At 37.9% G+C, this 144,179-nt stretch overlaps 2 protein-coding genes across 7 annotated transcripts; one reads left to right on the top strand and one right to left on the bottom strand.

The window, feature by feature from the left end:
• Positions 1-49,543: 49,543 nt before the first annotated feature.
• PFKP (phosphofructokinase, platelet) lies at positions 49,544-99,571 on the top strand. 5 transcript variants are annotated; one of them, XM_065666756.1, is made up of 23 exons: positions 49,544-49,643; positions 49,807-50,011; positions 58,634-58,707; positions 65,864-65,941; positions 67,337-67,526; positions 70,067-70,232; positions 71,029-71,073; positions 71,174-71,282; positions 71,694-71,789; positions 72,966-73,058; positions 73,424-73,549; positions 74,209-74,273; positions 74,954-75,023; positions 77,522-77,668; positions 79,431-79,501; positions 79,925-80,012; positions 86,957-87,109; positions 90,725-90,889; positions 91,996-92,057; positions 96,613-96,724; positions 97,630-97,729; positions 98,343-98,448; positions 99,033-99,571. In XM_065666756.1, the coding sequence occupies exons 2-23, from the start codon at positions 49,927-49,929 to the stop codon at positions 99,184-99,186; spliced, it is 2,355 nt and encodes a 784-aa protein (XP_065522828.1). In that variant the 5' UTR covers positions 49,544-49,643; positions 49,807-49,926; the 3' UTR covers positions 99,187-99,571. The 5 variants fall into 5 exon arrangements, with proteins under 5 accessions (XP_065522828.1, XP_065522824.1, XP_065522825.1 ...); XM_065666752.1 differs by having other exon boundaries at positions 49,579-49,678; XM_065666753.1 differs by lacking the exon at positions 86,957-87,109 and adding an exon at positions 81,128-81,280 and having other exon boundaries at positions 49,579-49,678.
• Positions 99,572-100,254: 683 nt separating this feature from the next.
• Positions 100,255-129,337, bottom strand: PITRM1 (pitrilysin metallopeptidase 1). 2 transcript variants are annotated; one of them, XM_065666758.1, is made up of 27 exons: positions 129,200-129,336; positions 128,676-128,778; positions 127,728-127,834; positions 126,643-126,794; positions 126,097-126,211; positions 125,901-125,997; positions 125,332-125,492; positions 123,918-124,044; positions 123,112-123,200; positions 122,428-122,556; positions 120,530-120,643; positions 120,035-120,131; positions 115,487-115,621; positions 113,319-113,457; positions 112,084-112,200; positions 111,015-111,147; positions 110,200-110,320; positions 109,286-109,362; positions 108,811-108,976; positions 108,586-108,686; positions 107,481-107,601; positions 106,617-106,688; positions 105,189-105,301; positions 104,532-104,657; positions 103,253-103,398; positions 101,250-101,352; positions 100,255-100,654 (listed from the first exon to the last, which is right to left on the bottom strand). In XM_065666758.1, exons 1-27 carry the CDS (start codon positions 129,244-129,246, stop codon positions 100,561-100,563), a joined length of 3,102 nt encoding a protein of 1,033 aa, XP_065522830.1. In that variant the 5' UTR covers positions 129,247-129,336; the 3' UTR covers positions 100,255-100,560. The 2 variants fall into 2 exon arrangements, 1 of the variants encoding a protein (XP_065522830.1); XR_010609955.1 differs by lacking the exon at positions 103,253-103,398 and having other exon boundaries at positions 100,565-100,654; positions 129,200-129,337.
• Between the last annotated feature and the right edge of the window lie 14,842 nt (positions 129,338-144,179).

Below are 144,179 nucleotides of genomic sequence, written 5' to 3'. Positions count from 1 at the left end.
AAAGAGAGTTTAGTCATGCACATTAGCATCTATGTATTCCTTGTCATTCATGGACATTAAAGACAAATCCACTTCTACTTAGAATTCAAGGCTGGAAAAACCCTGCACACCCAGTCAGTGCACAGTTTCCAATCAGTGACCATTATGTGGAGTTATGCTTTTCCTCCACATTTCACTCTTGATATACACGCAAGCACACTGGTCACTCACTGATCGAGTCAGAGTCTTGGGCAATACTTGCCATCTTTCTGAAATGCCCATATAATGAGCCTAATTTTCAAAAGAAAGAGCATAATTTTCAATATCTACAACAAGTTATGTGAAGATGTAGGCTACAGTTAGGATTCACTTTTCCTGAAAATTGACATTTAGAAGAGTCATCTCATCAAAGAACCTTGTTCACCTTTCAAATTACAAAAACGCCTGCTTTTTTGGATTGAGCTCCTAAAAGAAACCCTTATGCACTTGTCTTTGAAAAGTTGCCAAGTGATTGACCAGTGGGCCAAGAATAAAGAATAAAAAATTGACATCTGTCTTCAGTAGACACCTAACCCCTGAATGGTATAAAACACTAGTCTCATTCCATTTCTACACAAAAGGTCAACTACATGCAGGATGCTAACTGTGTAATCAGCACACCCTGGCATTTAAAAGAAGTAGCAGAAAAAGGCCTCATTGTTATACTCTTCATAGTGAAATCATAGAAAGGCATTAGTACAAAAATGATTACAGCTAAGCTTTGCTGAACCACTATAGGTACAGGGTTCAGTGTGTGGAGAGATTAAAGCCTTGTGCAATCACTGCCTAGAGACTGCATGTCATTTCACATCAATTGGCATGATGAATCTTTTACATAATGTGAATCACAGTCTAATTGTGAGTTTGATTGCATCTACTGTTGTTCTGATCACACAACCTAAGCACATAAAGGCGAAAAGGGAACTAAGCTATTGTACAGAGTTAAAAGAAGAAAGAAAAGCTGTGTAGCATGAAATGAAAGTGACATCTCGCAGGATATATATTACTAAAAGTTGCTGAGCAATTTACCAGCTATATGTAATATATATATTGACATCATCAAAAAAGGCAATTAGAGGAGCATCTCTTCCACCAATAGAAATACATCATTCCTGAAATCAGAAGGCTGTTACCAGGAAACTCAGACTGGAAGCCTTGTTGCCAGTGAAGATGCATTTAAAACAATAAACTCTCAACTACCTGCAATACAGGAAGAATGTAACTTACCCAGCATTCTCACAAGAACTGGCAGAAAAAAATGGTGCAATATGCTTCAAAGATGATCAGGTTCAGTCATGGATTTGTTATAAATCATATTGCAAAATAAAACAAAAAACGGTTTTCTATGGAAATTATATTGCTTCTATTACCATAGTAGCTGAGACATACAAAATCTGTAATGCGTTTATTTCCCAGTACCATGAAAACTATTGTCTTCATTTTATAAAACAAAATATCAGTTAATTAAGAAACTTTTCCTAGGTGCTATAGGAAATCTACAGAATAGCAAGTGGCTATCCAGATGGTCAGGTAGCAATCTAGTACTCAAGTTACTGGACAGGCGATAGACTCCAGCCCTTCCTTGCTTATCAGTGAACCACCTGGGTATCTGGGGTGCAGGGCATTACTGCATTAATTACACAACTATTCTATTTCTCAGTCTCACAGGAAGAAGATCTACCATCTAGAGCTATCCAAACTTTTACTAGGGTCAAAAAGGTATGATCATCACAATGGAAATGGAGCCACTTATTTCAGGCAGTATGCTTCACATGCAAAAACATTTTCATGTTAGCCTTTGTATGGCAGACTACATAGAGTAGGTGCAGATTCATTTTGGTTAGTATTGCTTAGCTCAACTTCATAGACTTTAAATCATGGAAAATAATGAAGAAATTATTGGGCTTGCCTAGTTAATTAGTATAGTATCTAGCTCTAACAATACACTGTTATTGTACTTTCTAAAGATTTACGTAAATGCTTACCTATATTTACATGCAACCCCAAAATCTGCAGAACCCAGATTTGGGAATGAAAGGAGAGTTAGCAAGGATTATAGGGGAACGGTCAATAAATCTGCATAAGGTGGGCTAGAGGCATGCCCTGGAGACATCTGACCATAAACCTGTCTTTTCTTGAGAGAAATTGACTGCAAAATGGCATCAGAATCAACTTTCACAGGGAATGGGTTTAATCATAATGTCCAAAAATGAATTCTCAGTTCCACAAGGACATTGGTGACAATAAATTCTGCTGTTACCCTTTCATCTTTTAAACACATTACATATTTAAGGCTACAGAAGTTCGGTGGGGTTTTTTTGTCTTGTACGGGTTTTCTGCAAGACAACCCACTTTTTATCTTATAGTAATTACAGCTAAAGACAAGGGAGTCATTTCAGGGCCTGTTTATGTGCAGGTGATTGGTTGTGGGTTTATGCTACTTCAGTTTGATTTTAGATTAATATATATAAAGCATTTGAGATGTTTCTAAAGCAAATGGATATCAATAGAAATAAATACAAGTCAAAGGTTGGCATATCACTTAAAATATATGATAACTCCAAAAATGGAACTATGCCTTTTTACCTCTGCTAGACAACTGTTCCAAGGATCATGGAATAACCTAGTTCTGAGTGGGAAAGTTTGCTATGCCAACAAATTTTTTCTTGCAAAGCAATAGCTAAGCTTTCTAAGCTCTGTTTATTGGGCTAATAAAGATATTTGCACAAAATTTATATTTTCAAGACAAAGAAACTCTGATCTAAGATCTTTCTGATAGGCATCTTTCTAGCCTACATTTGAATGGTTTTGGTGTGCTGACAGTCAACCATATTACTTTGCCCTTAACATTTTCTGACCCGCTACAGGGTATAATTTAGTGTAATTAAGTTGTGTAAATCTGAGTGTGTAATTACTATTGCTCCTTGGGTATTTGGAATCTATTTATTAACAGGAAATTGAAACTAGCACAAGTCAGTTGTCACTACAGTGCACATTGGTATTTATTTGAGAGCTATTTGGCAAGAAAAAATGCACTGAACCATATTTCAATGTTTAGAATCCAAATATTTAGCAGATGAAACATACAAAATCTTGCAGAAAATTAGTTATTTTTTTCTGAGGTATGTCAACAGAAGTCAGAAATAAAGCTGATTACAGTGAGGTCCTCCCTCTCAGTTATCCTAATACAACAACTTCTTAAAACCCAAGCAAATGTATGTACCAAAAAAAACCCCATATGATTTGGTGAATACAAAAGCCAAAATTTTGTCATGCAGACAAAGGGAAGAAAAAATTCCAGAACTGGGTGATAATGATGCCATATGGATTTCCTCTTACTTGGTATCACAGATATCAAGCACCAGCTTGGGTACTGTGGTTTAGAGATACAAAAGGAATGTGGTTAAGGTAAATAGATAAATAAATGCTGGTAATGTGAATTTCACCAGGCCAAAAGCATTTTTCTGCAATAATTGCATTGCTCCATTTTGCAAGGATTCAGTATCAGGATAAGAACGAAAGCACAGTCTTTTATCAGGAGCAGAACACAGAATAGGCTAGTAGGTAGCATAAAAATATAGATCTGCTAAAAGTAATGACCTGAACCTCTGGATTTTAAGAGTGCTCCAATTACCCTGGGGCAGTCTCCACTCTCCTCACATTAATGAAAAACTTCACCACAAAAGACTCAGGAAATAGTACAGGTATATACTAAAGAAAGAACCTTATCATGCAGAAAGATTATTTCTACAAAAAATATTATTACTTGTAGATGCCATTTGACTTGTCAGGTACTGAAGGAAGATTCATAACTCCAGCTATAAACAAAGGGCACTTGTTAAGTAGTTTTCTAATGCAAAAATACAACGAGATGCAAACACAAGTCAGTGGCTCATGTCAGATGGCCAGGTTGCAAATCATAAAACTAACTGGACACATCTTGAACCATTACTGCTAACATAAAAGCCATGAAGCTCCTGAGAGTTAGCCAGTCAACCCAGACAGAATGATTACTGCAAGCAGCATTAAATTAAACACTGGCATAAAGAGTCACACAGTATCTCAAACTCCAACACATTGATAACCTGATTACTTAAGCAAAATACTGAAGAAGGCTGTGTGTGCCAGTGTGCGTGCATTTAAAGTACTACACATGCATAGGTCATTCAGATACTGCATGAAAATTCAATAAATTAAACATGAATCGTTGGGCACGTTAAATGAATTGCAACCCATAATCATCTAGGTAGCAACAAGGCATTCATTTAAATTGACCTAGATGGATGGTATAAAGAGTTATTAACTATAATGGGAATACAAATTACAAGTTAGAATCCCTGGAACTCTTTTCTGGTTGAAGAGATTTTTATAAGAAGCTAGAAACTGAAACTATGCATATATCTGATATTTGGGACCTCCTTCACTAGACGCTGGTTGGGGTATTTTGTATGCAAATCAGAAAATGTGAGACTGTAAACAATGTACCTGTGTGATGGTCCACTCTGAAATCCTGTGCCTTGTCTGGGATAAATCGGTGGTAAAATACAGAACAGTATTGACGATGAGCGTACAAAACAGCTGAGTCAGGTATCTCTAAAATTTCAAAGCAACCATATTTGGCATAACTAAGTGAAGAGGAAAAGGCTTATTTAAACTTATACTGGAATGCACAGCAGTTCCTTAGATTTGCTTTATCTTCTTAATCAGAATGATTTCATGGTCCAGAGAGAAAAGCAACTTTCTCTTAGTTAAAAGAGTTAGGGCAGAATTCATCCAACTAAATGCAGAACTCTCCTTTTTATTTGAGTTACCCCTGTCTCTGTGTATCATCAGTAGAAATTAAGTCACTATAGACTATAAAGTCTAAGACAGAATTCCTTTAACTCTAAAATAGACATTTTAGATACATCAGATAGACCAAAAGCTGAAAAGGTTTATTTCTCTACAACGAAGATAAATGAAGGTCCAGAAACAGCTATGTTACATACGTTTAAGGAAACTGTGGAGACTCCTGTTCCTAGAATCTGCTCTTGGCTTTCCTTCTAACCTGCTTTATGGCTCTGGCAGACCACATGCTATAATAAAAAAAAAAAAAAAAAGAAAAAGAAAAAATCAAGAATGCTATTTTAGACTTCATTACTCCTTTGATGACATCTATTAGGCAACACCTGGTCCTTTCAGACATCTATATTTACTCAAAGTGACTCCCACCTCTCATCTTTTTGTACCTGTGTTCTGCCTCACATTCTGTCTGTTTTGTATATTCACTGTGTAGCCTTTAAACAAGACTTGTCACTTTTACATACTGGATGTAACAAGACAGAACCTCGTTATCAGATGTGCCTCTTGACATAATACCATACAGATGTTTAATTTTAGATGTCTTTGGCATTATCTGAAGTTCGAAAATTTCTTTTACCAGCTAATGTGAATAGGACATTGGATTTAAACCAAAACAAATTATTCTTCACAGTGATGTGAGAGAAAAATTCAATGCTTCACAGTATATCCCCAGTTGTACTAGGGAGGTGACGGTGAATATAAATTCCATGGGCAGGTTACGCGAGTGTAACAGAAAAAGAAATAATATAAAAATGAAATATAAATTAATTGATAATTAAAATATTAATTAATACTAGAGAAGATTATAAAGAAAACATACTCAGAAAGGTATTCAGAAAAGTTAGCAAAACAAGAATGCTGGCAGAAGAAATGTGGCAGTAATTACAATGTTGCACATTTAAGGCAAGGATATCTCTGACTATTTGAATGCACCATAAATTATCCTTTAACAGAAGCCAGCCACGGTAATGAGCAATGTGTCACTGCGTGACCTCAGTCAAGTTCGATGTCCATGTAAGCAAATGAAGGAATATTACACAATAAAAAATGAAATAAAAATTATTATAATGTCATTATATATGTCATTCTTTCCTGAAAGTGTCCAGGATTTCTATATCCCTAGCGCTAATGCACAAGGAACAAATACTTTTTGCAGCAAGGTTGTATAGAACAGCTTGGTAAACAGCTTGGTTACCAAATAACATCCCGTTTAATTCAACACTAAAATTTTTATTACCCAGAGTAAATTATTGCAGGTCTCCAAAATAACCTATACTGAGTCACCCTTCGTGCAGGACATTATTCTGAGCTAAATTCTATGTTGCTGTGAAATTAGATTAGACTTACCTAAACCAGATAGTTTAAAGTTGTCTTGGGTGTCATTTTATTACAATATAGTAATCCTGAGTAGTGCAGCTCACAGATTTAGACATCTAAATTTAGGTTTTTACATGCAAGCTAAGCTTGCATTACAGTCAATGGAAATTTAATCAGATAAATTTAGTGAAACCTAGAGATTTATTCAGTCAGCCCTAAAATAGACAGTTACTTCTGGATGTTAGGCTATCCACTGAATTTTCCTCAGCATAAAATGAGTGCAGGGTTGCCTGTGCGATGCAGTCTCAGGACCCTTAGATGGGTGAACTCCCAAGTAACTCTGATATCATCACTCTGTTACCTAGGCTTGGAGATTTCAGTCTTCATAGATTGATATGTTATTGTCTTAATTTATTCCCTTGATTCAATTACCATATAGAGCACTAGAAAAAATCAAGTGTGCAATGGTTATTCATTTGAATTTCAAGTTGAAACCTCAAACTTGAAGCTCAGTTTATGCACAGGATATCAAGAGAAAGGGGGAAAAAAAATGGGGAATATAACACTCTTTCCTGGTAAAAGGTTAGTTTCCACTAGGTGAGATGTGCATAAACCAAAGCCAGATCTTTAAGCTAGTCCTTTACTCTCCTGGCTCTGGAAACCACTTAGTTTTTGACATGGAAGTCATGGTCACAATAGTAATGTTATTGGTATGCCCTGCTGTATGTGGAACTTACATACATCACGAAGATTAAGATAGATCTAACCATGCCAAGTGCAAGGTCCTACACCTGGGTCAGAGCTATCCCAGGCACAGCTACAGGTTGGGCAGAGAAGAGATTCAGAGCAGACCTGTGGAGAAGGACTTCGGGGTGCTGGTTGATGAGAAAATGAACATGAGCCGGCAGTGTGCGCTCACAGCCCAGAAAGCCAACCGTATCCTGGGCTGCATCAAAAGGAGCATGACCAGCAGGTTGAAGGAGGTGATCCTGCCCCTCTGCTCTGCTCTCGTGAGACCTCACCTGGAGTATCGTGTGCAGTTCTCGTGTCCTCAACATAAAAAGGACATGGAACTGCTGGAACAAGCCCAGAGAAGGTCCACAAGAACAATCAGGGGACTGGAGCATCTCCTGCATGAAGATAGGCTGAGGAAGTTGGGGCTGTTTAGCCTGGAGAAGAGAAGGCTGCATGGAGACCTCATAGCAGCTTTCCAGTATCTGAAGGGGGGCTATAGGGATGCTGGGGAGGGACTCTTCATTAGGGGCTGTAGTGACAGGACAAGGGGTAACGGGTGCAAATTTAAACAGGGGAAGTTTAGACTGGATATAAGGAGGAAGTTCTTTACTGTAAGGGTGGTGAGGCACTGGAATGGTTTGTCCAAGGAAGTTGTGAACGCTCCATCCCTGGCAGTGTTCAAGGCCAGGCTGGACAGAGCCTTGGGTGACATGGTTTAGTGTGAGGTGTCCCTGTCCATGGCAGGGGGCTTGGAACTGGATGATCTTAAGGTACTTTCCAACCCTAACTGTTCTATGTTTCTATGATCTACCACAACTGACCACCACTGTGTATATTCTGCCTTCTATATGAATGTCTAGATGTTTAACAATGCTTTACCATATTCTGGATCCACTAGACTTTCCAATAAATGGTGTCTTCTCTTGTGAGAAAATTCTAGCTCTTTTTACCTTCTCTGACACCTCTTCAGCTATCAGCATAGTAGCATATGTACAGCATATCATGGCCCAATTCTCTTCACAAATCTACCCTCTGGAAGACTGTGCAGACCTCTGTAGATCTGTAGCATCATCTGCACAATACAAAGTCTTAGTTGGCAAAGAAATAGCTTGGCAAAGCTATTTCAATGCATACTCCAGACAGACAAGAAAGTTACCTCGTAGCTTCTAAATAGTTTCTATAATTTGGCATATGGATAGTATTTGAAACTGTTAATCTCTCATTTTAAATAACTGATAGCATCAAATGCAAGTTTCTATGAAACCAGTGGCATAGAATTAGCTTCTAAAATTTACCTGTCAGGAAAGTTTGGCACGACTATCTGGTAGTCAGGAAGATTAAGTCATTTAAAAAATTGAATCTGTATGAAAGACCCTTCTAACCTATAGCAAGAGTTTCAAAATTATTCCAAATATATTCCACAACCTCTCTTGGCAACCTGTGCCAACGCTCTGTCACCTTTGCAGTGAAAAAGTTTTTCCAGATGTTTTAGCTGATGCCCATTGCCTCTGGTCTTGCCACTGGGCCTGGCTCAGTCTTCTTTACACCCTACCTTCAGATATTTAAGTCCACTGATAAGATCCCCCCTGATCCTTCTTAATTAGATTGGGGTCTTTCTGAATATTAGCATGTAAGAGCTGTACTTGTAGTCTAGGCAAGCCATATCAACTCTGAGCACTTAGGCCAACTTTTCTCAATTAATATATTTCCTCAGCAGGGCAAGAGTTAAAAAGCTGCAATGAGAACTAGAGACTGAGCACTTTATGCAGCATTTAGAAATGGTAAATACCTGTCAATATTAGTTTTGGAAGAAAATAGTTTAATTCCTATAAATGCAATAACTCTACAATAAGATTAGTTTAAAAGGAAACCAAATCTGATAGCAGTTTTGAAGGCTACTGGAACCAACAGACCAAAATCTATTTTCAATAAGCATGGGGATAAAAAAATCTTACCTTCGCTAGAATTTCTATCTACATATTACAAGAAAATTAGTTAGAGAAGTGACAAATTATCAAGTGATTATAAGTTAGGAGGTGATTATCAGGTAAAGAGTTTTACCCATTTAAGTCAAATGCACATTTCTCTGATTGCATTTGAAGCAGCATATTGTGCATATGATTGCCTGCCAATGATTCCACTGGCAGAAGGATCAAGTCCTAATTTGCTTCAGAGGACTGCCAACAGGATGACAATCTAGTGCTGGTTTTAGCATTGACTTAGAAGATTAGCCTGCCACTAGGGAAAGGCATTTGACTACCTATGTGCAAATCATTTACAATGCATTTTAAGCCATGCTTATATATATATTATACATTTTATCTCACTTATTCATTCCTCCAGATTCTCCTTGTTCAAAATCATGGCAGCATTTTGCTTCCACCAGGGAGAGCAGGTGAAGAGCTGCAGCCATTCTATGCACCTGCATTAATGTTAAATCAGCTCTCATGAATTGTGCATGAGATCCAATATGTTATAGTCATTAACTCCAGCACAAAGTAAAAAGCTTCTTTAGACAAGACTTGCCTTTACCATGTCAGGCCAGAAATAAAACATACAGAAGGCAGTGAATTAGACCCTAATTTTATTTTATTTTTTTTTTTTTATCTTTTACTTGTATTAAAGGAGGAACATGTTTAAATTAGGAAACATCAATTGCAGGAGAAAGGAAGAAAAGACAAAACCGTGACATATAAGCATTACCTATGATTAGTTTAATATATAATTTGCTCAGTTGTCCATGATCTATAACAGCAACTGAAGTTTTAGAGTACATCTATATCCATTACAGGAAGAATAAGCCGCATAACCTACATTCATTTCCATAGTCCACTAATTATGTTTTCTCCCTGAAAAAATTTAATGTTGCCATTAAATGGAAGAGTCCGTCAGTACAGCCGCTGTTCTAGTTTTCTCCTCAGAGCCGCAACAGCTATAGCTCAGTTAAGTGCTTCCCTCTAGTGTCCACACACATCACATACACTGAATCCTTAAGCGATCTGAACTGAGTTTGGTTAATCTTCAAGGGTGGTTACATAATCATTTCATTCAATATCTGACATTGAGGCTCCAGGTGAACATAACATGGATCAGTTTCATGGCTTAAATTCTTCATTGACGAAATTGTAATGTAATATTTTTTTATTTCTTATATCTCAGTCATTCAGCTCCAAATCCCTGCCATGGGCAGGGACACCTTCCACTAGACCAAGTTGCTCAAAGCCCCATCCAGCCTGGCTTTGAACATTGCCCGGGATGGAGCAGCCACAGCTTGTCTGGGCAATCTGTGCCAGGGCCTCACCACCCTCATAGTAAGGATTTTTTTCCTTACATCTAACCTAGACCTCCCCCTGTGTAAGTTTCAACATATATATTATAACTTCCTTAATGTGAATTCAGCCTCCCTGGAGTTTTCAGCCAGCATACTAAGGTTCTTTAGATCACAGTGCTCCTTCACAGTCACAGTCTACTGATACCAAGTTTGTAACAAATGTATCTGTGGGGATGGGTGTGTAAGAAAGACAGTGAGAGAGAGAATGTATTTGAAAATCTGACTTGCCCTTAAGTGTCACATTTCTGCCTTATTGGCCTTTCCTGTTTCTTTGTGTACGAGTCTGGGCATTTTATGAAGTCAGTATTTTCCTGTACTTGCTGAAATAGTGAAGTTTCAGAGCTTTGTAAAACACAAATGCTATTGCAGCTGAAAAATGGTAAAAATGGGTATAAGACGCAAGGAATTTCAAGTCCTAGTTCAAGTACCTAAGTTTTGTCTGATCAAGGGTATGACATTGCGAGGGAATAAAGGGAAAAGAGAGTTTAAAACTTCAGGAAATATTTTGCTTTTAAAGATTCAACTGAGTTTTAGAAATACCGTTGCAGGCTTAAGAGGATTCAGAACAGAATTTTTGCAGGACTACTTTCAGTTGCCTTTATAAACATTATTTTTCTATCTACAATACAATGTTAGATGAAGAGCTATTAAAAAAAAAAAAAAAAGAAACAAAAACCAAAAACACAGCTCTTTTCCCATGGATGTTCTTTTTGTTTGGTTTGTTCATTTAGGGTGTATGTGTGTGTGTGTGTGTGTACTTTAGTTTTTTTAAGCATCACTTGTTTCTTCCTCACTTCAGAAAATGAGGCTTATGCTACTGTACCATCTCTCAGTCCATCTGCCCAGGGTAGCAGTCCTCTGATAATCATTTCAAGCTAATTTCAGTTAATAATGGAGAAGATGACTAAAGGATATTAAGAACTTACAATCTTCCTCTCAGGAAAGAGAGAAAAACTGAATATCCTTGTAGAAGGAAAGACTTCCACGCACAAGATGCCTGAGATCATGAGCTCAGAGTCTATCTTCAAACAATCCACATGTGAAACTCAGTGCCAAAGACAGTATGTACGCCTAGACAGTGTCTAGACAATACCTATGTGGGCAACCAGCAATACAGCAGGAACTGGAGATACTACAGAACCCTGGCAAGAAAGTGGTAAGCTTCATGGAAGAGCTTAGAGTAATTATGAAAAAGGAATTGCAAAAGTTCATGTTTCCTTAAATCACCTTCACATGGAATGACTCATTAGGAGTTTGCTAATTTCAGAGGAAGGCTCAACAAAGGATCCAGCTTCTAGTATTATTTATACTGCTTTCTTAACTGAAAAAAAGGGTTTTTTTTCCATAGTTTTTAGAATAAAAACTAGGAACATATCAAACCAAGTCTCATGAAGTCCCTTATACAAGAAAAGATTCCACAACCAATACTTTTATTATTATTCCTATGGAGCTGTGAAATTTCCTTCTCCCAGCAGTGTCCATACAATCAAGGATAGGAGAAAGCCCAAGAAGTTATTTTCTTCTTATGGAAAGAACATAAGGAAAGTGGTCTGTATGTGTGGGAAGAAGTTTAGTGCTTACCATGGAATGTAGAATCCAGGTTGTTTTCAGATGACTTTTGACAAGTCAAAAGTCTCTAGGCATCTATTTACTTTAGAATGGCACCTAGTTACACTCCTGCAGTATCTTTGAGGGGCCATGATTAAGACACCCACCCCTAAAATCAGAGTAATAACATTTCTCTTTAACACAAGAATTAAGTAAAGAAATGTATGTTGATGATGGTGAAGCAATCAGATGCTGCTTCAATCAGTACTTTAATTTGCCTTTGGGATGTCTGATGTAGCCACTCCAGAGGCAAGCAGCAGAGAATTGTGAAGATATTCTCTGTACAAGATTATTTTTTAATGCTACAGTTGGGTTTCCCCAGGCAGGAGGTGATTCGAGTCTCAGTCTCACACTATGCGTGCTTGCAAAGAAAGCTGTCACAGAGCAGTTTCCTGTTAAGAGTCTGATTTCCTGTGTCCCCTTCTCACTGCAGTAGTTCAAGTGATCTAACTCCAGTTCTTACAAGCTGTACTGACACCTACATGAAGCATTAGCTTTCTTCAGTGCCCCACTGGCATCTACGAACCCAGAGGCTGGTTCAGAGCTGTGCACACATCAAACACCTGGCAAGCACATGAACGGTTGCCTGGCAGGAAAAGGAGGACACATATTTTTGCACCTCCTATATAATTCTTTTCTTACTTGATATTATTAGTACCCTTCTCTTTTGTCGTGTTTCTGAGTTGTTAACCTTCAAGTTGAAATTTAGAAGTTAGTAAGGGAAGGTTCTTGTAGACCAGCAGCCCCATAAATATATCACATTCATGGACAATAACAGGCTAGAGGCCTTGAACTGACTTCTCAAGCTCCCAGGTCTGAGGCTTAGCAGGCTTTGTTTGACCATGACCTGCCTACACTTTTGTTTTAGCTTGTTTAGATGTAAAAGCAATTTTTCTACATGAACAGGTTGCCATGCCTAATTAGTTTTATTTTCTATTTCAGTAGTACAACCATAGCTTTTCTATAGAGTAACAAGTAATTTTCTATAGCGTATCAATTAATTCCTCTGTGTAGAGTGAAATATTTACTCCAGCATAACAATGTAGGAGTGAGCAGCACAGGGAACAGAGTATTATAGCACTGGGAACAAAGGATACAGTGTAGAGGTGTGAGGGTGGTGAGAAAGAGGCCTAAAAGTAGCACTGGAGATCTCAGGGATATAGATGATATATCTATGTCATTTAAAGAAATGGACATATGCAGCTGGACAAAACTGGTTTCAGGGAGTCACAGAGTAAAGAAAAAGCATCTAATATTTGTGAAACAGTTTGCATAGAAAACTTGGATGTGATACGATGTTGCAGATATTAACAATGAACAGGCTGCAAATTTGTGTCAGAAAACAGCCCAAAGTGAACCCAGAGTGAAGAAGAGGCCACCAACATGATAATTTTGTGGCAACAGGGAAGAAATTCCACCATCAGCACCACTCCTCTTAGCAAAGAACGTGGAACACTGAACCTTTCTGCAGTCCTCTGCTCCCTGTTGTCTTTGTGAGAAAGACTGGACCCATCGATTCAGGACCCAGAAGGGTAGTGGGTGGTTATATATTAACAATTTAAACCATACTATTACTACTGAGACCTATTTGTAGTAATATTATTTTCTTTATTTTCTTCTTTTTTTTTTTTTTTCTGCATTCATTAGACACAACAGCTATTTTGAATTATTCTGTTGAGATTTTAATTATACCAAGAATAAATTCTTGGCTTTACTTATAAGGTGTGTTCTTTCTTGCGTTACAAGATTTTGGATTTTGGCAGGGTGACAGACGAACAAGCACAATGATTACATAAACTCTCTTTAGATGCCAGGTTTAGAACTGAAATCCAATTGCAACAGCAGAGTAGAATCCACTCTCTTCTATCTTCCTTTTTTATTTTTTGGTCTTAATGCAACTCTCTTACGTAAGTATTTTGTCAAAGACTGTAAAAGCCAAGCCTTCCTTTCACAGCAACAGTGTACATACTTTCACATCACCAATCTAAATAGCAACACCAATTCAGTAACATAGAATAAGAGACTGGTGGGTTATTATAATTTATTTAAAACTGAATTAAGGGAGATTAAAAAAAAAAAAAAAAGAACAGATGAGATGTGGAGGATGTAGAAAAGCTTTGTAATTTGAGCTTTCTAATTACAAGTTAACCAGCTTACTACTAATGAATAGTTCAAATAGAGTCAAGCCTGAGTTGGGGCAGTGGGATGGAAGAGATGGCCTCTTGTATCCTCTTCCTGCTGCATTTTCTTAGATAGTTCTATACATAATGCATTAACATTTATTTCCTAGTTCACACTTTTTACTTTGTTGTTGTGTCTTGGACTAAGGCTAGATATGTTTGTTTGTTTGTTTTATTTTGTGGCACAGAATGCAAAAGAAAATGCACAAAACCACAGTGCCAGATACAGAAACTATTTCACAGGGTGAAAAGCATCAACTAATGCTTCTGTGAATGCCTACATCAATCTATTACCCCTGGGTGTATATTTCTTTCATTTCATAGGTCCTGATGAACTGTAGAATTCTCATTATTACTTCAAAACTCTGAGGACCCTTGTAATGAGGAAACAGAAAGAATTTAGTCAGGGAGTTTCATCTGCAGTGCACTTATTGCTGAAATGCACAATGTAAAGTTAGCTGGACTGTACAGATTATTTGGTTCAGAAAGGCATTTAGTTAATGCCCATACAGCAGAGACAAAGACAAGGAACAGAAAAAGTTATAAATTGAAGACATCATAGGTACGCAAACCCTAATGGGCAGCAGATAATCAAAATAATGGCAAGAACCAGAACTCTTACTGCCTGACTGGCCATTTGGGACTCACCTGCTAAGCCACTGAAAGGATCAACTAAGACTTTGAAACAAAGAAAACAGCATAATCAGGGGTCTCACAGAAAAGACTAAATGTCTTATGGGACATTTGAGGAGTCTTGTGGAATTGCATGAGACTCATGCACCGGGGCATTTTAAGGGGATTGTAGGAATGTGCAGAGCTTACTAAGGGATGTTTAAAAAAAAGGTCAAAGGTAGAGGCAGCGGTAAAGTTAGACTGGGGAGGAGCAGGCACAGAAAATTGAAGAGGAAAGACTAACAGGAGCAGGTCACAGTTAAGCAGGATGCAGGTCAGTACTGCTGTGTGGCCAAGCCCTGCACCTCCATTAAATTCTATTTTCTGTGCAAGCATTCTCCCTGTTTTGTGTATGTGTGCATGTATATGCTTGTGTGCATGTGCTCTGCTCCTAAACTTCAGGCTGGACCACCTAGCAAATCTAAGGTCAGCATCTGGACAGGCCCAAGGACTGGGCAGTTGACAGCATGAATGGAAAAAATCCAGTGATGTTTATGTTACATTTAGGGTTTAACTGTACTGGTGAAATAGCAAAAAAAAAAAAAAAAAAAAAAAAGCAAAATGACTGAGCACCCTATCGGCCTCTGAACATAAGAACCTTGCAGAAAGTTACTCAAATTGCACTAAAATCAATAGAAATTATATACTTCAGGTTTACAGAAATATCTTTAGCCTCTCCACAGGTTCTACTTTGATCTGATTTAAGAAACTTTGAAATAGTATAAGAAAATACTTAAAACATGCTTAGTAAAGCCATGGGAAAACTTTTTTTACCTAGACAACTTGACTCATCTGCAGTGCTAAAACCAAACACTCAGTCTGTCACAGCTTGAAGAAATGTAACCAATATAAGTTCTTAGTGTTTTCTTTCAAAATGAACACTGAAAATTTAGGTTCCAGATCTCAGAATGAAAACATGCAGAAAAAAAAATTAAAAAAAAAAACAGGTGTGAAAATAAAGATTTTTTTTTATTATTTTATTTATGGAATTGGTAGCTCTTCTTTGAAAAATTTTTCCATATTCCATGTTAAATTATTTTTCCATACTGCAACACTCTTTGTTTTCTGTTATTTTCAATATGTCCTAAGATGACAAATGCCCTAAACATTTTTTTTTTCACAAATCACATGCTATTTTGAAGTCTAATATTTTATACTTTGCTTTTTGTGTAGACTGAAAAGCCAAAAATTTCTGTGAGAATAAAATATTCATCCAAGAACAAAAGACTCAAGCACAAAATGTACATTATAAGGTATGAGGGGTCCCTCTGCTGGAATTTTACATTATTTGAGTCCTGAGATAAAATGCACAGAAAAGTTCACACTACATAGTTCAAGCTATTTCTAAATCATGTGAGCAAGAAATCAATAAATCTGCTAGTATTAGACTAATATTTAATAATAATTAATTACAGTAATTCTTAAGATTATTGTAATGTGCACTGGTATGGAAGACAATAAACAATATCACAGCCATGTCTGAGGAAAACGTATCAATTACATTCAGGTACATTTAAACTGTTGTAGAGCCATCTAGATTTCAACTTCAAGAAGAGTTATATAAATTGCAATACTTCTAAGCTACCATTTTCAAGGAATCCATGCTAGCTGAGCACTGAAGATATGCCAGTCGGACACTCAATATTCCGTTTGTCAGTGTTATGAAAACTTCTACAGAAAAACAGTCTTGGCTGCAAAGTCACCTTTCACATTTCTCAAAATCTTAATTCCAGATGGAATTTCAACATTACAATGCTAAATGAAACGGTTTTGACAGTAAGATGGAACAAACTTGGGAAAATATGAAACGGTTAAATAGGAATCGTAACAGGAACACAGACATGTAAGAACACGCAATCTTCAGAAAAAATACAAAATATGCAATGTAAGGTAACACAGGTAAAGCCAGTCTGGGTCAAAACTATTTTCTGAGCAGGATTGTAAAAGAAATTCTGGCATAGTGCTACACACAGGATTGGAAACAGAAACAGAGAGATAACCTCCCGTTATGCTATCAAATAGAGCAATTCTGCTGGGAATTGTATCATGATGGAAAGCAAGAAGACATAATAGAAAGAATAAACAAAAGTAATCAAGTAAATAAAGTAATAAACACTAATTTTTTTATTCCATAAAATTCCAGTTATTTTATGGAATTAGCCAAACTATGGACTTCAGAGGCCTGACAGTGGAGGTACCTTGTATCTTCTTCTAACAGTCAGGAATACACTAGCAACAGATCCAGAAAGGCTTAGAGGTGTTCAGCTGCTATAGCATATGCTCTCCAATGTCTAAGAGCAACACAGGCACAGCACAGGATAGGCTGACCCCCTGTAGTGAGGGTCCATCCCTAGCACTAATGAGTACCTGAAACTCTACATTGAGTAAAAATGAAGAAGTATGCATCTGAAGCAAATAACCAAGAGGAATTCTTTAAACTGTTCTGTGTATATCTGAGTTCTTCCACATAGTGATAGTTCCTGAAGTTCTCTCTGAAATCCTACTGCTCTAGAGCAGGTTATGCATTCTCAATGAATTTTTACTGTAATAACGAATGTCAGATTTCACCTGCATCTTTCAGCATAGTAGGCTGATGTTTTCTCTTTGTACATACAACTCATTCCATATATGTACAAACAGCTTGAGTTTAATTTTCCTCATTTTATTTCCCTTAGAAACAATTTGTGGGTTTCTATGCACTGTAACAAACATGATGAAATATCTTACAAAGTCCCATTTCCTGTTATTTGTTGAATGTTTTATTCATTTCAGCTTGCACAACTTATGAAAGAGAGACAAAGTGGAAAGAAGAGATAAACAGAAAACCTGCTGGATGCAAATTAAAAGTCCTTTTAGCGGATTTAACGCTGTAGCTCAGTACCAGTTTGATATCTTTTTATGGAGTTCACATTAGATTGTTACCAACAGGTTTGTTTCTAGGAGTCATGATGCATGTGAGGAATAGCTCTGTTCTGCCACTGTTGATGAAGTCCTTGAGAAAACGCATTTAAGCACAGCCTGTTGTTGCAATAAACATTTTGCCCGGTTCCTATTCAGAAAGAAAATGTCCTCTATCACCTTTTTCATTCTCAGTCTAGGGCAGATAGAGAAAAGATTTGCATTTAATTTGGATTCTTTGTAGCAAAATGTAGCTTGGAGTTCAGCAACTACTACATCAAGGGTGTGCAATACCAGAGTAGACTAGAGAATAAGAAACCTTGTTTCCTGGAGCATTTCACAAAAATATTGAAAGGAACATGCTGCAGAAACAGTCTTGGCCATTCAATAGGCAGTTCTTACCTGGACTGTTATCAGTCTAGCTGCTGAAGTTTACTGCAATTACTTTTCCCACGTATGTATGAGGTTTTTAATACTCAGAAAGACTATTTCATATTGTAGTCCACTCTGACTTATTAGACAAAATATATTGTTTCTAAGACCCACTCAGAAATATTCCTAAAGTTATTTAAAAACAAACCCCAAAACAAATAAACCCCTAGAAGATATAGAAAGTTTTAAGTACCACTTTAGGGAAAACCACGTCTGATTTTTCTTCTAGGTTAGTTGTTACATATGTGAATTTACAGCTATGTTGGTGTGTCTTCCTAGTCAGAGAAAGAAAATTTTTGGATACTGGCCTTCTAGGGTTAAAAATGTCCAGAGCAGGAGACATGATCTGCCACAATAAAGCATCACTCACGTGGAGCCTGATAATGTCACTGCACCAACACAGCAAAAGAAGGCAGTTCTGAGGCATGCTGGATCCTCAGCAGGCCTCTAACATGGTTTTGGTTTCTGTGAACACATTTTCTTCAAATGGGAACAGGAGTACAGAAAGAGGAAGGGAAATGGTGTTGCCTCATCCCAGCACAGATTCGCTTCTTGTTCCAACACAGTTAGGGCACGTTTTAAGAGGTAATACCAAGTAATTACTCTGAAGTGTCTGAACACAGCCAAAGAGGAAAAAAAAGCACAAGTTCTGTGGAAAATACATCCACTTAAAATATAGACTAGGCTTTCTAAATAATAAAGCTTTTGTTTATAAATTCAGTCTTGTAGTCCTAACTAATATGAAATCTGAATCCATGAAACACATGGGACATTATTAAGTTTTTAATTAGTTAAATATAAAAATAAGAATATCCCAGCACAGTGAGACTCAATCCCTAATTCACTAGATCCAAATAGAAAAGGAAATTATTTCCTGACTGAAATAACTGTGCACTTGTCTGGAATGTATATTGCACCTTTAACATATTCGGAAAAGGGAAACCAGCCATTATTGACAAGGGTATAACACTCAGAGTAAATATGTGGAGCTGCAAGATGAGACAAGTACGAAGATGAATCAACAGGAATGTTTTGTTGAGCCTTTGTAGTTTTATTCCCATTTATCTAGAGCACTCTAATAGCAAAAGGCAAAATGACCATGTGATAGTTTCAGACTTTGGTTAGCAGGTTTCAAAGTTTAATGTTTGATCTCATATTCTGCAGCTCCAATTATACTGTCAAGCTTGGAGATTCCCAAACCTTTGACTAAAAACTGTTTCTTCATGTTTTCGTAACTCATGCAACCAATTCTAATATCTTAGCAAGGGTTTCGTCATGATGTTCCAAGGTAGCTTTTAGTCAAGTTGGTGAAATTATTTCAACACAAGGGCTGTAAGATGAGTGGAAAATTGTCTGGCAGGCCCAAAATACTTGCAATCAACAGTATAAAGGGCAACTGAGAGTGAGTTCCCCACAGTGTTACTCAGGGGTCTATGCTGGGTCTACTGCTTTCAATGTCTTTTTTAATGACCTGGACAATGGAAGTGAATATACTCACAGAGATTTTTAGAGATATCGTACTGGGAGGAAGGAGTCAGTACACTGCAGGATGAAGGAACTTCCAACAGAGGAATTGCAACAGACCAGAGATAAAGACTGATCTCAAGTTCAACAAAGGCAAATGGAAAGTCATGCATTTTGGATGGAATAACCCCACTCAGCTGCACATGCTGAGCACTGCCTGCTAGAAAGTAGCTCTGCAAAGTGGACCTGTGGTCCTGGTGAGTGTGAAAATGAGTCAGTGTTGCACCCTTCCAGCCAAGAAAACAAACAGGCTTCTATTAGCAAGAGTTGGCAAGCGGGTCCAGGAAAATAATGAGTCTCTTTTATTCAGCACTTGTGAGAACTCATCTGGAGTACTGTGTCCACTTTAGAAAGAAATCTAAAGGGAAATCTACAACTGCTTAAAGTTAGGGTATAGAGAAGGTAGAGACAGATTTCTCTTAGAGGTGCAGAGTGATAGGAGAACTGGCATGGACACATATTGCAATAAAGGAAATTCTGACCAGTAAAAATAACCTTCACAATGAGGGTAATCAAAAATTGAAAAAGGGTGCCCAAAGAGGCTGTATCCCATCATACTCAAAACTCAGTGGGACACACCCCTGTGACCTCCAGAGGTCTCTTTCCCCCATCTATTATATTCTGTTAAGAAGATTGATTCCTCTATAGGCCAACTTATTCCACTTGTGCCAGGATGAAGTGACTTACCCTAAGTCACTCTCTCTTCATTGGCTAAGAAGCAACATAGAAGACTGCTTATAGAACTGATAACTCATAGATGGTAAATATTATACAAAATTAATTCATCCTTTAGTATTCTTCATTAACCAAATTGCTCATAAGCAACTAGTTTGTTAGTTATTTAATGCCCAGAACAATCTATGAACTGAAAAGAGAAATCCCAGAGAAAAACAAACTAATTCTTAGATGAGAAGTTTGAAGATTCAGCAAACTAAGTAGCAAGAATTTTATTAAAATGCACTTGCTTCTATACAAGATTTATTTTTTATAAAGAAATCCATAGGCTAATAAAAATCACAAGCTACAATCCTTAGTCTATATACCAGAAATTATAAATGTGTAGCAGAAACACTCAATGATCTCTTTAAAACACTTAAGCTTTTGAACAGATCCATTCTAATAGATCAGAGGTTTTTAGCCAAACCATCCAAAAGCTGGGTTTGGCTAAAAACCTCAAACATTTGACAGCTGATACTGATCAAAGAAAATTATGTTGTTTCATTTAGGAATAATAGATTTATTTTAACTGTTAAGGTGATCTTTTTTTGAGCAACTTAATAAAATACTTAAAGCAGACTGATATCACTTACCTATTAGTGAGGTTGGATTCTAGCCCAAAGCTACAATTTTAGCTATTAGACATCTAAGCCTGAGCTACTCATTGTAGATTCCTTCTATATCAATAAACAAAAAAACATTTCAAGACATCAACCCTGAGAGAGTGTCTAAGTGCCATTAAATCACATTCTGGTGTTGCTTATTTTCCACTATCTATTGGTAAAGAAACCTGAGATTACTAACTCAGAGTAAGAGTATATTAGTGTTTTGGGTCAGGAATACATTTCTAACAACAAATCTCCTGATCTTAAGCGGGAACAATGCTTTCATCTGCATCACAGAGTCATCTTGCAAAATATGAACTAAATTCCTTTGAGAAGATGCATTCCAGGATCACAACTGAATACATCTTTGCTCATCATTTGACAGAATGAGACTAATTAGGACTAATCCCTCAAAAACTTGCATAGTGTAGATCTCCACTCATCAGAATCAACTGGTTTGGTTGTACAAATTCATTCCTATTGCTTGCATAACTTCCTAATGAAGACATAACCCATGACTGAACTTTAGACCAGTATGTTTAGTAGAGATTAATCTCATTTCAATAATCCAGTCACTAACTCATTCGTAGAATCATTGAATCATAAAATCATAGAATAGTTAGGGTTGGAAAGGACCTTAAGATCAACTAGTTCCAACCCCCCTGCCATGGGCAGGAACACCTCACACTAAACCATGTCATCGAAGACTCCATCCCACCTGGCCTTGAACCCTGCCAGGGATGGAGCATTCACAACTTCCTTGGACAACCCATTCCAGTGCCTCACCACCCTCACAGGAAAGAACTTCCTCCTTATATCCAATTTAAACTTCCCCTTTTTGAGTTTTAACCTATTACCCTTTGTCCTATCACTACAGACACTAATGAAGAGTCCCTCCCCAGCATCCCTATAGGCCCCCTTCAGGTACTGGAAGGCTGCTATGAGGTCTCCACGCAGCCTTCTCTTCTCCAGGCTGAACAGCCCCAACTTTCTCAGCCTGTCTTCATGCGGGAGGTGCTCCAGTCCCCTGATCATCCTTGTGGCCCTCCTCTGGACTTGTTCCAGCAGTTCCATGTCCTTTTTATGTTGAGGACACCAGAACTGCACACAATACTCCAGGTGAGGTCTCATGAGAGCAGAGTAGAGGGGCAGGATCATCTCCTTCAACCCACTGGTCATGCTCCTTTTGATGCAGCCCAGGATACGGCTGGCTTTCTGGGCTGCAAGCGCACACTGCCGGCTCATGTTAAAGAGTTCATGTTCATGCTGGTTCATGTTTAAGACTACTCTTTTAATTCATCATGAGGGTACAGTTTACTTTTCAGCTTTCAGAATAAGATGCTTACGAAGTTCTTCATTGATTTAATGATTTAGAATTTTTCTTCATTTATTGAAGAAAAAACACTGATGTTAAAAGTTATCTGTAAATATCATGGGATATACAGAGGCCTTCTACTGACATTTGGAATGTCCCCAAGAATGTCACATTAACATGGGCTTTAAGAGACAGTTGCTTGCTAGAGGACCCTTGGAGAAGTATATTTTACATTTTTTTCTCTCTGGTTGTCCTGTCTCCCACTTTACAGAAACTTGAAAACAAAGTAACTTTCCTATGATCGACAATGAGGAAGATGATCTTCTCTAGCTCCCCATGATCTTCAGTGAGATCCAGTCTTGTAGGCATGATAATAATTCTAAAGAACTATTAGACAGGTGACTAAGCTTCTTTTCAGGGAGGACCAGTCAATTGGGTCTACCAGACTTGAAACAAGAGTTTCAAAATTTACAGACTCCTGGTACACAATTCAGATGAAAGTGAGTGACAAATGAAATGACTGAATCAAAATAATTTTACCTACTGGATGTCTTACTGGTGGATCACAGGGAACAGATAGGAGCAGAAATCACTGGTGATGGATTTCATAATTAATTTTTATATGAATTTGTTATATATTTCTATTTAAAGTATTGTTTATATTTTTGTTATTGCTTGCTTCATTTTTTCAAGCTTTATTCAAGTTCTGGTGTTCCTTTTACCTTCACTGTATTGTAAATTTGATTAATAAAAGAAAAATCTACACCTAATAAAGATACACCAAGTTTTTTCAGATTACATTACCATATTATCCTTTCTGCCAAGCTAGAAATCCCAGTCCTACCTATGGAACTTAGCATATAGCAAGGAAATGGCCAGGGATACATGTGAAGGAATAGAAAGTAAATGTGTCAGATTTCATTTTAAAGAGTCATAAAGTGTGGGGTAGCTGTAAAATTCCCCAAGTCTCATTGTTAAGTCATGATCAGAGAAGTTCCATTTATTGTCAGGAAAACCACTCATGCAATTCAATGAGTTAAAAGTATAAACTCAATCTGGAATTGGCAGGAATGCTGTACACAACAATGGTCCATTTCATGAAATGGAACTATAAAACAAAACAAAAACTGAGTTGGGCATTAAGACGCTTCTGCAGGTTATTGTAAAGTGAGGGGTCTAATCTGTAGGAAGGGTGGAGAGTATTTTCCAGCTACTGCTTAGAGTAAAGTGAAACCATTCAGTGTTAATGAAAGCTAGGTATTGAATATTATGATTTTGCACAGTGAAAAATAAAGTCTGTTATGTAACTGAAACAATCTAAACCATAAGAAATTAGAAAACTTGCAATTTTAGCTATGCGTATATAGGAAGATTGATATTCTTGTCCCTCTAGTGACACTACTTTTGAAGACCATGGCAAAGCTGACTAATTTATTACACAAACATAAGTTTTTCTATTCGGAATTGAGTCTAGGGCTTTGTTTATTTGTTTTAAAAAGGTAGCTTTTTCAACCTTGTTCGCTGGTTTTCTTACCAGCTTCTGGTAATATTTTTATGCATATGTATATATTTATATACATACAGATCAGTTTGGAATATCTTTAGAATATCTAGATATTTAGAATATCTAGAATATCTCACAATTATGCATTCACCATGTAAGATATCTTCCTGAAGTCTGATAATGGCAAGAATGAAAATAAACATCTCTCATTTTTGTCTTTGATTAAGAGATGGGTAAATGTACTACATTATGCTGCTCTGAAATATTCCGGGATTTGGGGAAAATTGTATCTTCGAAAAAAACATGAACAACTTCATGACAAAAAAATTAAACTAATTGAAATTACACTTGCTATGTATTTTCTATTCAGAAATAAAAGTTTCATACTTTGAAGTTTCTAGATTGTGTGAAAAGTCAGGTACATATTTTTAAGGCCAGTCATTATAAAATGCCTTTGTAATGATGGTGCATTTTCCCATAAATACCCTATTTGATTGTTACTGCAAGTCAAGACAGAGCTCCTTAGAACTAACAATCTAAATGATGTAGTTTTTCTAAATGTCCATTTCTCTGAATTGAATATAAACTGGCTTTATTCTCTCCACATTTGTTACCTCCTCTTCCCATTCATTTTGTACTGAAGTTAAGCTTTCCTAAAGTACTATGACTGCAATGAAACAGAAACTGCAGAGTGCTTAGTATATGTAATAATTTAAAAAATATCTTCTATAATTTTTGCCATCTGGAAATTATTTATATTACTAATGTTTATGAAAATCTCCTTAATTTAATTCAGTCTTGTTATACAGTCAATGGGTGGAGGTAGTCCAGCCCTGTATTAACCATTCCCAAACTACCTAGGTTCACTTCCCAGATTGTGAAAAATCTCTTGTCTTATACTAAGATATTTGTCTTGTGTGTATCAGTCATTAATTTAAACATACCTGCACAAGTGCCATAAGCCTAAAATATTTTATTACAAATGGGGCTGGCACCATCTGGATTATGTGGCTGCACTGTGTTAAGCAGAGGAGAGTTCTGACCTTAGGTCTCCTCCTTCATTTAGGATGCAGATTTATTCACTGGGCTTTACATAAATAAGAGTGGCCTGCTATGAATTTTTAAAGAAATGAAACCTCTTAAGTTTTCCCCAAAAACAAAATTATGTTGCTTAGTCTTTGGAGCCTTCCAACTACACTGTATGGCAGCAAAAATGAGGCATTTGGTTTTACCACATGCTCAGCTAGTTTATCAAATCTGCAGTTAAGAATGGAAAACAGAAGCAGCAGTAATTGTAAAAAACCCATTTCAGATGTGTCCATGCTCTTCTGGCATATTTTTATAAATGAAAACCCCCCTGATTTCTGTAGATGTACATCAGAACTGAGGACATTAAATTTTCACTGGAAAAATACTTTTTATATTGTATTATCCATTCTTCCTGGTTAACCCCTTCTCTTTTTTAATCCTCAAGATTCTTAATGCAGTAATTAGCAATTAACTACCAGTTTCTGAAAGGCTGAAAGTCCCCTGGACATTTCTAGTTTCAATCACTGTTTAAATGTCAGAAGTCATGTAATGAAATTTTCCTGCAGGTGGGTGGAATCTTGTTAATAATGGAGTTTTTTCAAGTTATATGTTAATGCATATTTACCAGCTACTATGGTGTACATTATAGATATATTGGGGGTGGGAAGTGAGCTATAATAAGTATATAAGTAGCTATAATAGTAGGCAGTAATGTCTATTTTCATAAAAAGGACTATTTTGGAACAAGTCCAAAAAGAATTTAGTTAATATGATTAAAATGTATTAATTCATGCATTATACAATAATGTTCAAAACTTCAGTTCTGGAAGCCTTAGAAATGCCTGAATTTAACAGAATCTCAGCTTTTTTACATTCCTTTATTCCAACCATTCAATATTATTCTCCTGTATTGTACTGAGCCTGTCCAGCATCTGATGTTTAAGCATGGAATGGATTCAGCATCTGAAACTCTCAAGGAAGACAATCAAATACTTTGGGAAGACAAAATAGATAAGCTCTACTTTGAAAAGACAGAATGGATCAGCTCTCTAGGGAAGTCAATGAAGTCTGTTTTTAAAGCATGTCTGGGGAAGAAAAGTAGTGCCTCTTCTCCTTTATGTGATAATAAATTAAACACTTATTCTTTAACTGAAAGCATATCCATCTCTCACATTGCCTGTAACTGCCTTAGCGATCAGTTGAAGCAGGCACAAGACTTAACATTAGCATTAGTTAGCACAAGATGGATGGTTATTATGCTCATCCCCAGTTAGTACAGCCTTCCTTAATCACCAGGCTATAGTTCATTATAAAATGAGGGCATTGCCCATGTTTCTGGCTGTGGTTTTCCACCATTTTTATCCTCATGCATGGCAGCATAGGCTTTTCATGTATCGAGGTAGATGTCAGTCATTTACATTTTCAACACTGAAGTACAAGGTTAAATCCATCCACATTTTTACCTTTAAATGAGTGGGAAATTGATGGGAATTAGTTAATTGATCAGGATCTTAGTTTTACAATTCAAATAATGAACTGTCACACTTTACTGAACTCTAAGGCTAACTAATTTCCCAAAAACATAAACCAAAGTCCTTCCAACATGAACTCAGAAACATCTGGCACACAGAGCTAGGCCATTGCATGGAAAATTGTACACAGAAAGAAATGAGTGAGAATTCTAAAACGTGCATAAACTTCAGGAACAGAAAGCAGTGAGCATTAAGTGTTATGGAAGGAAATGATACCAAAAGCAGTAAGGATTAGCCATTCCCAAATAAGGTTGAGGTGCAACCAGAATGTTTAAGTAATTCAATAGTTTGTACAATTTTAATTAGGGGTGATGTGGTTATGAGAGCATCTGGGAAAGAGGCAGCTTTCATTTTACTGCCATTTTCTGGTTTTTGTATCGCAATTCAATCTGGCTGAGTTAAAACATTCTGAAGGATGTTTACTTTAGCCCACACCTTATTAAAAAAAAAACCAACAAACTTCTAAAATCACCAAATCCAGCCTCCAGCTCTGACACACACTGAACATAATGTTTCTCATCAGCTTATAAAGCTTGTATGTTAATACAAAATATACAAAAGTTGAATCCAAGAGCTCCAGAGACTGGGATTTTTTAGAATTACAGCTAAATACTGGTATGTTGAAAACGGTCCCTCTATAGTGGAGTATCTCTCAAAACAGCTGTGTTAAATACTCTGGAAAACCTGGCCCTAATGAAATCAGGAAGCCATGAGTCCTCTGTGATATTTCTCTAAATACAGGGAGGTTCCTTCAGTTTCTTAGAAGTATGAAGGCACCTAACTTGAGATCTGAAGAATGACATCTTCACACGCTGTCCATAACTGTCACTCTCCATAACTGTCACTCTCCATAACCTACTCCCACCACCTAGTGATGCCACATACTCAGAGCTTCACTATGTCCAAACAAAAAAGAATTAAACCCCCATGCATGGCAAGTTATTACTAAATCACTATTGGACTTCTCCATTCACTGTATTCTTATATACCTGATGTCCTAATAGTCACAAAAATATTATAATGTTACAAAACTTCATTTAAGTTAAAAAGTAAGACAATTTAATAGCTGTTTTTTTAACCAACCTGAATTTATTACTCATTATGCATCAGGTACATATAGCTGCCACCAAATACTGATATACTCTCTCCTTCCTGGTAAATATTTTAATTTTAGGACTTTTTATTCTAAGCTATAATGAATTTTCAGAACAACTACCTTGAAACAATAAAGAAAAAGGTATACTGTGTAAACATTTCCATGGTTTACACCACCCTGCAGCTGTCTCCACTATGAATGGTACAAATAGTTAGATTATGGCAAGAAAGTTCATATTGCTGAGTCTCCAGAGACCTTGCTGTTCCTGGCTCTGCAACTAATCCATGTTGTCACCTACACTTTTCTGCTTTATTCTGCAACAATATTCAGATTGCTTTCTGCAGACAGCAAGCCTTCTGTTAAATAACAGTCCTAAATTTCCCTATGAACACTCATCTAGAGATAAGAATTAAAGCAGCGAAGAAAAAAGTGATTGCACAAAAGTCACCAAAATAAAAAGTCTGGATGTCCAGGTCTTCCAAGCTTTTGGTGCCTTAAAGATGAGTTATAACCTACATTTATACCAGACCTAACTAAATGAAAGTTAATCATTTCCTTGCTATCCACCTTCTTGAACTAGTGAAAGTAGAGAGCTACAATGCGTTTCATTTACAGGACTCTAGTTCAGAATTCTAAAGCACTGAGGCTAGATGTTTATTTCCTGCTTTTTGGATTGGTTTTCCTGGAAAAAGTAAGGCAGGAAATGACTTACTTTCAGGTGTGTCTTTCACTTTCTTCAGATACACTTCATACAGTGAGGTGTGCCATTTCAAAAGACTACTAAAAAAAAAAAAAAAAAAGCAGGGTGGAGCACAAACACCTCTCCCACACACATCTGTCCCAAAGAGAATGGGAGCTTCTAGCACAAGGACAGTTGTATAGCGATACTGACAGCATTCAATTATTTCACTTTAAGAAAATGAGCTATTTCCTCTGGCAAACCAGCAGAAAGGGGCCAAAACACAACACAAACTATGACTTTTATGTTCAATAAATATTCCATGAAATATTTTTCTTTAGTTAATTCTTATGCAGGCCTTTTGGTTTGTTTGTTTGGAAATGTTTTAGTTTAGAAACACAGCGTTGTAAAAGTTTTACCACATCACTGCTGAGCATCGTGTAAAAGGAAAACCACAATAGAGGGAGAAAACATTAAAGGAAAAAGAACAAAGTGTTTCAGATGCCTAGCCAGCTAACTCGTGGTGCGCCAGCACACAAAAGGAAATGACAACATTATCCTGAAGTGTGAAGATTAGTGCTGAAAGCTAAGCAGAATGAAAAAAAAACAACCCCATAAAAAAATGTCAAGTTTTCAAATACAGACATTTGTCAATAATTTTTCTGACCAAGAAAAGCCTATCACTAACAGCAAACAAGTAGTATCTATGCTTTCCTCATTAAAACAGTCTAATTTTAAAGATAAACACTTCTTTAAAAAATCTGGTATTGAAAGATTTGTAGGTTCAAATGAGATTATTTACACAGCTAGAAAAAATGTGTTGCTTCCTCTCTTTATTTGCTTCAAAAGAACATATTGGAATTCCTATGTTAGACAAATGATTACAAACATTCACACAGGTGAATTGCAGGTTCACAATATTGTTATTTCATCAGTCTTCTAAGGAAAAACCTCCATTAGCAAACATAACATAAAAATAATCTTCATCCTTTGAAAGCTGATTTGGTTTAGCTGCAGCCCCATTGCACTCCTTCCTTGAATATTCTTTCCAAAGTCATCCAAATTAATTTTATTGTATATAATTATGGAAAAAATAATTACGATTTAGTCATGAAATACTACACAGACATCATTGTGCATCTTCTATTCCCTAGTCTTGAACTCTCAAGAAGCCACATTGGGAAAAGGAAGAAATGCAAAGACAAAGATAAGAAGCATAGGCAATTTCAATGCAACTCTTCTTCTAACCCAAAATGCTTCTCTAAATTTTTCCTATAGAAAGCCCACTGAAGATGTAGTATATAAGATGCATTTTCCAGTTTTTACTGATATTGAATCAAAAACAAGCCTTAAACTAAATATGACATGAAAAATTTAGGGTACCACTGTTTAGAGATATTTATATTAACATACATAACATCCAAATTAGAACCTAAAACATAACCAGCATGGTTTCCTGTACATAGAAGTAACACATATTTAGCCCCAACTAGCCTATTTAAAACATTTTACAAAGTTGCTCAGTTCATAGGGAAACTAATACTTTCTCTTACAAACAGGATCCACCATTTTAGAATTTCAGAGCTGCTCCTTTAGAAGGTTGTTCATTGAAACCAAGTATCCAACTAGTAAACAATTTTCTGTACTGAATACCAAGAAATGTACAGTGAGGTCTGCACACAGCTTCAGTGGACTACAATTTAATTCTTGAAATTTAAATTAGTAATCAGTAAATTATCACTTTTCTTATTTTATGTTAGGTATTGAAAAGTCAACAGATCTGAATGTAAATGAATCCCTACAGGTTCACATACGTAGCATCAAGTTAGGTAGCCAGGCAGCTTACACTGAAAGGTGTGATCACACTAAAAATGGGTGTTTTAAAATGTTCTAGCTTCCAGCACTGTACTGTTCTTGATGTCCTCTTTGCCCTAATATCACTGTTTTGTATTCAGTCCTCACATGGCATTATGCTAAGACAGTAGTACCCTGAATCCTACCCTTCCCTAGTGGCTGCCTGCACCTTACAGTAAATCTATTGCTGAAAAGGTGCTCATGAAACATCTCCAAGATAAAATGAGGCCTGTCTTGTTACACTCAGCTAGCTACTTACTATCAGAAAAGTGGCCAAAATTGCCCTTTAATTCCAGGTGTTAGGTTTCTTATTACAAATCCTGAAGTGTTATGAATGGCATGTAGAGAATACACATCTACTAGCATTAGTAAAGTAAACTTATTAAGGATGGGCAGTATTCTGTAAAAGGAGTAAATGACAAAATGTTACAGATGAAAGATACAAATATGATCTTAATGAGCTTTTCAGAAGTTGGATGTTGGATACCTAAGGACTTTTAAAACTACAAGGCAATCCATCTAAAAAACCCTAACAATCTACCTTTAAAAAACTACCACAAAATCCTTTCTGTCTACAGCTAACGCAGTGCTTAACATTTGGACAAACTATCACATAGAAACTTTAGGCAGTAAATTGAAGGGCTCAGACAAGTATGAAATAAGAACAGTACAGTTGGATGCTAGAGTTGCTTTGAGTTTTAATAGTATTTAAAAGCCCCAGGGAGAAAATTTAATGAAAATATAATATCATTATTCAGACATTTTCTAATTTGGTAGGGATTAGCTCTCTTGTAAATTAATTTTCTTCAGTACATCTAACTTACAGGCAACAATAAACTTACTTATGCTGATCACTTCATAGTACTTGGTGTAACATGGGGAAGTAACATATGTATAAAAAGGTATGTGCATGATATGTATGTATATGTGTGTACATGTGAGTTCGCATTTTACATCTGAAATGTAATATTGCAGACTATCAAGTTAGATGTTCACACAGAATGAGTACAGTTAAACTTTTTTACTATTATGTTCAACATTAATTATAGAAGTATAAACCACATGGAGTAAGTTATCTGAAATTCTACATTTATAATGCAAATACAGAAGACATTTCTTCATTTCAAGTACAGGGTGTTTTATATTTTATCACCCGTATCTGAATATTTACAAACTGTTAACTATAAATGTGTTTTAAAATCAAGTAACATAAACATTAACATGTTGTTCTACAGACTACAGACTTCAGCAATCTAGTTTTTATTTGTTTAAATAAAAACTTTAAAATGTGGCCTCTATGCCACCTACATACAACCTCTCTGTTGCCTGGAAATCATCACACCTGAAGAGATGGAATACTGAAAGAAAGAAGTTTCACTCTGCATCATCTGGTGAGAGGAGGTGGTCAGATATTTGTAAAAGTGGGAGAAGAGCATTTAAAAGGGACTGAGGTAGCTGGCAGGTTGGTACCCCACGAGCCCTCCAGAAGAGCACATCAAGAGCCAAATATTATCCACAAGGTAGGCTTCTTCGATTTTATTGCTGATTTTTCTGAATTATATTAATTTACTTATTTCATTTTTCCTTTTTACTTCTGTAATGTCAAATGAGTTCTATGAAAACAAAATCTGAGTAAAATATAATCTTACATTTAGAAGCAACAGCTTTAAATAATGCTACAAGTTACAGGTAACAAGGTCACAGGTATTACTGCACAACTGCTGGAGGGGAATAATATGGTTTTTTATTCATTATTTTCAGGCAATAATTTACATTTAGTCAAATCTACTATAGCAAATAATGCCAGTTTTCTAGACATGGCATTTTTTTATCCATATAGAAATATTATTTCAGAAAATCAGAATAGAATTTTTGAAAAACACATGCAATCATTTACATATTATATGAATAGCATAAAAAAGTTTTTCTTATACAATTTTTTTTCTCTTTATACATTGGATAAACATTTTTAAATTTCAAATGTTCTACTATAACATCTGAACCCATTAAGCCTGTCATAGCATACCAGTAAATACAGATTAAAAGTGAACAAGCAGGAGCAAATGCTCATCTGTGCTTGTATGACTTTACAAAACCGTAAAACTGTGCTGATACAATTAAGCCTTCTGTGTTCTTATTATTATTCCAGAGCAGATCTAGACAATGTATTGCCCCAGGAACTCTTTCTTCCTCCTAACTGTCTGCTTTATTGCTACATCCCTTGGCAATCGCCAACGCAACAGTCATCTGTGCTTCGAAAGTGTGCAGTGGAGTGAGCTTTTAAAGGACTTTGAGGAACTGGTATGTCAGTGTGCAAAATGTTGTCACAATCTATAGATGCCATTTTCAATCTTTCTCCAGTTTTGATACTTGGAATTCTCAAATGTGTAATAACTGACTGATTTTTTATTATTATTATTATTATTATTAAAAAGTTATGAGCCAGATGTTCCTTTTCTAAAAAGCCAAAAGTCTTAAATTTACTTTTTTCTTAATTCAAACTCATCCTGATGCATATATGACATTTGTGTGTCTTCCCAAGAAGAGCTCCACATCCTCCACGCAGAAGTCACGTATTTTAGAGTACACAGTCAGTTGGGAATCCTGCTAATTGGCATCAGACTGAAACCATAGCGCACTAATTTACTTACCATGACATAATCCCACTCCAAGAAAAGAGTGTCCACTGGCACAAAGTTTTTTGGGACGAATACTCTTTGAAGATGTTTTTGGAAATCAGCTATATGTAAAGCATGTCTCCTTTCCCAATTTGGCTTCTTTTGTGACCTGCCCTTTCCCCAGCATTTTACAGACTGAGCCCTCTAGAGCATTTGAGAAAAGGGGAAATAGGTAACTAGCAGCTATTTCTTGCATTTTAGATAGGTTTGGGAACATATAAGCGAATTAATCTTTACACAATCTCATGAGATATATAATGTCTTGTGTTGTTGTGTTCATTCATACATTTCTGTGTTAAGACACCAACTGATACGTGAACTCTTCTATGAACTGTTTCTATAATAAACCTGTTTTTTTCATATGCTTAAAATATCTACACTATTTTGTTTAAGAACAAACAAGGCTTTTCTTTGGATTGTAAGGAAGTAAGCAACGAAGATTTGTGTTTCCCTGAGGAGATACTAAAAGCAGTAAGTAGCAAATGATACGTTCTTGATATTAGCTCATTGTAACAGCTCTACCTCAAATAGCTTATGCACCTTGTCACAAGAATTTACACTAGAATTTAATATTGCTTACTAAATTACAGGTTTAAGTAATAAATCTGGTTGTTGACTTTTCATTCAAAATTCTTTTCCCTGAGAGGTTACATACGGAAATTGCCACTTCTTGCTTTCCCTATTATTTAAGTTATGAGAACACATTTACATGGAAAAGGTTACTTTTTTGTTACTCCTGCTGTTTAACATGGAAAAGTACATGGGATCAGTCTCGTAGCCTGGAAACTGCCAAAATGGCATGCCAACTTCAATTTCAGTCTGAAGCAGACCCTGTAGAACTAGTGCAGGGATAATCATATGCTATTCAGCCCATGCATGTGCCTTATGTGCATAATTCACTGTCAGTCTGCGTCTGTAATGCCACAAAAGGAGGTTCTGGGCTGAGGGGGTGCTACTGCACCAAAGCAATTCATTCCCCACTTCTAGCTCATCTCTTCAACAGAGCTTCTAAAATGCAACCAGGGAACAAAAGGAAGAGACAGCACTATCAGCCTCTCTTGTATTTCCATCTTTTCTAAGACAGAGGGAGCTCCTCTGCATCATATATGTGCTATGCTTGTAAGGAAAGAGCTGCAAACTCTTTGCAGGTCTATTGCCTTGGATCTGAATTCACAAGATCTGCTTTTGACTTCTGGCCTCTTATTGACTATTCCTCATACACTGTATATACCCAAGAATATCAATGCAGTCCAAAAATGCAAGATCTATTTACATTACAAAATTGGGGTCCACTTTATGAAAGCAAAAATTGCAACTGGAAATCACATACAGAATTCCTGATTTTCAAATAAACACCATCTTTGCAATGCATGTTACTTTCTATAACTTTGTACAAAAAAAATTTAGAAGACCGCAAGAAAGTGGTGAAATTTAAACTCAGGCAGTTTAAAAATGTACCATTAACTGAAACTTCAGTACAAACTTCAGAAAGCAAATTTGCATTTTTGTTTTGTCATCACAGGTTAATTATGATAATGCAGCCATTGTTCATATAGTGCATGAAATTGCTGAGTTTTTCAAGAGAACAGAAACTCCTTTTCAAAATAAGAACATTTTTCTAAGAAGAATATATGAAGATCATTCTCAGCTCAAGACTTGTGTAAGTATAGGGGTTTTTTTTTTACACTGCATGATACTCAAGTCAGGTATTCATGGTGAACAAAACTGATAATATGTAAGCTGAAAATGCAGTATAAAACTTTAAAGACTACATTTTCAAATAATGGAACCTAAAACATCTGCATGCAAGTAATTACAGGCAACTTTTGCTAATATTTTTTTTTTTTACAGAACAGTTTTACAGAAGTTTTACTTACCTCTATGATACAGGCACTTTTAAATTCAGACATATAAATTTGAGCTTATTTTGCGATGTGATGCCTAAAAATGTGACTAAGCCAGTATTTAACTTGCTTCTCCTTAAACTACACTAGTTGTACACAGAACTAAATATTCTCACCAAATAACAATTTCATATGATTTTCAACTACTTATGTCTTCTGTCAAGACAAGGAAGAACTACATGTAAATTGTATGCAAAACACTTCAGGAAAATATTAGGTCTGCAGAACCTTTGTCACAAAACAAAAAAATCCATAGACCCATTACCTTCCTTTGAACATTGACATATTCATTGCCCAATCCCTTTGTAGACATAGCAAGTGTGTGCTACACTACCTTTAACATTAACACATTCAGCAGGCTTGCATGTGACAGAAGTGTTACAATGCTCTCAGTCACGTCCATGTCTATCGGAGGTTACTGTTTTACTGACTCATGTTGAACTACTATTCACTTGTCACTGTTCAAGCTAACACTTTCTTTTATTTTCTGATAAAATAACAGTTGAAGTCCAGACTTAACATTATCCATAAATCCATAGTGACAGACTGCTTCAAAAAAATGGATAAATTTGTGGCCAAGGTAAGTAGGTTGTTTTTTTATACTTCCAGCTAACTTTAATGAATTTTAAAGACATAGAAGAGCCTTTATACAAGCAGTCCCACTGTTGATCAAAGCTGTACAAATCTGTGGATTGTGCCATATTACCAAGCACTATGTATTTTCACTCACACAAAATCTTTTGGCCCACATCCATTTTGAGGTCAATGCATCATCACAGGCTTTTAAAAAACATTTAATTTCAATTCAGCACTAAAACCCATAGGAGTCTGCGCCTTTTTAGAAACACTTTACATCACATGGGTCAGGATTAGCCATGCAGCTGATGATACCTATTTTGTTTGGAAAAGCAGTGTTCATTCTGTATATCAAAGAACATTTGAATCTTAACTAGATTTCATAAAAATATTTTTCATTTTTTCTTCAATTTCTTTGAATAAATTCTTACATGCTTGTTCTCAATTCACATTCTGCTTGCCATAATATTGGGTGTCATTTTTTTACAAATCATCTAGTAAAAACTTCCTAATAATCTTTTCTTCACAGTCAAATGATCACTGCACTTGGCAAGAGATCCATGCACAGTCGAGAGAGATACTTCAAAGAATTGAAAACTACTCTTTCAAAAGAAGAGCAGCACATTAGCAAAGTTAACTTCCATAATACTTCGAGGATCTACTATCATGTCAAGATAAATTATCCTATTTTTCTAAAACTTAAAGGAAGTAGTATACACGTAGTTCCTATTTAAAAATATAAATTGCTTAACTTATTTTTTTCAGGATATTTCTTCTAAACTACTAGAATAACTTTAGCCTTAATAAAAACAATGCAAGAGAGCATGTAAATATGTTTGTGTTTATTTGTTTTGCAAAAAAGAAAAAAAATGGGTACATTTTTTATAAAATAGATATCATAGATATGGCTCTCCAAATTTTGTGTTCAGGCTAAAAAGTGTGAAATCAAGTAGTGTAACTCATATGCTCACTACATTCGTCAAGTTATGGGAGTATGAACCTGTGCCAGTCTAATGTTTTTCCAGTTAGATCTCATACCACACATTTGCACTGCAGTTATAAGGCTACCTCGCTGTTCATGAGTGAAGATATGACTGTTTCTACAATGCCATGCTGCCAGGTTTCCACAAGCATCCATGAAAATTTTGAGATTTCAGTTTGATTATCCAGATGAAAACAATACAGCCAAAACCAGCAACAAACCAAACAAACCCATCTGCATTTCATTATACAGAGAAGACCCTAAATAGCAAACACCTTTAAACACTCACATGGTATCTAATAAGCACTGGCAGCCCTGCATACTGGCACATTTTCCAAACAGCTCACTGATTATTTGAAAGCCTGTAAAAGAAGATAACATCTAAGATGTGGATGGATTTTTAGCAAAGAATGGCCATGTTCCCAAGTCACCAAGTGCCTACTTGGAGCTTGACATGAATCGAGGATGAAGGAGGATGTGGGTAAAGAAGCAAAAGTAACAGTGTAAGCAATATAAGAAGAAACTGGACTGTGCTAAGACACAAAATAGTGGACTGATAACAAATTTTAAAGGTTAAGTTCTCATACGCTTATTTGATTAATTGTTACTAGTTGCTGTGTGCTGCAAGAATATGTATCAAAGCATAATATACTAAGCTACTGTATATGCATCCACTTAGAACAAGTTATTGAAGATGTATCCAATCATCATACAGCAAGCTATTGAACATGTATCTAATTATACTACAGCGAGCTATTGTAGATGTATCCAAATATTATACAGCGAGCTATTATAAATGTAACCATAGTTGCGGTGTATACATGAAAATGTATCCGATTATAATACATGTATCCAACTAGAATACAGCAAGCTATTGTAAGCCAAGTCAGAGAAACAGTATAAAAAGGATTGATGCTCTGTAATAAATGGCTTCCGTCTGATCACATTGATCTCTGACTGAGTCTATAATTTTTCTGCGGCACTAAGAAACTGACAGTTTTGAAGAAGAGAAAGGAGGAGTACTGTGAATGAACACTGTTTTGTTACATTTTTTGGCAGAGATAAGCCGTACTCCTGTGGTTACAGATTTCCAGGCTCTGTTCCTGACAAACAGAACAGCAGTTCTGTAATAAAGAGGCTGTACTTTATGGTAAAAGCTCTTTCCTATCTGGTTGTGTTTTTATACTCTCACACCATTTTTCTTCCTGCTTAACATGCATTTTCCCTGCATACACCACAACTGTGTATCAGGAAAAAAAAACCTAGAAAAGTCTAGCTTAGATACCAAATCCTTTTCCAAATAAGGCTTTTCTTGCAGCACAGAGTCTTGAGAAAAATTGTCATCAATGATCTGAGTTCATAAGACAGTGTCACCAGAAATACTGAGTTTACCTGGAACTCCAGCTTTCCCCTCCAGAATGGGTAGTCTAACACAGAAGACACTTTTAGCATTTGTTCAGCACAACAGATTCTGGATTCTTTCTATACTAAGCCTTGAAACTGTCATGGTAACAGGACACATGGCTCTCAATGTCTATACTGCTAAAATCACAAAGATAACATTTTCCGCTCATGATAAGACTTTCCTCTTTCTTGTCATGAGCCTGTTAATGTTGTTGGCTAGAATGAAAGTATTACTTTTTAACTTCTAACTGTTATACCATAAAGTTGTAGCATACAGAAATTTTATAACATGTATGTGCATGTCATGGATTCTTACTGGAAAGGGCAGTTGCAATCAGAAGACAGTACGGCAAAGCAAATAAAACTTGACAATGTGATACTCTTATCCTATTTCCATGTTTACATTCATATCTTATAAGGAAAGCAATGTGCTTCTTGTCACATTTCTATACAATCAGCACTACAAATTAACAAAGTGACTTAAGAATGAACCTGTCTTGGAGTAGTTCCACAGAGTCAGGAACATGGATGGTGGCTGAGGTCACTGACACAAAAAAATCATAGAAAAATGGTGGCCAAGTGTACTGAAAATAGTGCTTGCAATATTGAACAGTCTCCAGTGAGAGGAATGACAACTGAAGAAAGTTGAATCTTTCAGAGGAATATAAATTATTTTATAGCTTTATATTCAAGAATAAATATCAGTAATACAGAACCTAAAGTTACATATTCAACTCACTGCTAAAAACAGCCTTTCTTGAAAAAGAAAAAAAAAAAAAAAGGAAAAAGAAGCCCAGTATCCCTAAATTAGCACTGGTAACAACAGCGTTACTATTTACACACATCTCAAAGTAACAGTAATTGTGGGAACAAAGATTACTATCAGTCTATTTTAACAGTTATGCATGTTAATGAAATACTAAATTACTAGAAGATAAAGTACAGAAAATAATTTTGTATTGTGGCATTTGTATAAGTGGCCTATCCAACCATGTCTACCTCAAACTTCTATGAGTTTATTAAACTGAACTTTCATCATGAGTGGCACAGAGAAAAAGGAAATAAGAAACATTTTATAACTTTCAGATAATTGTTATCTCACGCAAATGAAGTTTAACTTGGAAGCCATAACCCACACCAGTGCAGAGCCTGCACTATGAACATGACCATGTGAACTGCAACAGTCTGTAAAACTGAATTAGCTCCATTATAAAGGAACAGAGTACAAATTTCCCCCCATAACATGATCCCTGTGCTGGACATGTGCTCAGCTGTTTCACCTTCCAATGCCCACATTATAACTTTCCTGTTAAGGACATTTATTACACTTTGTCCAAGTGTTTGCTGACTGACAGTTGCTTGAGGTTATATGAGGGACTGCTGCTCCAGACCAGCTGACTGCTGTCAGACCTACTCTACAAGTTACCTTGTTTCATTTTCACTACTGCCCTGACTCCCTAGCAACATCCTACAACTTGATGACATCATCTACAGCAGCACAGACTGTGGCATCTGATCCAGGTGCATGGCTTTGTGGAAAATTCTGGTCCTAACAATTAAAAAGAAAATGACTGCAATTCCAGTGAGTTTTGGCTTCTCCATGCTTCTAATGATTCTTAGCATCACAGAATCATAGAATGGTTAAGGTCAGAAAGGACTTTAAGTTCATCTAGTTCCAACCCCCCTGCCATGGGCAGGGACACCTACCCCTAGACCATGCCACCCAAGGCTCTGTCCAGCCTGGCCTTGAACACTGCCAGGGATGGAGCATTCACCACTTCTGTGGGCAACCTGTTTCAGTGCCTCACCACCCTCACAGTAAAGAACTTCTTCCTTATATCTAACCTGAACTTTCCCTGTTTAAGTGCACATTCAGGTTCCTAAGATGATCTCAAACTTGATCCTCTACTACGGTGGGCCTAAGGTCTTCATTCTCGCAGTCCCTGCATCTGCCTTCCAAGACTTGAGTGGTGTGGCTTAGAGCCCTTGCCAGTGAAGACTGAGGCAAAGAAGGCATTGAGAACCTTTTTCTTTACCCTAGACATCTAGGTACTCCATGGGTTTGACTGTCTTCAAACCATGAAGCGCTCCATGTTTGCTCATTAATCAAAATCTTGCATTGACTCATGCTACTCACCATGCTGGCTGCACAGCAAGAGTTTCCTCTCAGGATCTCAAGATTTTAAAACTACACTGATTCATTCTTAAAACAAAAATATTTTCAGAGCAGCTGCAACTCAGCTGACAGTCTAACCATGCATATAACCTTCAGATGTTTTCATCTTGTAACTGTCACTCTTCTCTTCCATGCAAGACGCTATAACATATCCAAAAGTAGAGCCACATACTACACTGGGACACCGGGGAAAGGGTCAGTCACATGGACCTTCCAGCTCCCTGTGAAAAAAAGTTGAAGACAGCTGTACCATAACACTCATGAAAGCAGTGTTGTGAGACATTAATTTTAAAGACAAGATATTGTGTGAGGCATTGTCTCAGCAGCAAATAGTGGCATTCAATATACAAGGAACACTGCCTTCCTGGAAGAGAATGATAAGCTTAAGATAATTGACTGTAAACATTAAATATGCTCCATCTATGTCTGATCAAAATAATCACCATTCGATTTATTCACAGTATACTGACTATTTTCACATAATGATTCTAATTGTGTTATGCAAATATATCATAAAAGGACTTATAAGGCCACTTCTATAAAGAATCAAAGAAATGAATTTTTGTTTATCAGAATTCCAAGGAATTCCAAGGAATTGCAATGCAAATACAGTTTTGGTTTTGTCTTTTTTTTTTTTTTTTTTTTTTTTGCTAAGGCATGTGAGATACATGCTATTTCTGGTGTCACAGTTGGCAAAAAATGTGCACAAATGCATTCTTACAAGAAATCAGTATTAAATACACCTCTGCTATTAAAATTTCACAGACAAGGAGAAATGAGAAGACATTATTAAATCCCTTAACAGGAAGAAACCAGACAGCATTTCATAAAGCACCCAGACTGCCTTCTTGCAAAAGAAAATGACTCTGCTACTTATTAAAGGCCATTTTTCCTTATTCCACAAATGGAAATATTACATATTTTTCATCACCACTTATGACCTCAAATCAGAGTCATAAAAAATATTTAGAAGCAAGAATACAAAATGTGTACCTGTCAACTACTACACTGAAACTATCAATGGGAGTGAAAAAAACTCCTGACATTCTTCTTAACTTCAGCATTAAGACAAAGAAAGAGGTGGGAAAGAAGTTACAAGCAGTAAAAGCAAGGAGGAGCAAAGTAAAATAGATTGTAGGAAAATAAAGGAAAGAAAGAAAAGGAAGGCTGGAGTGGGAAGAAAGTGAAAGAGCAAGTGCATGCTAGGAAAGAACAAGTATTGACTGACAGGGAAACTGTAAATAAAAGTAAATATATCCACCTAAAGAAACAATCTTTGTTGTTATGTATTATTCATGATACTAGAATAGAATATAATAGGGCAGAATAGAATAGAATAGAATAGAATATGGTTGGAAAGGACCTTAAGATCATCTAGTTCCAACCCTCCCGCCATGGGCAGGGACACCTCACACTAAACCATACCATACAGGGCTTTATCCAACCTGGCCTTGAACAGTGCCAGGGATGGAGCATTCACAACCTCCCTGGGCAACCCATTCCAGAGCCTCACCACCCTTACAATAAAAAAATTCTTCCTTATATCCAATCTAAACTTCCCCTGTTTAAGTTTGAACCCATTACCCCTTGTCCTGTCACTACAATCCCTAATGAAGAGTCCCTCCTCAGCGTCCTTATAGGCCCCCTTCAGGTACTGGAAGGCTGCTATGAGGTTTCCACGCAGCCTTCTCTTCTCCAGGTTGAACAGCCCCAACTTTCTCAGCCTGTCTTCATACGGGAGGTGCTCCAGTCCCCTGATCATCCTCATGGCCCTCCTCTGGACTTGTTCCAACAGTTCCGTGTCCTTTTTATGTTGAGGACCAGAACTGTACACAATACTCCAAGTGAGGTCTCACAAGAGCAGAGTAGAGAGGCAGGATCACCTCCTTTGACGTGCTGGTCACGCTCCTTTTGATGCAGCCCAGGATACGGTTGGCTTTCTGGGCTGCGAGCGCAAAATGAAGCTGGCTTATGTTCCTTTTCTCATCGACCAGCACCCCCAAGTCCTCTGCAGGGCTGCTCTGAATCTCTTCTCTGCCCAACCTGTAGCTGTACCTGGGATTGCTCCGACCCACATGTAGGACCTTGCACTTGTCATGGTTAAACTTCATGAGGTTGGCATCAGCCCACCTCACAAGCGTGTCATGGTCCCTCCGGATGGCATTCCTTCCCTCCAGCATATCAACCAAACCACACAGCTTGGTGTCATCAGCAAACTTGCTGAGGGCGCACTCAATCCCACTGTCCATGTCAGAGACAAAAATGTTAAACAAGACCGGTCCCAACACCGATCCCTGAGGGACACCACTTGTTACTGGTCTCCAGTAACTGAGCTATTGACCACAACTCTTTGCATGCGGCCATCCAGCCAGTTCTTTATCCACCGAGTGGTCCATCCATCAAATTGATGTCTCTCCAATTTAGAGACAAGGATGTCGTGTGGGACAGTGTCGAACACTTTGCACACAAAACAAAAAAAAAAGTCAAACAAAACCCAAACAAACAAGAAATCAAAGGTGAATTTTCACTTCACTTCTTGAAGTGAAAATTATTTGGACCAAATACCTAACTTTCTCTAAGTACCTCTAACCTCTCTGAGAAAATGCTGGCTGCTAACACACAAGCTCTAATGATGGCCCCACTACCTGCTTTACCGCCAAAATTTCTCTTTTAGTCTCCTCTCTCCTGCAGAAAGACAACTTTGTGACACTGTTCTCCCCAGATAGTTTGTGGGGGGAGACAAAAATGCCCTTTAGATTCTGGAATACATTTCATTTTCACCAGTTATGCTTCCCTCCCACCTCACAATCCCCCAAATTAATGTCTTCACTAGGTTCAGGCATTTCAAATACTGAATCATCTTTCAATCCAATAGTAAGGTACCATGCTGAGTAATAAGAGCATTTGAAGGACTAGGGTCATAGCAGCAATAAAAAGCACAGTCATATATCATTCCATCCGAGCAATCTATCACTAATGGCTGCCTGAAGTCTCCACAACCACCCAGGTTATTTTAAACACTGCTAGAACCTTCTTCCATTTGTAGGCAAGCCACAAAACTACAAAGAAAAATATGCATAACCTCTATTACAAAGAGAGAAATCTATCCTCAAAGGGAAAAGAATCCCAAGATAAATATATGTCAAATCCATTGTTTATCAGTGCTAATTAAAGCATATTATGCTTATGCAAAAACATACAGCAAGAAGGAAGTTCACTATTTACAGTGCAACAGAGACCAAATTCACTTGTTTAACTCTCTTGCATCATCAAACATGTAAAGACTGCAAATCATAAAATCACAGCTTCAATTATTTTAATTTTAGATAAACTAAAATTCCCCAGCATCATGGGACCTGCTGCATATAAAAATATTTGGGAGGACTGACTGCATTTTTAATTCATCATATCAGTAACTGTGTAACTATATTTATATTACCTTAATTATACTACCATGTTAAATTGGGATTATGAAATTCAAGTCTTTGTGAAAGGAAACAACCATTGTCATGTCTGTAGAACATCAGAGCTTAATTTAAAATGAAGCTACATTTATCAAACCAACTGAATTAGATTAGATTAGATCATTACTACTAGTACCACTTCTTGAAGTATAATTGAGGGTATATAATTTTAGGTAGAAAAACATTTCTGTGGTTTTTGGTTGTTTTCTTTTCCACATAAAAATGATCCCCAAGGTCATAAGAGAGGGGAAGAAGTTACTCTTTCCTTAAGTAAGCCTAAATTACACAAACCATGTAAATTCTTTATCTTCCCTAATTCTGTCAGATTTTTTTTTTTTTTTCACTTGCAGTTATTTCCATTAATTCTGCTGAGTGAAGAAATCAGAGACAGCTTCAGGCCAAACTGTCCATTTGGCCGCAATCCACCTAAGCACTCAGTTATGTGTCCTGCATTCATACCTTTCCGGAAACAAAAGACTAAGCATTATTCCAACCAAACTCTCCTGAGGAATTTAACAAATCTTCAGAGAACTCCTTATTGTCATCCACTCTTCAACAGAAGTGACTTCCATGTAAAATTACACAGTGCTCACCTTTTCTATAATATGGCCTAACAATTACAGCATATGACCAGAAAGTGATGCTCCTGAGATCAGTTTTGTTCAAGCACATTGAAGCCTTCCTCCACGATCTGCCCTATGAGTCAGGATAAGGACACTCCAATGCTCATACTGAAGTTGTTACAAGAATTCACTAATCCAGAAGTACTGTACAAAGGCTAGTATCATCTAATAATCACGTAGTTAGGACACTCATCTATAAGAAAGAAGTTCTGCATTCTAGACAATGTTCTAAGGTTATTAATATTTTTACATTAAGCATTAGAGCAGATAAACATAATTCACATCACATAAAGATGATAAGAAATCTCGGTATCTTAAGATCATTTGCACTACTTAAGAGAACGCTGCAGAAGTACAACATTCTGCTTATACCATGATTAGTCTAATACCCTTTTAATGCAGACTATGAATATGTACATTCACCCTACCCACTTCCCAAGCAGACATATACCTTTGTGGCTCATAGTACAGCAAGCTTACAAATTATCCTGTGGTGCCAAATGATGGCTCATTGTGGAAGTTTTCTAGGTGAGAAAGAAAGACTTAAATATGCTACTCCTGCAAATCAGAAGAGATAACTTAGTCAGTTGTATGACTCATTGATCATTTAATGAGCACAGTGTTTCCTCTGCATGAAGTGCCTTTTTCTGTTTCTGAGATTTTTTTAAACTCTGAGCAATTATGATACATGCATGACTAGCATGGCTCATTTTTTTCCAAACCTAGTGTATCTGACACAATATATATTTCACAATAACACAAATCCTGTTTGATCTGTGTATTTTTGGGTGGCACTCAGTTCAGTAATGAGTTTTCCTACCCAATAAAACAAGAAAAACATGCTCCTAAATTAAGAAGTGGTCTGCAGATTATGTTAATCCACAGAAAGATGTATTTTTAGGGGCTTATAACTTTTTTTTTTTTTTTTTCAAGAATCAAACTTTGAAAGTTAGGTAACCTAGAAATATATAACACAGTAATAATACCTGTTTGATGGTGGCACTGAACAATGGCACACAATGACCCTGCTGAACACAAGTTAGAAATTTTAATATGTGTCATTTAAGAAAGCACACATGAATTTATCAGGAAAGAAACAACTAACAAGCCTAAAGACCACACTGACCCTTTTTCCATATAGCTATTTTTCTATATAAGTATTTATAGAATGCTTTCCATAAAAACTTGGAGGTTTCAAAACTAGTATGAGCTGAACAATACTTATTGGGTTTGAAGTTACATTCTCACTCAAAATATATTAGCTAGGAATTAATTTGCTACTGTTTTATGAGGTATTACATTTAGATTCTGAGATGCAAACTGTGTGGAGGAAATAACTTCTGGAAAAATACTTCTCAATCATGGCTTTTTTTTTTTTTTTAACAAAGAACAGTTAAAATTAAGTAAACACAGGCATTACATTTGTGCTTTTCTTTTATAGAAGGCCTGATTCAAGAACTGTTAAAAATCTTGCCATTTGATTTTAGTGGGAAATTCCTCAATGCCTTGGATTTGTACCAAAACTCTCAATTGAAGTCAGGAAATTCAAAGCAACAGCCATTTGACATTCAAGAAAAAGTTGCAGCTGACGTTGAATACATGATTTTCTTTCATGATGAATACGGTGATACTTTACACTATCATCCCCCACTGGAAATAATAAAACATCCTTCAGGGTTGACAGTTTTTCCCTCTCCCACATCTTGTGCTAACGTGGGCAGTGTAAATGGCTTACACTTGTTACAGTACATTAATAAGTGTTTTTATCCCTGTGTAAAATGGGCATATTCACAGACCACTGATATGACTTTCTCTATTTTAAAAGCTGATACTGCAGTCGACCAGGACATCATCTGTCTTTACAGAGAAAATTATTTCAATGCATTTTAGATTACTACTGTGAAGTAGCATTAGCATTTTCACCACCTTTTCCATAATGTCTATGTTGGTCAGTTTTAAGTAAATTTCTTTGTAAGGCTATGTTAATTGATGTTCTCTCTCTAAAAATAAATCAGGACAAACCAGAGACAAAACCAGGAAAAATACATTACAAATTCTTATTTGAATATTTATTAAAAGACTTTGCTATTCTTCTCACAACTGAGTTATATTTCCATTGCTTTCATCTCCTTTCCTTTCTCAAACAACCCCAATAGCAAGTTGTTTGAATCTCTTGAAGACTTCCCTATACCTTTTGTACCACAATAGTTCTAGATTTCCTATCATTTACACCTTAAATTTCTAAAATAAAGAAAGCCTTGTGTACATTAGTGTAACTAGGACTGTCATTATGCAAGAGAGAAATAAAAACCAAAACAAAACCAACCAACAAAACAACACTGAATCCAGCCCTTGTACTACAAAATTTATACTGTTAGAATGACACAACTGAAGCGTGAAAACAAATAGGAAAGAGACTAAGTAGTAGAAGAGTTTATATGCAGCATGTAGGGCCATGGAATCTTGTAGTATTAATGGAAGAGAGCAGACAGTTCTCTTCAAGAAATCAGTCACCATCTGTCTAGAAATGATATCTCGATGACTTCTTTCCTTCTTTTCATGCTAATCTGTGCATTCCATGACTAGCTTGTTTCATTTTAAAATGCTGGGATTTCTATAAATCCTTCCATCTCATTCTCTGTTCTCTGTTTTTTAATAATATTAAGAAGTCGAACATGAAAAAATTAATTGTCTTTATGATTCATAAGTCTCATGAAAAAACAACAGCTGGGCAGAAGAGACAGCTCCTACAAGTGCCTCAGACAAACCTGAAGTGTGGGCTCACATACCACTAGACGCCAGGGAATCCACATATGAAAGAAAGGTCTAGCTGCAGAAAATAAGTTTCATTTGGCTGGAAATCCATTCATTCAACTCTGTTACTCATGCAGTAACTTCATTTTTTCTGAACATGACTTGTTCTTCCTAAATTAACTTAATTTCAATGGAAGATGCTGTGCTAAATGAAGTACTGGATGCATCTGTGGTACTACATCTAGGATATGAACTGTTCTTTAGTTCAAAGGCAGCATGTGTAATGGTGTTGGCACAGAAAGTTGAGGTGAGTAGCAATCCAAAGTATATTTAAAGGATCAATCAGGATTTCTTAGGTAGTGATAAGATTTAAAGATGAACAGATAGAGTAGATCTAGCTGGCAGGGAACAAATGGGCAGGCGGAAAAGGACGCAGCAAAGCATCTGCAATAGTCAGTATCAGGGAACAGTCAAAACCCACCTGTCCTCTCCCTATCCAATGTAAACTGATTCTATTTAGTATTACAGTAAGAGGACAATTAAAGCACCTAATGTAGTGTGCAAATTACCCACTGAGGTTTTATTTGGATATTTATTATCAGTTTGCATATCTCAAAAGAGCCTATTCTCTTAGTGTCAGTATGATTTATACAGGTGTACCTAGCTGCATTGCAACCATATCCCACAAGGTTAAATAAGACTGTTTACCCCAACAATCTTCAGTACTCAAGCCAAGCAGTCACTCCTTTTAAGTTTATAGGCGATTGTATTGCTGGAAGAGATTTAAATATATCAAGACAGCCTCAGGAACAAACAGTTCCACATCCCTTTCTCTCCTCCCACCTCTACTTTAATAACTTGACACAGACAAAATAGAATTCTTTCCTGGCAGATCATTGTTGAAGAACAATGTAGTAGCTGCATAAAATATGAAAACAGTGAAATCATACGCAGCTTCCTAGTTACACAAGGGTGGGAAAAAAACCCGTCACTCATAAGTTCATAATGCCCCATAAGGCAATTTGAGGAAAAAAACTCTTTCAGAAAATAATAGCTCCTTAGCATCAAGGTTGTATTTGAAAGTGAGAGGGACAGGTCTACCTACAGACAAAGTATGAATGTTGTAGCTGCAGTGAATAAAACAAGGTAAGCCAATTCTAAAAAAAGTATAAAGTATCTGCACCCAACCAACCAGAACCAATACAAAGCTTCCTCAAAGACCTGCTCAAATGACAAACTATCATTGGTCCATGATCTTAAAGTATTCACAATATTTTACACTAACTAAAGACCTTCCTACTGATTTTACAGGCTTTGGATCAAGTCACAAATCACTCAAAGACCTTAATTTATCTTTCGCAGAGCTGCTCTCTGACAAACTAATGTGATTCTAATTCAAACCAGAACTCTTTAAGGAGAGTATGCTGTTATTGCGGTTTACATATTTCTATAATACAAGTTCACCTTTATTATAATCTATGACTCAAAACTTTCTTTAGATTCAGGAATGAATACAGTAAATTCCCCTGTAGAATCACTATTGTTCATGGTATGGAAAGTATTTGGCAACATCTCTTTTCTGTCATCAAATCTTACACTCATTTTAGCCTCTGAGTAGATTTGCAAATGTGAGCTGCCCACATACTAGGTATAGATACCTATTTGCTGGTATGGTTTCTTCAAACATTTATCTGTGAGTAGCTTCAACTGAACTACTCAACTGACTGTACTTCTGCATGTGACTGTGTGAAAGTTGACAGGATGACTATGTATATTTTTACAATGTGAGCTAAGTCTAAGATGTGATGAAGATGTTGAGTAACAACAGTAATTATTACAGCAATTAAAATATAAAACGTGAATCAGCATTTTGCTGCTGTTCCTGACTCTCTCCCCGACTTGCTTTATAATTTTGGGCAAGTAACTTAGCTCCTGATTCTGCAAATACTTTTACCTATGCTAAGTGCCACAAAGCATATGGGATAATACAGCTTTACTTGCTTATATTAAGAAAATCAGGGTCTTAAGCTGTTTCTGCGATGACATACATTGCTATGATCAACAGAATTATTCCATTGTACTCCAACATGGTATTACACTACAGAGAGTTTAAGAGCACGTTTCTCTACCAGTACTAAGCACTCTCCAAGAAAAAGAATTAGTGTACAACAGAACGAAAAGGAAGGCAGAAAGACTGTGATTCCTATCTAGAGTAATCTCTCCCAACTGCTTTGTATCTGTTGCTCCCTCAGACTCAACCTTTGTCTCCGAGCTGTAAATACTCACAGGAGGTAACTTTTTTTCCTACCGGCACCTGAACGTCTGCTACAGTTTCAAGGATGAGGGGAGCAAAAAGGGAATGAACACAGCTCTAGGCCTTTGGGTTTCCCTGCCTGACAAAGCCATAGTGGAGCAGACTCGATGACACAAACCCTGCCAGGCGAAGGCAGAAGTAACTCCTTTTGCTTATGGTACATTCACTGTGTTCTTCGCTCCCTGCAGAGCAACAGCTGACACGGCAGGGCAGGCCAAGCCCCCACGGAGCAGTCGGGCGGCCGCAGCCGACACACCAGAAGCAATTTTCCTCCCGAGCCCCAAGCAATGCCAGGCACCCCCACCCGCCCGCCTGCGGCAAGGCTCGCAAGGGACAGCCGGGCTGCGCCGGGTCGGGCGTCCCCGGCCGGCGCAGGGCAGACGTAGCCTCACCCCTGCGGGGTCCTCGCGGCGGCCCCAACAGAGCTCTGTGCGCCGCAGAGCTCCCGCAGAACAGGCAGCCCACACGCTCGACAGAGACACGCAGTGCTCCCCAGCCGCTACGACGGAGGGGATGTACTAACTCCAGCTCACGGCACTCCCTACCCCCACCGCTACCGCCAGCCCAGGCGCCAGCCATCTTCCCGCATCGCCCCCGCCTCGGGCGCCGCCGGAGGAGGAGAGCCGCAGGGACCCCCGCCCCCCCCCGCAGCCCCGCCTTCTACCGCTCCGCCAGCGTCGCGCTACCCCCCCCCCACCTGCCAGCACCCTCAGGCCGTAACTGCACGGCCCCGCCCGCCGCAAAGGCCGCGGCTCGGCGCGGCAGCTCGCCTTCCCATTGGCGGCCTGGCCCGCCCGTCAGCCGCCGCTCCCCGAAGGGGTGTCGGAGGGCGGCGTCGGGCTGGGCTGTCAGCGGGAGCGGGGAGAGGAAGCGGCGGCGGGCACGGCGGGGAGGAGGCGGCTGGCTGGCTGCGATGTGAGGGCTGCGTCTCTCACTATCTTCTCTCCCTATCCCGGTCTATTTCTCACTGCCGCCCTCTCTCCTCATATACCTGTCTGCAAACACGCACCTACACCGTTTTTTCTCGGCTTCTCTTCCTGCAGAGGTTAGGTACTCGACCCGGCGGAGTGCGCACGCCGGGTTAGCAGGGCAGACCCCTTCGGCTAGGGGCTCCCTCAGCGACCGCGCTCCGTCCCGCCCGCCGGTGCCGCCACCGCAGCGCCATGGACCACCAACCGAAGTTCTTCGAGAACCTCTCGGGCACCGGGAAAGCCATAGGGGTGCTGACCAGCGGCGGTGATGCCCAAGGTAGCTGCTCACGCCGTTCGCGGGGGGAAGACGAGGGGAGGGAGCCGCGGAAGGAGAGGCAGAGGATAGGGGGAGGGGGAAGAAACCATGGACACTGTGGGGAATGGGGGCAGCGGAAAGGCACGGTGAGGAGCCCCTCGGGGATGGTGAGAGGGAGGCTGGGGAAGGAGCCGCTGGTGGTAGCAGCGCCTGAGACAAGGGAGTAGGAAACATGGGCTGCTTTGGCGTGGCTGCGGCGGGAAGCCACGCCGGTAGGAGCACGTGGGGGTGGTGGATGGAGAGGGCGTCTGGGAGTGGGACACACGAGATTGCCGTGATCGTTGGGTTCCTCTCGCCGTGCTGGCCTTCCAGCTCTCTCTTACTGAGAGCATTTAAGAGATAAATTACTTTTATGCGGCCTGGGCGCCTGAGCTGCATCCTTCCTCTCTCACACGTTTCCTCTGCGCCTGCCTTGTAGGGGAGAAGGTAGAAGCCGTCCGATAACTTTTACAACCAAAATGTCTTCACTCCTCGTGAGATGGAGGGGAGAGGAGGGAGAGAGGGCGGCTGATGCGAGCGGGAGGAGGCCGTGCTGCCCTGCACGGCGGTGGGAGGCTGGCTGCACTGCTGGGGCCGTGCCAGCCTGAGCCTCATCTGCTTTTCACTTCATGTTGGCAACACAACACTTACGTTCTTAACAGTGATTTAGAACGCTCAGATGGTAGTGTATCCTCTACCCCCGTAGCAGTCTGTTGGAAACGTGCTTCACCTCCTTAAGTCTCGTTACGTATAGAGGCAGTGCTTGGTACAGGACAGGACGCACAAAAGACCTATGGATGTTAAAGAGGGAAAGGAAAGAGGCTTGATCCCGGTATAGTTAGTCATAAAGTCGTTTTCTTACACTTTCTTTTCCCCCTTTCTACCAGAAAATAGCTTGAAGTTTCAGTTAATTAAGATTTCAAATATGCAGTACTTCATGCTATTTGAGAGGACTTTTGCTCTGCTTTTGCCAGGAGAGTTGCTTAGTGATGATTGCTTTTAGCTCGTTTCCTTAAATGACGATTTTTTTTCTTTTTAGTTATTATTTTTTGCCGAGAGTGTCTCGAAAGTACTTTCACTTAAAGAAGAAACGGCACTCTTAGTCGCCTTTGTGAACAGAATGGGGGCATGAGGAAGCCTCTGTTTCCTTTTTTTGTCTGGGCTCGGTAGTTAATGACCAGTTTTCCCAGCTTTCTACTCAGGGACGTGCAGGGACCAGCCCGCATCCGCGGCTGGGGCGTTCTGCCCGCTTTCCCGGGCGCAGGCAGGTTCCTCTCCTCCCCTCGCTTCCCAGCGCGTCCATGCGGGTGGTGTAAGCCTGTATGGACCAGTGTCTCCGAGCTCCCTCCCCACCGCCGGTGTGTACGTGATCCACCGCGAGTCGCTGCAGATTCCGCCTCCTTGCGTCATCTGGGCTGGGAGAAGCATCCTCCCTCCCCCTGACCGCTGGAATAACGGGGAGCCCCGGGGTTTACCTGAGATTATCTGAAACTAATCGAGGGTGGAAAGGATTTAGTAGCAAACAGAGAGGAAAACGCTACATTTCCGGAGAAAAAGCAAATTGATGCCTCTAAATGGCTTCTCTTTTGCCCCTAAGTGGGTTTACACTTGTTTGAGTTTTATCCACAGTGCCATCAGTTCCACTGCTGAACGATTCTAGGAGGGACCATGAATCAAGTCATCTCTGATTCAATGGTCTGGTCCCCAAATCGCCATTTTAATTTTAAAGTGAGACGGAGCTTTGCCTGAAGCAGCAGTAGCATGTTCAGCAAGAGGCTGAACCCTGCAACTTACTTCCGCGTGGCTGGAGATTATATAATGCAGCAGCAGATGTATCTCTTTTTATAAAGTATTAATCTGCACTACATGAATTAAAGCATTTAAAGCACTTGCAGAATCCATGGGTGACACCTAGATTTTATCTTCTGGCAGATGCTGCTGGAGCACATTTATGTGGAGGCATAAAAAGTAACAGCTTGTGAAAGTTGTTCTGAGGAGTGAGGTTGTCACAAAGACCAAAGTAAACTGGATGCCTTCCACGTTGTTTTGCAGGCAGTGGTGTTGTCCTGACTTAGAAGAACAAGGAGAAAAAAAAAAAGCCAAAACAACAAAACCTGGATAGTTTCAACTGAATCATGCAGCACAATTGCAGTTCATAACCCTTATGATCTTGGTAACAGTGTAGATGTGTAAAATGCACATTAATTCTGTTTGCATTCTAGGTTAGGAGTTAAACAAGGGACAGGGTGAGTCATACCCTGTCAAGGTCATTTGCCTTCCGAAGGGCAAATGTTCAAGAGGAGTTCTGAAGTATAAGTAGAAGGGCATATGTTGCTATTATTGTAGAGCTGTTCAAGCAAATTGTAGGTGAGGCAAAACTACTAATACTGAAGTAGGCAAAAAAAGTATTAATACTAAAAAAAAGTTCCACTCTCCTGTGTTTTTTTGGAGGGGGTGGGTGTGGTGGTTTTTTGGGGTTTTTTTTGTTTGTTTGTTTTGTTTTTGTTGGGGTTGTTTTAGCTAGACACTAGAAATTCTCAGAATATCTGTAATGCAAACTAAGCTCACAGGAAATTGAGTGTAAAGAACACTTATTAGTGTTTCAGTAAACACATGATTTTCACATGAGCAGGTGCCTTGATTTAGATTTGGCTGGAAATCTCAACTCAGAAAAATATTCTTGAATCTATTTTGAAATAAAGGTGCTACCTTTGCTGTTACTGTACTTATTAATAATTTAGAAGTAGCATTATGTAAATTACACAGGTCTTCCTATTTATAGGACATGTTATGTTTTAAATTATTTCTGGCATCTGTGGTATTTCCTTGAAAGGGTTTTTTGTTTTTCCTTTTCACTACCTGTGTAATATTAAAGGCTGTAGAATGTCTTTGTGTTATACTGGAGCTATTATGGTTTAGTCACTGTATTTTAAACAGGTATATTCTTTTGTTTGGTGAAATTAAAGAATTTATCACTGACTTATTTAACTGGAAAAAAAGATTTGCATTTTGTACACTTAACATATATAAATACTAAACTTGTCATTCCAACACTTCAGCTAGCCAGCTCTTAAACTGTGAGCTAAACCAAGTAATTTTCACCATAATCACAGTACCTTGAGAGGCAAAAGAAGCTGACAATTGATTCTCAAGATTTATGGGTTCAGTTTCTGAGCTATTTCTAAATTGTAGTGGTTGCAGCTCAGAAAGGTGGAGTAATAAGTGGGTTTTAAGTCATGCTTCTGCTTTCAGTGTGTGGGACTGGCCATAGTCTGCTTCTGGTCATGAAGTACACTGGGTGTATTTTGTGCAGGTTACCAGTGCCTGCCACAGACAATTTTTTGCTGCCGTAGGTCACTTTTATTTTCATTTCACCTCTGATCAGACTGCTTGTTCTAGGAACGTGATAGGTATGGCTCAGCAGCGGGAGCAGTGTCATTTGAAAACTGCTGCCAGCAGGTGATTGTGCTATTGAGGAATGATGTACTTGTGGCTACTTTGAGCTGCTGCCCAATTTACTGTCTTTGAATGTGACCATGTTACTTTTGAGATAAACTCAAAGATTTAGTGTTCTGGAAGACCGCATAAAGGAACTATGGATTGTGTGGTAATGGTCTGGGATACCATAGACCATGACGGTTGAAGTGAAGGTTTACATATCTCTTAAGTTTGAAGTATTACAGGTTTCCCAACATTTCAAGGCATGTTTAATGTAGTAGTGTAGATGTACTACTCTTGTCCTGAAAATTTACATTGGACGAAGAAATCTTGCTATTGAACAGATAATAGAACTCCACTCCTGGAGCAAGTGTTGAGCTGAGAAACAGCTAAAAAAGAAGCCTATAGTCTCTTGTATACCATGTTTTAGAATACCACAGACTATGACTGTGGAAACAAAGAGCTATGTATATTTCTGTTGAAGCATTACAGAATTCTGAGGAACATGACAAGTCATTTAATATAGTAGTGGAGGTGTACTGATCTTGTCTTGATAGTAAATGATGGAAAAAGAAATTTGCCAATGGACAAAGAAATTGGACAAAAAAATAAATGGACAAGAAAAATACCCCCATTCCTTTTATGCCATTCAAATTACAGAGTTTATTTAACTTACGTAATTTGAAGATAGCGTCAATGAGTTCTGAATTCTAAAGGCACTTTTTCCAGATAAGAGTGTGTGTTTGTATAGACATCTATATAAAATACATATACATATGTCTTCATATATATAGTAGTATAATTTGTATGTAGAATTGAGGAATGTAGATGTTAATGGATAAGTGTAACTATTTTAATGAATTTAATATTTTGGAAGAAGTGCTTCTATAGTTAGTGAATTCTATGGTTGAAACGAATATCAAGATTTATTTATATCTTGAAGGAGGAGATATAGATGTAGCTATGTATGTAGATATGTAATTCTGTTGCGTATATTCAGCAGAATGCTCTGATCTTGTACAGTTACTGCTTAGAAAAATTATATTTTCTTCAGATATCTAAAATCGTTGTTATATGCAATAAAATGTTAGGTAATCAAAAGCAAATTAAACCCAAATTGAAACAAACCCCAAATTGCTTTCTTAATTATTTGTTCTTGTGTTTGACTGCTTCTTCTTATCTTTCCTTTTGATGAGTGTAGGCTCATACAAAATCACTGATACATCTATCCATTTGCATACTTGAATGAAGTCTTTCTAGTTATTAATGTTTAGACATTTTCCTTAGTATGTGTGTTTTGCTAAATAGTCTTTTGAGTCTGGGTCTTTATTCCAGATAGCACTTAAACATACCTACTAAGTCATTAGCATGCATTAAAGCCAATGTTTATCTTTAAAACTGGTGGTACTTAAGTGTTTCTTGATGCTTGTCCAAGGTGCATAGTTTTGATTTTTCTTTTATATGGTTAGTATTACAGTTATGTAAAGGCCTGTCTAGCTGACTAAAGTGAGGCAAACTTGGCTTCAGCACAAAATAGTGTAGCATGTCCTCTGTTGTGGTGGAGTGTATGTATGTGGAACAGGATGTAGGTGCGGGAGAGCAATACTTTTTGGGGAAGGGAGTGCCTTTAATTCAGATTTCTGCAGTATTGTTTATAGCCCTGCTGCTAAATTATTGCTTTCAAAGGCAATTGAGTAGACAATACTGAGGACAGTAAATCAATTCTTTAATTCAGATATTGTATAAAGCCGTGTTGGTAGTTGCAGTTTAGTTAATCTTTGCTTAGTACAAAAGAGCAAGTAAATATTTTTTGCTGTCAAAGGCTTTAATGCAAAAGCAAGTGGTAATTCTGGAAGATCTTAAGTAATTCTTACATTAGTAAAAAAATACTGGTTTTACTCGTGGGTTTCTTTTGAAGCTGCTATTCTAATCCTATGTTTATCAGGCTATATTTATTATTCAGGACTAAATCCATGGTTAACTCAGTAAATCTCTTTTTCAGTTATAAGCATATAATTACAATAGTATTGGTGAATTACCATAATAACTATGAAATGTAAGACTCCACAAATAATCAAATACAACAATATTTTGTTAGACAAGTTCTATGGAGACTTCATGAAATTTTCTGTATTAGCATACTTGAATCACTGCAAGCAGTGTATTCAAATTTAGGTAGCCAACATATAGAAATCTAAAACTTCAGTGCTCTGTGTTTTGTAAATATCAAATGATAACATTCTTCAGTCCTCAGCCATTCTGAAATGTAAGCCACTTCTTTAGGAACTTGCCAATAGACACCCAAGTAATTTTTCTGTATAAAGAAGTAAAATATACATTGACAAATAATAATAAAATGTGTGTTGCATAAACTGATAAAGTTACACTGGTGCTACTGAGAATATGCACTCTAATGTGTGCTTCTTTTGTTTCCTGAACTTTTGCCCTTTTTTGCAGCAGGTAAATTATGAATTTTACCAATTCTTCATGTAAGATACATGGGAACTGAAAAGTATTCACTAAGAAAATGTGTCTGTATTATGAATATATTCATATGGAAAAAATTAATGGATTTGTCATTTTGAGAAATAAATGCTTTAATTTCCTGTGTTTGGAAGAAGTATGAATGTTGAGCAAAATCGGCCATTGCAGGCTAATTTATGCATAACAAAGGTAAGAGAGATCTGGAGAATTTGTTATGAGAGCAGAATAACTACCTTTCTTTAACTGAGAGTTGCATGCTAAAGATAAAAATGTAGGGTACGTGGCCAATAAAGTGGAAATGTGAGCAAGAACAAATAAAAGACAAGTACATATGTTGGTAGGCATGGATATTTAGTGTCTTCCTGGGTTTTTAAGTACTTATTTTTGCTGACAAAGCTATTCTGCTTTAATCTGTTTGGATCATAGATACTTTTTCTTTATTCTGATTAGATACTTGGAGTACAGAGACTACTGCTGAATGAGACACTGGAGTTGTTATAACTGAACATATGTTAGATACCTGGAACAGTCTTGATGTTTATTCTCAGATGCCAGATAGGAGAGCTGACAAAGTTAAACTTCAATAGCAGAAGGCTTTTAAAAGGGCAGTTCTTAATAGTGCTTTTTCCTTTCAGAAGATGTTCATTTATGAACAGCTAAATGTTCATTAGCTGCTTTTTGAGAATTCTGCAGCCAAATAGGTAATACAAAATGTTTTTCTTATCTGTAAAAAAACCTCCTTCCACAAATGACAATGCCCCCCCCCCAAAACAAACAAAAAACCAAAACAACCCCAAAACAAAATAAAAATCCAAGCAAAATAAAAATCAAGCAATCCAAGCAAAACCCAAGCAATAAACTACCAAAACACCTTCCTACCAACCCCACCACTAAAAAAAAAACAAACCAACAAACCTATTGCACATGTTGTGCATTAATAGAAGCAAGCTATGGCCTTTGTTGATGGGAGTAGCTTGTGCTTATGTCTTGTGTTTGAGGAAAATGGCAGTACAGTGAAGAATTGTCAGTTTTATAAAGTTAAAGGACTTTGCAGGGAGCATCGTGTGAGAGATGAGGGTGTTCCTTTTGTTACAAAAACTGTTTCGCTGAGGAGATAAATTCAGTCTGTGTAATAGGTTTGTTTTGATCTGGGACTCAGCATGCTAACTTTCTTTTCAGTACAGCCTGTCAGATGAGATGAGATTTTCTGTTTTAACTTGGCATCATCTAGTTCATTGTCCAATGCTGTGCTTTTAGCTTGGCATTTGAAAACTTTCCAGCTCTGCCACAAGGCTGACTCTTTCTCAGAGAATTGTAGCTATTATTTGCTGATGTGAAAACACTGTTACTGGTGATTTTAATCTTAAGTGACATCTATACAAACAGCAAAGCGACTTTTGATTTTGGAGAATTTAATTTCATCTTTTGCATTGGGCAACTTCAGGGACTTTTTGTTATGTTCCTGAAATAATAAATGTTTGAGTAAACCTCAGTCCCATTCTTTATTCAGACAGATAAACTTTTATAGCTCAGAATTTTTTCCAATAATGGTAGATATTCTAGGAATAGATCTTTATGGCTTACTGTGCTGTGCGTTTATATATTGTAGTTACAGACTTATATCTGCAGATAGGTGAACACTTAACACCTGTGTTGAAGAGCAAAGCTGACCTACTACTTTACTATTAAGAGCAACAGATATGGAGAGTTGGTGCCTAATATATTGAATTGTCATGTTTCTGGCATCCCTTTTCAACTCATGTGCCAACGCTGTTTCTTTCTGTGTAGCTCAACTGCTGTTTCTGTCCTCATCCTTTGCATAATCTCTTGTGTCTGTTTAAGTGGTATGGAAGCAATTAGTTTATTACTTTTGAAAACTTCCTGAATAATGAGTAAGGTACTACAGTATTGGAAGGGATGGTTATAACACAGATTCATTTGACCTATGCAAAGGGGCCCAGTAGAACTTCCATTGTTGCTCAGAAGATTAAGCGTTCGAGCACTGGACTTAAATGGAAGATTTTACAGGAGTTTAATGTCAGATGTCTGTAAGCAGGGAATTCCCATTTGAGCTTGCACTTCTGGGAAGCAAAATGGCATTTAGGTACTTTCTGTCAAATAAGTCCATGCAGCATTTCTTGTTTTAGTAGTTTGCTGCTACTTCTGTCTTTATAAGTGGGCACCTGTCTGTCAGTTTTGTCTGTGCTCCCCACAAAATACTGTATATGCACCTGTGTTACTTTGTAAAGCCTAGAAAAAAGAACTTACAGTATAAATTCTCCTTTGAAGAAGATGAATTTTAACTCGTTGAACATTTTAAATTTTAGATAGAAAACCTATCATTATTGTGAAATAAATTTATTTTCTCTTTTTGGTTTGGTAGCTGTTACTTTTACAATGCTGTTCTACAATTGGCAGCAATTTAATGTCTGATTAACATACATACTGGCATTCACATAATTATTGTAACAAAGCAAATAGTTCTGCACTCTTCATGGTCTGATTGCACTGTCATTAAGCAAATTTCTGTTTTGATAGGTGCTGATAATTCTCTCTAGGAATGAATGCTTCAATTTTGTTTTAAAGACATTGAAAATTTACAGTATACAAAAAAACCCCACAACCCTCAAAAAACCCTGATAACCTGTAACAATGCGATTTTGCTTTTTTTTTTCTTCCTAGGTATGAATGCTGCTGTGCGCGCAGTAGTACGTATGGGGATCTATGTAAAAGCCAAAGTGTATTTTGTTTATGAGGTTAGTTTCTGTTTTATTCATTTGTTATTTGTCTAATGACTATACTCGAGTTTTTGTGGGAACCTCATGGAAAAGTGAATAGTATAAAATAAAAAATTTTGTACATGTCATTTAATCATATCCCTGTTTTATTTCATTTTTTTATCTTTGTAGAAAGTAATTTTCATGAGGTATATACTAAAACTATTTCATTTAAAAACAATTTTTTAAATAAATGGAATTCTGCATGTGCCATTAGAAGCTTGAAAATACCGAGAAAACCAGAGGTGGTTGTTACCCAGCAGTGAGCAATTTATGTGTGTACTTGTTAGATGTACTTTATAAATACCTTCTGAAATCCAGTTAAGCTTCTAATTCTTAACCCTCTGACTTTCCCCCAGTATATTTTCCCAGGGTATGTTAAGGATGTGCCATCATCCTTGTTTCACAAATTACACAACTTGATCAAAACCAAGAGTACTGTTGGGCTGGTGCCATCTTTCCTGTATTATAGTTAGAAAGTTGTAACTGAAAAAACTCCAAGCAAGAAACAAAAAAGACTACACCAAAAAAACTGCACCTGAATTTTGTGGTTGAAGCTTATCACTGTATGTGCATGAAGATTGTTAATTTCTGTAACAATTACTTGATATGAAGAAATGAGATGAGTTTAAATGCAAAAATAATGTATGAATGTATGTCTTACTGGAAGACTAAGTTATAGTTAGACTTCCACATGAGGGAAACTTTCAATTTTTATAAAATTTGCAGATTAAACAATACAGTAAATAAGGGAGCAGGAAGTCATTCTGTTCACAATGTAATTCCCGTACAATTCCTTAGAAGTTTGAGGTGATTACAAATCATAATAAATATTGGGCAAAACTTGGTAGGCAATATTCCTACCAAAATGCAATTTTAATGTTTACTATAAAAATACAGAGTACTGGAATTCACATAAATGCTAGGGAAGTACTTTGGGTTTAGTTTTGAGCATGCAAAATATACAATTCGCCTTTAAAAGAGAATTAATTTTCTTTCAGTGTCTGCTTATTCCTATAGTTCCTTTAGTAAAGAGATGGAAAGTAAATTCAAATGCAAATAAGCAGAGTGCTGTGCTCAAAAATTCTTTTGTACTACAGGGCTGCAGCAAGTAGCTCTGAATACTTAGTGTGTACTAATTATGTGGCCAATCTCTAGGGTTTCTTCAGTGTTCAGCTGTTTTGCAGTCTTGCTGAAATGGGTCAGATACTTTTGTTGAAAGGAGGGGTTTTTGGCTGTCTCCCAAGGCCAGGTTTGTTTGTTTGTTTTTTAAATGATGTTTAAGTTCAGAATTACAGTATTTGTAAGTTCATTTTACTGTATGTTTACTTTTGTCACCTTTTAAAAACTGTTTTCTATCACAGAGTGTACTCAGTGATAAATTCCCAGAGAAATCTAGGTATTTCTGCTTTCTGAACTTGAAGTGTTTAAGTTATCGTGTACCTTTGTTAAATGCTAGGGTTTGCCAATGTGAAGTCACAGGTACTTAGAATCATAGAATCATAGAACAATTAGGGTTGGAAAGGACCTTAAGATCATCTAGTTCCAACCCCCCTGCCATGGGCAGGGGCACCTCACACTAAACCATGTCACACAAGGCTCTGTCCTACCTGGCTTTGAACATCACCAGGGATGGAGCATTCACAACTTTCTTCTGCCTTACTTGAGAAGGAAAGTGGTTTGTAAAAATCAAGTCAGTGTTGGAGTTCTGAGCTTCCAGTATGTATTGTTATTCTTCATTATAACAGTGTAGTCTGGGAGAAAAATGCACATTTCACTGTAAATATGAGTGATAGCTCTAAAAGAGATCTTTGCCCCTAGATTAGTCCATTTAGTTTTGTTGCAGGAAGTACTGAATGCTAAGTTTTTTTCTCTCTGACTTTGTGTTAATTAAAGTATGAAGTCATTTTTCTTTCACAATGCACATAAGTACTTCAGAGAAACACTTGCAAGTTTTGAAATGAAATAACTTTAATTTCAGCACTTTGAGATGCAGGTGACAAATATAGAGGAAGGTAAAAATCTTAGGGTAAGACTTACCACTAATGATCCTTATTACAAGGTTTTGCATGATGTGTAAAGAAATATATTTTTGTATATACTTGAAGTTATTTTATTTAATACTTTCAGTAAGGTTCTTCTAAATTACAGTTTATGAAACGCAACTTCAGTGCATTAAGCAATAAGAATAGTATATTTTTAGCCTACATTATCAGTAGGCAGTTGAAGTAGACACATGTGTGATACTTGCACTGAAGCTGCTTTGAAAAAGTGAAAAATCCTGAAGTGGCAACATCTGAAAGGTGAATAATTTTGTATTTTTGGAGCCAAAAATGGAGTTAAAGGTCTCAGCCTTTTCAAGCCTACTTTGCTGTAGTTGTCATACGCTCTTTTTCTCCTGTAACTTTCTCTGTCATTTTTTTGTACTGTAAACCCATCTGTCTTCTACAGTTGTGGCTAAAACTAGCTCCATATTCTAAAATGATAAATCTATTTTTCTTTTGTTTCCTAACTCCGTTTTGCTTTGTTTTGTAATAAGAGAGTGCCAAGATAAATAAATCATAATTTGCAATAAACTAGATAGAAGTAATTTTATTGCCTTTTATAAGATGGGTTTACCAAAGCCTGGAGAAAGAAATGGTCAGAAATTGGAACTGGATAATATTTTGATTGCCAAAAGAAAAACAAAACAAAGCCACATGTCAAAATTAAAAGGATAAAATAATTTATATAAACACTATAAATCATTACAGTCATATACAATTTATATAGTTTCTATAAAAACTATACTTTTACATAAATTAAAAATTACTATAAAATTGAACTCATGTATCTTAATTTAGTGAAATTAGCAGATTTAAAAATTTTGCTATTTATTTGTGGAAACAGTGCTTACTCTTGCCCTTGTTTCATATTTTAATCATGTTATCATCTTTCAGTGTATAAACAGTTTGTAGTCACCCTGACTGACTAGCATCGCAGCACAGTATTCCTCAAATCTTTCTCAATCGGAATCAAAATTTGAATTCCATGTACTTAATTTCACTCATGCTGTGAATATCTAAGAAGTGGAAATACATGTAAAAATACCAGGCTGTGCTAGGAGGTTAGTTTAATTTTTTTCAGTAGCAGAAGTGACTTGGTGTTTGTGTTTTTTTCTTTTTAATTGAGAATGAAAAGAAAAAATGACGCCTTTCTTTTATAGCAATCCATTTTAGAAACTGCAGTCCTAAGTATTTATACCCTACACTTTTTCTGGGATTGAAGCACATAGGTCCCAGTGGATGCATGCTCTTACTACTAAGCTATGTAACTTTTAGATTCTCCATCTTGATTAAGAGTCTTTTTCTCAAGAGGCCAGCATTAGAAATGCAATGGTATGGCAGTCATGAATGTCTGTGAGGAAGACTTCATCTTTTATGTGACGGTTTGTGCACTCAGTGATGCTAGTATTTTATGTTGTCAAGCAATAGCTAAAAAAGCTCAGTAAGTAAATTTAACTGTTAAAGCCCCAAATGTCCTGCATATATCATACCAGAAGGCGAATTGTTCTTCTTGGAAAGGTTTAGCGTTAAACCTGGAAGCAAGGTTTGCTGTCTTTGCCCCTCTCTCCCAGAGTTACAGTGTATATATGTATGTACCCTGTGAACATACCACCTGCAGAGATTTCCTCTTCTTCATCTTTTGAATATTCAGATTTGGGTAGAGGAAGGAATAAGCATAAAATGGAGTTGATCCTCACATACAGTGCTTGCTGTGTTTTGAACAGTTTACTTTCTTCAAGTCTGGCCCCATAATTTTAGTATCTTAGTATCCACGCTGCTATTTTTAGAATGTAAATTGACTAGTTCACACCCTCTTTTTATTAAGATGTGTGTTCATATCTGCTAGTAATTTTCAGTTGCTAGACAACTGTGAGTGTTGAACTATTTGATAAATAGAGCTGTTCTAATTCTATGGCTTTCCTCTCTTTTAATACTATGAAAGAACAGTGTGGAAATTCTAGCTACATTGTACATATTTAGTTGACACACACTGCTTGGAAAACAGAACTGTTAGGAAAAGCTAATGTAGCAGTTAAAATAGATCAAGTCTGTTCCAAAGGCTACCTGTCCTTACCTTCTTGTGAAAGGCATTGGTAATATACCCCCTAGTCTCGCTTCTCTTCACAGAGAAAGTAGAACGAATGTGAACTCCTGACCAGAATGCACGAGTTCTTTCTACTTTAAAGATGCATGGTGCAGGAGTTGGTCATAGCTTGTTCTTAGCCTAGCTATTAAGTATATAAATAATCCTATAGCCAGTTTCAAATAGTAGTTTATCCATTTGCTTTTCCTTGTTGTTAGGCTTGTTAATAAAATACGAATTAGAAATTTTCATCTATGAGTCTCATGATATGTAGGTAATTATTTGTATATTTCCTGTATATAATACTTTCTTGAACACATTTTCTTAATTTTTCCTTTCAAATAAAAACAAAAGGTGAATGGCTGGAGCAAATAAATATGTGAGCTATATATGTTTTTGTCAGCTTGTAGTGCAGTTTACTGTAGCTAGTGTTACAAACTGTTATGATGCAACATCAAAAGGAGCGTGACCAGCAGGTCGAAGGAGGTGATCCGGCCCCTCTACTCAGCTCTTGTGAGACCTCCCCTGGAGTATTGTGTGCAGTTCTGATGTCCTCAACATAAAAAGGACATGGAACTGTTGGAACAAGTCCAGAGGAGGGCCACAAGGATGATCAGGGGCACCTCCTGTATGAAGATAGGCTGAGAAAGTTGGGGCTGTTCAGCCTGGAGAAGAGAAGGCTGCGTGGGGACCTCATAGCAGCCTTCCAGTATCTGAACGGGGCCTATAGGGATGCTGGGGAGGGACCCTTCATTAGGGACTGTAGTGACAGGACAAGGGGTAACAGGTTAAAACTTAAACAGGGGAAGTTTAGATTGGATATAAGGAAGAAATTCTTTCCTGTGAGGGTGGTGAGGCACTGGAATGGGTTGCCCAGGGAGGTTGTGAGTGCTCCATCCCTGGCAGTGTTCAAGGCCAGGTTGGATGAAGCCTTGAGTGGGATGGTTTAGTGTGAGGTGTCCCTGTCCATAGCAGGGGGGTTGGAACTAGATGATCTTGAGGTTCTTTCCAACCCTAACTATTCTATGCTGTTCTTTCAGGATTTGTTGCCTATGGATCTTTGTGTTATTGTAGTTGCTAATAGGAACACCAATAGAAAAAGCTTTCAATTCATTGCTGGGTGATATAGGGAATACTGGATGCTTTGCTTTAAAAATCTCCAACAAAACAGCAAGACTGTGATAAGTGAACTTGGTAATTTATTAACGTTCATCCAGCACAGTTGGATTCACTGGAGTGTTTCTGTCTGAAGATCTTCACATTTTATCAGGGAAAATGATTTTATTTTATTTTTTGACTTGATATGTAGGTCAAGCATTCTCTTTTCTCTAACTTACTCTGATTTTGAAGGAGTTATACAAATGTCTTGGCTTCAAGTCATTGTGTGTATACATTAGTATACAAGACTTTGTGTACACTAGATACATATCAAAGTTATCTCAAGAGCATAAAAATATTAAAAAGATTTATAAATGACAGAAATTAGAGACAGGTCATTTTCCATCTAGGTGTGTCTTTACTATTACTTGATCATCTTGTATGTAATTTCATTAGTCAAGTCTCACTGAGCAGAAACTTTAATGCTTTCCCCTTGAAATCTGTACTAGAATCCTAAAAAGCTTAATTTGAGTAACTCGTACGTTCCCTGAGTCCACATTATTTCTTATCTTGCCATGCTAGTGAGGGACTTCAAGTATGATACAGTATTCATTTAATATATATGGCTTTTTAAGCCAATGTAGGCTTAGTACATTCCCAAGTTACTGCTTACTGGATAAAATCTACATATACTCTGGATTGTGCCAAAGTAGGGGTCTCCAGTCTATAATGTCAGTTTTTCTGTCTTCTAAACTCCCTTCTGTTTCTAGTTCCAGCTGATATATTCTTGAGAACCCTAAAACTAAATATGTACAGTCTTGCAAGAACTGAAGAAAGGTTAACTAACTGTTCCTCAGCATTATTACCTGTGTATACACATAATCTAAAAATGGAGACATAAACTTTGTCATGTTTATTTTTCTTTAGTGGTTTCTTGTTTGTTTTCTTTAACCTCACATGTTGGGTTATTTCCGCATGGATTTAAATAAATGTCAAACAGTTGAATGGTAACTCCAGTTTTATTCTGGTTTCTCTATCACTTAGGTTTTTCCAGGTTAGAACTTTGCTGTTTTTTTTTTTGTTTGTTTGTTTTTTTTTGAATCAGTGTTTTCAATACCGCCTAATGGAAAAGAATCAGTAATTGTCAGTATCTTTCTGCTAGTGTTTATAGTGTTTATGCAGAGGGTTAATAAAGTCAGGCATAACAAAGCCCCTCAGCTGCTCACTGGACAGTTTTCTGTCTTTCAGCTAAGTGTAGTGCTTTCCATGTTACAACATGCACTGGTTTCTGAAGACTATTTGAGATAAGGTATTAAGGAATTCTTAAATGCATCACTAAAATTGTATTTTTCTACTAAATTTCTCTCAGTGATCTCTTGTGTAACTTCATTGGAAATAAAGAAAAATCATGTGACCTGATTTCTTCTTCTTTTATGAAAAATATTTAGTTGTCTCACTTTGTTTTGCTTATTACCTACCTTGGGGGGAAAAAAGTGTATGAAGTGTTACATAGGTAAATTTTTCCTAAGATTGTGACCTCAGGCTGAAGTTGTGTTTTTAGGGAGCACATTTTATAATGCTTTTCAAAGTTCGTCCATCTTTGTAGTTTTTCAGAAATGACTGTTTATTTATAAGAAAGGAGAAATCCAATGTCATTCTAGTGTAAAATATTAACTTTATCTTCAAGTTTTCTTTGGAAACAATCATTTAGGAAAAGGGTTTGGGTTTCCCCCCCTCCCCCCACAATGTGATACCTGCTTGAATGTTGTTGCATTTAAATTGAGTAATATTTTATTCAGTGGATTTAATTACTTAAAATTGCATTAAAATATACAATGTGAGTATTACTGCAGTGGAAATGTTACACAATTTTTCAAATCAGACTTCTGAAATACTTTTTCTCTTTCAGGGTTACCAGGGAATGGTTGATGGAGGTGATAATATTGTAGAAGTTTCATGGGAAAGTGTTTCAAGTATCTTGCAAGTGGTAAGTGTTAGGGGGTAGGACCCAAACCCTCGCTCTTACAACAGGGAACCAAAATTCTAGATCCAGGCAACCACTGTAATTATGGATTTGAATTCTGTGATGACTGAGTGACCAGCATATACCACTTTTAGGCAGAGCCTGAATTCTACAGTATGGATATTTGACACTTTCTAAAGAGCTTTATGTGGTCTTTTATTTGGTGCACAGAAATAATCTTGAAAACCTTTGTGCTAGATTTTAAATAGTACGCATCATTAGCCTCCTGCAGCCATACTCACAAGCTTGTATTTAATAAAAAAGACGTTATAGGGCCAAAGTATGAAACAGCTGTTTTGTAAGGTAAGTGTTTTATTACGAAACCCTGTTGGCTTTCTGTGTTAAGTGGATTTAGAATTATAGTAATGCATGTAGTAGCAGTACAGTTTTCCAGAGCTCAGATAATACCAGTGACTTAGTACATTTATATTACAGTGTTCTGCAAGGTGGCCATTTGACTCTTCCTTGCATTTTACTTCAGCATGGTAATATTGTTACCTCTTTCAGAGCAGATGCTTGGCAAAGAGGCCTTACTGCTTGCCAGGCTTTCTGAAACTACCTCCAGGTGAAGCGTGGGTTTCTTTGGAGCTTTCTGTGAACCTAGTATAATAAACATGAAACAGTTAGCAGAGAGAAAAATAAGGGAAAAATAGACTTTTCCTGAGACTTGTCTGAACAACATAAATGTAGAAGATGTGTAAATAACTTATTTTCAGCAAGGTGCTCAGCAATTTTCAGTGATAGGGTGATTCAGTCTTTTTTGAAAATAAAACTTTATTTCTGGGAGAAATTCTTTAAATCACATTAAAAATTACGGCAGATAATTAATAAACCAGGAAATTTAGCATTACTCTGATCTGTAAGGTACTAAATGTTGATGCAGTTCTTCCCACAACTCTGCGGAATGACAGATACTAATTTTGAGAAGGATGTGCCTTTTCTGTTATTGGTCATATATCTTATAATATTTTGGGAAAAAATATCACACTTTGAAGCAAATTCACCTAATACTGAACTACTTAGTATCATATCACTTTTACTGTTATCATCACATATAAGTAACAATTAGATCATTTATTAGCATGCTACTGAAATTAATCCCATATAATTTAACATTTTCCTTCAAGAGTAGCTCTTTATCAGTCAGAGTGTTTTCTCCCTTTTCCCTAATATGTATATCTGCTCCTGAGAACATGATTTCCCACAGGTTTGATAATTCTTTGGTTTTCATTACTTGTTACTCACTTTAAAATTGGAGATTGAGGTTATGCTTCAAAATAAACCATGCATCATTAATACATCTTGAAAACATTAAGATACTGGATTATAAATTAAGACTGTTATACTCCCTTTTTCTAGGGAGGTACAGTTATTGGTAGTGCACGCTGCAAATCCTTTCGTACCCGGGAGGGCCGCCTGCAGGCAGCCTACAACTTGGTTCAGAGAGGAATCACTAATCTTTGCGTTATTGGTGGAGACGGTAGCTTAACTGGTGCCAATCTGTTCCGTGAAGAGTGGAGTGGGCTTCTGGAAGAACTGGCACAGAAAGGTAAGTTTGCATTTAGACGCTATAGAGTTCTAGTCCAATTTCCAAGGAAGTTATATACCTTAACTATACATATGAAAACTATATCCAGATCTTAAACTCAAAATCAGATGCATACATTCTAGGAAATTGTATGGTTCTTCATAAAGCAATAATTTTTATTTCTGCACATCCTCTCTTACATACCGTAAAAGTTCAAAAAGGCCAAATAAGTTACTGGGCAACAGTCTGTATGGCTTTTTCCCCCTTCATTATGAATCATTTTCAGGGTCTGAACTTCGAACGTTTTGCTTGAAAAGCCTTTTGCCCTCATATCCAAACTCAGATGGTAGTTCCTTTTCTTCAAATGGCCACACACGTGGTTGTTACTATATTATGATTCCTGACTGTATGACACTGTTTAAGATCAGAATGTAAGTGGCTGTTGGTAAAAGTGCATCCCACCTAGTAGTTGTCTTTGATAGCATCCAAGAGCATGTATAGGGAAGAGTAAAAGAATAGGACAAGCATAAATAATGCTGTGTTGATGCTATATGTTATTCATAATTTATAAATACTCTTGATAGGTTCCATCCATTTCTGTCTTCGGAGCTTCCTGAACCAGATGCTGTTAGCAGTCCTTAATGAATTTCTCTTCCATGAATGTATACAGTCTCCCTGAAAGCATACAGATTGTTGCTGAAAACATTGTGTGACAAGGAGTTCAACTTCATTGAATGATGAAGATTTTGAAGAATCTTCTCCTGTTTATTTTGATCCTTCTGGCTTCTAATATCATTCGATGTGCTATAATTTTTGTGCTAGAGCAAACAGTGATGATCAATCCTGATTCCTTTCTGCATGCCACTTGAGACTTTACAGCTGTCTTATTTTCCCTTCAGCATCTCTTTTTCTAGATGGAAGTCCTAGTTTGCTTAGTTGTTCCTTATATGTAAGTTCTATACCTTTGATCATCTTTGTTGCCCTTCTCTGAACCTTTTCCAGTTCTACCATGTCCTTTTTGAGGTGGGGAGGACCACAACTGCACCCAGTATTCAAGATGAGGGCAAACCATGGATCTACACAGTAGTATAATGATCTTTGTTTTGTTCTCTGTTATTTTCCTAATATTTTCTAATATTTTGATTTTTTGACTGCTGTTGAGCATTGAAGCTGATTTATTAATGAAAACAGCGTTATTATATTATTATGCTGAAAATAGCATTATTTTGTTTGTGCTGTTAGGGTACATTTTTCATGTGCATTAGTTTACATTTGTCTACAGTGAATTCCATCTGATATTTAGTGCTCACTGTGTCTTGCCAGTCTTCTTCATTTCTTCTCAGACACACCATACCTTTAGAATGCAAATAATTCGGTTTGATCAGTAAACTTTGGCACCTTACTGCTCGTTCCCTTTTCTAGGTTATTGCTGAGTATATTGAACAGCACAGATCCCTGTAGAACTCCATTGGTTACCTTTCTCAGATACAAGAACTTGCATTTGCTACTGCTCTGTTATCTTTTACCCTCTTTCACATTATTTATTCTATCAAAAGCCTTCTCTCTTATGCTGTAGCTACTTAGTTTCCTCAAAATCCTTTGGTGACAGATGTTGTCAATGGCTTTTTGGAAACCTAAGTAGAATATGTCAACCAGATATCCCTTATTCATGTGATTATTAAGTCACCTTTGGAACTCTAGAAAAGGTTTGTAATGCATGGTATACATTCATAGAAAACATTTTGATTATTCTTCAGAATGCTGCATATATCTTTATGGACATAAGTTATATTTTTTCATTGTGTTTTCTGTTATTTTCTGTAGTATAGACATTAAATACACCGATATAGTTCTTGAATCTCATATTAAAGTATTGGCATTATATTTACTACCATCCCATCCACAGATACTAAGGTAGTTTTAAGCACTTAAGCAGCTAAGGTATTTCATCCTTGAGATCCTTTAAATCTCTTGGATGATTCAGCATTTTCACTGATGTCTTGAGTGACTAAGACTTAGAAGAGGAGCTTTTCTATTGTATTTGCTTATTAATCATGAAATCAGAGCCTTTCAGTGTTGCAGAAGAGATGTCTTCAAAAGTTTAATGCTGGGTTTTGATTGTTTACCAATGCCCATAATCACATCCAGTTTGCATCCTTTTACTTCTTTATTACCTGTCATACACTGAGACTACAATTTGAATGCTATTGTTTAAGTCCAAACCATCAATTTTAAGGTTGGTTGCAAAACTTGATAATCTGCTGACATTTTGGAATGGACTGAAAAGCTCTTGTTTCCTTCCTTACTGTAAGGAGTTCTATGCGGGATTCTTTTGTTTGGTTGTTTGATTGGCTTTTGTTTGTAGTTTTGACTAACCTTGTTACTTAAAATATCCAAACACAATTTTATGTTTGGATATGTTTAATTTACAAAAGTAGAGCATCCAAGCAATATGTCTAAAAGTTGTTTGTGTTTTTTTGGTTCTTGTTGGGGTTTTGTTTGTTTGTTTGTTTGTTTGTTTTAATAATAGTCTCACAGCTCTTTCTCTGGATACTTTACAGGAAAAATTGATGAAGAGGCTGTTAAGAAGTATGCTTATCTTAACATCGTTGGAATGGTTGGATCCATAGACAATGACTTCTGTGGTACTGATATGACCATAGGTACTGACTCAGCCTTGCACAGAATCATTGAAGTTGTGGATGCCATCATGACCACTGCTCAAAGGTAAATCATTCATATTGTAGAAAACTGTAACAAATATGTTTACTGTAACAACTGTAACAAAAAATTGTTTATGCTTCAAATCTTAAAGTATCCTATTGCTGTACAATAGTTGGGGGATAAAAGTTAATCTTAAATAGAAGTCAGGTGACTAGCATTTGTAATATTTCTAGAGTGGAAATAACAGCTCTTTTAGCTGTATCTTTCAAATGTCTTGGTTTCTTTTTTCTTAGTAACTGCTTTTCTATCTTTCCTGTTGTGGCAGCACTTCAAGCATCTGGTTGTAGAGGTTTCATCAGCTTTAGGGTCATGCTTTGTTTTTCTAAGATGTTTTTAGAGAAAATAAAGGCACGCCTTTAGTAGTGCAAAGTAGCACTGGTTTGTATGTAAGCTTTCCCTCGGTAACATTGAAGAATTACATGATTTATATATATACACATTTTTTTCTTTTTTTTTTGGGGGGGTGGGGAGGGAGAGGAGTAATACAGGTATAATCATTACAGTTTTTAACTACGGGTCTGCATCATTTACATTGCCAGTAAATGTTCACCTCTTCTCTCCTAACTGCTCTTACATATTTTAGAATAAAATAGTCAGGAAAATGAATTATGTGTTGGAATATGCATACTTTTAATTAAATACATTGTTTAATGTGACCTTCTAATTTTGTTAATAAGTTCTGTGTTTGGTAAGTGTGGTAAACAGAGGCTGTTTCCTGATAACAGGTTCTGTTTTCAAGATTTTGGACTAAACTTTTGAACTGTAGTATTACAGTTCATTTGTTTTCTTAATTTTACAGCCACCAGAGGACATTTGTTCTGGAGGTTATGGGGAGACACTGTGGGTATGTATTATCTTCAGCAGTTTGTGTCTCATACAGATACAATTATGAAATATGAGATATTTGAACGATAGATGTCTAATCATCTGTTACGTTTTATTAGGTATCTAGCTCTTGTTAGTGCCTTAGCCTGTGGTGCAGATTGGGTATTTATTCCTGAATATCCACCAGAAGAAGGATGGGAAGATACAATGTGTGTTAAGCTTTCAGAGGTAATCTATTACTATATTTCGGATTTCATGGCATTTTTGCAGATGTTTGTTTGAAAACGGTGATTTAAAAATGTGATCAGGACTTTCAGCAAGCTTTTGCTTCTGGTGTCACAGATGGTGCTATTTGACCTTTATCAGTTCTTTTCCTGCATTTTGTGATAGTTTTGAAGAATTAGATGATCTACTCTAGGGATTACATAAAACTATTTCTAGAAAACAGCATGTGTACCTTTCCTCAATTTGATATAAGACACTTAGTCAGTGAAAAGACTTATATGAAGATAAAGTGTGTGAAAACTCTGAAAAATATTTCCTCAAATCGTAGCAGCTTGGTGTATAGCAATTGATTATAAAATTGTGCTGTAAATTTCAGTAGTTTTATTATATGGAGGTTCTTTTGTTTTATTACAGAATCGTGCACGAAAGAAAAGGTTAAATATTATTATTGTAGCTGAAGGAGCTATTGATTGCCATAACAAACCTATAACGTCAGAGAAGGTTAAGGATGTAAGTGTCAACAACCCTGTGATACACTGTCTTGCTCTTATGATGGAGCTTGTTACTGTTGATAACATTTCTGTAAAGTAAGTCTATTCCTGTAAAGTAGCTTATCACATAGTTTGCTGGTTGCATTTTATATTTATTCTTTATTATTTGAATCCATATCCCACTTAAAGGGGAATTATTTCAGTGGCTTTAGAACCTTTTCTCCATTAATTATTTCAGTTAATTAGAACCTTTTCTCTTTATAATGTAAGGCAATAGTCCAAAACACCTACTTCATGGGTGCCTTAACTGATAGTCTGAAATCACCTCAGATCAGTAATTATAATCCTATATTACTTTATGTTTCTTGTAAAATAGTGTTAATGGTCTGTGTCACAGTGAAATAATACTGACTACCTTAGGCAAAGTCTTGCCACTTTTTTCTAAATGGTTGCTTTGCCAAAAATTTCAGTGGCATTTAAGATTAAGAAAAGCTTTTGAGCTGAAATTATTCTCCTTTTCATAGCAAGGGTCCTTTAAGAAAAGATGTTGCAAACCAGTAATTGGCAAGAAGGATCTATGCCATTTTGATTTCACTGGGGGTTTATCTGTCCTGTGACTATGAGGTTTTGTTTTCCATAGCTGTCAGTTTATAATTTTTACTGCAAGTTTTAAAAGTCTTGTCAATTGAGGTTAAATCACCCACTAAAGTTTTACTCAGTCTTTTGGGATGTGCAATCTTACACGTAGATGAAACATGGAGTTAATCACACGCTGTAATTGCAGTTCTTTCAAGTATTCTAATTATAACACTTAGACCTGTTTTTGTAAGGGTGAGGACTGTGCATAATGGAGCCATTATAACTGTAGTTAAAGCATAGTAATCTAAGCCACTGTTCTGCCATTATTAAATAAAATGTTCCTTGGAAACTAAACCTGGAGTTTAGTCCTAGGTTAGGAATAAACTAAAACTTTAACTTCTTAAAGTTAACTTCTTAGTTAACTTTAAGAAGCTCAACTTAGAAGCTTAGAACTTAGAAGCTTAATTTCTGTGGTATTTTCATTTACTGTTGACACACTAACGTATAGTATATGTAGAATTTTATTATTCCAGTATCGCATAAAGCAGGGTAATGCTAAAGCATGCATATATGAAATAATGATGATAAACCAACTGTATTTTGAAATTCTTTGCAGCTTGTAGTTCAGCGGCTTGGATTTGACACACGAGTAACTATCTTGGGTCATGTGCAAAGAGGTGGAACCCCGTCAGCTTTTGACAGAATTTTGGTGAGTAAACCTAAAATACTTACTCATGACGCACCACATAGTGCAACTACATTTTGATTATTTATTTGGGGGTGGGGTGGTTCTTTAGCTGATAAACTTGACAAATCCAATTACTGTATTGCATGAACTGTTTGGATAGCTCAAATTCAGAATAGTGTAGCAAAGGAAACTATATTAAGATTAAGTAGCAAAGCTTCAAGAACAATTGTCCGTATTTAAGCGTATTAAACAGCCTGCGACATTTTCACCTACCAAGGAATAAATAGTTTCAGTTGGATTTACAGTGAAATCATGACAAGTTCTGTGATTGGAAGCCTTGTCCTTTCAAACACTTGCTTGAAAACTCAAACATTATGTATTTTCAGGCAAGTCGTATGGGTGTGGAAGCTGTGCTTGCCCTTTTAGAAGCAACTCCAGCTACCCCTGCTTGTGTTGTGTCCCTGTCTGGAAACCAGGCTGTCCGTCTGCCTTTGATGGAGTGTGTGCAGATGGTGAGTTTCTGGCAAAAAGCCAGTTTGCAGTTATTCATTAACTACAACAGACCACTGTGTACAATAATTGTCTGTTGTCATTAAAACACTGATGGGGAATATGTGCAGCACTTTCCCACATGTGGGAATAATGAACTTCATGTGTGTTTTCTATGTGTTATTATTTACTTGCAAACTACCAACAGACAAGAAATATGTTGGGGTTGTTTTTGTTTTTTTGTTGTGTGGTTTATTTTTTTGTTGGGCTTTTTGTTTGTTTGTTTTTTCTTTATTTCCTTTAAAATTTCATCTCAGATCTCTTTTTATTGCTATAACAAATTATTCAGATGCTTGCATCCATTTGCGTGTCATAAGTGACAGTTAGGTTTCTGCACTAAAACTGTTCATCTTAAATTGAAAAAAATAAAACACAAAAATAGATACATTGATTTTTATTTTTCTTCCCAGGAAGGCTTTAGGTGTCTGCTTCTACTTTGTTCTTCTCCTGTCCTCTGTAGTTTATGTTATAATAAAAGGTAGCTCATAAGTTTATGAAATGTTAATATTTATTTTTTCCCTTTAGAAAGTTAATTTCAAAATTATCTATTTACTGGAATACATTAAATAATTAACTTCCTGTGTTTTTTAAACACATTGACTAATCCACTTGTTTTTTCAAGACTCAAGAAGTCCAGAAAGCCATGGATGAGGGAAGATTTGTTGAGGCTGTTAGGCTTCGTGGAAGGTATGGCAAATAACTTGTATTGGTTTATTTACTCTAGAAAAGCTGAATTGCTTTGCTGTTCTGCTGGCGCTTAGCATTTTATTTTGAATTTAATATCCATATGCTTTTATGTATTTAAGAATGACAGAGAATACAGAAGAGTTGTTGAAATAGAATAACTTAAATTCTTATCTCCATAAAAACATGTAGAGTGAAGAAAATTAGTTCAGTACTGTGTCAGACTAGTCAGGCAGACTGATTCTAGGCTGACTAGTCACAAAGAAAAGAACTGCATGTTGTATGAGCTGGCTGGTAGCAACCATATGTCTGTTCAAGATTTTGAGGCCAATCCCATGCACTTATTTGTAAGTAGCTGGTAGTTTTCCAACAGTAATGTTGGAGGGAGACATTCTGCACTCATGTATCAACAGAGCCTTTTCTGTTTCAAGCAATTTGGTAATAAAATGCTTTATCACTGATCTATAAATATACTGGCCAGCTATATAGTTATTTTATGTTTTCTAACTATTTTGTATTTTCTCACTGTCTTACAGGATTGAGTATTTTCCAGTGTGTTCTCATTTCCAGTTTTTATGGCTTGCATTTGTCTTTGGTGCTAATGTAACATACGTGTTTTAAAGCATTTTTTTTAAATAGTTGAAAAAAATTACTATTTTCTTAATTTTGATTTATTTATTTAGGAGCTTTGAAAACAACCTTAACACCTACAAGTTACTGTCGCACAAAAAGCCAGATGCTGAGCTTCCAAAGGTAAGGATTTGTTTTGAGTGTACAGTGCTTTTGGGATATCGTAACAGATAACCTTTTTTCTTTTTCTTTCCCCATCATACTGCCTTAATTATCTCTTCAAGCCTATGACATAGCATGATGAATTTATGTATAAGCTCGGGCTGTTGAAGTTTTCTTGCATTTTGCTTATGTAGTTTGCAAGCATTCTGTTTCCTAAAATCCTACAGAGTGGCTAAACTTTCCAAAAGGTCAGTCATGTACAGTTTTAATTCTTCACTTATATTTTGCTCTCAGTATTGATTTCAAAGCTGTAAAAATAAAACAATATTAATGCCTTGCAGTGCCATTTTCATTTTTTGGTAATGGACTATGTTTTTATGTGTTGTAAATCAGCACTTACTGATGCCAGTATTGTATTAAATTATGCTAGCTAACTGTTTCTTAATCAAAGATAGTGGGCTGTGATTTACATGGAAATAAGCTTTCTATTTCATGGAATACTTTTTTTAGATTTCTATTTACATGAAATACAGAAGATCTGATTTCATGTTTTTCAATTAAAATTTAATCCAAAGATGCTTGCTATCTTTTTACACATAGTAGCACTCTTGGTTTGTATACCCTTACAGTGAACATTCAGGAATCATCTTTCTGTTGTATTTTTTTATTCTTAATGCAAGTATTGATATTTTTTTGCTCTGGGAAAGAATCTATGATCTGAATGATACAGGATTTATCAGTATAAAATGTTCTTAATTTGAACACTGAGAACTGTTGTGGTTTTAGTGTTGAGTCTCTTGTAAAAACACCAAAGTTTTTAATAGTATTTTGTAGCTAGATTGTGTGATTTTGGCTACTTGTGGTGTTCAGTCTTTAATGCTTACATCCATTTAGATGTAGTTGTTTTACCTACAGTACAATTAATAACAAAGCAGTATAAATGGGAGCTAAATGCGTAAGTAGGGAATACACATTATATATCAAAATATTTATTATTTCATGTTATGTTTTTAATACATCCTTCTCTTTTACATTGCCTCTGGTTTAAATTACAAATATATATTTGATATCTCAGACTTTTCTATTAGAGTAGATTAGTTGCTTACTTGGGATGCTCATTAAACTTGGGGAGACCCAGTATATAAGCAGTTACTTTAGGTTGTTAGGGAAAGCCTTAAAAACTGTTATAATCTGAAAACAGATGATATTGAGAAATACACTTGAGTACTCCTTTTTATTACTGTATTGTCAGCTGCTCTAAAAACCTGGCTGATACTTTAAATTAAAAGTTATCTGTTCTGCTTTGCATGATACTGATGATCCACACCAAAATGCTATGGTGCTAGAACTGGTTCATGCTCTTGCCTGTTCTGGGTAGTTTTGCAAAAAGCTACTGCTTTGATAACATGAAACTGGTTGAATAACCAGTCGGAGCAATCGGAGCAATCCCAGGCACAGCTACAGGTTGGGTAGAGAAGAGATTCAGAGCAGCCCTGCAGAGAAGGACCTGGGGGTGTTGATCGATGAGAAAATGAACATGAGCCGGCTTTGGTGTGAGCTCGCAGCCCAGAAAGCCAACCATATCCTGGGCCGCATCAAAAGGAGCGTGACCAACAGGTCGAAGGAGATGATCCTGCCCCTCTCTCTGCTCTTGTGAGACCTCACTTGCAGTATTGCGTGCAGTTCTGGTGTCCTCAACATAAAAAGGACACAGAACTGTTGGAACAAGTCCAGAGGGGGGCCATGAGGATGATCAGGGGACTGGAGCACCTCCCTTATGAAGATGATAGGCTGAGAAAGTTGGGGCTGTTCAGCCTGGGGGAGAGAAGGCTGCATGAAGACTTCATAGCAGCCTTCCAGTATCTAAAGGGGGCCTATAGGAATGCTGGGGAGGGACTCTTCATTAGGGACTGTAGTGGCAGGACAAGAAGTAACAGGTTAAAACTTAAACAGGGGAAGTTTAGATTGGATGTAAGGAAGAAATTCTTTCCTGTTAGGGTGGTGAGGCATTGGAATGGGTAGCCCATGGAGGTTGTGAATGCTCCATCCCTGGCAGTGTTCAAGGCCAGGTTGGATAAAGTCCTGTGTGGTATGGTTTAGTGTGAGATGTCTCTGCCCATGGCGGGAGGGTTGGAACTAGATGATCTTAAGGTCCTTTCCAACCCTAACTATTCTATGAATAACATAGGGTAATTTTTGTTTCTTGAACCTACCAGAGCTAGAATATAAAAACCTGAATGACCTAAACTACAAACCAAATGAAAATGTGATAGAGTCTTATTTAAAACCAAACACTCTTAAAAACAAAACATGAACTCTTTGTTTCTATGTCATAGTCTGCAAATGGAGAAATATGTGTATGTATCTTCTAGTTAACTTTAAGTTTTGGGTTAGGCTTCAAAACTTCATTTCCTATATTCTAATATTTAGCACCTATGTAACTGTGTATGATGAACACCTTAACTGTGTTGTAGAAATTGAAGTGCTTATTAAATATTTGTGTTTTTTTTTTCTTGCAGACTAATTTTAATGTGGCAGTTCTAAATGTTGGTGCCCCTGCAGCTGGAATGAATGCTGCAGTGAGGGCTGCAGTGAGAGTTGGCATAACTGAAGGCCACAAAATGTTTGCTGTCATTGATGGATTTGAAGGTTTTGCTAGAGGGAAGGTTAGTATGACATGTGTGCCTGGCATAGTGTGTTTCCCGTCTCACACCACCACCTTTGTTGATGTTCTTAGAAGGTATGTTCTGTCATAAGTGTTGTGAGAAGCAATTCTGTAAGTTATTTCCTAAGGATGTATAATAGCCAGATCGTAAGGCATTTGATACTGTCTCCCACAGCATCCTCATAGATAAGCTAAAGAAGTGCGGGCTTGACGATCAAGTAGTGAGGTGGATCGAGAACTGGTTGAAAGGAAGAAGGCAGAGAGTTGTGGTCAATGGCGCAGAATCTAGCTGGAGGTCTGTGACTAGCGGAGTTCCTCAGGGGTCTGTGCTGGGACCGGTGCTGTTTAATATTTTCATCAATGACCTGGATGAGGGAACTGAGTGCACCCTCAGCAAGTTTGCTGATGACACAAAACTGGGAGGAGTGGCTGACACACCAGAGGACTGTGCTGCCATTCAGCGAGACCTGGACAGGCTGGAGAGTTGGGCGGGGAGAAACTTGATGAAATTTAACAAGGGCAAGTGTAGAGTCTTGCATCTGGGGAAGAACAACCCCATGTACCAGTACAGGTTGGGGGTTGACCTGCTGGAAAGTAGTGAAGGGGAAAGGGACCTGGGGGTCCTGGTGGATAGGAGGATGACCATGAGCCAGCAATGTGCTCTTGTGGCCAAGAAGGCAAATGGCATCTTAGGGTGCATTAGAAAGGGAGTGGTTAGTAGGTCAAGAGAGGTTCTCCTCCCCCTCTACTCAGCCTTGGTGAGGCCGCATCTGGAATATTGCGTCCAGTTCTGGGCCCCTCTGTTCAAGAAGGACAGGGAATTGCTTGAAGGAGTCCAGCGCAGAGCCACAAAGATGATTAAGGGAATGGAACATCTCCCTTATGAGGAGAGGCTGAGGGAGCTGGGTCTCTTTAGCTTGGAGAAGAGGAGACTGAGGGGTGACCTCATCAATGTTTACAAATATGTAAAGGGTAGGTGTCAGGATGATGGAGCTAGGCTTTTTTCAGTGATATCCAGTGATAGGACAAGGGGCAATGGGTGTAAACTGGAGCATAGGAAGTTCCACGTTAACATCAGGAAGAACTTCTTTACTGTAAGAGTGACAGAGCACTGGAACAGGTTGCCCAGGGGGGTTGTGGAGTCTCCTACACTGGAGATATTCAAGGCCCGCCTGGACAAGTTCCTGTGTGATGTACTGTAGGTTACCCTGCTCTTGCAGGGGGGTTGGACTAGATGATCTTTTGAGGTCCCTTCCAACCCTTAGGATTCTGTGATTCTGTGATTCTGTAAGTGTATTTCTCAGCTATTCAAGTCTATAGATTCACATGCCTTAGGTTTTGTTAATCACATGATGCAGAGCTACAGAATTAGTGCAGATGAATCCTACCTTTAAATTTTGGTCAGCATTTAGCATATGGCAGGTTTTCCACAGAATAGGAGTAGATGAATTGCTAGAATGTGCATCTGTGTAGTTCCTTTGCTATAAGAAACTCTGCAGTGGTACCTGTTGAAGGAGGAAGCTATTTGTTTTTCTCCCCCAGGTGAGTTAGATTCTTCTGTTTCCCTTTCTTAAGCATCAGTTGGTATACTGAGGAGTAACTGGATACAAGACACAATTTTTTATTTGCCAAGTTCATTTTTTGTGCTTTTTGAGCCCAAAACTTGTTCCAACAGTTTTACATTAAATAGTACCTGGTGTTTGCTGCATGTCAGGAGAAGCAATTGGGTAATTACTTAACAGAATCTCCTCTTTTATTCAAAGATAAAGGAAATCAGCTGGGGAGATGTTGGAGGCTGGACTGGTCAAGGAGGATCAATTCTTGGTACAAAACGGTAACATCAGTGTTTTGCCAATTGATATGATGGATTCTAGCACTTTATATAACCACCATATGATTCCATGCTCTTCTCCTTCCACAGAATGTTTTAAGTGCTCAGGTTTTTTATTTTTCTTTTAAGTCATTACTTTCCATCTTGGGTATCTTTATAGCACAAGCCCTGAAGGGAGAATGAAAATGGGAGTCAGGACCTTGACTTAAAAAATTCCTGGGGTCCTTACACTTAAAAGGATTGCAAGCTCATTTCTTCCTAGTTGACATGATTCCTTACTGGCTGTCAGGAAGAATTATTTGTGTGGACAAATACATGAACCAAAACATACTGCATTGCCTGCTCTGTTTTAGCTTAGTAATTAGTTCTTACTGCTGCAGAGTCTGTACATTGTTTTTATTTTTCTTTTGTTTTAATAATTTTTAGTACTCTTCCTGCAAAATATTTGGAGAAGATTGCTGACCAGATGCGCACTAACAACATTAACGCCCTTATGGTTATTGGTGGATTTGAGGTACACTGAAATGTCTAATTATGTTTGAGTACAACTACTAACAAACTATTTACATTTTAATTTTTACCCAATCTTCGTGTAAAATGTATTTGGTTATAACTAATTTTTTATATACAGCACAAGTAGTGTTTAGGATCAAATGTATTGTTAATCACAGATTCTGTGGAAAATTGACATTCAAGACAGGGGCCAGTAACTGCAAAACAGGATGTGCTAAGTGAATAAATAAGGTAATACAGCCTGATAGTGTTGAGGCACCAGAACAGGTTGCCTGGAGAAGCTGTGAATGCCCCATCCTTGGAAGTGCTTCAAGGCCAGACAGGACAAGGATTGGAGCAACATGGTCTAGTGGAGGGTGTCCCTGCCCATGGCAGGGGAGTTGAAACTAGATGAGCTTCTTTTCTAACCCAAATGGTTCTGTGATTCTATGCTAATATTTTTTATTAATAAATATATATATATATTTTACTTCAGTAGTGCCAAGTTACAGTTTATACTGTATCAGTACTTAGAACATGCAGAAATTCTTGATCTTTAGCAGTAATTGCACTGTGGTTCCTTATTTAAGCTGCTATGTGTCACAGTGCATTTCAAAATCTGTAGCTGGTCTAGAGAAGTATTTTCTATTTTTCATGTTTATTTCCTTTTACCAAAATAATAAGTTTTTTGAAACCTTGATTCAGGAAAGTATTTTGCCAACTCTTGCCAGAGAAGACATGCTTATTGCTTTTGTTAAGAAATGAATCATCCATTCTTTCCAACCTGTTAGGCAAGGTCCTAGTTCAGGAATATTAAGATTTCAAATGAGCAGTAACAGTACCAGAAGATTGGGGATCTAGTTTGCGGTTGTTTATATTGTACAAAACACTTTGTTATGTCTGAATTATATATTCCTGTGAAAATGAAAGTTCTATTTATTGTTTGTTTTAAAAAGTGTACCTGTTTTTAATGCTTTCTTTTTCGTGTGTGTGTTAGATTTAGTTCCTTAATGCTTTGACATGCTGAAGTATGCTGTGGTAGAAATGGCTCTCCCTGTGGCCCTTTCCATTTTTTCACTCCAATTTTGCCCTTGTTTTATTCATCCTAATTTTTCACCCAATGCCTGTGCCCAACAGGCATACCTTGGACTTCTGGAATTGTCATCTGCCCGAGAGAAATATGACGAATTCTGTGTTCCAATGGTTATGGTTCCTGCAACTGTATCCAACAATGTACCGGGTTCAGATTTCAGCATTGGTGCAGATACTGCTCTGAACACTATAACTGATGTAAGTCTATTCTGGTGTGTGTGCTTACTAACAAAGCAGTTCTGGTTAAAACTGTCTAAATTGGCTAGAACTGGATATTTTTATTTACCAGAACTTTGGAAATATAATTTGGAAAATTATACAATTACTTGATAGAACCACATTCATGATATCTCTTAAAAAAGAGAAGGTTTAGGATCCCATAAGTTTCCGTTAGGTTTCTTCTGAAACTACAGGTTTCAGATGTGATCTGTACATTTATAAACTACAAAATGAGATGGCATATGTATCTGTTGTATATGGAAGAAAGAAACCTAAAGCTAAGATCTGGTGATCATTCGAGGCACTGTAGAGGAAAAATCCCCCTTATATGTAGAGTATCAGTATGTCTAGCTGTAACAAACTGTGTGAATGTTCTGTTCAGCAGATCCTTATTTGTGTGACATGTTTATTCCTCTGATAGAGAGTGTAAGGTTCACTATTCTCAAATAATAGGTATTACATGTATTCTACTAATAACAGATTTACCAAGAAGGGTTGAGACATATTATGAAGTATTTTATAAAAAAATCACATATAATAATATGCTATATATTAAAAATGGATTTATTAATACAAAACTGAGTTGGACAGAAAGCGTTGTCAAAACACCATAAAAATTAAGATGTCAGGCATGTACAGAGTTCATCTGGATCACTTGGAGAAGCATTAATCCACTGCTAAGAAGAGCAACTCTATATACTATGGCATAATTTTGTCTGTGAAACAATAGCACTTAATTTTTTTTTTTTTCAGCATAACCTGCAGACACGTACATATCGCAGGTACAGTTGTAGAGTGTCCATAGGTTATTTAAAACACAGCAAAGAACTAATACAGCATTCATCTTCAAAATGTAGTTTACATTTTCACTTCCAAAGAAGAAACAGAATTATTTCATATCTTAGTGAATGACAGTGAATTACTGTATTATATTACAAGTTTCACTTTCTGATTTTTGTTTTCAGTCATGTTGGAGCCAGAATGTAGAATTTTTCACTGATTTTACATAGTGAGCTACTTTTTAAAAAGTGAAAAATCAGGAGCAGAGTGCTTATGTAAAGGAGGAAAAGACTTTCAAGTTGGTTTTGAAAATTACAATATTATTTTCAGAAAATTGATTGATTCCTCAAATGCTGTTAACTTCAAAAACAGTAACATAATTTTCACCTGTTTTGTTTTGTTTGATTTTTTTTGTAACATGCCAACATAAATATTTCTATCTTTAGGAAAATAAACCCTTCTGTTAGGAAACCTCAGTTTCTTTAACTATTGCCTTGAACAAGACAGTAGCTAAACTAACTAAAATTTACCTTGAACACATTGCTTATAGACAACTTAGGTTATAAATGGTGATGTTGTTTCCAGTTCTGGTAAATAAAAATGTCTCTCCAAAATGATCACAAATTAAGGTGAGTAAAATGATTGTGCATAACACCTACTTTTCTTCTTTTCTTTTCTTTGTAAGCTTTGTTTACCTAACTGACTTCTTTTTATAGGTTTTTTCATGTAGAGAGGATATATCATAGTCAGCCAGTTTCTCTCTCTTTGCTGCTGTGTTTTGCTTTATGTTTAGGTTTCTAAGTATCATTCACGTTCATTGCATAATAAAAAGTCATTTTCTCCAGATTTTCAATGCAGTAGTTGAAAACTTCTCAGAATTATTTTTTTCTTTTATTTATTACTAATAGCTTCTGTCTTGGTTTTGCTTTTTATTTTCTCTAGATTCTTTTCTGAAATAAGAAGTGTAACGGCTTTGCCAGATTTAGATTCAATCCAGTGGAAAATTAAATTATTTTTTGGGGGGGAAGGAACAGACTTTTGTGTTGGGGAAACATTTCTGCTTGGTATCTTTTCACTTTTCTGCTCTGATTGAACGTGATTCACTAAAACTGATAATGAAAACATATCCTTTCATTCCTGTGTCGTATTTTCAGATCAGGTTCAGTAGTAATGATGACCCTATTAAGTGTGGCTAGTAGACGCAGTGCAAGTCCTACAAATGCCAGTGATAAATGAAAGTAGCAGATGGGACATGAATATCCATTGTATCTAGTTTATAGCATTTTTCTTCCTATTGCCTCTGTTAGATCAATAAATGCATCATAGTTTCCAACACTCTCAGATTAATACCTCTTATGAACACCAAATGTCATCACACTTAGTTTTTCTGTGGTATTGTTCTTTTATATTGTTGGCAACTTTTAGTAAGGTAAGTACATTTCTGTTGGGTAATGAGCCCTTTGAAACTTGTAAAGTATGTAAATGGTACCTCGAGACATTTGCAGATAAAATGTGTTAAGATGCTGCATCTGCATTAAAAAAACAAACAAACAAACAAAACCCCAATAAAAACCAGACCAAGAGATGCGTAACTTCCAAATGAGAGATTAGATAGGAGTGTTCTTTTCCCTAATTCATATATAGTGGAAGGAACATTTCTTAGTAATTAGAATTTAGATTCTAGAACATATTTGTGAGCCTCTTGAAACATTCAATTTTTTTTTTCCATTTTTGCTTTAAAATGTAGGCTTATAATCAGTAGAATAGTAGAATTTGGTCTGTCTTTTGAATAGTGTTTTAAATTTATGATATGCTGTATTTTTCACTTAACTTTTCAGAATGTTATTGAGAACAATTGTCAATGAAAACTCCAATATAAAATACCTGGAGAAAGATGAATGTTTCTGTACCTGGAAAGGGTATGCATAAGGCTTGTATATCTAGGTATATGCATTAAGTTGTTCAGGACTGAGGGATAAGAATGTGAGCTTTGAGATTTCTGTTGGAAAGGAAGGATCAGTAAAATAAGTACCATAATAAAAATACCTATGTTCTCAACTCCATGTTGTCAATTTCATGAAATGAGTAGAATATTATCTCAGATAGGGAACCTCTGGAATGTGGCAACAAAGAAGTGTTAGGTTTTTTCCTATAAAACCATGAAGGATAATTTTTTTTTTTTTTTTTAATTAAATGGACTACTTGTTCAAAAGGAGGCATTAGCAATACATTTTGCAGGTAGAACTAAAAAGCAGAAACCTATGCCATAATTAAGCAGAATGAATAAAAAGTTAGACTCTTTCAGGTACGAAACATGGAAAGAGATTGGAAAGGATGAAAACTTAACTTGAAACCAAAGCCTGCTGATGGGCTTAGTGTTAACTGATAGAAAAAGGAAAAAAAACAGAACAAGGTATGGAAGAATATGTATTTGATTAAGGAGGTTTAGAAGTAAATGGGAGATAGGAAAAAAAATTGAACCTGAAGAAGGAAGAGGCTAAAACTCACTAATGTGTTTCTTTGACAATCTGCATTCTCCTTTCATCAAAGAGAAGGAGATACAGTTTGATCAATTGGTTTTGTAAGAAAAAGAATAGCAAACAGCCACTGAGCAGTGAAGACAGCTACAGTCAGATTGCCTTAGTGCCATCCATCTCCATGCATGTCCCTTGGAAAACACTCCTGTATGCTCCCAATGCTGGTACTAGCATTTATGGCTTCACATTAATCTCAGCTAGGAAGCTGAAAATCAACCTGGCTAAGCTAGCTAACCAGTTAAATTTTCATCCGTCCACTTCAGTCCTAGCAACAGCTGCTGTGGAGCTAGGGCGGTAAATCTGTCCCTTTCAGTGGCTATTTGCATTGATATCAACATGAAGTCAACAAACCACAGTCTTCCCTTGATTATGTGTATTTTTTTAAAAGCATCTTTAGTTATGACAATACGTTTTTAATAACAGATACAATAAAAGGATGTGAAATGGTTAAAACATTTTATTGACATAGTAAACATCCCTCTGTAATCTTACTGTAGTACTTATTTAAGAAAAAATAGTTGTAAAGCAGTTATTAAAACCTCCCATTAACTGTTTAGCCTTTATAGTTATTAAGTGACCCTTTATTGAAAGTATTATCATATTTTGCTGCAGTGATGCAAAGACGTTGCATTATAATCATCTAATGCTCATGCTTGGTGAAGGTACGGTCTTTTGATATGTTTGCTGAAATCACTTGCATCAAATAAAATGGCAATATTTAATGCAAGTAAAACATATCATAACTGCATTTTAACATAAATGCAGACTAACCGATTATGTTAGTTATTGCTCTAAACCTCCCTTCAACTTGGTTTCCCAAAAAGTCTCAATGTAAAACATTTTAGGGAAACTAATGTTTTGCATATCTCCAGGAAGCCATGTGGTTTTACCAAACCACTGTGACACAGTGTATATCTTTATTTTTCAGTAGAAGTGATAATTCAAAGCAGCCTGAGCTAAGCTGAGCTGGGCAGTTACTAAAATTTTCTCAATAAAGTCTCATCCACTCAAAAAAAGAAAAATCCATCTGTGGCTCTTCTGGCTATAGAAGCTACAGGTCTTAAAGTGCAGTGTTCTAGACTGTGTTTGGACTTATGAAAATGAATCCTATCACTGACCTTAACTGAAAGTTGCACTTTGAAATACATGAGTAAAGATACACTTTAGGAAGTCAGTTTGTAATTATGCACTTACTGCCATATATGCCCTGTCTCCTCACTGAACAGGGTCTGCTCGATCTACGACAAAAACCTAGAGAACAGAACTCTTACAGGTGAATTTTTCCCCATAATTTACTCCTAAGTTATTGCTTAAATCAGGCACTGAATAGACATTTGTGGAGACAGCTTGATAGCCGTCTAATTTTTTTCTGCAATAGTTTGATTCTCTGAACTGATTTGAGAAATTGAAAAGATGTGAACATCAGTGTGTTCTGGGAGAAAGAAATAAAAATGTAACATACTGTGTAATCAGGCTTTCTTGTGGAGAGTCATTACCTAGGCAGTTTAAAAAATTGCCACACATGAGAGATGCTGATTAGTTTACATTAGAAAGAATTGGAATAATGTAACTTAAAAATATGTTTACTGACTTAGAACAGCTGCAAAATCTTAACTTTTATTTTGATGTCTATTAGGAACACCTAATCCTTATCCCATGATGATTTATTTTGAGTGTTTGGAATCTTTCCAAGGACCTACAGCTGTGCTTTTGAAAGAATCCTTGAACTATACTCAAAAACTTTATTAACTCATCCATGTGCATGTTCCTGCATTTTTCTGGGCCAACGTTCAGTCTGTGTGCCTAGAGGCAGATGTTTGATGTTAATAGAATCCTGGAAGGCACAAGCAAAACTTCATTTCCTTTTTCTTGGAAGAAATAGATGTCTGTCTCGACTTCATAGGATAACATAGTTTTTTAAAACAGCTTTTTTTAAGCATTTCCTTCAAACTGTAGGTGTTTTACCTAGTTAACTTTCTAATCTCCTTAACATGTATCAAACTTGGTTTCTTTAAGTGGTTTCTTGTGGGATGATTTCCAGTCTTACCTTTATGCTGCCCTTTTCTGCCCAGCTGCTTCAGATGCCTCTGCTGTGCACACTTCACATTCGTTCTGTGTTAGCTTGCACTAATCTTCTGCATTTCTTCGAAGAGCATTGTGCCAATGCAACCCCAGTGCACTGTTGTGGTACATACAGGATATCCACCCCCAAATAACCTCACCAATTGTATTTACTTGGGCCAATGGACAGCCAAATGTACCATCACATACAAGGAGACGTTAGCAGAGCAATCCAAAGACAAGGAATGTATCACTCACACTTGTACCACTGCTTCAGGCCTATGAAAGTTGTCTGCAGCTACATGAGGCACGTTCCCGGTTTGAGGAGTTTTGCGTACCTATCTGTGTGTTGCCTGCTACTATTAGCAACAATGTGCCAGGCACAGACTTTAGCATTGGTGCTGACACTTCCCTGAATGCTATTGTGGAGGTAAGACTGCGTATCTTTTTAAAAGTCAATTAAGAAAGTTTTAAAAGACAATAAAATGTGTCAGATGAGGATACGTAAAGACCTTGAAATGTCTAGTTTTCTAAAATAATTCAATAATTCAGTTACTGGTGTTTTTTTTACAGTTTATAGTTAAGAAATTTTTGAAAGCTAATTAAAGATTAACCTTATAAAAATTCATTATGTTGTATGTTTGACTTCTGGGGAGTCTGTTTTGTTATCCAGGATTGCTGCATTAGTGCTTAGGGCATTTGCTTTTACCGAGAATAAAATAGTTTGCTTTGATTTTGGTTTTTATCTTATGTATCTCCTCAGCATTATTCAGGTGAAAGGAGAAAGGACATTTTTTATATATAAATGCCACATTATTCCAGTGAGTCTAGTGCAGTAGAGCATTTTAAGTACATGGTTAACACTAAACATGTGAATAATCCCGTAGACTGCATTAGGCTTAACATGTATTAAGTGCATATAAATGCATGCACAGTATAAGCAGTTAAGGCTGTCACTGATGTCACTGTAACTGAACAGTGTAAGGCCAGAGCTTGCTATGAATAAGTTTTCCATTTCAGTCAGAACAATCAATTTTCTAGTTTTAGTCTGCCACAGCTTTTTCCTTTGGGTAAAACTGCTGTATGAACTCTTTTTCTTCACTATCCTATTGAGTCTGCTAGAGCCACTGCAAAGAGAACTGAGTTGAGGTATAATGCAGACAAGAGAATAAACCCCTGAACAGCTCTGTGTTTTATCAAGCCCCTCATTATCAATCTGTCTATCTAACTAATTATGAAGTAATTGGCCAAGAAAGTTAGAAGTCCAGGAGTTTGAGAAATGCAGGTTTGTTTTCCTGCTCTGATACTCTGTTATTTGTTTATATGGAATGAAGAAGCCCCAGTAGATGATTGAAAGAGCTGTGGTGGATTACATTCTGTCCTAGTCTTCCATGGGGTGAGGATGACTTAAGGCGTAGTGTGGGTGAACTGTAGCAGTACATTTATAGGCAGGACCCAGTTACTTTCACCACTCTATTAGCTGCTTCCCCCTCAGGCTGACATTTATAGAAGTAGGTTAAGTCAGTTAATTGTGACTGATAGCACTTCTAATAGTGATCTACCTATAAAAGAGAAAACATGAAGACATAATGGGAAAATATATTGCTGCTTCCTCTTATTTCACTGGTTGTATTACTAATTTCAATTGCAATTTGTACAGCTTTCAGTAATGCTGTCAGTAAAAATGGTATCTTTTATTTCACTATGGTTAGAATGTTTAGTTTGTGCTAGCAATACCACACTGTTCAGTTGGTGAAGTTTTGTATATTACATTTTTTTCATGAAGCTGTATCAGTTCCTGTGAAAGTTCAGCAAGCATTGGAATTCCAAAGAGTCCTCCAAAGATTCACCGTGCCTTTATGTTCAAACTTCTGAAATTTGCATCAGGCACTTGAGCTTTGGCCCTTGCTGCCTGTGGGGTTCAGTATGAATTAGTGATTCTTTAAAATCAGTATGTGCCATTTTTGTATTTTGGTGTTTCATCACAGTCATTCTGAGAGAGTAAAAATAGTAGAAAGTTTCCACTATGCATCTTGTATAGCCAAGGATAGAAATCCTCCTCAGTGAATCTAAAGTGGGTAGTCCCAAACACAACTAATTACTTATATCCTAGCTTAGACCTTGGAGCTTCTCAAAAGGCAGAAAATGTTATTCTACTACCAGCAGCTGGCAAGCTTTTTTAGAAAGCTTGGAGTTTACATATGGTTTTGGTCTCTCAAAATGAGGGAGATGCATGTGTATTTATTTCTTCAGTGTCTAAAGCTAATTTTTTGTTATAATATAGGCTAAACACATTGTATCCATCCAGTTCCAAGGAGCGTGTTTAAAAAATTAGTTAAAATTGGTTCGGGGTTGCACCTGCCACTATTTAAAGTGATGGATTTTAATAAATTTGTTACTGTTTACCATATGCCAGAAGCCGGTATTCTACAAAAATTCTTATGAAACCACATCTGGAAGGGGAAAGTTAAGTGCTTGACGTCATTGTAAACTCCAAAACAAGTAAAATAAATTGACATTTTTTAAAGTGTATATATATATATTTGTGTGTATGTGTATACACATAACATGCACATATGCAAATATATAAATAAAATATGTATAAATGAAATTGCATGTATCTTTTGGTAGCTGGACCCAAATAAATACATACATTGATTTTAGTCCTTCAATGCATTAAACTTTCCTGTGTTAGAACTTCTAGTTTTCTATTATTTTACATTTTCTCACGTATCAATTCATTATTTGTTCTGTAGTATATTAGATATATTTTTAAAAGCTGTATTGCTCATGATCTTAATTTCAACTTGAAGTATTATTCTCAGTTAGCTGAATTGAAGGTTCTGGTGTAAGTATCTGTGAAACAGAAGCACTCAAACATTACAGCATCGGCAGTTACTCAGAAAATCAGTAAAGCATGGGGATTTTTTAACTGTATCGTAATGCAGGTTTCAAGATGATGAACTTCACAGGTATTGTTTTATTTCTTGTTTTTACTAAGCAGGACTGGTTTAGGGACAGTACATCAGTTTAACACTATTTTTTTTGTCACCAAGTGTGGTATAACATAATTATCTATTTTTAAGGCAGAAAGGGGAAATAGTATATTTTGTTTCTCTTATTTGCTTTGTGAAAGGAAGATAAGTTATCTGATTACTTTAACTTTGAATGGTAGAAAAATTCATTCCAAGAAGTGAGTTGGTCAGGTAGCTTTTTGGTTATTATGAAAGCCTGGAGATGCATAGCAATCTAGTTCCTAGGTTTCTGTGTTTTTCTAAGTTTCCTATGTCCTGCCGCACTGGAGATTTTCTCTGTTATTTTTTAAGTCTCTTAGCTCTAATAAATATTGGTGTTAATTTGTGGCATGTAAGCAGCAGGCTGTTTGCAGAGAACATTCTTTTTGGTGGTCAGAGTCAGATACAAGTGGAGATGGTAGTCTTTTTATAGTATGTTTGTATCTACTAATAAAAAAATTAAAGCATTTAAAAATGTGCCATTAGTGTTTGAAAGAATGGTATTTATGTGGATATCATTATTGCAAAGGAAACAATAGGGCAATACATGCTCAGAACTTTAGTTTATGAACTTGTACCTTAAGTATGGTTGGGATTGCAGTGAGTTTTAAAATCAATACTAAGAGAAAATAAACTCTTCAGTAACGAATAGAGTTAAAGCAAGGAAGATAAATCTTACCAGAATTGATTAAAAAGCTCCATTTTATCTATTTGTATCTCTGTTAGAAGACTATCACAACTTTTAATTCCACACACAAACCAAAACTAATTCCTGTTTTAGTATTTCCAGGAAGCAAAAAAATAAGACTTGATAGTAGCAAAACATTTTACTTTGACTGTTCAGTGTATGATTTAGAAGAATTACTTTATTTGGTAATTGTTATAGTTTAATGGGTTATGGTATTTTTTTTAATATTTTTATAAATGCTTTAGATTCTTTTACCAGTAAGTGATGGAAAGTTGCATGAAAATTAAAACCATAAAATTTCAGTTTTTTTTATTTAAACTTACAGTAGCTTGTCTTTGCCTAGACGTGTGATCGCATCAAGCAGTCAGCCAGTGGTACCAAGCGTCGTGTGTTCATCATCGAGACCATGGGTGGTTACTGTGGTTATCTGGCTAATATGGGGGCCCTTGCAGCAGGAGCTGATGCTGCATATATCTTTGAAGAACAGTTTGATATTCGAGAACTCCAGGTATACATCATTAGAGATGTTTTCTCATTTTTAAGTAGAACCTGAAATTGTTATACGTGTATAGCATAATGCATATATTTGGAGTAGATGGCTCATGTAACAAAAGTAAGTTTAGATTGTATTTAAAAGCTGTGCTTGTTAGCACTTTGATATAGCGCCAGTTCTTATGCCATATTATGTACAAGAACATGTACCCACTTACTCTTGGCATCAGGTTCAGTTAAATGACAAAATCACTGTATTAGCCATATTACTAGATTGTTTCATTTTTGATCTTCTGATGGAAATCCAATTTACATATAAATGAACAGACTTGGGCAGATTTTTTTCAAAAAAACAAACCCACAAAAAGCAAATGGGAGAGGGGAAGAATACTTTTATGATACTGCCTCAGTTCAATGTGGCTATTCATTGAAGGCTATTCAGGTCAGGAACTGAGCAGTATATAAGGTGTATTAGGTACTGGCTTTGATAACACAACCGTTCAAAGCATGTCTGAAGGTGTTAATAAAATAAAGATCTTTAAGGCTTTAAGGATTATATATTATGGTGTAAACCGATACAGAACTACCGGTGGTCATCAGCAAATGCAAAGCTAAGAGGATAGAAATTTTGTGAAAGGAAGAGAAATATGAAATTTCCTGAAATGAAAAGAGATGTGAAATGAATCCTAATTCCTTCCCACACGTTTCTCAGTGGTGTGTACTCATGTCATAGGGGAGTACCAGCATAGGAGTATGTCGCTATCCAGTGACTTTTACAAGGACCTGGGGGTAAGGGCAAGCTGTGATCTTTTTTTGGCAATTTCTGTTTTTTTATTTATATTGAGGTTACTCAGCTCAGTGCTGTACCAATATAGCATACAAAACCAACTTTGTGTTGTGATTCACATCGTTTAGTTGTGATGTAGAAGAAGTTAGTTTTAACCCAAGATGAATAGCCGTACATATTAGATTATCCTAGGTCTCCAAAAACATATTGACTATCTGAATTTGAATGTAACACTTGATGTGGAATTCTTTACAGAAGCTCTCAGGAGATGTAGGCTCACTCAAGTTGTTTTATAGTTCTTTGTGGCTTATTAAAAATTATTTTGTTGTTTCTAGGCTAATGTGGAACACTTGACTGAAAAAATGAAAACTAGTATTCAGCGTGGTCTAGTGCTGAGGTAAGTAAAAGTAGTTTTCATAGTGATGAAAATCATCAGAGATGCAGAGCACTTCCAGCAAGGTAGACTGTTGGTCCACTTGCAGACACAGTCTGAGTCTGTGTTCCTTGATTATTCCTTTAGCATAAGATTTTTAGTAAAGTTGTTGCTGCAGAAGGTAATTCTGGGAGCTTTCTGGAAGCTGAAGTCCAAAACTTCCTGCTTTATATGTAAATGTATTTGCTTATCATCTTAACATTTCAGAATCATAGAATAGTTAGGTTTGGAAAGGACCTTAAGGTCATCTAGTTCTAACCCACTTGTCATGGGCAGGGACACCTCACACTAAACCATACCACACAGGGCTTTATCCAACCTGGCCTTGAACACTGCCACGGATGGAGCATTCACAACGTCCATGGGCAACCCATTCCAGTGCCTCACCACCATCACAGGAAAGAATTTCTTCCTTATATCCAATCTAAACTTCCTGTTTAAGTTTTAACCTGTTACCCCTTGTCCTGTCACTACAGTCTCTGATGAAGAGTCCCTCCCCAGCATTCCTATAGGCCCCCTTCAGATACTGGAAGGCTGCTATGAGGTCTCCATGCAGCCTTCTCTCCCCCAGGCTGAACAGCCCCAACTTTCTCCGCCTGTCTTCATACGGGAGGTGCTCCAGTCCCCTGATCATCCTTGTGGCCCTGCTCTGGACTTGTTCCAGCAGTTCCATGTCCTTTTTATGTTGAGGACACCAGAACTGCACACAATACTCCAAGTGAGGTCTCACAAGAGCAGAGTAGAGGGGCAGGATCATCTCCTTCAACCTGTTGGTCACGCTCCTTTTGATGCAGCCCAGGATATGGTTGGCTTTCTGGGCTGCGAGCGCACACTGCAGCCGGCTCATGTTCATTTTCTCATTGACCAGCACCCCCAAGTCCTTCTCTGCAGGGCTGCTCTGAATCTCTTCTTTGCCCAACCTGTAGCTGTGCCTGGGATTGCTCCGACCCAGGTGTAGGACCTTGCACTTGTCATGGTTGAACTTCATAAGGTTGGCATCAGCCCACCTTACAAGTGTGTCAAGGTCCCTCTGGATGGCATTCCTTCCCTGCAGTGTATCAACTGAACCACACAGCTTGGTGTCATCAGCAAACTTGCTGAGGGCGCACTCAATCCCACTGTCCATGTCAGCGACGAAGATGTTGGAAGAAGACCGGTCCCAGCACCGATCCCTGAGGGACACCACTTGTTACTGGTCTCCATCTGGACATTGAGCCATTGACCACAACTCTTTTGCATGTGGCCACCCAGTCAGTTCTTTATCCACCGAGTGGTCCATCCATCAAACTGATATCTCTCCAATTTAGAGACAAAGATGTTGTGTGGGACAGTGTTGAACACTTTGCACAAGTCCAGGTAGATGACATCAACTGCTCTACCCCTGTCCATCTTCTGTAGCCCCATCATAGAAGGCCACCAAATTGGTCAGGCAGGATTTGCCCTTAGTGAAGCCATGCTGGCTGTCACCAAGCACCTTGTTATTTTTCATGTGCCTTAGCATGCCTTCCAGGAGAATGTGCTCCAAGATTTTACCAGGCACAGAGGTGAGACTGACTGGTCTGTAATTCCCTGGGTCTTCCATTTTCCCCTTCTTGAAAATGGGGGTTATATTTCCCTTTTTCCAGTCGTCAGGAACTTCACCTGACTGCCATGATTTTTCAAATATGATGGCCAGTGGCTTAGCAACTTCATTTGCCAGCTCCTTCAGGACCTGCGGATGGATTTCCCATGGACTTGTGCATGTTTAGGTTTTTAAGATGGTCTTGAACCAGATCCTCTCCTATGGTGGGCCCAAGGTCTTCATTCTCACAGTCCCTGCTTCTACCTTCCAAGACCTGGGTGGTGCGGTCAGAGTCTTTGCCAGTGAAGACCAAGGCAAAGAAGTCATTCAGAACCTCAGCCCTCTCCAAATCCTGTGTAGCCAGTTCTCCCAGGAGCTTCCTCAGGGGGCCTATGTTGTCCCTAGTCTGTTTCTTGTTTGCTACGTACCTGTAGAATCCCTTCCTGTTATCCTTAACATCCCTAGCCAAGTTTAATTCTAAGTGGGCCTTAGCCTTCCTAACCTGGTCCCTAGCTTCCCAGACAACATCCCTGTACTCTTCCCAGGTCTCTTGTCCTTGCTTCCACTTTTTATAAGCCTCTTTTTTCCTTTGAATTTTCCTCAGCAGCTCCTTATCCATCCAAGGAGGTCTCCTGGCCCTTCTGCCGCACTTCCTTCTAGTTGGGATGCAACACTCCCAACAAGGAATCTTGGGCCCCCTTGCCCTCCAGGGCTATATCCCATGGAACCTTACTAAGCAGGCTCCTGAAGAGGCCAAAGTCTGCTCTCTTGAAGTCCAGGGCAGTGAGCTTGCTTCACGCTCTTCTCACTGTCCTGGGGATCTCAAACTCGACCATCTCGTGATTGCTGCATCCGAGGCTGCCCTGGAGCGTCACATTTCCAACGAGCCCTTCCCTGTTGGTGAGCATGAGCATGTGGTCAAGCATGGCACCTCTCCGTGTCAGCTCCTCTATTACTTGCAGAAGGAAGTTGTCTTCCACACAATTGAGGAACCTCCTGGATTGCTTGTGCCGTGCAGTGCCATCGTTCGAACAGATGTCACGGTGGTTGAAGTCACCCTTGAGAACAAGGGCCTGTGAGCGTGAGGCTTTTCCTGTCTGTCTATAGAGTGCTCCATCTGCAGGTTCTCCTTGATCAGGTGTTCTGTGACAGATCCCCACAGTAATGTCTCCCATAGCTTTAACCCTGACCCACAAACTCTGTTAACTGCTCACCTGTCCCCAGAGTTCCATACTCTCCAGCCTATCTCTAACATAAAGGGCAACTCCCCCTCCCCACCTGCCAGGCCTGTCCTTTCTATAGAGCCTGCAACCTTCCATTCCAACACTCCAGTCATAGGAGCCATCCCACCACGTTTCTGTGATGCCTATTATATCATACCCCTGTATATGTGCACACATCTCTAATTCCTCTTGTTTGTTCCCCATGCTACGGGTGTTTGTATAGAGGCATCTGAGCCGAGCTCCAATTGAAGCCGGCTCATTGGCTGGAGTGGCTGGAATGTCTCTACATTGCTCCGAGCATTTATTATAGGTGCTGGCAACTGACGAGGTGTGTTGGGATGGAATGATGCCCCTTTCCCCCAACACTTCTAGTTTAAAGCATCCCTGACCAGTCTGGCAAGCCTCCTACCAAAACCACTCTTCCCCTTCTTTATCAGACCAGCTCCACCAGCCCCCAGTAGACCTGGCCTAGAAACTTGAGTCCCGTGTCAAGACACCCAAACTCCTGACTACGACATCACCCTTTTAACCATTTATTAATCTGGCTAATCCTCCTAGCTTTTTTAAGGCCCTCCCTTTCATCCTGGAGAACTGACAAAACCACAATCTGAGCTCCAGAGCTCCTAACCGCCTCTCCCAGGGATCTGTAGTCTTTCTTTATGTTCCGCAGGCTACTACTATCTATATCCCTAGCACCCACGTGGATCACTAGAAGTGGGTAATAGTCTGTGGGACTTACTAGAGCAGGCAGCCTCTCTGCAACATCCCTGATCCGTGCCCCTGGTAGGCAGCACACCTCCCTCGAGATGGGGTCAGGCCGACAGATGAGTGCTTCTGTCCCTTTCAAAGTAGAGTCTCCTACGACCCGCCACTTTTTCTTGGCAGCGCCAGTAGAAATCTTTACCTGTTCGTCAGCTGGCTGTTTCTGGTGCGAGTGCATTTCCTCATTAGCCCCCTGCAGGACAGCAAAGAGTTACTGCATGTTTTCTTACTCGCTTTGTCTTTTATAGTAGATACTTTCTTACTAAAGATAATGTGAAAACTAGCATACATGTGTACCCATATACTATGGCCTTTACTATAAAAAACCTATGTAGATTTTAGGAAATAGCCACAGAATAAAATAGCTCTCAAAAATCAAAACGTGTTGATTAGTATGTTTAAAATTACACATTCTTAGGCAGCCTGAATCAGACTGTAGCTTTTCTCTTGAGCATTTCAGTCTGCCAAATAGCAAAGGGCTGAAAGAGGAATACCACAGTAAGGCATATGGGGATACCATTGTATTTGTTCATGTTCTATTAATTATATGGTTAGGGTGAAAAAATACCCTATGTTTCCAGTATTGTTAAGGAATAAACTAAGTTACTATTCATTATTCATACTTCTATCAAGGGCAAAATGATGATATTGGATATTGGTGACTTTTCACTTTAATGCATTTTTTTCTCTGCATAATGAACTTGTCAGACCTAAAATGATTATTTTTCACTACCTTATTCAACAATGGATTCCAAGTGATGTCAATTACTGCAATTACAATGTAGTAAAAGTAATGCAGACTTCAAAATCAGGAGCATGTTACATGGAAATGAACATATGTCATTAGATGAAAATATCCATCCATGATTACTGGTATCCAGAAAACAGGAAAACATCTGTCATTCAGTAGCTGTAAAGACATCCACTACTTGCTAGTAAATTTGCTAACTGTATCTGGCCTTAACTGTTACAGAAATGAGAACTGCAATGAGAACTACACAACTGACTTCATTTATCAGCTGTATTCTGAAGAAGGAAAAGGAGTGTTTGACTGTCGAAAAAATGTATTGGGCCACATGCAGCAGGTGAAAAATTACCTTTAAATTACAGACATGTATGAACAAAGAGCATACACTATTCAAGCATTTCAAGCAAGTCTGACTCAGGATTAAAGAAAAAAAAGTGCGGATTTTTGTAGGCAACTCAAGTATTTGTTAGTAATTTCTTCTTAAAAGTCTAAAAGGCATTAGATTCTTAAAGATTTTAATTTTTTATTCTTCTGCGTATATTAATAAACAGTTACACTTCTTAGGAGATAATATAGCTGTTATTATTGTAATACATCTTTAGAACACAATCTGCTTATCTGTAATGTACCTGGCTTCTGAACCCTGGAAGATAAGAGATTTTGTTAAGAAAATACGTGCAGATGGATTGTTCTTGTAGAACAGACAGTAGGAAGCTACTCCTTGTACCTCTATCTCACCACACTGCTTGACAGTGGGCAAATAGTAAGCTTCTAATTTGGCTACACTAATCACTAAGACTAACGTAGAGTGAAAAATAACATGTAGAGCCAAATGTCTTAAGTACTGGTAGTGAAATAACAGTCTTTCATTTTAAGTCATTTCAAGTTATATGCATATTTCCCTGACTCATATTTTTAGATTATTCAATGCTGAGGTTGGCACTTTCTACATAAAATTTAGCAAGGTTTATTTTGAAGGTCAAGACCAGCATTAGTCAAACAATCTGTTTAGATCTATTTGTAACTACTTCACATGATTTCAGTCCCATCTGCTGCCTTGGAAATGGACAAAAAAGACAGACTTTGTATAACAGACCAACCCCAAAGCTGAAAATAACCACTTCTGTTCCCAGAACACTATAAAGGCTGCTGTAATGCTTGGAGCAAAAGGAGCCAAAAAAATAGAAACCAAACCAAGACTGGTTCAATAACTAAACTAATCTGCACTCAATTTTCACACAGGGTGGTGCGCCTTCTCCATTTGATAGAAACTTTGGGACAAAAATATCTGCAAAAGCTATGCAGTGGATCTCCAAAAAACTGAAAGAAACCTACCGGAAAGGTGAAGAAGTATTTGATGCTCTCTCTTTTACTGTCTTTGATATCAGTGCAAACATATGCATGTATATTAGTTTATTAGTCAACATACTTCTTCCCTCTTGATTATGTTTTTATTGTTCAGTAGTGGCTTGCTGTGCTTTCTCAAGTGAAGTCAATAATTCAGAGAGCTGTTTTCTTGTCTTTCTTTAAGAAAATGCTAGTATGATTGCAGTTTTCATTGCATGAAAGAATTGGTGGTTGTATAGTTACATCTGTTCTTCCTTTTTGTTTCATGGTGGCTACATGGGAGACAGAAAAAGGTAATATGTCTTCTTTGGGAATTTTTGTAAATCACTGTTTACTAAAATCTGATTTAAAACTGAATGTTAAAATTCAGTCTTATTATTGCTTAGTCACACAATTTTCATTGCTAATCACCAAAGCTAAACTAAAAAAATGAAGACCTCCTAACCCTATTAAAGTACTAATTGATATTTTATCACTGCATTAAATGTTCAGTAACTGGAATTAAGCTACTGTTAAGCTTCTTATTCAGATTAATTACAGAAAAAATTGCATGGTATTTGCCCTTACAAGTGAGTAAGAAAGATCCTGAATTATTGCATTCTTTTTAGGAAAAGTATTTGCCAACACTGATGACTCAGTCTGTTTGCTGGGAATGCGTAGACGCAACCTCGTTTTCCAACCTGTGGCTGAGCTTAAGACTGAAACAGACTTTGTGTACGTATATGCTGCTTCCATTTTAAACATCTCTGCTCAGGCTTCCTTTCACCACATCAAATGAACAACTTCTCCACACTGCTGATACACAGCATTTGCTGGCCTTTTCACTCCATTTTTGTCTCTGGCCTACATTCAGCCAGCAATTCACTTTGATTGTTCACTTGTCTTTTCTAATGACTCCTCCCTTTGTGCTTTCTTTTTATCTTCTTTCATAACAAGAAACTTCCAAGTATAATTCTGGGATTCCTTTGTTCTTTTAGGTAACTTTCTTACAATTCTTTCATAAAACACTCTCATAAATCTAGGCTCTAATGCCTAGAATTACTTTACTTCTGGCACACTTTAGTGGGGCAGCATTTTTGTGCCAAATTTGATATAACGCTTACCTATACAGAACATTTTCCAGTAAAATCTCTTCATTACTTCAGTATTCTGACCTTATTTCTCCCCATTTTGGGACAATAAATATATCAGATCCTGTTTATAAGGAATACCATTACTGTTGGTATTGTCCAATGTGTTTGTCTTGGCCACTACGTAAATCACCTGATGTTTTTTTCCCCACCACACCTCTCACACAGACACAGGATTCCCAAGGAGCAATGGTGGCTGAAGCTGCGACCGCTGATGAAAATCCTGGCCAAGTACAAGACTAGTTACGATGTCTCAGACTCAGGCCAGCTGGAGCATGTTGCTATGCACAGCCCAAAGGAGGCAGAAACCGGAGCTATCTAAAGGCATCACTTCCAGATTATTGTAATAGATGCACATTGTGAGTAACAATGCTTTAGAATCATTACAGCTTTGTTTTGTAACATTTAAATTATTGTACCAGCACTTTATGTGAAATGAGACTTTCAGATGTCACACAGAGATTTTGTCCTGTATTTGTGTTACGTTTGAAACAAACCCTAGCATCTAATGGATAAGCACCATTTACTGATACTACCCTTTAAGAGCAAGTGCAGCACCGTTCTATGCACTCTGTAAGTTACTCATCTCCTGCACTTTGATTCAGAGTACTTACACCCAAAAATAGGTGTAGAAGGCTAGCTTTGTGTTGAGTTACAGGATGTGCTTAATGTATCTGAAGTGAAATAAAATTCTGCTGCAAACATCATCAGGTGTCAGGAATTATATTCACTTGCTTTTAGACAGTTGGGGGAATAATGCTTCATGAAGTACCCACTCTGTGCTCCAGTGAAAGAAAAAAGCACCTGCCCTATCGATGCAGGAAGCAGTCACAGTACCAAATGGTGGTTGTGTTGCTTCAGAATTGGACTTAAAAGTTTTAAGCCTATATAAGAAGAAATGATTCTAAGGGGAAGCGGTGGTGGGAAGCAAGCTTTAAAAACCTGAGATCCATGAGGGGGTAACTGTGGTCTTTGTTTCATGATTCTTTTCTCTCAGCTTTTCCAAGACTATTAAAAAACAACACACTGATGAAAAACAATAAAAATGTTTCTTCATGCAAGCTTATCTGTTAACTAGACCTTCACAAAATTTAAGCACTAGACAGTGTCGTATCAAAATGTTGCCCAAATTGGCAAGATAGATAAACTGAACTTAAAATACACTAATTCACTCGTGATGTGCCCACTACACTGCCATTCATTACGCTCTCAGTGTGATGCGAGGTGGAATATACTGTCACATACAGGGCTCCTGGCTGTAGGTGGTTTATGCAAAGGAAGCTGGAATTACCACACCAAAGAATAAAATCTGTCAGTATGAGAGACAGAATTGTTTATATATCCAACAGCAAGCATGATTTCAAACAAGCACCATTTAGAACTCCAGGGGTTTACATGTACAAAAATATTTAATTTATATAGTTTTCATACGCAACTGGGAGAGTCTTCAATAAAATATTAAGGTCTGTCTTTGCCATACAGCATGTACAATACTTGCTCTCAAACACTGGATGGTTAGAAAATTTTTCACATAGTTATTTCAAGAAGGACAGTTTTTAACTGTTTTTTTTGGACACTGTTAAAAAGCAGCAGTGAGCATTTAGGTTAGACCACAGCACTGTTAACAGTTACTAAAAAGCCTAATAAGACAGTCACACAGATTGGCTTGTTATTAGCTTGGATGTTCATCAGCAATTCATCGTTTGACCCAGGAGGGATCTTTGGTGATATCTGCATTCTCTGGGCCAAGCACAGCTTGACCACGAGTGCTCTTCCCAACTGCAAGGTACCTGTAAGAAAAAAACAGAAACAAACAAGGTGCTGCATTCAGTTATCCCTAACTTTGCGACATAGTAAAAAAATACTCCCACCTCAGTAAAAGCACTGTTTGGTACATACTCCCACCTGCCTTCACAGCATCTTTAGGATTTACAATGTTTTTTTCCCAGTCATCACAATACAATGGTCTCCTAAAGCACAGCCCTAACTATTTATCTCCTTACCCTGGTATTCTTCCATATTGGAATTCTTAATCTAAAGTGGAATTTGCAAGTCTAAAGAAGCACAAAATGTTATGGGCCCAGAAGCAGCAGCTTATACAGCCAGGAGCTGATTTCTGAGGGAACTCTCTAGGCAGTTTCTGGACCTTTTGCAAGCAAAACAATCACCTACAAAGAATGTAGGAGGGAGTTCCATCTGCTAGAAAGCCATAAGCAGGGCGTAATTAACATCTCTCTCTATACTGTAAAAGCAAATAGTGGAAGTGGTATGAAAGGCCAAGCGAAGAAATCCTGGAAATCTGTGACAACTTTCATAAACTGTTTTCTTCTTTGGATTATGCTTTAGTTCTGTTTTTCAACATTTTCCGGAATTGAGCAAACTTACTTGTTTGATACATCAACCAGGTTACCACTGTTGACAGCAAAAAGTTGTTCCCTGTGCGACTGCTTCTTTTCATCTGAAATCCCATATAAGAAATGATCCATTCCTAAGGAATAAACAAAACAAACTGAAGCATGGCATTGGTGCCCTGAATAATCTCAGTGACACCTTAGTGCAAACTAAGACCAGTACATGTCCTAGAAGGGAAGAACAGGCCATCCATTGGGCCACTGTTCAGAAGCAGTATCTAAATGTAAATCAAAAAGGTTAGAACTGGGTAAAAATTAATTTTCTGAGGCAGAGTTTCCTATTTAGGGGGAAAAAAAATAATAAAAAAATTCATACTCTATTTTGGCAAGGGATTTAGTTTGTCAAAAATCTGAATGTAAGGGTGGCCCAGGAAACCTAAATACAGAATCATGGAATAGTTTGGGTTGGAAGGGACCTTAAAGATCATCCAATTCCAACTTCCCTGTTGCTGAGCTGCCAGCCCAGATAAACATAGATCTTATGTAGGCCCCATGTCAGAATGATACCGTAAGGAACCAAAAGGCACTTGGTATTTTTGTGTACCTAAAACTCCAGAGTAACTCCTTAATTCTCTTTCTTCAGGAACTTGATTCATTGTAAAAAGTTTCAATACTTTCTAATAATATTTTAGCTAAAATGTATTTCATGAAGTATCTTTTTTTTTTAATTGTGGTTTGTAACAACAAACTCCTCTAAGATTTGCAATCAATTATATGTGCAACACAAAGATTTGATCCCATGTCTGTACTACACACAAATCTGCATCCTAATGCTTTAAATGCTTTTGTTGGAATACTTGCCTATACTATGGTACTTTAATATAACTATTAATATTACAGATTCTTGACAAACAGACAACTCCAAAATAATCACACCAATGCTTTCTGTGAAGCAAATAACCATACGGTAAAAAAAATAAAAAGCAGCTTGGAAGGCCATCTGGCTACTAGCCTCACCTCTGGCCGCAAGCAGGGCTGGCTTCTAGCCTACTAGGGGTGTTCAAGTCCTCACAAATAACAGTAGCACAAGGGCACAGGTATTTCTCTCTGCAACAGTTTCCAGGCCTGTTGAACAACCTTCACCTATTCAGTGTTTCACTCAACCTGCCATAGCTCTGTTAAGATGCTTATTCAAACATCATCACTGCTGTCACAAATGCCAGCATTCCATACGCATTTCACCCATAGACACCTAAAACTGGTTACTTTTTCAACTGCCCAGACAAAACCCAAGTTCCATCAACTGAATGTCAGCTTCATTTTAAGTTTTCTTTTTTAATAAGTTAGTGTTAATACAAGTACACATTAAATAATGCTAATTTTAACCTTGCAATTCCTTTACATATAGAAAATGAAATGTATTCTAACTCAGCAAGTTTTGAACTGAAATGAAGCTGAGAATGGGGGAGGGAGGGAGGGAAGGAAGGAAAAGTGAGGAAAGCAAAGCAGAGTGTGAGCAAACTGAAAAGATGTGAAGATACTACCAAGCCAACAGAAGCACACAGATGCATAAAGAGGGTAACATCCTCCACCACAGCAGACAGACTTTTAGGCTTTAGCTTCTTCAAAAAAAGCATGCACAAAAAGTCAGTGACAGCAATCTTCAACAGGTGTACTTGGGTCAGGAAAATAATCCTTCACTGTTTTCCAAATCAGAAAAATCAATATTGCCTTTTATTTGCTTGCATTCAATGCTGTTTCCAAGCCTTCAGTTGTTTCCTTAATCTACACCCAGCTGTAGCTGTATTCACCTGACATTAAGGAGCCACATGAATACAAATACTTCAGAGCCCGAATGCATGTAGTGTTTCCAAAAAGGAACAAAAGGAACTGACTGCTTTGTTGAAACTGCAGTTGTCTTACATCTGCCAAGTACAAATCCTACCCTATCATACAGTCTAGCAAACTATTTTTTTCCCCTTTAACCTTAAATAAAAACAAAAAATTGACAATGCTGGGGGGCTGATGAGAATGTACCTTTATCTGAAGGAGCTACTGGTGCATCTACAGCAGCAAACACCGCTAGCTTCGCTTCATCGATATCTTGCTGTGTGAATTCTCCAGATTTGGCCCATTCAACTGCTTTTTCAAATGTTTTCAAGGTGGACAAGGAATTTGGGTCTCTTAGAAGGGGAAAAAATTAATTAAAAACTGCTTTGTTCTCATTTCATAGTTACTGTACATCATACATACATACATGGATGGGGATTAAACCAAATGATAAACTTATTTCTTATGTACAAGAAAACATTTGGTTTGTTTTTTAAGAAATAAATGTTATGTGTGCAGAGAGCTAGTATTAAAAAAGCTGGTAAAACAGCATTGTTTACCATGTGCCATCATTTTGTTTCAACAGCTTCATAAGCATAACTGCCACTAATATCAACAACAGTCATATTTATGATATGCCCTATCTTCTCTAAGTTACTTTTCCTGCCACACCTGCTTTTGCTCTCTGTAAAACAGGTGCAACAGGTTAACAACTACTGAAATACTAACCAGGACAAGTTCTACCATGCTGAAGCTCCACAGAGAGGCAAAGCTGCTCAAATTTTAGCTAGGAATCCAACCAAGTGCTGTGCTAGGCTGTCTTTGTCATAGGAAAATTATTTAAGCCAGGACTGTAGCCATATTTTTAGTGGGGATCAACTAGTCTTCAATACCCCCAATTCAGATTTCATCCAAAAGGGCTTCAGTAAGATCAATGAAAAGCAACTGTTCTAGACTGGCAAAAAAGAGGTTAAAAAAAAAAAAAAAAGAAGGGAGAAAGCAGTTCTAAGCTTATCACCAGCCACGCTTTCTGCTGAACCTCTGATGATTCCAGCCAGTTACCAAAGGGAGCTGTGTATTGTCAGGCTCAGGTCATTAGGGACCAACATTATTCTACTTGTCTCAAATTTATAGTAGTCTTGAATTCCCTTTTCCAGGACCTCCTCAACCCAGGAAGCAGCAAGTGAAACTCAGTTTTATATAACCTGGTAATGGGACAGCAAACACCTACGTACAGAAACACAACAGTTGCTACCAGCAGAGGTAAATTTTCCCAAGGACACAAACCAGAGAAAGTAAGGAGAGGTTTATTATATACCTTAAGCAATTAATCTTAACATCATTAGCACTGAATCACTTTCTTGCTGTGTCATTCCTTTTACAGCACTCTTGAAAGAGAGCTACCACCACATCAAAAATAAGACACATACAAGTGCAGTCAGTGGTCCCCTCAGACATGAACAGGAAAGAATGAACCCACTGTTACCTGTAGGAGTAGAAAGTGAATATGCCATTGTGGCTAAGTTTAGCACCTCCACCATAAGCCCCTCCCTTCTCTCTGATTTCTCTATGTAGGAATTTAGCTGTCATCAACCGTGCAAGAATTCGAAGGCTGTAATGACATCAACAGCAAAGATGTTAAATGAACTCGGCAACAGTAATGTTCTCAATGTTCACAAAGATCCCCATTTGCAATGTTTTGCTTCTTGTAATCTACAACAGTAATGATAACAATACTCAATATTTAACAGCAGCTGAATAACGTGACACCGTTCTAAGGGCAGAACTGTCTCGGAACATTTCTTCACTATTTCCATGCATTTCACTTTAACGAAATACAAGAGCAGCTTCCTAAACCTTGTTACATGCAGTAGGACTGCCGACTCAGAAGCATCCAGGTAGGCAGGGCGTTCTATTCCAAAGTCAGGGAACAGTAGCTCCTCATTATTTAATCTCAACATTTACTAAAAACAGAGCATTTCTGGGTCAGGCCACACAAAAGTTGCTCCATTATGATTTTGTGACAAATGCACTGCAAAGCATTTTCTCTTGACACTCCATTTTCTGTGGTCAGCCTAACACTCTCCATTTTGTTTTGTGCTGTGTAACACACACAGAAGCTCCTTGCTGGTTCTGCTCTTACCTTGCATAATCTGCGGCTGTGTAGGGAACGGTTCGAATACATTCCCCGACATAGTTCACTGGGAAAGGAAGTACAAAATGGGTCTTCATCTGACACGGTTTGAAAGTAGGATCCTAAGAGAAAAATGCTTTTGTGTCACAGTTTATAGTGGTGAGATGACTTATCCATTTGAGAACTCAAGACTTTTCTGGAACTACAAAATTCTGCCAAGCACACAGACACACAATTGCTAAAGCTGCCGCTTGACCTACACTGCAACCAGTGACATTGCCCACATCAGCAGTCCAGTACACAGAACTGCCTTGGAAACTAATGCATGTGGACACCGTACACATCAGCACAGCAACCCATCCTTGCACAGCAGCTTCTCAGTTGTGCAGATCTTATAATATTACCAAAGAGTTTTGACTGGCTACTGTGTCTTTACTTTGATAGAAACAAGTCTTCCTAACTCTCCACTTCTATGTCCACATATGTAGATGGTCACCACATCGTATTTCAGTACATCTCTCAATTTTAGATATTGAAAACAGATTAAGAAACTGAAACCCACACAAAAAATACAAACTACTTATGAACAGCAGAAGCTACATGAATTTCTGCTCAAACATCCCCTGCAATAAACTCAATTCTTCCTTACAACCCCACGTCAAAACCTCCAGTTCTCTTCATGTCTCCAGGCCTCTGCAGCACTCAGTTCTTTGCCTCTTTCACACATACTTCTGCTTGTGTGCATACTTAAGCATGAGCAGAGCATTACACACTTCCAATAGCTATTACCACCCCATTTCAATACCCCCAAGGTTCTCCTAACTGGAGACCCATTCCACAGCCTCTAACACAACTCTGGCTAGTTGGGCCAAGCAGAGCAGCGTATCTGTCACTGGTCAGCAAGCAAAACCATGGGCTGAGCACTCTCTGCCGTTTTCTCAAAGGAGGACTCAGGGTATGTAAAGGTGGTTTTATCTCCTGTAGCCAAATACAGATTTTCCTTTTTACTTTATCATCAGTGATGCTTTTCTGTTAGGTGTCACTGACATTCAGAATCATTATGGGAGGAGAGGAAGGAAAAGACTAACTGTGAGTGACACCACACCAGCCTGGTTCTGAAAGAAACCAGGCAAAAAATAAATTAAGCATCACCTAGAAGAGACAGCACAAGCGAGTATTTGCCTGCAGGCATGGATGTGGAGTTAGCTAAAAGATCTTCACATCAGAACCAAAGAGAAGACAACAAGAAGGACACAGGGATTAAGAAGTTCAATGACTAGTTTAAGGAAACAACTCAGAGGGCAGAACTGAACATCACCTCATGTTTCAGTGGTGTGGTTCTAAACAGTAAAAGAATCTGCAACAGCTTAAGACATAACAGCTTAGTATCAATAACAGCCCTGTAATGCCAGTATCCCCAACCAACAATGCACTTACATTAACTAGCTTCCTTGTGATCTGTAAACTGGTAAGCGTTTCCCTTCCCACAGGTGTAACTTCTGATGATTTCTGCAAGAGACCCAGCCCTCATATTAAGAGGATTTAACAATTTAGACCAAGAATAATACAAATGCAACCCCTACCACTTAAACCTCTGAAACTATCATAAGACTGTGTCTTCACAAACATCAGGAAGCTACTCAATTACTTCTTCATATTTTAACTTTTAAGCAAATGCAAAATAAATTACCTTTTGAGAGAAATTTGGCCCCAAAAGACACCATGAAGATTAAATGAGTCCTGGGAAGTTTCAGGCTATCATTCCCCTCATGGGTAGGGAACTGGGAGCTTACACAGCTTACACAGAAATTAAGACAGATCTGCCTATTGACAGAGCAGATCCTTAGTCAACATTTTTGAATTTAGCATTTTGTGCCAAATGTGCTGACCACCCAAATAACAAAACAAATTCTACGTAACTGAGGAGCTGCACGTCATGCCCCATTTCCTTTTGGCCAACATTTCAAGTGAACTTCAGTTAAAAAAGAAACTGCAGTTTTACGCAACAGAGAAAGGAAGAATTTCTCTTCCCACATCCCACGCAAAAGCAGTGACCTCAGGGTAAGGCTTGACAGCTGATCTACAGGATTACTATTGTTTACTTCATGGAGATGAAGACAGCACCCGTGGCAAAAAACACAGCAGCTTAGCACAGAGCTGGCTCTTGCAAATTTCTTCAGACATCTTCGTATGGACATACTGTCTGAGTTAAAACATCTTTGCCTGATTGCACAGCTGTCTTTGCACAACACCAAGTCAACTGTATTTGACGCCCTAGTCACAAATGAAGTAATGTCTTACCTCAATCACATGGGGACGAATAGGTTTTCTTTCTTTTTTACTTCTAGCTATACCCTTTATAAATTTCTCTACTTCTTTAGCTGCTTCTGGTATTTGCTGAGGTGATGCATTCACTGAACATCTGTTAAAAATACACACAGTTTTTAAATATGTTTTTGTGTTTTCAGGCTCTCCTTTATAATTTACACCCCTTTTTCTTACACATTTTCTATGAAATCACCAGAAAGTTAGATCTGGGCTCACTGACAACCACTGCCACAGGAAAAAAAAAAAAAAGCAATATATTCATAATCCAGTATTTGATGTGCCAAAAAAAAAGTCACAGCCCAATTGCTTTTCTGTTGCTTGCCCAAAAACACCTTTGAAACTGAAGTTTATCAGCAGCTGTCAAACCACTTCTGTGCACAGGGCTGGACTACATTAGTTTTGCAAAATACAGATGTCTCACAAAGAAACTAACGCCCTCTGTATTCTCACTTTACAGGCAGCCCTACCATGATTTTGAATAGTACAGGTATTTCCATTATTCCATTCACCATTTCATGCTTTGCAAAACAAAGCTTTCCAACTTATATCACTTCAAAAGGACCTATTTTTGGAACTCATTCATTGGACACTAACACCTTAAAGTGCCCTCTTACTTTTTCCAACAAGCAGATTCCAGCATGTCACTATTTTCCTTTTGGGAGGGAAAAAAATCCCCAAAACAAAATGAAAAAAACCTTAAACCAAATTATATTCTCATATTACAATATGATCTCTCCATATCTGTCCAATCAGCACGTGTAAAGAAAAAAAAAAGGGGGGGGGGAGGGGACAATTTTGAGTATTTCTATAAAATGCCAGAAAAGGCCATTTGCACACTTTTGGTACAACAGGTACACATAAAATTTGCCTCAGGTTTTGCGCACCTGTTAAAAATTGAACGAGAAATAAGCCACAGCTACTACTTTGTAAATAAGAATTTAAACTAGTAACATTTTTGTATTTTTCCCCACAGATGACCTGTTTCACAAAATCCCAGTATTCCATGAAAATGCACACTCAACAAGCCATGGCCTCTCTTTAAGCAAGATGTCCCTTTTCTTCTTTAGCTGGAACTCACCTAATGTTGTCACTATTTAGTAAATACTTCTTAATGCGTGGTAGCTTGCGTAGTACTGGTTTAATATCGGACATTTCTGCTATTCTCTTCATTAGCTTCACCTGCGCAAGAAGAGAAGGCAGGAAGACTTCAGATTAAGCCAAATAGAAAAAATGGCAAAACCAAGCACTGCAGATCCAAAGTGGAGGGTTTGGGCCTTGCTGAAGGACACCACAATCTCTTCACCTGATCCATCCCACTGAATAGTTCTTGCAATTCTCCAGAGGGCGTAAGGTTTTTGCTGGCTCTAATAGAGGCATATAAATGCCCAGAGTCTGGAATCCCATTTGACAGCTCCTGGGCAGTCTTCTTAACCAGCACTCTGAAATGCTCTTCCTCCTCAAATCGGGGGCTGAAAAAGAGTAGAAGCGGTCTCTGGATCTCATGCAAAAGCATACCAATGGAATTTATAATACTGAATCATCCATCACCCCAAGTTCAACAAAGAGCTTTTAAACTATTGGTTGTCCATTTAATCCACTATACAGTCATGCAAACGATGGAATACTTAGGTTTAGAAACTGAGAGCCACTAAAGATATAGCTATAAAAAGAAATCCCAAAGTAGGATCTCTAAGAGGAGAATGGTTGGGGGAAGAGGGAAAAAGAGAACCCCAAAACACATGCCAAAACAGAAACAAATGAAGCCCCATGTACTGTACTTGTTAAATATTTCACTCCATAAATGCATCATGTCTGGCAGATTTCTATCCAAGCACAGAGATGAAAAGAGCACACCCTGAAGGAAAAAATAAAAACAAAACAAAAAAAACCCTTCACACAACACAACCAAAGCAATGGCCTGTGAAATGCACGGTAACTTTTAAATGAAAGTGATACAGTGATGCCAACCTAAGGCTACACATCACAAAACCACTTTAAGGCAGGCTGTGCTCCTAAAATCAGAGCAGACATGAAATGTGATTGTTCTTCACACAAAGTAAGCTTGTCACTTCCTCGTCCTCAACAGAAAGGAGCAGGTCAGAAACATAATTTCTTATTTTTCACATAAAGCACAAATTAAACTGTTCCGGGGATGTACCTTTCTGCAAAATAGTCCCCCTGACCCAGCTCTGGGATCCATGAGCAGCAGGCCACAGCAGCAGGCTCCCAGCAAGTCTGAGAAAATCCTTAAGAAATACTGCTAGGACTGTTATGTCCAATTCTAAGATCTAATGACCTTGCAAACATTCCATGTTTCTGAACCATATCAGCAGTGACATACGCATGTTAATAGCCATCTCTATGTATAACACTATACCATTCTGTTCTCTACCTTCTGCTTCTACATTTTTTTGCAGCACTCAGAAACATGGTGACAGATGCTAGTGAAGCACTGCCTTAAAATGGATAACCACATCAAGCACTCCCCCTACGCCAAAATATGAAATCACTGTAATGGTCCAATTTAAACCTTACACAAAAAGGTACTAGTCCTTTTATGCACTTTTCTAATTCCTTTCATACAGGGTTTCCAATGCATATTAGCTGACCCTCCACCTGGAAGTCCTGACTGACAGTTAACTACAGAGCTGTTATTGCAAGTGCAACGTCTTGACATTTATGATTAATTTACCTGTTCATACACATCCAGGTGTGAATCATCTGGAATGATATGTGGGCTGACAGACATCCCACCTGTTTTTAGTTCTATTTTCTGGGCTTGTTCCCTGTAATCAAGGGCTCCACATCCCATCCTGTGAAAAACAAGAGAGATTTACTTCCCTTTCCAGTGTATGACAAAACCTGAAACCATATGGCATTTGCGAAGTAGACTGTTTAGGCCAATGCTAATTTAACAACTAAACAACTGGGACATTATCAATCAATCATAATAGTTTACAAGTTATAAAAGCTTCATGCCAAGCTCTTCGATTAAAGCATCAAAATGGTGTATTAAAAAGTGTGCTTTATGGTCAGGCTTGCTGCCAACATCTGTATGGAAAATTAAAAACATCACATAAACTGTTATCACCAATAAAAAGAATAGATTCCTCCAGCTCAGGTCACCTGGTCTGCTCTATGCCACTCTTGCCACTCTGATAGGGTTAGTGTTTCTGTGAGTACACGGTGAAATTAGACTAAACATCTATCCAAGTGAAAACCTTAATTTCTGCTAGGCTATTTTTCACTTCTATGGATTTTCCAATCTGTTCAGGGAATGCTTATGTTGATATGGAGGAACAAGACAATGCAGAGACTGATGAAGAAGGGGAAAGGAGCTGGCAACTCTGCAGGGAAGAGGGAACACTATTGTTTCTGCAGGACACCAGCTTACCAGCACTTGCCTCGTATACCAAGGACAGATGTTGAAATTATTAAACCCCGTATTATTTCAGTAAGCTATAATACAGCCTGTTGCTTCAGCTTCTGAGAAAGTAAACCTCTCACTTTGTAATGACAGTGCAGAAGAGCGGCACATATGGTTTGAGCTCCTCGGGAAGTGTGTTCAAGCTGGAAACAGCTCTGAAATAAACCACGCCATTGGTTGGCTGAGCACAGTACTGGACAGGAGTTTCATCAGCTAGGGATAAGCAAAAAAGCAAAAGCAAAGATCAACCAACAGCTTCCTACTATAAACACATAAAAGCAAAACAATTTCTTACAAGATCTTCCCATTAAGAATTATTTTCTGTTGGCACTTCCCATTGCACTGAAAGCTGCACTAAAGGGGGTTGTTGCTGTTTCTGTCCATGGTAAGGTAATACATACCTGGACAATTTGAAGAGAGGAGTCTGTTGTCAGAGGCCACATTTCAGAGGTAACACTCAAAGTGAATTTTTCTCCCTTATTTTTTGCCTTCATCATGTCAAAAGTTGAAGAAAGCAGGTTCCTACACTGTATGTTCTCTCTAAGTTATGGCATTAGAATATGCACTCTAACATTTTCACAAAAGCCGGTCATTTTGGCATCAAAATTATACAGTACTTGGCACCTGCTGGCAATTTTTGCAGGAAAATGCTAGAAATACGCTATAGAACAGTATTACCTGCAAGATACTGACAGAACTGTAAAAAAACTCAGACCCACAATTTCTTGTTTCCTATCAATCCACAGGGTAGCCACCAGCAAAGCAGGGAGAAACTGGCACTGCAGTTATGAAGAATGACAATTTATTTTTTTCCTATAGCTCCTGTACATTGTATTCTGTAAGAAATGGGTAGGCAGGGAGAGCAGTGATGAAGGCTCCATGCGCATGCTGCCAGCAGTGCTGCATGGAAAAACTGGAGATTGCTCAAGAGTGGTGGAGCATGCCACCTAGAGGCTACTCTGCCCGTGGGTCAGGGCAGGAAGCAGGGAGCTTGCTGGCATCAGAACCCTACTGTCAGACTAGAGGAAATAGACCATAACTATGCACAACAAACTGAGTACACACCCTTGCAAATTGCAAAAGGAGGAAAAGCTGGGCAACAACCCAACAGTGATGATCTTTTGAGGACAAAACAGTGGTTACACCAACCTACAAGTGTGGTCTCCAGGACGGTGAATGGGATTTTGGGTTCAATGTCGGACACTTTCAGAGCTGGGAGACAAGAGGTATCTTGAGGTTTGCTCTGAAGAGCAATTAATTCCAAACCTAGTAAGGAGACAGAATACCAGTTTGTCATTTTCAGCTTTTAGTGAAAGTGCTGTCAAAGCCTACTGCAGTAATGCAGATCAGAAAAAAAAAAACGAGTTTGGAATTTAGAATTTTCTATCAATTCTTCCAAGTATTTTAGTAAAACAAATTCTGCAGATTATCACACCACAACAACAAACAGAACACTCACTCCGTCTTTGCAAATTCTCTTTCCAATGTGCCCTTCATATCCTGTTTGCAGTAACATGCAATTTAGACTTCGAAGAAGTGACATCTGCCAGCCTGTTCTGTCACCTAGCTCTGCGAACACCAACCCAGGCACTTGCAGGTAAGAGGCTCCTTCCTAATCCATTGCTCCCAGTTCTTACTCAAGTGCTCTGTCCATACAGTGATGCAGCTAAATTGTGTTTAATTTTAATTTCAATTTCAGCCTTTCAGTTTCTAGCTGGCTACCTCTAAGTACTCTTTAATTTATCTTCATAAGTAAGACTCATCTCTCTGCTCCCCTATCCCTTGCCTGGTAGCAAAGATTCAGAAGACTTCAGAAGATTAACACCACTATTTTGGAGGATTACCGTGATCAGATCACTGTTCTCGCAAAACTAGATGACTACCCAAGGTGTCCAAGTTTAAGGTATTGCCCAGAATAAGTTAAACACAACTCACCAATGGCTTTTAAGTAGAGAAAATAAGAAATAAAACTACAAAACAGGAATTTTGTAGGAGCATAGGGCAGACCCTGTATGCCCGAAAATAAACAACAGTTTCAAGGTAAATGGTGAAAATAATCTTGTATTTAGTGCAAGTTAATATGGGAAAGAATAAGCAGATCAGTATTTTGAAGGAATTTCCTTTCTTCTACCCTAGTGGAGACATCGATCATTCTGGTTTTGCATATTGAAACAAATGAAACATATCAATCATACACTGTAGTGTAAATACTGACTGTATAGCCCCATAACACATATACACAAACTTCCAAGAAAAAATACCACCCCTTTTAAAGCAAATGCTGGACTGTGTCTGAGAACTGGAGATATTCTACAGAACAGCTAAAAGAACTGGCTGTGTTTTTAAGCAGTTACCCAAATGAAAATATGGAAAAGCACATTAACCTTTTTCAAAGATTTGTGTTTTTTCTTCTTCAGAAAGAGCATTGACCTTTTTTTCCAGCTTTTCTGCCTCCATTTTTGCTTGTTTATCATGGTAGTTTTCCTCTGGACTCATTGTCAGAGTCAATCTATGTGGATTATCCTGCAGAAATGTATCACAAAACAAAGCATTATTAATTTTGAGGGCAACTGCCTCCTGTTTTGTCTCAGACTGTTGCTTCATCATCAGCAGATAAAAAGCAGTCTTGTGCACCATTTGGCTTGCGTATTATCAAAAGTATCACAAACAGGCAACCTGAACTCTTAATTTCATACAGAGCAGCCTGCTGCAAGGGTGGGGAAGTGAGGCAGCTCACCACAAGAACAAGCATGAACAACCTTCTGTGAAGTTTTAGTATAGAGTCAGAATCCCTCAACAGCACACAGTAATCATTAGTTTAATTAAATCAAAGTTAAACAACTGTACATAACACAGCAGAGAAGCATGCCCCAAGTTTTATCTGGAGAATGTTCTAAGATGGGGAATCTGGTTAAATGCAGGAGGGTTGTATTAAACACCTCTTTAAACCTGCCCAAGCTTGAGTGCACAGAGATTCCATATGATGCAAAATGTGCATGCCTCATCCTGCTCAGAAATGCTTTACATCAGTCTTACTGCCAGAGAACTCCCTGCATTATGAAAGTGTCACAACTGCTGTTGAATTTCTCTTTGTTTATACCGGACTGTGGAATTTTAATAACAAAATTACTCAAGCAGCTTCTATTTTATATAATACTGGGAGGCCAGTCCAATTACAGTGACCTCAGAAACTGCCCGTTTTGAAGTAGGAGTCAAACAGCAACATCTGTCACTGACAGACACTGATATTACTTTGGGACAATGTATCCAGACTCTGTTTTATGAGTATTTCTCTTATGCTTATGTGCAAAGACTATGGAAACCTGATTGACTATGCAGTTGAAGAGGGAAATTCAAAATGATCCAGGCATAATAAAATGGACAGGACGAACAGCATTCTCTCCCTCACTCTTAGCCTTCCTGCTTTATTTATCTCCAGGTACACAGAGTGTAATCTTCTGATGTAAGAACATCTAACTATTCTCACTGCTTCCTACCCAGTCATGTTTTTGCATTAGCTCCCTTGTCAGAACTGCGCAGTAAAGGACATTCTCAAAAATACCGCACCTGCGTTTCTTTCCTACAAAATCCAAACCCTTAACAGCTCTCTACTACTTTCAGACACTAATAATGCCTCTGTGAAAACAGATTTAAATTGTTGCCATTGCCTCTTGTCTGAGTATAGGAGAACCAGCACCCACTCACTACTAAATCAGGTTGGCAGTCACTTATAATAGATCTGCCCTTCAGAACAGCTTCAATTTGACTGAGGGGAAAAAAAAAAAAAAAAAGCCAAAGAAAAAACAAGACAACCCACCAACAAAAAATTAACAAAAAAAAAAAAAGGAAAAAAAACCCCAAAACACAAAAGGCAAACAAAAAATAAATCAACAAAAACATACCAAAAAACACCCTCCTCCCCCCCCAAAAAAAGGGGGAAAAAAACCCAAAACAAACCACCACCATAAACCCACCACTTTTGCATTGTTATCATTGGATTTTTTCTTTCTGACATTAGTTAGTTCAGATCTTCAGGACTATTCTGTGTTATAATGCCTTCACCATTTCTATTTCTTCAAGAATATATGAAGGGGAAAAAAAGAAAACAAGCAGAAAGCAATTGGCACTGACAACACAGTTCAGACAGCAGTTCAGTGAACATGACAAGCACTAGAACAATCTTACTTATTCAAGGAAAAAGAGATACATCTTGCTATGCCAATACCAAGAAACACATAACTAGGTCTGTAACTCTCTGTTCACATCTGAGCTTCTCATTAGGAAACACTCATGTAGCATCAGGCTTCACAGCTCAGTAAAACACTAGTGTTTTATCAGTGTTCTAACATGTATGTTTTCAAATGTCCAACCAGACAATTTTTTCCATTTCAACCATTTAAAAGTTAATATGTCTCATTAAAAGCACTGCTGTTCATCTACATCTTAAAATATGCAATACGGTTATAAGAAATTACCCTTGAGTTTCATTTTTAAAGGTAAAACAGTGATTTAAACATTGATACCAAAGACACATATCTATAAGTTTGCCTACCTTAAAATATGCTTTAAATTTTTCCTGAAGAAATGTGGGATTTTCTTTAAGGCACTGCCTGAACCGAGAGACTTTATCTGCAATCCTCAGAAGCTCCACTGGATCCCCATCTTGATTCCAGCAGGAGGCTATATACTGAATAGGAAAGATTAATTAGGTAAGCAGGACAATCCATCTGCATTTCTGTAACTGACAAAATCTGTATTCTAAAACCACCTTATCATTTATATTTGACTAGCAGACATATAACAAGTAGTTCTATATATCTGGAGAGAAAAAAAGAAAAAGCAGCTGAAATCTTTGTTCAGATTAAAGGACTATACTCCATCATCATCTGTCCCCTATTCTATCCTCTAATTTTACCATACCAAACCACCTTCTTCTTTTTCTTTTCTTTCTTTGTTATGCTTACATGTGTATATCTGTATTCTGGAAATCAATCATAATATTCTTTACTCCTTCCCATTTAAAATGAATTCATTTTTCAGCCCAAGAAAGAAGGAGAAAAGAAACAGGTGGTGGAGACAAAGCAGTACATAAATTTTACAGTCTATCCATTAATTGTATCAGATGAAATGATTTACAATAAGGTAACTCAAAAATGTAATATAGCTGGGACTTTGGAGAAAGAAGACACTAAATAACCAGAAATATCCCCAGGATATTTCTTTTGGAAGGATTTTTATTCTCATTTTATTCTTTAGTTTGAGCCTATTACATTTGCTCAAGTTGCTATTGAAAGTTATTCAAACACATCACAGGGCAATTTATCAAAACCTTCTCCATTTCTACCCCATGTGAATGCGGTAAAAATGAATCAAGGCAAAAAAAATAATTCCAAGACATATGAAAGAGAAAAGCCCTTAAAAGCATATAGAAAACAAACGCATTTGCACTGTCAAAACCACCTTACTGCTTTAGTTACCAGCTGGTATCACAAGCCTTACAGACTTTCAAAGTAATATCTATTACTATCTGTTCTGTGGAAATTCCCTAATGTGTTTTAAAGAACAGTTAAATTTTAGAATACTCTCAAGTTAATCCTTTTGAAATAAAAGCCGCCTCATTTGAGGCTTCCATGGGGTCATTACAACAACCCAGTTCTGGTTCTCAGTAAGCAACCTAAAATCTTAACCATGTATCTAAGAGCATTGCCCAAATATTTCTTCAATGCTGACAGGCTTAGGGCCATGACCACTTTCTTGGTGTCACGGTTTAACCCCAGCCAACAGCTCAGCGCCACACAGCTGCTCACTCCTTCCACTCACCACAGGATGCAGGGAAGAAGCAAAAATGGTAAAAGTGAGAAAACTCATGGGTTAAGATAAAGACAGTTTAATAGGTAAAGCAAAGTTACAAATTGAAGCAAAGCAAAGGAAGGAATGCATTCACCACTTCCTGTGTTCAGACATCTTCAGCAGAGCAGGGCTCCATCAAGTGTAACATTTACTTGGAAAGACAAACACCATCACCATGAACATCCCCCCCCTTTCCTCCTCCTTCCCCCCACCTTTACTGCTGAGCATGATGTCAAATAGAATGCGATACCCTTGAGTCAGCTGGGGCCAGCTGTCCTTGTTGTGTCCCCTCCCAACTCGTTGTGCACCCTCAGCCTCCTCATTGGTGGGGTGAGAGGCAGAAAAGGCCTTGGCTTTGTGGAATTGCTGCTCAGCAGCAGTTATCCCTGTGTAATCAGCAGTGTTTTTATCACAAATCCAAAACATACCTTCATACAAGCTATTATGAAGAGATTTAACTCTATCCCGGCCCAAACCAGTACCCTCGAGAAGCTTGTTCCAGTCCTTCCCCACCCTCCCTATGAAGAACTCTTTCCTAATATCCACTCTGTGCTTCCCTGATGCAGCTTGAAGCCATGTCCTCCTGTCCTATTATTACTGGACACCAGAGAGACTATATGTCCTGCTCCTCTTCCCATCATGAGGGAGTTATAGACAGTAATGAGGTCACCCCTCAGTTTCCTCTTTTCTAAGCTGAACAAACCTAGTATCCTCAGCAGCTCCATCTAAGTCATGCACCCTAGTCATTTCAGTATCTTTGCTGCCCTCCTTTGGAAGTGTTCTGATATTGTTACGTGCTTGTATTGTGGAGCCAAATATTGCACACAGTACTCAAGGTGACAACACACCAATGCTGAGTGTGGGACAACCACTTATTTCTACCACTTAACTATACTGTCATTAATGCGCCCCAGCATATGGCTGGTCCTTTTTGCCTTTATGTGAGACTCATACTGAGCTTACCATCAACAAAACCCCAGATCCCTTTGATCATAGAATGATAGAGTAGTCTGGGTTGGAATGGAACTAAAGGTCACCTAGTCAAATCCCCCTACAATGAGCAGGGACACCTTCAACTAGATCAGGTTGTTCAGAGCCCCTTCCAACCTGATTTTGAATGTTTCCTGGCCCTTTCTGAAAGGTTGCACTCCACCCTAACCCCCCGGTCTATATGTACATCCAGGATTACACTGTCCCAGGCGCAGAATCCACGTTTGTCCTTATTGAATTTCATACAGTTTATGATTGCCCAGCATTCTGATCTTCCAAGATCTCTCTGTAAGGCCTCTTTACTCTTGAGGGAATCAACAATTCCTTCTAATTTAGTATCATCAGCAAATGTATTTAGTATATATGCAACTCCTGTGTCCAGGTTATTGATAAAAACATTGACGAGAACTGACCTTAAAATTGAGCCCTGGAGAACACCCCTAGAGACTGGCCACTAGTCAGATACTGTCTCATTTACTAAGATTCTCAGCCCCACCTTTCAGCCAATGGTTCACCTATGGTGTTGTGTCTTAAATCAATAAATCATACACAGAAAAGTCCTAATTTTAAAGCTTGCACAGCACTGGAATACAGCATGGAAGTTCGAGAATTTTTACCACATGACATTTAAAATTACAAAGGCTGTCATCTGTGATAGTCAATATGGCTTCATAAAAGGCAAACAGCGCTCCACTAATCTGGTAGCATCTCTACACCTGGGCTGGTGCAATGACCAGTAATCAGTACAACCTGGGTGATGAATGATTTGAAAGCAGCCCCGCAGAGAAGAGCTTACAGATATTGGCAGATAAAAAATTGGATATGAGGCCGCCATGTGTGCTTGCAGCCCAGAAAGCTAATTGTACCCTGGGCTGCAGCAAAAGAAGCATGGTCTGCAAACTGAGAGAGGCAATTCTCCCCCTTTACTCCACTCTCATGAGACCCCACCTGAAATACAGCATTCAGCTCTGGGGCCCACAGCACAAGACAGACGTTGACCTGTTAGAGCAGATCCAGAGGAGGGTGCACAAAAATGATCAGAGGGCTGAAGAACCTCTACTGTGAAGACAGGCTGAGACAACTGGAGTTGTTAAGCCTGAAGAAGAAAAAGACTCAGGGGAGACCTTATTGCAGCCTTTCAATATATGAAGGGGGCTTTTAAGAAAGGCAGAAACTTTTAACCACGGCCCGTACTCACAAGACAAGCTACAAGAGTTTTGAAGTGAAAGAGGGTAGATTTGTATTAGACATAAGGAAGAAATTCTTCACAATGAGGGCGGTGAGACACTGGAAAAGGTTGTTCTGAGAAGTTGTGAATGCCTCATCACTGGAAAAATTACAGGCCAGGTTGGATGGCATCCAATGGAAGATGGCTATGCCCATGGTAGGGAGGTTGGAACCAGATTATCTTTAAAGGTTCCTTCAAACTCAAACCATGCTGCGATTCCACGATTAGTTATAACTAGGTCCCTTTCAGGCCCTTTTCAAGGTCAGCTTCTATAACATGACCTCAAGAAAGCAACTGAAGTATAACCCTCCTCTATGGGAATATTAACACCAAATGCTGCATGACTGGTCTTTAAAAGCAACAATAGTTTAAGAGCTTTCTGTGTAGAATTAAGTCTTAATAATTGAAACAACTTCAGGACCTAAAAATGTTGAAAGGTAAAATATATGTGTAAATGTTTCATCAGTCACAGTAACTCGCACAATCTGAAAACATGCTAGGAAGTGCTGGCTATCAAAGTGAGGCACATTTTACCAGATCCTACTATGAAACATGACAGGCAATTAAATACTCACTATCTGTCTATTTCACTATATGGCAATCTGATTTGAAACAGCTCTTGGTTGTGCTCTCCCATTTGTAAATCTCATGTTAATCCAGGGCTCTGGCATGCAAAGTTAGGTAAAGAAGCAAAGGAATGAATTCCTGTTCATGCTGAAGATGCTGAGCACTTGAAAGGCAGAAAGCAAATGAGCTGCTAAGCAACTGCAGGAGTAATCAGTGCTTTTGCAATTAAAGCTACTACTCAGGCAAAGAAAACAGGTTCACTGCCTGCTTAAGTCATATAGTATGGAATCCAGTGATAGCTTAAAGGCTACTGAATAGAAGAAAGAAAGATATACTTGAGATGACAAAGAAAAAGCCCTTAAGTTAAAAGTTACAAAATGATCCCCTATTTTTTAAAGACATAGACAGTAGATTTCTTATCCATTCCTAAAAAAACACCTCACACAGGCACGTGTATGGACTTACAGATGTCAGGGCAAGACCAAAACTTGTAGACTGATGCTTCAGCTGGATTTCAATTTTGTGAAGTAGAGCTTCAATCCTGTCTTCCTCAAATCCTTTCCTTTAGGAAGGGGTGATGAGAGAAGGAAATCATATCCATTAACACTAATCACTTTAAGTGAAGTTATGAAAATGAATTATAACATCGATAAAGAAAGCATTACAACATAATACCTTCCACACTGAATTAGAATTGATATGAAATAATCTTATCATGCTGTGTCATTTAGTGAAACTGCACTAATATCATTAAACTGAAGGTTATGCTGATGAATATGCTACAATAGAGGAAGTAGCAGATGCAAATTGAGAGTATTGAACAGTGGTGCATTTATTTTATTATAATTAAATTTTTAAGGTATGCTATTATATATATGCCTGTATATCATTATTACTATCCAATTGTAAAAAACTGTAGGAAAGAACTAATTCTATTCTCAAAACTTTAATATTACTCACGCAATAACATCATCAACTGTTCTGGCAATTATCTGCTTCACAGTATCAATGTCTCTTTCAGCAATACCCTGTAGACCCACACTGAAATAAGCTTCTCTTGTTGAAGAATTAAACCTAGAATAAAACATATTCAACTCAGAGAGAAGTACTACAACTTAAGCATTAAACCTGCTAACAAAGGCAAAAGAAGGGGAAAACACACATAATTTTCACATGCACACATGCAGCATTTTAAAAGCTAGACAGAAAGAAAAATAATTACCAAAGAGGCAAGAAATGGAACTTAAAAGCATTTTTTTTGTTCAGTTTCAGTAGTAGCAGCCACTGTTAAGAAAACATACAGCATATGATATTAGAGAAAGAAAAATTGTTATGGAAGAAAAGCTTGTCTTTTCTGTTCATCTTGTCATCCATATGTAAGTACTTTCAGATAAAAAAAGTCTCTGGTTTTAAGGTGAAAATTTTGGCTGCCTGTGATGCCAAACATACATTCTACTTAAGCAGCTGAGTGGAATGGTACTTTTGAAGTAGTGCTTATAAAGTAAGCGGTAAAGGTGAATGAAGTGTTCCATGTTAGTTGCAATTATTTTTCAGTAGTACTTAAACCCACAGAAGTAAATATAATTTTGTCCAAGCTGTCAGGCATGGTTAATCCTAAAAGTTCATCTTTACAGAGACAAATGGACACTTGCGCAAATACAGAACACCTAGTAGTTTGAACCAAAGCCAGCAAACAAAAAGCATTGTCCTGGTTTTGGCTGGGACAGCTAATTTTATCTAAACTGTAAACACCCACTATTCCATGTCTTGAAACCACAGAAAGAATTCAGCGGCAGACTCAGGTGTTGGATTTTTAAACACTGATCTCTGGACTCAAACTTATTCTTCTACACTGATCCATCAGCACACTAAGGCAAATTAAAGCCAACTCACTATACAGTTCAACCCCATATTATTGTAGTCAACCTGGAAGAGGCTCAGCTGACAAAACATACAACTCAATCACTACCTCATTGTCTAAGGATAGATGTCTACTGCCATGCTCTGTAAAGTTAAGATGCCTGCATGGCACTGTCATGCATGACACAGGACTTGCAAGAAGCCCATGACTTCACACAGAGACACCTCAATCCAGGCAGAGTATGACATTAAAATCATAGATATTAAGGTTTATCAACCAAACACGTTAAGACAGTCAGTGGAGACAAAGGCATTATTTTTGTCACCATGAAGTAAAAAATCAGATGAACCACACCCTGAAAGCACTGCTTGCTTTATGCTGATGATACAGGCAAACTACAATGAGCAGCTGAGTGTGTAGTTAGGTGAAGACAATCTACCCACCCTTAGTCTGCAGCACAAAGCTTGCTTAGAAGACTGGCTGCAAGAGCTACAGCTTGAATAAGTAAGTGCTGGCAGAAATACCCTTTTCTACCAAGGTGACGGCAAATTAATGGCACCTAATTGCACAAAAGTACATTTGTGCCAAACCTACTACTAAATCACAGAATTAAAGCAAAAAAAGCAAAGGTAACAGTACAGAGAAGAGCTAGCAAACTCTTCTAAGCAATACTAAATAGCCAAGATGAAAACCCAATGCAAATTAGGGCACTGAATGTATACCATGCTCTTATCTACACATTTTTCTTGTTCATAAGCTTTAAACAGTACAACTTTGTTTAAACTAACATAGCTTCTATCAAATTATTTTGACAAGCCAAAAATTACACTTGAGAATGCTTTATACAGCAGCAACAGAAACTCTTAGGATGTTTTAATATTTAAATATTATTCTAGCATAAATTGACTGTATGAGAGATGACTTCTCAAAACGTAATACCAGTTTTTTACTTTCCTAATACTGCTTATAGTGATGAAATATAAATGGTGACACTTACCCAACATCAGGAGAAAAATCTGTACCAACACCAGACTCAATTAAGGCTTTGTAAAAAGGAGAATTCGGCCCATCAACCAACAGTGAAGACAACAGGCTTAGTGTGAATGTTTCGAAAGTGTCTGTAATACTAAAGAAAAATACATAGTTCTTAAAAAGCACCAAGCTATGAATATGTGACATACAGCATCATCGAGTTAATTTCAAAAGAGTTATTTCTACAAAACAATGCAGAGGGTGTGAGGCAGAAGTAACTGTCAATTATAAACACTGCACCAAACCGTGGGGAAGTAAGAAAGTTCTGCATCTTTCACTTGTAACTAGAAGTAAAGCAAGTTGAATCAGGCTGCAAGGGTAAAGTTAGCAGTAGGGTCACATACGGAAAAGCTTGCACGTGGCACGAAATTGAAAGACAGGAAGCCATTGCTCCCAATAGCCTAATCCACTGAACAATTCTGTAATTTACAGCTGACTTTCCTTATATTCATCTGCCAAAGACAGGAAAATTTCTCCTTAACAATTAAACTTTCATTTACTAAAGCAGGATGCGACTGGCTTTCCCATTGCATTATTTACCTTAAATATGACATTTATGAAGAGGGACTGGAGAACATGAAACATGGTGCATCATCCCCAAAGTTCTAAAATGAGCCTTTGATTCAGAATTTCATTTTGATACACTTACTCTGTCAACAAGTAGCTCACACTGACAGTTGTTTGTTTGGAAGGATCTGCAGCAAATGAATCTAAGCCACACGTTACACTGTGTTCTCTCTGTAAAGTATAATAAGTACATTTGACACAGACTGAACTCAGAGCAGAAATTACAAATAAAAACTGACTGCTTGCATACAGATACTCATGACTAAGTTCAATATTCGTGATTAAATACACTATCAGAATATCCAAAAAAATATGATCAGTATCTCAATTTTTACAGATGGAAAACAGATGAGAGGATCAAAAAAATTTGGCCATAATTAACACTCTGAGCTGGGTTTCAAAGAAATGCTTACACTTCTGGACAAGCCAGGGAGGAAAAGGCCAGGGCGGGGTCAGGGGGAACTGAGAAAGAAATGAATGGAGAAAAGTATTTTTTACACCAATGTTTGAGAGCTTAGGTACCATTAGAAGGCATATTTTCTGACACTAAGTACCAATATTTCTATCAGTATCAGCAGCACTAAATGTTTTCCATTAATAAAAGCTTCAGAGTTTCAAATGATGAGGGACTTGAAAACTGTAAATAAGAAAAATAAACAACTGCACACAATCATTACATTACTGCAACTCGAAAGTAAGTGCAGTTTTCCTCTGATGTAATCAAACCTAAAAATGCCTCAGCTCATTTACACACAAACACACTTCTAAACAAAAAAGTAACACCAGTAGCCTGGGCTAAAATATTAACCTGTTATATCCATGCTCTGCAACTTCAAGATCAGATGTGAACCACTTCTTTTTGTTTACTTCTTTTTTATTTTTACTTACCGGCTTTTCCCAGAGTTTCTGTTTCGGGATGTCAGTATTTGACTCGATTCTGTCAAATTTTATCAATGCTTCCTCGTGTATTTGTTTCAAATGCTGCTCCAGTGGAAAATTACCATAAGTGAAAAATCTGCATTTCAGATTAAAAATTGGCATTCAGTAACAGATTTTACATGAAATTTACAATAACAGCTTTTATTATATTCTCCTACATTAAAGACCAACCACTTTGCCACAGATCTCCCAGTAAATTACACATTTTCCAGCTTCTGTATTATGCTCTGGAGCCACAAAAATATAGAATTTGTTTAGTTGCAGCAATATATAATCTTCCAAGAAAAAAAAATAATTGAAGCCAGAATCCCAGTTTTGGGTTTTTTTTCTGAAGTTTTAGAAGACAAAATTACTGTGGTTCTCACACATCATGTATAAAATACTGTGATCCGCATCATGATGGATCTATAAAACATGCCTGGGCTCTGTGGGTCAGTCTACCATGCATACTCCCATGCCTGCAAGAAACACTGATGATTTCCACTGGATTAAGCATGAGTATGAGGTATGGTTTAGTGTGAGGTGACCCTGCCCATGGCAGGGGGGTTGGAACTAGATGATCTTAAGGTCCTTTCCAACCCTAACTATTATAAGATTCTATGTCCCAGGTGAATCTTACTCCCCCATTAAAATCTAAACACAGGCACAGCAGAATACTTGGGTTGATGAGAAAAAAAAAGGGTGGCGATTCATCATCATGACGCAAGTTGATGTTCCATAAGTGAATTCATCAGACTAAGACTGACCACCAATTTGGCAGAGAAGAAACAACAGTACTATAGATTTTCCTGCATATCACTTTCAAATTGACTTTTAGCTTAAATACCTTATTAGTACCAACAGAATTAGTATCTGACTCAAATGAATAAACACTATTCAGAACGTGGTACAGCAATACGTGATTCAGAAGCAAATGAGAAGCCATTCATTTGGATCTCCCTTTTATAACTTAATCTGTGTTGACTTCAAGGAGAGCAGGAATCCCTAGACTCATCTGTACTAAGTGTATCATAACTCCCTAACATTATTGCCAATGTTTTTTTAGTATGCTCACTCCATTTCCCCCACAACACATGAGTTCAAGGTAAAACATCTGCATACAAAAATCTCCCAAACAGATCCTCATAATCAAGCAGGAAAACGCACTCTAGAAAGTCAGCCCTCTCTGCTGCATGCTTCCAATCCACCCCTCATTGCTCTTGCTTCAGTGCTGTCCTAGCTACTGTAAGGCCATAGGTTACTTAAGTTGCTGGCCAAGTGAATGGACTGCTGGTTTTGTATTGCTGGTTTTCCCCTCACAAACATACTCACAGAGTGGTAACACACTACATAACCTAGGATATTAGTCACAAATTTCAGATACCTGGAATTGCTTGGATGATAGTGTGTGGCATGGAACTGTTTAAGCTGCTCCCATGTAAGATCGGGAATACATAATGGATCTCCACCAGATATTACACCGTATGTGTGATCAGGTAGGATTTTATTCTGCAGGTGCTGTGCAAATATCCTCTCATTATCTGTCTTAAGATGAAAACACCACATTTTAGTAAAAGTCATCAAAACATTTTAAAAATAACAGGTGCTCAATAATAAGACCTCAGAGCTCTAACTTAGACAAGAACTCCTCGAATGAGCATTTCGTTCTGTAGTCCCACATACTTGAATAACACTAGCTACGTTTTAAGTTTAAAAGAAAATTCTACAATAAAATCCATTAACAAGGTGCTCTTTTTTATGTAAACAAACTTCTGACAGGCGAACGTTAAGAAGGACCATGTAACAGATTGTTAATTTCACTGAGGACATAAATTTCATAAAGGAGGAATGGAAATCTCTGGTGATTGACATTTATAACCTGCCATTGATAACCTGCAGATTAAACCACTTCACTATGTACAAGATCTCAAACCAAACATTCACAAAACTTACAAATGCCCCTTTCATTTCATTAAAAACAACTCCTTTGAAGACTAGAGGTGTCTGAGGATCAGCTGGGTTCTCATGCTCTAATCTCCACCCTTCTTGCCTGAAAAAAAAATAAAAGGAAGTGTTGGGAGTTCAAAAGTTTTATATTCTTCTTTTTAAACACGAAGCTTGCATACATGTCACGCTGCCCACATCTTACCAGAAATCTAGTTGCCGCAAACATGGAAAGAAAGCTGCATCCAAGTACACTGACAGGAGATTCTGAAAATCCTTGGGATTTTGTGTTGAAAATGGATAGAGTGTGTAATCACTAGCTGCATATAAATAAATGTAAAAAGATCAGAATTTCAGAAAGTCCAAGACGCATTTTTCCCCTCATTTATTTTTTATTTCTCATCCATATAATTAACTGCAAGAGAAAAAACTTATGAAATAAAACATTTTTGCTGAGAAATGCACAGAAGTTTAACACTGCAATTATTTTGCCATGAAAGCTTTGCTTTCACCATACATAATTAAATGCATTGCTGTATACTATACAGATCCAGCTCTACAGGGACTTTGTAAAGCGCCAAGTTAACAAGAACTATTTTGTTGTCTTGCGTTGCTAGTTTTTTAATATATCACAATGTTCACTCTTAATAATAATGGCTCTTCAAAGGGAAATTGAAGAGAGCCAACAGATCCAGCTCTACTGCAATAAAACCTTTTGCACTTTAAGTGGCATTATTTACTCTTGGCTCACCTGTGAATGCATTCATAAAAGTGGACAGTGACCTGTTTAACATTTTAAAGAACGGATCTCTGCAAGGATACTTCTGAGAACCACATAACACAGTGTGCTCGAGAATATGTGGGACCCCAGTGCTGTCCATTGGAGTGGTTCTGAACTGTACACTGCAAGACAGAGAACACAGAAGGGAATGTAGTTATTTCTGATGAGAAGTCAACCCACGTCCTGTCTGCAGCTGTGATTTATGGGCACTTTATCACCTTCTAGTAGCTAACATGACACAAAGGAGGATGCAGAGTTCTTAAGATTCTTGAGTACTCAGCCACCACTTCCAGAGGGTGTACAACCTATGCCTTCTTTTTGTGGAGGTAATACGAAAGTTTTCAGCACATAACTAAACAAATTTCTTTTACCCAAAGGGCTCAGAAAAAAAAAAACAACTTCATGGAAGGTTATGGAAAAAAGAACTGGTCTACATCTTGGACCTATTAGGCAGTTTATCAGAAAGTCCAGTTTTCAGCTCACCAATGCATAAGAAATAAGAAATTTGAAGTAGTTTAGCGTAAAGCTGTAAAGACAGCTGGAGACATGCCCTGCAAGAAGAGGCTGAGGACACTGGGCTCATTTAACCTGGAGAAGGAAAGGCATCAGAGGACTCTATAGCTACCTTCCACTACCTACAAGGTGATGATGAAGTCAGGCTCTTTGCACAGGTATGCTTGATGGAAGGACAAGAGACAACGTTCATAAATTGAAGCAAAGGAGGTTCCAACCCGACAGTACAGACAAAAACATTCCACCATATCGACAGTCAAACATTGGGAATGAGTTGATCAGAGAGTTTGCATTATCTCAGTTTTTGGAAGTTTTCAAGGCCCACCTGGATAAATGCCTGAGGAACCACACCTGAATTAAGTGCTGACCCTGTTTTGAGCAGCAGACTAAACAACAGATCTCATGACACCTGTTCAATGTGAAAAACTCTAAGCAAGTCCCACAATTATCACAGAAAAATCCAGTTATGAAGCAGGATTCCAATTTAGAAATTGTAAGGCATTAACAATATGAAATGTGCTAAATATGTATTAATGTTTTACCTGAACAGATTATTGGAGTCCTCCCGGGCCACATGTAAATACCTGGCTCCTGTTCTGTCATGACTAAGCTTCACTGCAGTGAGAAACAGCTCAGGAACAGCCGTCACCTGCATTGGAAGAAAACATCTGCATTACAGTGTGACTGCAACTAGGTCAAATAAATCATGCATGATAAAGCAATGATCAGTTTCATCCTGTATACAGTACTGCCATGTACAGTGTTACATAAATTCTTTGTTTCTATGGTATGTGGGAGAAAAAAATATGTATGTAAATGAAAAAGAATACAAAAATTTTAAGAAGGAATGAAAATAAGACTACAACCACAGAACTATACTCTTCTGGTATAGATATGTAGACAAGAACAATTCCCTCAAAAATACAAAGAAAAGGCATATATTCAAACGCCAGTGGTTAGGGCAACCAAAGAAGTACCAACAAACTCAGTGCTACCACTAGCTCTGTCACTAGCAATCACTTTTTGCAAATTACCTCTACTCTGCTTCTGCTTTTTACTTTCAGAAAGCAATCTGACATATCATTCCCACTGCAGATTCTTAACAAAAGTATTAAAAGAATCTTAGGAGATAGAATATTGTTGAATATATTTCACAAAGCTGCACACAGTGGAGTCCTGTCACCTGTCAGGACTTTTGAAAGACCACACCAAATGCTCAGCATCTGTGGCAGACACACAAGCTCCTGGGGCGTGTTATTTACTTTAGAATAGAGCTAGATCCGTACAGGAACATGTGTTAATGGTACCTAAAGGATGTGGTTGCAGAGAGCCAACTACAAGTAATGACTATGCTTTTTTAACTGACCACCCAAAGCATCTATGCCAATATTTAGCGTGTAGCTCCTAGCCTCATTTAGGCACTGTTCAAACAAGGGAACATTTACCTATACACAAACACTGAGGATGCACAAGCGGAAGTCGAAGCTCACCTGCTTTACAGTGAACCCATGGATTTGCTCGCCAACCCGGTACTGCAGCGCCCGTTCACTAGCGGAAACACTCCTCCATCTCCACGACTTCCGATTCGAAGACCTGAAGGAACACTTTCCTTTCAGACAAACACGCTCCCACCACCGGTGCCACAACGCCGAACGAGACACCGGCCCTCACCCCGGCGCCAGGGGACAGAGGCGGGGGCAGCTGGGAACACGCTGCGCCGCGGCCCGGAGTCCCACCGGCCCGCAGCGAGAAGCCGCCCTGGGGAGCGGGGCAGCCCAGGTCCCGCACGGCGCCTCTGCTCCCCGCCAGGGACACGGCACGTCGCTCCCCGTCCTTGGGCTGAGGGCGAAGGAGCCGGCTGCAGCGCGGAGCGCGCCCAGGCCCGCGGCGAGCCCGCGGGGGCAACGAGGGGACCGCCAGGGCCGCGGCAGAGCCAGGGCCAGGGCCAGGGCCAGGCCCAGGAAGGGCTGGCGGAGCCTCCACCCGCTCTCCCCATCTCCCTCCCCGTCCTTACCGGCCACGGCCCAGCAGCGCCGCAGCCACCCGGTAGCGGCTCCACATGGCTCGGCGCCTCGCAGGGACAGGACGGGCCGCACAGCCGGACCAGCGCAGGCGCCGCGGCCCCTGCCCGCATTGGCGGCGGGGAGAGGCTCCGCCCGCCCGGCCGCGGTCCGCCCCGCGCTGCGGCAGCCGGCTCGGGAGGGGGTCAGCGGCAGGGTCACCCCGGGCGGGCCGCGGTGGGTAGGTTGCGGCGCTCAACCTCAACGACAGTTCAGATACACGTTGCAAGGGCTGTGTCTCTGCTTGCCCGTTTCTTGCTAATGCATCTTAGTATGTTTATGCAAAGATTTTGTGAGGAAAATAAGTAAACAGGAGTAAGCGGGAAGATAAACCAGGCTTTAATCCTGCAATTGTGTCTGTGTGTGCAGAGCCTTTATCAGCTGCACAAGGCCAGGGAGGTGCAGGGACAGCGCGTGTTAGATAAGCTAGCAGAGACACAGATGTACTGCTCCCAGTCAGTGTCATGACAAGGACGTCAGTGGAGATTCACAGGATGTCTTTGTACCTACCAGGAAGGTGCTGGTACATGCCTAGGCTTTTATTCCTTCCATTTTGCAAGCTCACACGATTTTTGGGTAGTAACTAGGTAACTGATTTTATATTGCACATCCATGAGGTTTCTTAGCATCTGCGAAGTGCAGCCACCAAACTACCAGTCCCTCATTCCTGAACATGAAAGCCTGGTTATCTGTTTAGATTTAAGAGGCTTGATGCCAAAAGAAGAGGCTACGTGGGATTTTGAACAAAACCAGGTTGAGCAGCAGGTGCTCAGCACATCCCATGCAGCTTATCTCCAGTTGTAGGGCTATGATGTTAACTGGAAAAAAGTGGGAATTTAAAGTATCCCAGGAATTTTTGTCTCTACCGTCCGACCTCTTCCCTCTCTTTACTGTCTGGCATGCAGTTGTTTGCCTCCCACTGCTGCTGTCATCTGTCACATAATGGATATTATCGTTGCTGCCCTCTGCCCTCCCCGCCCTGCCTGCCAGGCACACTGCCCTAAAGCACATCCTCCTTCATCGCTCCAGTAGTTGCGTGGCTCTGGTCTCTCCAGCACCATTCATGTCCTCTGTTTTTCCTCATTTGTGTTTTCCGTGTAATTTTCCTGTTTCATTAATTTTTAAATTAAATAAAAAAGCCAATAACTTGCTGTTGTTAAAGTCTGGATGTTGTGCATTAACCTACAGAACCTGTCATCCATCTTAATTATACACCTTTCTCATTCTTTTTAAGGGTAGTGAAAAGATCCAGGAGCTCTCATGTAAAGCTTAGATGCTGTGTAGTGGCAAATGCAATTTGCTCCTTATTTTCATTATACCTGATTTTCTGCCTGCCTTCTACCATTCCACCTTTTGTGGGATTTGTCCCTTTTTTCTGCATTTGTTTCAGATTAGATCCAAGTTACACCACTTTGATAGGAGCTGCTTCCAGTATATGTTTCTTTTTAGTATAGGTTTAGGTATTTTTCCAGAAAGTGTATGTTTCTAACACCAGGAAGAACCAGTCCTGATGGAAACTTCTACATATTTTCAAGCTGAAAACAGTGACATAAACAAAATAATGATCAATGTTCTCAAAAGAATAAACATATGAAAAGAATCACGTCTCACATAGAAACACGAGTTTACACTGTACAATTAAATTTTTAAATATTTCTATTTCATATACTTACAGTTTAGTCACAACAGAGTTAGCATGCAGCAATTTTTATGTTAAAAGGCTGTACTGTTTTTTCTGTTGACTGTTCAGTTCCTTAGTTTTACTAGCATTTTCTTAATTTGACCATAATCTTCCATCTCTTTTTACAGATTTCTTGTCATCAATATTTAGTTTGCTTCATGGTTTATAGCATTCATCTTAATGGAACATCAGGCTGGCATTCTGCTGCAGACATTTATTTATTTTTAGTTGATGTTTATATTGGAAGGATGATTTACTAGCTGTCTGTTTTCATATTGCTGACATAGCATTTGACAGGCAACCTTTCACAAACTTAACCAATCTGAGCAGACAGGGGTTCAAAATACATCAAACATCATTCTGAAACTTAAATGTAAGTCTTTTATACTGCCCCTGAGACAACTTTATTTTCTTTTTTTCTTTCTCTTGCTATTGTCTTTGATGTATTTTTTACATCAGAGCTTTTCTTCTAGGAAACGGAACAGACACTGAACTGTTATATTATTTTTCCTTTGTTTTCTTGCTGTGTAGGATTACTGCTGCACTGGTAAAGTGAGAGTAGTACACCATATTCTTCATGAATGTACAGGCCCACACATGTGTGCATATATATATATATATATATGATTTTATAAACATGTCTTTTGCATCTTAAGAAAAATATAATTCAGAAAAACCTCACTGCCATGTAAAAGCATAACAAGCATAAAGTCATCTAGGTCAACTTATCTTGATAAACCACATAAAACTGTTTGGATTACCATGACCAGATTTTGCTTTCAGTTATATAGTGACAAATTCTACATAACTGCAATTACTCCAAAGAGCTTTTCCACTGGTGCGAATGAGATGACAGTTTAATGCTCAGTGTTTGACTAGGGATATATCTTTACTTAGTGTTACTTTCCTTTAAAAGATTTTGTTTTCAATCACTTACAAGTTTATCTAAATTAAATATTTGAGCTAAGGAGTCCCATGCCTGCACAAGCTGTTTCCTTAAAAAGTAAGCTAACACTCTTCAGGGATGAAAATGATATTTTGGGTTTAACTAAGAAGCTTCAATCTTTATCGTCCGCCACAGAGGCTGGTCCCTCCCACTCGTCAAGTGCATCTTATCTTCATAGAAAAGGCCCAAATTTTTCCAAGGTAAAGTCTCTGAAACGTGCTTAGTAGATGTTACAGCTTGAAAACTCTGTTTTCTGTGATGTCCCCTACCAAACATGATCTTGAAATTTTTCCCTGCATGGAGCATAGGCTGTGCCTGCACCTTTTTGCTAGGGTTTTCCTAGAGCTAAAGTTAATAAAAATTATTTCCTCTGTGACTTGCCTTGTGACTCTTGTTTTACCTTGCCAGGGGAGAGGCCAGTGATTTTCTGCAAAACCCTGTGCTACATGTTGTCAGAAGCAACATAAAACTCCTTATGAAAGTCAACAAAAGATAAAAGAAAAACGCTGTGCTCAAGGTCTACTGAAAGAAATTTAAAGGGGGTACAGTTGGTATATCAGAAATTGTGCTGTCAGTGGACAAAATAGGGCCTGTCAACCAACTTTTTGAAGGCCATGAGTAAAGACTCTAAAGGGAGTACATGACAGTGGTGGGGCAGCCAGCGAGTTGAGAAGAATGAACTTCCACATCCCAGATGCCGTCCCTTCTCTTCCCCTGGGTCCCTGCAACCACCACCCATCATCTTCTTGAGAGAGGGTCTGGTGAGAAGTAAGGTCATTGAGAGGATGAGAACCCAACCCCAACTTCAGCTGTATCATCACATCGCTGAACCCTACTATTTCCTTTTGCTTGTGTAACAGTTTTGTTTCCAAAATTATTCATGTTCATTTGTATTTTTAAATGTATTCTTATCAATAACAAAACATTATCAAGCCAAAGGTTTGCACCAAGGGTATTAGCCAACATTCAGCAAGGCACTGGAGTTGGTATTTTACAAAGCCACATGGAGAGAAAAGTTTCCTAGGTCTCAGCACATATCCTAATTTACTCTGTGCATGTTTTCTTCCAGACAAGATTGTGAGTAAGAGGCAGAGACAGAAGGCTGTACTGCTGCTGTTTTTCTGCTTCCTTCCTACTTTCGCAAGTGTCTGTTAACAATGACAGCTGAAGGAGTATGAATCTCAGGAGTAACAAAAACAGTGAATTAACAAAGTGGCAGCATTTTATTCCTTAGAGTATGGCTTAAAACTTTATAACTTGCTTTCTTTTAAGGTGATTCAGTTTGGAAGGATCTGCCTTTGCTGCTTGCTTATAATATCCAGAAATTCTCAGCTGCATCCTTAGATATTCTTATCAGTCTTTTAATTCATCCTTTTACAAACAATTTGGGAATATCTCCACTTAAACCATTACTGATGTTACCTGCTTAGTGATGTTACTTGCATCAGAGTCCATTTATTTTCAACAGAAGAAAAACAAAAGCCTCACTGCTGAGAAATTCCACTGTTGTTGGCTCAGACACATTAATAAACTATAGTCCATAACACCAAGAAGATAAAAAGTTCTTGATACTGCAGAGTGATCCACATTTTGTGAATTTTCTTCTAGCCTTAGTTGGGTTATATTTCATTTCTTAACTTCTTTGTTGCACCAGAGTGAGACAAGCCAGAATAGAGATTAATGCTGTGCAGATGTGGTCTCTCACACAGCTCTTAACAAGATACCTCAGTCTTGCTCCTGTCACCCTGTTGACAGAGAGCCTTTATTAAGTCCTTAACAGTGCAGACACACGTATAGCATAGATATAGGTCTAAGCACACTCTTTGTGTGTGTGAAGAACAACATTTGCATAAAGGAGTTGTGGAGTTTATATAAAGATTTCATTTAAGTGAGCTCACTGCCTGTATCTGAAAAAAACACATGCTAGATCCTGTGGAGCTGCAGTAATGGAAAAAACATGAAATGTATGCCTTCGTTTAGTACAAGTGAAACGCATTTTGAGAAGAAGTGGGTTCTTTCCATGTCTGATGCTGCCCGGAGTAGCTGGAAAATTGCTCTGCATCTGTTTACATTTCAGCTGCCACATACTGGAAAGAATTTTTTCTTGTTATCTCTTACCTTCCACTTGGGGGAAAGCGGGAAGGGAGAGAAAAAATGTTTAACCCTCAGATTCCTTGCATTTTTCAGCATACTTAAGTGTCAGGGTAGTAGGGCATCCCTATGATAAAAAGCATCTTCTAACTGCAAAGCCAGAGAAGGTTCATGAAAATTAATGTCCGCACTTTGGAGGACCTTTGGTCTGCACTTCAGAGACCTTTGATCTCCTCTGGTCCCTGTGTACAGGGGACACAGCTGAGTGGAATTTCAGTTTTAATTACCTGAAGTAGTGAGACAGCTCCAACACAGCTTACCAGGGTAGTGATTTTATACTATGAAACTGGGCAGCATCCCTCCATGTGTGGGAAAAGGTTCTTAAAGAAATCTGAGTTGTAAAGCCCCAGGATTAAGTCCCAGGGTTGGTAAGGTGGTGGTAGCCTAACCCAGTGAAGTCTTGTTCCCGTTGCCTTTTAGAAGAGGTCTTTGAGCAAACTATCTCCATAATTTCAGTAGATTGTTTTTCAGGATTAGGTTATTCACTCCAAAAGAGAGCCTGAGAAAAGAGAGCCCGAGAGTGAATTAATATTTATGTGATCTAAACCATCAGAGATCAGTGTAGCCAGGGTCTGTACTTCAACAGCCAGAGGAGCAATTCCTTACTAATCTTCAACCTTCTTTATCTGAATCCTTGTTTGAACAATTGTTGTACTCAGCTGGATATATTGTGACATACTGAAGCAGTCATGACAATGAAAATGCCATATTTGCATCTGTGACTACTTTATGTGTTATTGGAAGTTTGTTATATGAAGAAATAGGTGCTTACAGAAGTTGTGCCATGACCAGCAGATATAACCAAATACTGTTGCTTGTTGGCTACATCCATTACACTGAAGTTAAGCAATTCCCCATTATCTGTCCCCATATTGCAATGCCCTCACAACTTTCTCATCCCTACTATGATTTTGCATTGCTTGTGCTAGTAGTGTAAAATCATAGAATCATTTACGAAGGACTCTTGGCCTTCTTGCCACCTGGGCACCATATGGGCCACCTGGGCAATCATATGCTGTAGCTGATTTGGAGTGATGCATAGATGGATTGCTTGGCAAACTGAACATATAATGGATGGGTTCTTCTGCTTTTCCCTCATCTGAGCACTTAAGTTTTTCTACTGCTCATCTGTCTCTTTTAACGAAACATGGAATTTAATATCCCTGGGACTTCTACTCTCGTCAGGCTCCATTGCAATTAGTCAGTTGGTGGAGGAGAGGGGAGCTAAATGATAGACAGGAAAAGCATGAGCTGCAAGTCTAATTTTCTTAGAAACCAAGATGTATAAATGATATCAAGTTAAAGTAATCAAAACATTCTCTGTTTCACTGACTGATCCTGTGGAAAGCAAAGCAGTGCTATATTTTAAGTTATACTTGGTTTCAGATTGTGTACTGGCTCATAGACAGCTGTTTAAAATGCAGCACTTGACTTACACTTTATTATTACAAACAAATGCTAAGCAGAAACCATCTGTATCTTCCACTTTTAATGTCTACATGGTGCTGCAGATGGCCAACTCTTATAATCACATTCTAGACATGAATGTTAAATGTCTGTATTTCATACCATCATTTGGTACCACTGAAGTTGAACTTTAAAATACAGGTCATTGTTCTGAAAATTCCAAGTCAAAACAGTTCAGAAATGTTGAAGACAGTGCATATTTTTTTTAATTTTCTGAGCAACCATGTTTTCAGTTAATATTTAAATCTCATGGGTCAGACAATTTCTGTATGGTGTAGTCAGTCATACTGAAGTAAATAGCATTTCGTGAAGTAAACCCCCAAGTCTTCTGTTCTTTATGGTGCTTTCTACTTATCTGTAGCTATAATGAAGCCACCTGAAAGGGGAGGCGCACAACTACCATTGCCACCCTTCTCCACTCCCAGAAAAGCATGCCTGCTGATGGCTGAAATGCACCTTGGGCAGCATTTCAGCCAGGGTACACGCAGCTCTTATTCCTGCAGCAGTGGCTTTCTGCTATGTGTCGCTGGGAGATTTACCTAAGAAAGGCTACAGAATTGACCCAGGATTTTTATCATGCACATTTTACTTACAGTTTTCAGGACATGTAAGTCTCTCTCCTTTGAATAATCCATAAAGTCTTCAAATAGGCAATGTGACCTAGTCTGCTGAATGATCTCATGCCTTGTCAGATGTAAAATATTATCTGAAGTGAATGAAATGAGATGGTTTGAAGTTTTGAAAAGATGTCTTTGGAATGTATGAACATGTTTGTTTCATCTTCCACATGTAACCCAAATAAAAAGCCCATTATGATTTACTCCACATAGTATACAGTTCATTATGTTCAGCAACATGTCTCTTCTTCTTGTATTAAAGGAAAGTATTCTCTTTCATCTCCCTGATAAAGACCTGCCACCTTTTACTGCTTAATAATTGAAGGCAACCTACTACAGAAGCTGAATGTTGAATGTCTGCCTGTACCAGTAATATGAAAAAGAGTCAAGTTATTATTTTTGATGGCTTCAGTAGTTATTAAAACTGAAGACTGTATGTTGTGACTCCAGGAATCTTTTAATTCTGCCAGTTCTTAAGTCAAAAAGAAACCCTGGCATTGCTGAGGTTAATAGTGACTTCTGCATCACTATAATCTCTACTTCAGTCATCAGATCATCAAGTCTCTCAGTTTCACAGTTTCTCAAAGAAATCATGGATTAAGATTGCTATCATTATCTATTTTAGAGCTAAGTTAATGGAATTACATTAATTAATCATTAGGACTCAGGATATTTATTTATTTATTGCTTTGTCAGAATCACATAGCACCTATGTGTTGGCATATATGGGTGAAATTTCCAGAGTTCCTGTAAGATTGGCACACTTTTCACAGCTATGCAAATTTATTTGTATGTATTTAAAAATCAAATATCTATTTATCTCAATCCTCCATTATAAATTTCAAAACAAGATAATGTTCAGAAATATTTATTTTGACTAAATATATTTTCTGAACAAATGGATCTCGTTTGAAAAAAGACTTCTCAGTCTCCTGTGGTGGTTTTATACATTTTGACTTAAAAAAAAAAAAAAAAGTTTTCTTGGCAAGCTAATCAAGGGGTCACAAGACCAGCAAATTCTCTGAAGATTGCTTTTGTTTATTTTGACCAAAATCATCACAAAAACAGTGTAAAAAGAACATACGAAATTAGCATTGTAGCTTCTGTCTCCTGTATTGTTAAAAAACAAACCAAAAACCCAAACTGAAATAATATGGCTTTCACCCATAGGTATGTGAAATGTTTATGTCACTCAGCTGTTTTATCTGTTTGAAAGGTGATTTCAACAAACAAATGGAGAATGAAGAGGATGTGAAATCATTGATCAAATCAAGGACCACTCTGCAAAGGGGATCAGCACAACCAGGTTTCACATATGGGCTTGTTCTTTCATTTTATCAAGGGAAATGATACCCAGAACAGAACTGTGCTCTGACTATGAGGTACATAGTCACAAATAGAAAGATCCCAGCATGTAGTTGTGAGGCGAGGACAAAAGGGAATGAAAGAGAAATTGGAAAACTTTAATTAAAAATGTGTAGCTATGACTATTGAATCCTTAGAATCTCTGACACTTACTGATACATGTATATATACAATATACTTGACATTTCTGTACTTAGCAAATCTTAGAGACGCTCTGTTTCTGGAGCATCAAATACTGTTTTCCAATTTACCCTGTAAAATGAATACTTAATAAAAAATTAAGACCAGGCAGCATGTAAATGGTAAGTGGCAGAAGACTGTATGCCCAGAGCAACAACTGAGCATAAAAGTGAACATGGTAATAACTTTGACTTATTCAACTCTTAAACATAACTTAGGGTGCAATTATATTTGGATGAGACAATGTCTAACCCTGGCGTACAGAAGCTCTGCTATGGGCCAAAGCTTTTGCCCTCTTGCAGTTTGTGTGCCATTATTAAGATAAGCTTTCCTATTGTGATAACTCAAGCACATGCAGTTTTCCATTCAAAACAGAACCAACAGAGCTTTCAATAAATGGAGTAATGTATACCCTGAATGTCAGATGCAACATCACTCATTAGAAAAATCACTGTACATGCAAAAATCGTTGAATGTACATGCCCTAGGCCTGCTTACAGGTACATTTCTTTCAATAAATTTATTTATTGATAATAGACCTTACCCAACACCTATTTTGCCTTCAGATAACTGTGTTTGCTAAGATAGAATATTTACCTGTATGCTATGCAATATATCAAGCACCCATGTATTTACCATAAATGTTCAAGCAATTTCAATATAATAACAAACATGCAAAGAATACATCCAGTTTGCAATTACAGATAATGCTTTTTAATGTTGGCCCTATACCTTCTTCTGGTACGTTGGCAATTCTCAGAGGGAGGCTTGATGTCATTAAATCACAAGGAGGGCTGCATTTATTTACAAAACCGGGCAGGTACATTTTCTGACCCTGCTTGAAATGTTCAAAATAGAAGATACAAGCTCCAGGTAGGAGATCAAATACATTTTCATTTTCAAAAATAACAATTTTACACAAATAGGCTTTGGAATAATATCTCATGGGTAAGCTTGTTTTGGGAGAAGATTACTTGGAGAATTACATAATGTTGTTAGTAAGCAATTAAAATTCAACTGAGCCTTAAAATTCACACCTTCTAGAACCCTGGTCGTCTTTACACATATTTCAAAAATAAACGTACAAACTGCTTCCAAAATGCTGTTACATGCCATGCATATTTTAGAGTTTTCTCTTAAATAGTCTATTTAGCCTTGCTTAAAGGATATCAGGAATACAGTTTTAGACTACTGACTTTGGAACGATCAAAAAATACTTTGTCCTCCGTGACCAAATATAGGTTTTATTATACCCAATGCATTCTTCAGTTGGCAAGTTTTGCATTCTTCATACCTATTAATGGCTCAGTTTTTATGGAACTGATATTGGCAGTGGTGAATTTTAGCTCTGCATGATGATGGGTGTTGAATTAGTGGAAAGTTAAAAAACTCCCACATCTTCCATGCCTTTTGAGACTGTGGAAAAGGTAGAAGAAAAACTACAGAGTGCAACAGACAGCTGGTGGAGACTTGTGCACCCTGTGGGGAAGTTAAATCTGGGCAGGGAAAGGGCAAGAGAAGAAGTGAGAAGCTGAGGCTGTCCAGTGGAAAGGGTGATAACATCAGCTTAATTGAGTATGGCAGAGTTGCTCCTCAAGAAACGGTATTGGGAAGTCACACCTGCTCTGATTTGTTCCAGGAAAGTCACAATCTGCAGGTTTATAGCTCCAGAAACTCTGAATCATCTTCCAGACAGCTTCAGTGTTTAAACCGCTAGTAGTCTTTCCCGTGACAGCTTCTGGGAAAGCGCATGGTGTTTAGCCACCTCCTCTCTGGCTCCTGCACAGCCTGGGGAGCACAGCAGGGCCGATGCCAGAGGGAAGAAAGGGCTGCAGAGGGAATATCGGTAACTTGAACCATTCGCCAACTGCAGTAAAGGACCTGTGGGTTTGAAGGAGAGGAGCTGGCTGCTGGTCACTAATCCTCTAGAGGGCGAGTGCTCCCTGTTGCATCTTGAAACCTCCGGAGGCATTTTGTCCTGCGTTACAGTATCGCTTCTACGCTTGTCTCATTGAAAGCTGATGTTACCTCCCTTTCTTACAGCAAAGCCTCAACCCTTGCTTTCTTGCCGGTCACACCGCTGGTTTTAGCTTCCTTTCTTTTGCCACTCAGATCACGTTATTGTGATTGGCCAAAAGGAGCATTCTGTTGACATAGTTAGCAGTGAGACAAGCCAAACGCATAGAGCTCATTAGGTAGGTGGGATTATATGCTACAGCTAAAATCTGACACTGCAGCAAATGATAAAACACCTCCAGTGCTACTCACTTTTACAATGTTACATTTTCTCTGAAAACTGATTGCAGTTATAAATTGATTTTTAATGACCTGCATTGAGGTGTGCATATCCACCAAAATCATGTGAAATTCAGAATATGTGGTCTAGGCTGGGTTTTTATTGTTTACCTTTCTACAAAACTGGCCATGCCATGACAGAACTTTGAAATTATATTATTTTAACTGGAAACTGAAAGCAAAACCTGTTGGGTTTGCAAATGAAACCAAAAGGAACTATAAAGTTACATAAAAATGCTGGTTGCTCTGAAGAATCAAGTTGAAGATATTTCAAAGTAGGAACAAAAACAGAGAGTCTTTTTCCTAAAATAGGAAGAACAGTATCTTCTTTTTCACATTTAGCAAAGATAAGGCTGTGTTTGTGTGATACAAGACAATACCGTGTTCCAGATTCCTCCACTATCTTCCAATGGTTTGGCTTGGGTAAACAGCATTCCTGTGCAGAGATACTAGTCTGACTTACAGAAACAGTGTGATTCTCATACCATGGAAAAAACATCTCCCTGAGGCTAGATGCAATGTGACACTGATGCATTTCTAATGCTTCTAGTTTTGTGACTAGCTTGTCCAGCACTGCACTGCTTAGTGCAGACATGCCTAGAGTTAATGAGTATTTGTGAAAAACTGAATTATGACCATGAAGGATAGCATGCAAAGGCTTGTGAAGAGATGAAACATCCTATGTACCCTTATGGCTTTAAATAGCACACAGTCAGTAAAATCACAATGCTGGGTGTCCTGAAGATTACTAGGATACCAGTTTATGGTGTAGTATCCATTCTCTGCACTAAACAGCACTGCAGAAAAAAACAGTATGTGACCAAAGACAGCGTTCTTTAATTAACAGTTAGCTAGTAGTCTTCAGTCTTTCATTTTCTGTGAGCTTGGTTTTGTGTACCAGGTAAAAATCTCTTAATTTAGTTTTGTGAAATGTGATGCAAAGATGGGCATCTAGTGAATATTTCTCTAAAGGAAACAGGACCTATGGGAAATGCCCTACTCAGCAGTGTGGGAAAGAGCTAATTCAGAAGGATGATGACTGAATTATGAGAAACAGCCTGAAGAGTCAAAGCCCAGACTGTGGAGGCTCTGCAAACCTTTCTGGATGTTACAGAACTGAAGGGGAGAACAAACCAGAAGACAGAGGAAGCCTCTCAACTTTGGATGTAAGCAAACAAAAGTTTGGGCACTCACTGATTGGTGAATACTGCCCAGTGCAAAAAAGTAATTCTTTAATTAAAACTCTTCCTGCCTGGCAAGGGAGAGAATGCCATGTGATTGAGCTGGCAGATAACTGTAACAAAGAGATTGTAGGATTCTGTACATTTTCTTAAAGAATCAGAACATTGTGGTTGAAAGGAATGAATGTTTCCACCCTTTGCACCTTCAACAGAAGGAAATGCTAACTGCTCTATGAGGCAACAGCCAGCTAGGCTTTCCCATGTTCATTCAGGCTCTTGCACATCTGCACAGAATTGAAAGTTGTAATTTGCACCTAAATATATATATATATATATGTATGCAAACTATGTATTTATTAATTGTAGTTGTGTTTAAATGCCAGGTTAAAGATCAAAATCTTCTTGCTTGAAGGGCTTCCCATGAAAATGAAAGGACAGTCTTTGTCCCCAGACTGGTCAAATGAAATCCAATTAAAATATTTCCCCATCATGAGCTGTAAGTATGATTAAGCAGTGCCTTGAACTAAATGTAATGAAAACATTATCCATCATTTTCAACTGTGGTTTTCCAATTAAATCAGGACATAACCTATTTGGCAATTAGCATGCAACCATGTCTGTCCTAGTGGTAAATAAATATCAGTTTGATTTTGGTATAATGAGAGCTTTTGTTTTTTAGCTGTTGAGGTATGCAGGTATTTGGACCCAAGCTGATACAAAAGGCGTCCAACTGGAACATATATCCCACTCACTGAATGGGAATCTAGTGTGGGGTGTTTCTTGTGGGCAAAGTCCAATACAAAGGACAGGGAAAAAGGGCCAATATTATAAGGGAGTTTGAGCTGCACAGAAAATACTGAAAGCGCAAGGCAGAGTGCTAAATGACACAGGGTGGCAGCACAGATCAGCAATACTGGCTTCTGCCCATTGAAAAGATAATAAACCCACTGTACCCTCTTTGCACGGATGCGTGGGGTTTATTTGGGTTATTTTCTTCATGTCTTATTGTCACCATATGATCGTTTTCTTTAAAGGTCACTCACCTTATACTGGATTGAAGTCAATCTCACCTCCAGTGGCTCAGTTTAGCTCTAAATTAAATCATTAGCGGGTGAAGAAACAAGCTGCTAGGGAATGCTTATTCTGGAGTGTGTAAAGTTAGACATCCCAGGTGAAATACTGATTGTTGAAATCAAATGAGTTGTTTGCTATAGATTTTAATGGGACCCAAGTTTCAGTGCTCTGCTAGGATTTTTAGGAGATTGAAGGAAAGGACAGTAGGATTCAGGCATTTAAATTATTTAGTCACTTAGGTTTGAAAGCAGTGCTGCAGAGAAATGATCTAACTTGTCTGGAAAATCCTAATCCCAAACCCATGTTTAGTCACTTAGCTAACCCTGGTTTGCAGGGGTTTTGCATGTTTGCACTCCCTGTGAACATACTGAGGAAGTGTATAAGACTATAAAGGGTTTCAGTTTACAAATTTAACATATTGTTTTAATTTTATATTCCTGTTACATAATGATATCCATGAGGTCAAATTAAGCTATCATTTCCAGCAGAAGTAAACTTAATATTTATTTCTCGATAGCTAGCATACAGAAATTTGGGTTAATTTCTGTGCAGCTGAGGGAACTGTGGTTGTTTAGTCTGGAGGAAAGGAGTCTTGGGGGAGACTTTATTGCTCTTTATGACTACCTGAAAGGAGGATGGAGTGAGGAGGTGGCTGGTCTTTTCTCCCAAGTAACAAGTGATAGGACAAAAGGAAATGGCCTTAAGATGTGCCAGGGGAGGTTTAGACTGGATAGTAGGAAAAACTTATTCATCAAGAGGGTGCTCAGGCATTGGAACAGGCTGCTCAGGGCAGTGGTGGAATTGCAGTCCCTGGAAGTGTTCAAAAACTGTGTGGATGAGGCCCTCAGTGACATGGTTCAGTGGCAGACTAGGCAATCCTGGGGTAATGGTTGGACTTGATGATCTTACAGGTCTTTTCCAACCTAGTTGATTCTATGATTTGTATCACTGTCATGCATAGGGGTTTCCATCTCACAAAGGCTAGTGCAGCTTCTTAACTTTAAGTGTGACAGTTTTTCCATTACAGTCAGATGAAATTACTTCCATGTTCTAAGTGCATGTTAACAGGATCAAGGACCTTAGGTAATACACTGTGAAACAGTGGATGTTCTCTGAATTCTATGACTCAGTGGGGTGTAATAAATGAATAATGACCTTGCATTTTTGTGTCACAATGTCGTCATTGCATTAATTTAATCTAGTGCATTTATTTTCTCAGGAACAAAAATCTCATTTAATAGTAATCTTGAAAAAGGAAAAAAGCGGGTTTTTGTTTCGTTTAGTCATTTGTTCTTCCTTTATGTGCATTCAGCTCTTGTCCATCCTGAAAATTCTATGGCAACTGGAGATACAATGAAATTATGACATCTCAAGACAAAAGGTGCTGAAATCTGAAGAAATGAGAGAAGAAAGGATTTTTAGCCACTGTTCACAACTATTTTCACTCATTTTGACTGACATCTACAGAGCAGCAGTGTCTACTAAACATTACATGAGAAAATAGGGTCTACTTTCTTGATACAACTGACACTAAAAATAGATGCTTTTTTACACATTATATTTCTTGTCTTTTGAATTAAAAATGAAAACACTTCCCCCATCGTTTAAATGCTGCAGTGAAGATAAAGGTCAAGTGCTTTATCTTCTGTGATTCTGTGATTCATATAAAGTTTATTACAATAATCTCCCTACACACTCCCTTCAAAAAGCTGACTTTTTTTTTTCAGTGCCCTACATATCTTTTTTGGAGTCCTTTGTTTCTGGACATCCATTTTTCATTCCCATTTACTGGGGATGCGTATAAGCACACTTCTTTAGTCCAAACAACTGCACGTTGCACCCACTATCGTTAGATACAGTGAAGACAAATGAAACAGAATTTGGCTATAAGCAGGAAGAATTCTGTAATGAGTTGAGGCAATCTGTGTCAATGTCAAAAGGATGAAGGACATTTGCACAGCATATATTATGCAGCTC

This window comes from Lathamus discolor, chromosome 2 (genome assembly GCF_037157495.1).
Source record: "Lathamus discolor isolate bLatDis1 chromosome 2, bLatDis1.hap1, whole genome shotgun sequence".
Classification (NCBI taxonomy): domain Eukaryota; kingdom Metazoa; phylum Chordata; class Aves; order Psittaciformes; family Psittacidae; genus Lathamus; species Lathamus discolor.
This window is presented reverse-complemented; position numbering and strand designations above follow the sequence as displayed.

What these genes read in the sequence shown, in the direction of transcription:
- PFKP (XM_065666757.1), top strand. Translation starts at nt 49,927, where the DNA reads ATGGACCACCAACCGAAGTTCTTCGAGAACCTCTCGGGCACCGGGAAA. An exon ending in GTTATGGGGAGACACTGTGG is followed by an intron (nt 71,074 to 71,173) that starts GTATGTATTATC and finishes ACGTTTTATTAG; the next exon opens with GTATCTAGCTCTTGTTAGTG. An exon ending in CGTCAGAGAAGGTTAAGGAT is followed by an intron (nt 71,790 to 72,965) that starts GTAAGTGTCAAC and finishes AATTCTTTGCAG; the next exon opens with CTTGTAGTTCAGCGGCTTGG.
- PITRM1 (XM_065666758.1), bottom strand. Translation starts at nt 129,246, where the DNA reads ATGTGGAGCCGCTACCGGGTGGCTGCGGCGCTGCTGGGCCGTGGCCG. An exon ending in ATGGGTTCACTGTAAAGCAG is followed by an intron (nt 127,835 to 128,675) that starts GTGAGCTTCGAC and finishes CTTCCAATGCAG; the next exon opens with GTGACGGCTGTTCCTGAGCT. An exon ending in TTGGTCTTGCCCTGACATCT is followed by an intron (nt 115,622 to 120,034) that starts GTAAGTCCATAC and finishes TTTCCTATTCAG; the next exon opens with TATATAGCCTCCTGCTGGAA.